General features: G+C 42.6%; 1 protein-coding gene and 1 pseudogene across 1 annotated transcript; both read right to left on the bottom strand.

The window, feature by feature from the left end:
* Positions 1-11,417: 11,417 nt before the first annotated feature.
* On the bottom strand, positions 11,418-103,744 carry LOC110623279 (exopolygalacturonase). The gene is made up of 5 exons (XM_021768200.2): positions 103,529-103,744; positions 48,652-48,714; positions 48,266-48,568; positions 47,713-48,146; positions 11,418-11,583 (listed from the first exon to the last, which is right to left on the bottom strand). Exons 1-5 carry the CDS (start codon positions 103,742-103,744, stop codon positions 11,418-11,420), a joined length of 1,182 nt encoding a protein of 393 aa, XP_021623892.2.
* A 13,849-nt stretch (positions 103,745-117,593) lies between these two features.
* LOC110623280 lies at positions 117,594-118,302 on the bottom strand (annotated as a pseudogene).
* Positions 118,303-132,254: the final 13,952 nt, after the last annotated feature.

Genomic DNA, 132,254 nt, shown 5'->3' on the forward strand with positions numbered 1-132,254 from the left:
GCGGCACCATCGGCGGCCGAAAGTCCTGGACAGATCCGAAAGTCAGGCACTTTCGGCGGCACCTTCGGCGGCCGAAAGTCCCAGACAGAGACGAAAGTCTCTTTTCGGGGGCAACTTCGGCAGCCGAATGCTGCCTCCACAAAGGGGGTTCGGCGGCCGAAACTCCCTTCGGCGGCCGAACCTGGTTTCTGCCAGAAGGGCAGAAACTTGGTTCACATGAACCCCTTGCCTCCCATTTCCTCAAATCATGCATAAATCTCAACTAAAACATGCATACAAGTTCCTAGGGGTCTCAAACTATCATATACCCCAACTACAACACTTCAAACACAAAAAAAATCAACATACATTGCTCAAATCATCAATATAACCCATAAACTCAACATATAACCTAACATGCATTTCTACCCATAGATCTTGCATAAAACTTACTTAAAACATATAAGGAGCTTAAGATCGGCTCTTACCTCTTGAAGATCGAGAGGGAGACGACCTAAACTTGGAGATCCACGAAAATGAGCTCCTGAGTTCCCAAAGCTCCAAAACTTGTTTCAAAAGCTTAAATCTTCCAAACCAAGTGAAAACAAGTGAAAATCTTGAAAGATTTAGAGGAAGAACATCAAAAATGGGTGAGGGACGGCGGAAAGCTCACCTTGGCCGAAAATGGGGAAAAGCTCGCCCGTTTTCGGCTAAGGGACCCTTTTATAGTGGCTGGCCAGACCACGTTCGGGGGCCGAATGTGCCTCCGCATCCATGCAATGTTCGGCGGCCGAACTTGACTTTCGGCGGCCGAACCTGGACTTCCCTCACTCATGCTTTCGGGGGCCTAACGTGCCTCCAAAACACATGCATGTTCGGCGGCCGAACTTGACTTTCGGCGGCCGAACCTGGGTTTTCCTCCAATGTTATTTTCATGCAAAAACTCATTTTATTTAATACTTAAAAATCATAAAACACATTAAAACATTTTTATAAAACACAGTTCTACCCTTCTAGAGGTCTCCGACATCCGAGATTCCACCGGACGGTAGGAATTCCGATACCGGAGTCTAGCCGGGTATTACAATCTGAGCCTGAACTCGAGCCACCGCCAAATCCCAGACCGGATTTCAACTTGTTCCAAAACTTATTCTTCTTCGGCTTCCTGGTGGTGTTATCCCACCTCTTCTTACCTGAGCTCTGAGAAGAGAAACCTGATCCTCCTCTGCCTGGGGTCTTAACCCCTGAAGACTGGGTCACTGATTGCTTCACTGACCCCTCAACTATAGCACTTGCTTCCATGCTTCGAGCCATATCCACCACAGTGTGGAAACTTTCTCTCTCAGCTGACTGAATCAGTGAGGAGTACCTGGAATGCAGCTTCATAACATACCTCTTGGCTTTCTTCGTATCTGTATCTAGAGCTTGCCCTGAAAAAGGCAATAGCTCCAAGAATTTATCAGTGAACTCCTCTACACCCATGTGCTCTGACTGCCTCAATTGCTCAAACTCAATCATCTTCAGTTCTCTGGAACTGTCTGGAAAAGCCCATCCAGCGAACTCATTCGCAAATTCTTCCCATGTCATACCATCTAGTCTCGGGTCCACATAACACTTGAACCATTCCCATGCCTTCTTGCACTTTAAAGTGAACCCTGCCATCTGAATGGCCCTGCTGTCACTTGCCCCTAGCTCATCAGTTATTGTCTTCACCACTCTCAGATACTCAAAGGGGTCATCCCCTGACTTGTACTTGGGAGCATCCAGCTTGAGGTAATCTGTCATCTTTACCTTGCTCCCATCAGCTGAGCTAGGTCTAGGAGGTTGAGTAACTGGGGCTGCTGGTTCTGTAGGTGGTGGAGGTGGAGGTGTAGCATTCCCCGAGGTGGGGTTTGCCGGGTTTGGATAGAAGGGTGAGGGTGGATAAGCTGGGTACTGTGCGTAAGGTGGATAGAAAGGTGGATAGGGCATGTAGGTAGGGTAGGGGTTAAAGCTGGAGTAATCCGACGTACCTCCCATCGGATACCCTGAACCCTGTGGGAAGGGTGGATAATGGGGTGGAAAACCGTACCCCGAGGCCTGAACGCCTCCCTGAGACTCCCCTGTCCCTTCTTCCTCCATGCTCACATCCAGGTTCCCATCCCTCCTCTGATCCTCTTCCATAACCTCCCTCACATCTGAAGAACTTCCTCCTCTATCTGTCCCCCTTCTGCTAGCATCAAAAGACCTTCTAGGGTCCCTTGACACTCTTTCTCTGTTGGCTCTACAAGACATTGCCCTAGGCAATGTAGGAGGACGGGCGCTCGTGCCCTCATCCTCAGGTGGCACTCCAGTCAATCGTGCAGATCGACGAGTTCCTCTCATCCTGTTTTTCTGAAAAAATAGTACACATCATACAAACATTAGCATCATATGGTTCATGTGGACACACATGAACCCTCATCACATATACATCATATTCATATCATAGCATCAATGCACATGTATATAATCATGGCATTTCACATCATCATACAAGACAGGACTCCACACCCTATCCTAGTGGACATGATCTTCCTATTGTGTTTGACCTTCTATAACATCTATGAGCTCGACACTCTAGGTCCGATCCTATGAACCTAGGGCTCTGATACCATTCTGTAACGACCCGAAAATCGGACCGCTACCGGCGCTAGGATCCAGATCGGCTTAAGGCTGCCGGGACCCGTAGCAAGCCTGACATATAACCTGTAAACCTGTATAATCCCATACATGATCAACATGCATAAAAAATTTAAACTTTTCTTTCATTCGTTTCTCATACACCAACTCAACCTGTGCATGCACTAAAACATACATACATATCATACATTACACCTAGGGGTCTCAAACTAGCATATACCCCAACTACAACACTTCAAACACACAAAAATCAACATACATTGTTCATCAATACATCAAAACCCATAAACTCATCAACAAGCCTAAACATGCATTTCTACCCATAAAACAACTTAATGCTTGTTTAAAACACATAACAAAGGTGGATCCGAGCTTACCTCTTGAAGAAACGAGAGGAAAGGCGATCCTAACTTGGAGATGGAGAGATTGAGCTCTTTGAACCTCCAAGTACCCAAAACTTGCTCTTTACTCACAGATCTTCAAAACAGAAGTTAAAACCCGTGAAAATCATGGAAGATCTAAGGAAAACACTCAAGATCGAGGTAGGGGTGGCGGAGACTCACCTTGGCCGTCAACGGGGGAGAAAATGCTCGCCCGTGCGGACCTAAGGGACCCTTTTATAGGTGGCTGGCCAGGCCACGTTCGGGGGCCGAAAGTGCCTCCGTATGCATGCCATGTTCGGCGGCCGAACTTGACTTTCGGCGGCCGAACCTGAACTTCCCTCACTCATGCTTTCGGGGGCCTAACGTGCCTCCAAAACGCATGCATGTTCGGCGGCCGAACTTGACCTTCGGCGGCCGAACCTGGGTTTTCCTCCAAAGACTTTTCATGCAAAAACTCATTTAATTTTCATACTTAAAACCATGAAATACCTTAAAACATTTTATGAAAACATGTTTCTACCCTACTAGAGGCTTCCGACATCCGAGATTCCACCGGACGGTAGGAATTCCGATACTGGAGTCTAGCCGGGTATTACATAGAGCTTCATAAGGAACCATCCCTATGCTAGCGTGATGACTGTTATTGTAGGCAAACTCCACCAAAGGTAGATGCTACCTCCAAGAACCGCCAAGTCTAACACACACATTCTCAACATATCTTCAATAGTTTGGATGGTCCTCTCTGACTGACCGTTTGTCTGTAGATGGAAAGCAGTGCTGAAATCCAATCTTGTGCCCATAGCAGTTTGCAGACTCCGCCAAAACCTGGAGGTGAACTGTGGTCCTCTATCTGATACTATCGACACTGGAACTCCATGCAACCTCAAAATCTCTTCCACATACACCTGCGCTAACTTATCCATAGAATAGTTACTCCTGACTGAAATGAAGTGAGCAGATTTAGTCAGTCTATCCACAATCACCCAGATGGAGTCTAGCCTGTTGGACGTCGCCGGTAACCCCACTACAAAATCCATAGCTATGTTCTCCCATTTCCATTCTGCAATCAGCAGTGGGTTAAGCATTCCAGCCGGCTTCTGGTGCTCTAGCTTCACCCTTTGACATATCTCGCAGGCTGACACAAACTGTGCCACTTCCCTCTTCATCGCTGGCCACCAATACACCCTTCTCAGATCTTGATACATTTTAGTGGCTCCAGGGTGAACGCTATATCTCGCACTATGAGCTTCCCTCATAATGTCTTCCTTTAAACTGCTGTCATCTGGTACACATAATCTCTTCCCATGATGAAGAATCCCCTCACTGTCAAATCTGAACTCTGCACTGTTTCCAGACTGAATAGTCCTGGCAATCTTCACTAACTCAGGGTCTTCGTACTGTTTCAGAGCCACTTGCTCTAGAAACACAGGTGTAACTCTCATCTGTGCAATTAAAGCACCTGTACCAGATAACTCTAACTGTAACCCCTCCTCCATGAGCCTGTAAAAGTCCTTCACCACCGGCCTTCTCTCTGCTGTAATGTGGGATAAACTGCCAAGTGACTTCCTGCTTAAGGCATCAGCTACTACATTAGCCTTACCCGGATGATACTGGATCTTGCAATCATAATCACTGAGCAATTCTACCCACCGTCTCTGCTTCAAGTTCAGCTCTCTCTGACTCAAGATGTGCTGCAGGCTCTTATGATCCGTGTAGATCTCACACTTTACCCCATAGAGGTAATGCCTCCACATCTTAAGTGCAAAAATAACAGCTGCCATCTCCAGATCGTGTGTCGGATAGTTCAGCTCGTGCTTCTTCAGCTGTCTAGAAGCATAAGCTATCACTCTGTCATTCTGCATCAACACACAACCTAATCCCACTCGGGGTGCATCACAGAACACTGTGAAATCTTCATCACTGATCGACAGAGCTAACACCGGTACTGAAGTCAACCGTCTCTTCAACTCTTCAAAACTCTAATCACAGTCCTCAGACCATACGAACTTCTGATTCTTTCTGGTCAGTCTGGTCATAGGAGCAGCTATCTTTGAGAAGTCCTGAACGAACCTCCGATAGTAGCCTGCCAAACCCAGAAAACTCTTGATATCAGTCACTGTATTGGGTGTAGGCCATTTGGCTACTGCCTCTACCTTTTTGGGGTCTACTGCTATTCCTTCATCTGATACTACATGTCCCAAAAAGGAAATGCTCCTCAGCCAGAACTCACACTTGGAGAACTTGGCATACAAGCCATGCTCTCTCAAGGTCTGTAGAACTATCCGCAGATGCTGGGCATGCTCCTCTGCAATCCTGGAGTACACCAACATATCATCTATAAAGACGATCACAAAACGATCCAGGTACTCCCTAAAAACTCTGTTCATGAGGTCCATGAATGCTGCAGGGGCGTTAGTCAACCCGAACGGCATTACTAGGAACTCATAATGCCCATATCTGGTCCTGAAAGCGGTCTTGGATACCTCCTCTTCCCTGATCTTCAACTGGTGGTATCCGGATCTCAGATCTATCTTAGAGAAACAACCTGCTCCTGCCAGCTAGTCGAATAGATCATCGATCCTGGGTAAAGGATACTTGTTTTTGGTAGTGACTTTGTTCAACTGCCTGTAGTCGATACAAAGTCTAAGAGATCCATCCTTCTTTTTGACAAAGAGTACTGGAGCACCCCAGGGTGAGGTACTCGGGCGGATGAAACCCTTGTCTACCAATTCCTGTAACTGCTCTTTCAACTCTCTCAGCTCTGCTGGTGCCATCCTGTAGGGAGGAATAGAGATCGGTCTGGTACCAGGCATCAATTCGATCTCGAACTCTATTTCCCTATCAGGTGGTAGTCCTGGAAGCTCTTCGGGAAACACATCTGGGAACTCCCTAACAACTGGTACTGAGTACTGAGGATGGTTCCCTAACCTGACTGTCTAGCTCCCTCACATGAGCTAGGAACCCCTGACAACCCCTCCTCAACAACCGACGAGCCTGAAGGGTTGATATCAAACCCCTAGGTGTCCCCCTCCTATCTCCTCTGAAGACACACTCTGATCCATCCTGGTCTCTGAAACTAACTACCTTGTCCCTGCAATTCAAGGTAGCATTATACGTAGATAACCAATCCATCCCTAGAATGACATCAAAATCTGTCAACTCTAGAACCACAAGGTCAGCTGGAAGGTATCTACTCTCTATGCACACTGGACTGAACCGACAGACTGACTCTGCCAAAGATGGGTCACACTTGGGTCCACTAACCCAAAGAGGACACTCTAACTCGGAGACCATCATACCCAACCTCTCTGCGGCTCTAGAAGCAATGAAAGAGTGAGAAGCACCGGGGTCCATCAAAGCATACACCTCTGAACACTCAATGATGAGATTACCTGACACCACTGTGTTCGAAGTGTCTGCCTCCTACTATGTCATGGTGAAAATCCGTGCTGGGGCTGACGGAACTGCACCTCGGGAACCCATCCCTGATGAAGAGGCTGCCCCTCTTCCTCTACCTCTGCCACTGCTTGGTGGTACGGCTGAAGCTGCTGGCTGTGCTACACTGCCTAAGGTCATCTGCTGGGATGGTGTAACCAAAGTCGCCTGAGGACATTCCCGTGCATAATGTCCCTCCTGCCCACATCTATAGCAGGCTGTAGATCCCAACAGACAAGCTCCCCTGTGCGGTCTTCCACACCTCTTGCAAACTGGATTATCTGTGCCAGAGCTGGAGCCGCTACCCATTCCCAGACTCGACTTAATCCTGTTCCAGAACTTGCCCCTTTTTCCTCTGAGTTTATCCCATCTCTTCTTGCTCACACTTGCCATACTCTGTGAGGAGGAAACTGGTTTAGTACCAGAAGACTGTGCCTTTGGTTGCTTGACTGATCCCTGTATTATGGCATTGGCCTCCATTTTCCTAGCAGCATCCACAATGGAGTGGAAACTCTCTTTTTCTACTGGAAGGATCAAGGAGAAATACCTGGGATGAAGTCTTGTGGCATATCTCCTTGCCTTCTTCTGATCAGTATCATACGCCTGACCCACGTATGGTAACAATTTCAGGAACTTATCTGTATATTCATCGACGCTCATCTCCTCAGTCTGTCTCAACTGCTCAAACTCTACAACCTTTAGCTCCCTGGAACTGTCAGGGAAAGCCCACCCAGCAAATTCGTTAGCGAACTCTTCCCATGTCATGCTGTCTATTCTGGGGTCCACATAGTTCTTGAACCATTCTCTAGCTTTCTTGCACTTTAATGTGAACCCTGCCATCTCAATGGCTCTGCTATCATCTGCTCCCAACTCACTTGTTATCATTCTGACTGCACTGAGATACTCAAAGGGATCATCTCTCGAGTTGAATTTAGGAGCATCCAACTTTAAGTACTCAGTCATCTTCACCTTGTTTCCCCCTGAAGAACTGGGTTGCTGTGCTTCCACAACAGGGGCTACTGGTTCAGGTGGTGGTGGTGGAGGTACTGTTTCTCTTGATTCAGGATGTGCTGGACTTGGATGAAGAGGTGGGGGTGGATACATGTGATATGGTGGATAGAAGGAAGGATAGGGCATATATGGCATGTAAGGTGGATATGGGGCGAAGCTGGAGTAATACGACGTGCCTCCCATCGGATACCCTGGGCCCTGTGGATAGGGTGGATAGCCAAACCCCGAGGCCTGTGCGCCTCCCTGGGACTCCCCTATACCTTCTTTAGACCTTCCCACACCCATACTTTCATCTCTACTCTGATCACCCTCCATAGCAACTCTCTTCTTCTGACCTTCCCCCTCTACCTACTCCTCTTCTGCTCTCATCAGAAGACCTTCTAGAGTCTCGTGACGTTCCTTCCCTGCTTGACCTGTGAGATCTTGCCCTTGGCAATGCAGGTGGACTAGCAGCTATACCCTCACTTTCAGGTGGGACTCCAGTCAATCTTGCGGATCGACGAGTTCCTCACATCTTAACTCTCTGGAAAACAACACATAACAGAGCACATAAGCGCACATCACAGATAAATAATGCACATGCATGAATCATGGCATTCCACATCAACATATAGACAAGACTAAACATCCTATCCTAGTGGACACGTTTTCCTATTGTGCTTGACCAACTATAACCTCTATGAGCCCAACGCTACCTATATAGGTCCGACCATGTGAACCTAGGGCTCTGATACCAATCTGTAACAGCCCGGAAACCGAACTGCTACCGGCGCTAGGATCCAGATCGGCTTAAGGCCGCCGGAACCCGTAGCAAGCCTGCTGTGAACTCTGTGTACCTGTGAAATCCCATACATGATCATACATTTTCTGTCAAACCATTAAAACGTTTCTTAACTCCAAGGCTTAACCTGTGCATGCACTATTTCTGTTCTATCTTATCCCCTACTAGAGCTCATCATTACTTTAGGCGGATATAACTCATAATGTTAAGCCTGGTTTTCTCATATACATAACAATAAAATCATTTTCATAAACAGATCATGTGTATACAACAAGGGATTACTATAACTGATCAAGCACAAGTCTATACATCTTATTACACAATTACAATCTCTTTACAAGTACATGTCCACACTAGCTATTACATAACTCTTCTTCTTCCATACCCTGCTGGACTCCCTCTGGACTCTGAACCTGCAAGACTGGGGTTAGGGGAGAGGGATGAGCTATACAAGCCCAATAAGCATAACTATAAAACATGATTTAAAACATGGTCTCATGGAATGCATCACATCACAAACATTTCATCTCAGGGATAGACATGACCACCAAAACTCCCAATGTAAGGATGCCTGGCCCAGCCAGGTCTTACAACCTCAGTATGCCTGGCCTAGCCAGGTCTTACAAACTCTGCCTGCCTGGCCTAGCCAGGTCTTACTATCTCTGCTGCCTGGCCCAGCCAGGTCTTACCACAGATGGCTGCCTGGGCCGGCCAGGTCTTATAACAGAACTAGGGCTATTGGGGTCGCCTTGGTCCATCTACCTCATCATATTCATCGTATTATGCAATGCGCCATATTCGTGAAACTAATGCAATCAACCTACTATAATCATTATGATGCATGAAACATGCTCAAAGCATTTTAGTTCTGAAAATAAAGTTCCACTCACCTCTGGCTGACTCTGCACTGACTCTGTAGGTTCTGATGCAGTACTCACTGCTGACTTCCCTGATTCCTCTGGTCTGTACCTACACAGGTGGACTCAAATGAGGGACCAAACTAACTCAAGAACATCTCTAAGAAACTCCCTAAAAACCCTCTAAAAGATCCTAAAACAATCACATAAAACATGCAAAAGAAGGCTGGACAGGGCACTTTCGGCGGCAGGTTCGGCGGCCGAAACCCCCCTCCAGAGACTAAACTCATGCATGTTCGGCGGCACCTTCGGCAGCCGAAAGTCTCGTCCAGAGACGAAACTCAACCTTCGGTAGCACTTTCGGCGGCCGAACCTTGCCTCCAGAGACGAAAGTCCAAATTTTCGGAGGCAAGCTTTGGCATCCAAAACTGCCTCCACAAGGGGTTCGGCGGCCAAACCTTCCTTCGGCGGCCGAACCTGACTTTCCCCGTTGGGCAGAAACCTGCTCTGTTTCATGCAAAACTCACCCAAAACTTACCCAACATGCATATCAACTACTCCCAACTAGCACATACCATATAGAATGCCATAAGAGGTCCAAAACTATCTTAAAACCTCAAACAAACATATCAAACAACACTTAACCAAACTTATACACAACAATCTCCAAAAAACCTCACCTAAACCTAATCATGCATACTATCCATACAACTCCCATAAAACCTTCAAAAATCAAGAAAGGAAGTTCAGGATCTTCACTTACCTCTTCCAACCAAGAGAATAAACGATCCTAACGTGGAGATATGGGAAAATCCTCTCTCAAAATCTCCAAGCTTCCAAACTTTGCTCTTTTGCTCAAAACCCTCAAAACCTTCAAAAACACATCAAAACTCTTCAAAACCTTAAAAGATTTGAGCAAACTCATGAAAGTCAACTAGGGAAGGTTTTGAACTCACCTCTGGCTGAAGATGGAAGTAAAATATCATCCTTCCACCGACTTGGCGCCCTTTTATAGGTGGCTGGCCAGACCACCTTCGGCGGCCAAACGTGAATCCGAAACCACGCAAGGTTCGGCGGCCGAAACTCACTTTCGGCGGCCGAACTTGCCATTTTCTCCCTTGGTTCTTTTCTTTCAAAAACTCACTTTCCTTTATACTTAAAACCTTAAAACAAGTAAAAATACGATAGAAAACATATGTATTACCATTCTAGGGAATTCCGACACCCGATATTCCATCGGACTACAGGAATTCCGATGCCGGACTCTAGCCGGGTATTACAAGGGTCATCAATATATTTTTCACCATGGCAAACACAAATATTCAATTTAAAAGGCAATTCCCAAAAATGAATACAACTCACTGCAATTGATTCAACTTAGGTTTAAAGACTCATCACATCAATGGGGTCATAGAAAGAAAGCTCATCCAACGTAGTCTATGAAATTGAGTAAAGCAAATCAAAACAAAAAGAAAAACTGTGGTTACATGTATGTGTTATTGAAAGAAAAAATAACAAAAATGAAAAATTTCATCTAAAGCAAGTAAACTAAAAAGTTAAAGCAAAAATAAACTTAAAGGTAAAATTCTGAAGTATGCACCCCCACACCTAAATCATGCATTGTCCTCAATGTATAGAAAATATTAAAATGCAAAAGAAACTGAGTACTCCCCTAGTGTGGTGTGCATGGTGTGATCCACTTAATTAAGGCTCAAGTAATTGGGGAAGGGAAAAGTATCCCAACTGCATTGAGTAAAAAGTGTAGCACTCCTTTTGATTTGGTCATAGCCCATCCTATTCTTTTCATGTACTCATGAGGCAACATAATTAGCCTCTCCTCTTTCAGGTGAGGTGTGCCTTTAGCCATTATGTTTGCATTTTTTAGATGATTGGGTAGCACTTTGAATTCCAATTCATGTTTCTCCATGTGTAGTTGCAATTTGGTACTGAATTCAGGCAAAACAAATTCTACCTTATCTGGAGGTTTGGGCAAGCATTGATCCGCATGGTCCTTTGGTTTAGGTGCTTGGAATACCATTTGTTCCTTGTGAGCATGGGCTGGTCGCATTGGATCTATGGCTGGATTGGTTTCTGGTTTCTCTTTCTGCGCATGACTTACCTGAAAGGGATGACTGTCCTATGCATACATATATATATATAGACAATAATGCATAGTATCTCATACTAACATATGAGAAAATAATAAAATATAGTCATTTAAATCTAATTTAAAGACTAAAAGAAAATAATTTTAAAATTTATTTTCTTATTTATTTTTTTAATTTAAAATTTTCAAGGGCAAAATTGTAATTACAGCAATTCCAACATTCGTTGAGCCAGCACTCTGTGACCATGTGATTCCCTGACAAGGAATGGCAAGCCAGCAAAGACCACCGGCTCATTCGCGCCCAGCCTTGGTAGGCTATCAAGCAAATTCGGGTCACCTTTAATGCCCCACTTTCTGGGTTCACGATGACTGTTCATCGTGAATCCAGTTATAGATTCCAAATCTCAAATTCCTTTTTTTTATCAAAAATTAAAATTATCTAAATGATCCAATCATTCATCCATAATTATCATGCCATTCTAATAAACATATATCGCATATATAGTATCAATCATGGCATAATTAATTTAAACGAAAAACACAGGTAGGCTCTGATACCACTGTTGGGAAATCCCGAGATTATTGCAACCCAGTTGCACAGCGGAAATATAAAATCTCTGTTGATTTCCTTTCCCAGAATCCGAGTGTTTCGTTTAATTCACGAGAAAGATTTGAGACTAACCTACTAATCTCGTTGAGAAGATACAATGTTGGACTGATAGTGCTGCCTTTTCAAATGAACTCCCTTTATGGTATCCACACCAACGTCTTCTATCCTTCTAGAGTGCTAGCTCTCTCAAAGATGGATAGATTATGTGCTCCACAATCTGCAATCTTTTAGACTGAGTTTTCTCAAAATCACGTACCTTCCACAATTCGTAGAAGGGGTATTTATATGTTTCAGTCTTTTGTTTTTCCACAAATTCTTTTCCTAAAAGGAGTTGTGTTTTTCCCACAACTCCTTTTCCTAAAAGGAGTTGTGTTCATAACCAACTATCACAATCTCGCAGATACTCAAATATTTTATGTGATAGAATCGTTTATCTGTAACAGTCACAGATAGATTGCAGATCTTTTAAATATTATTATCTCATAATAATAAATGATTAATAATAATAACTCTTTATTATTATTAATTATATTAATAATTAATATTAATAATAATAACACTTATTATTATTAAATATTAATAATAATAACACTTTATTATTATTAATTATATTAATGATTAATAATAATAACACTTTATTATTATTAATTATATTAATGGGCTTTGGGCTTTTAATCCATTAATATGACATAGCACATCAACAACGTTCTTTTGTGTGTGACCCAATAGGCTCACATTAATTGGCAATAGGCCTAGTCCCACAAGGCCCATAAGTCATAAGTGACCTCTAGCAAGACATTATGACTACCCAACTAATATGAGGATCAACAGTCCAATAAAGCCTAATAAATAAAACATGAATTAATCTCTTTGTCACACGATATCTAGGTTGAACATAAGTCATGGTCAATGTCAAACTTACAATGTTCAAACTTATGATTTCTCGATCTCTAAGTAGACTGATAAATTCAAATGATATTGATCACACTATCAATTCATTTGAGCACGGCCATGCATTTCTCAGTCTCACTTATCGAGGGGCCCAGAAGATATCTCTCTCAAAGAGAGGGACAAATCCTATCTTGATTGTTCACTTTCCTCTACATAATTTCTATTATGCTCAATCATAACCTTTATGATTGTCCGATTAAAGACAATGTTTGGTTATGTCAAAACATAACAGTCCTTATGTTGGAAACTATGACAATCTCAAGTCAAAGGATTAAGACATAACTACTTTGAGATTCACTTATGACAATGACCCATGTAGTGATCTCAATGCGGGTCCATCCAATACTTTGTTCTCTAACAAGTAATTATGATTATTGAATTATATCAACATATACATAATCATCTCATGATTATCAATCAATAATCATACCAGTTATATTTTATTATTATCAACATAATAATAAGTAATCAGGGATGATAATCATTATTATGTAACATGCAAATAAATAATAATGTATTGTCCATGGAATAAATGCAATAAAAAGGTGAGATCACTACATGGGTCATTATTATTTGTATTGTCCATGGACATAACTACTTTATCATTATTATTTGTTTGCATGTTACATAATAATGATTATCATCCCTTGTTACTTATTATTATGTTGATAATAATAAAATATAACTGGTATGATTATTGATTGATAATCATGAGATGATTATGTATATGTTGATATAATTCAATAATCATAAATACTTGTTAGAGAACAAAGTATTTGATGGACCCGCATTGAGATCACTACATGGGTCATTGTCATAAGTGAATCTCAAAGTAGTTATGTCTTAATCCTTTGACTTGAGATTATCATAGTTTCCAACATAAGGACTGTTATGTTTTGACATAACCAAACGTTGTCTTTAATCGGACAATCATAAAGGTTATGATTGAGCATGATAGAAATTTTGTAGAGGATAATGAACAATCAAGATAGGATTTGTCCCTCTCTTTGAGAGAGATATCTTCTGGACCCCTCGATAAGTGAGATTGAGAAATGCATGGCCGTGCTCAAATGAATTGATAGTGTGATCAATATCATTTGAATTTATCAGTCTACTTAGAGATCGAGAAATCATAAGTTCATTATAAGTTTGACATTGACCATGACTTATGTTCAAACTAGATATCATCTGACAAAGGGATTAATACATGTTCTATTTAATAGGCTTTATCGGACTATTGATCCTCTTATTAGTTGGGTAGTTATAATGCCTTGCTAGAGGCCACTTATGTCTTATAGGCCTTGTTGGACTGTGTAACGACCCGGGAACCGGACCGCTACCGGCGCTAGAATCCAGATCGACTTAAGGTCGCCGGGACCCGTAGCAAGCCAAACATAAATCCTGTGAACCTTTCAAATCCCATACATGATCATACATATCCATAAACATGAAACCTTTTTCTTTTCTTTTACCAAGCTCAACCTGTGCAGCATAGGTTGAGCTTGGTAAAAGAAAAGAAAAAGGTTTCATGTTTATGGATATGTATGATCATGTATGGGATTTGAAAGGTTCACAGGATTTATGTTTGGCTGGCTACGGGTCCCGGCGACCTTAAGTCGATCTGGATTCTAGCGCCGGTAGTGGTCCGGTTCCCGGGTCATTACACAGTGGTATCAGAGCCCTAGGTTCATATGGTTGGACCTATAGTGTGTCGGGCTCATAGATGTCATAGAAGGTCAAGCACAATAGGAAAGATCATGTCCACTAGGATAGGATGTGGAGTCCTGTCTTGTATGATGATGTGAAATGCCATGATGATATGCATGTGCATTAATGATATGTTTGTATGTGATGCGGGTTCATGTGTTCCCACATGAACCATATGATGCTAATGTTTGTTTGTTATGTGTTGTTTTTTAGAAAACAGGATGAGAGGAACTCGTCGATCTGCGCGATTGACTGGAGTACCACCTCAGGACGAGGGCACTGATGCCCGTCCTCCTGCATTGCCTAGGGCAATGTCAAGTAGGTACAGCAGAGAAAGAGCAGTAAGAGACCCTAGAAGGTCTTTGGATCTGGGTAGAAGCAGATCAGTGAGGGGAACAGTTCAGGGAGGAATGTCAGAGGATATGGGGGATGATATGGATGTGGAGCAGAGGAGGGATGGCAGTCTTGGAGTTAGCATGTCAGAAGAGGGTATGGGAGAGTCTCAGGGAGGCACTCAGGCCTCAGGGTTTGTCCAACCACCCCACTACCCACCTTTCTCACAAAATCCCAGGTATTCGATGGGAGGTACATCGAATTACCCTAGCTTTACCCCATATCCCACACACATGCCATACCCACCTTACTACCCACCATATACACAGTACCTAATGTATCCACCCCCACCTTACTATCCAAATCCAGCAAACCCTACCTCAGAGAATGTTGCACCTCCACCCCCATCAGCAGAACCCACAATTCTAGAAACCCAAATACCTAAGCCTAGCTCATCTGGTGGGAGCAAGGTCAAGATGACCAACTACATGAAGCTGGGTGCTCCCCAGTATGAAACCGGTGATGACCCGTTTGTGTACCTTGAGAGGGTCAGAACGATTACAGATGAGATAGGAGCTGATGACAGCAGAGCCATTCAGATGGCTGGGTTCACACTCAAATGCAAAAAGGCCCGTGAGTGGTTTAAAAATTATGTGAACCCGAGGGTGGACAGCATGACCTGGGAAGAGTTTGCAAATGAGTTTGCAGGATGGGCTTTCCCTGAAAGCTCTAGGGAGATGAAGATGGTGGAGTTCGAGCAGTTAAGACAGACAGAGGAGATGAGTGTAGATGAGTACACAGACAGATTCTTGGAGCTGTTGCCGTTTGCTGGGCAGAATTTTGATACAGATTAGAAAAAGTCAAGGAGATATATCATGAGGCTTCATTCCAGGTATTCCTCCTTGATCCAGTCAGCAGAGAGGGAGAGTTTCCATGCCATAGTGGATATGGCCCGGAGAATGGAGGCTAGTGCAATCATCGAGGGGAAGGTCAAACAGTCAGTGGCACAGTCTCCTGGTTCTAAGACCCCAGGCTCTTCTTCACTGAGTGCAGCAGCTTCAGGTAGTAAAAAGTGGGACAGAGGCCCTATAAAGTCTAAGAAGAACAAGTTCTGGAGCAAGATCAAGTCAGGTCTGGGATTAGGAGGTGGCTCAAGCTCTAGTGCGGATAATGCAGTATGTGCAAGGTGTGGTAATCCACACAAGGGAGTCTGCCGGGCTGGGACAGCAGCCTGCTTCAGATGCGGGCAAGAGGGACACATGGCTCAAGAGTGTCCTAGAACAGTACCTATGGCTCAGTCCCAGCAGACAGCTTCTGGCAGTGTAGCTCAGCCAGTAGCTCCAGCCGCGACTCAGGCCAGTGGCAGAGGTAGAGGGAGAGGGGCAGCCTCTTCTTCAGCGGGTTTCAGAGGTGAAGGTCCATCAGCTCCAGCACGGATCTTCACAATGACACAGCAGGAGGCAAATGCATCTAACACCGTGGTGGCAGGTAACTTAGTCATTAGTTGTTCATATGTGTATGCCTTGATGGACCCTGGTGCATCTCATTCTTTTATTGCTCCGAGAGCCGTTGAGAGGTTGGGGTTGATGATCTCTGGGTTAGAGTGTCCTCTCTAGGTCAGTGGACCCAAGTGTGATCCATCAGTGACAGAGTCAGTCTGCCAGTGTAGTCCAGTGTTTATTGAGGGAAGATGCTTGTTCGCCGACCTGGTGGTTCTAGATTTGACAGATTTTGACGTCATTCTAGGGATGGACTGGTTATCTACCCATGGTGCTACCTTGGACTGTAGGGACAAGGTAGTCAGGTTCAGAGGTCAAGATGGGTCAGAGGTTGTCTTCAGGGGAGACAGGAGGGGTACACCTAGAGGTCTAATATCAGCTCTTCAGGCTCGTAGGTTGCTTAGGAGGGGATGTCAGGGGTATTTGGCTCATGTGAGAGAGCTTAACAGTTAGGTTAGAGAGCCCACCTCAGTGCCAGTGGTCAGAGAGTTTTTAGATGTCTTCCCAGACGAGCTGCCAGGTTTATCACCTGCTAGGGAGATAGAGTTCGAGATAGAACTGGTGCCTGGAACCCGACCGATCTCTATCCCTCCCTACAGGATGGCACCAGCAGAATTGAAAGAGTTGAAGGAGCAGTTGCAAGAGCTGGTAGACAAGGGTTTCATCCGACCGAGTACCTCACCTTGGGGTGCTCCAGTTTTGTTTGTGAGAAAGAAGGATGGATCCCTTAGACTTTGTATCGACTACAGGCAGTTGAACAAAGTCACTACCAAGAATAGGTACCATTTGCCAAGGATCGATGATCTATTCGACCAGCTAGCAGGAGCGGGTTGTTTCTCCAAAATAGATCTGAGGTCCGGGTATCATCAGCTGAGGATCAGGGAAGAGGATGTGCCAAAGACGGCTTTCCGGACCAGATATGGGCATTTTGAGTTCTTTGTGATGCCGTTCGGGTTAACCAATGCCCCTGCAGCATTCATGGATCTCATGAACAGAGTGTTTAGCCAGTACCTGGATCACTTTGTTATTGTCTTCATAGATGACATCCTAGTGTATTCCAGGAATGCAGAGGAGCATGCCCATCATTTGAGGTTGGTTCTGCAGACCTTGAGGGAACATAGCTTGTATGCCAAGTTCTCCAAATGTGAGTTCTGGCTAAGGAGCATTTCATTCTTGGGGCATGTTGTGTCAGAAAATGGAATAGAGGTGGACCCCAAGAAGGTAGAAGCTGTGGCTAACTGGCCTAGACCCACTTCAGTAACAAAGATCAGGAGTTTCTTGGGTTTGGCAGGTTACTACAGGAGATTCGTCCAGGACTTCTCCAAGATTGCAGCTCCTCTGACCAGATTAACCAGGAAGAATCAGAAGTTGTGTGGACCGACTAGTGCGAAGAGAGTTTTGAAGAGCTTAAGAAGAGGTTAACGTCAGCACCAGAGTTGGCTTTGCCAGCTAGCAATGAGGATTTCACAGTGTTCTGTGATGCATCCCGAGTGGGATTGGGTTGTGTGTTAATGCAGAATGAAAGGGTGATTGCTTATGCTTCTAGGCAGCTGAAGAAGCATGAGTTGAATTACCCTACACATGACTTGGAGATGGCATCCGTTATCTTTGCACTCAAGATGTGGAGGCATTACCTTTACAGTGTTAAATGTGAGATCTTCACAGATCATAAAAGCCTGCAGTACATCCTGAGTCAAAGAGATTTGAACTTGAGACAGAGAAGATGGGTAGAGCTGCTGAGTGATTATGATTGCAAGATTTAGTACCATCCGGGTAAGGCGAATGTTGTGGCAGATGCCCTAAGCTGGAAATCACTAGGCAGTTTATCCCACACCACGGCTGAGAGGAGACCGGTGGTGAAAGAGTTTTACAAGCTCATTGATGAAGGTCTACAGTTGGAGTTGTCTAGTACAGGTGCTTTAGTTGCCCAGATGAGAGTGGCACCCGTGTTTCTAGAGCAAGTGGCTCAGAAACAGCATGAGGACCCAGAGTTAGTGAAGATTGCCAGGGCTGTTCAGTCGAGCAAAGATAGTGAGTTCAGATTTGACAACAAGGGGATCCTCCGCTATGGGAGCCGATTGTGTGTACCAGATGACATCAGTTTAAAGGGAGACATTATGAGAGAAGCTCATAATGCCAGATACAGTGTTCACCCTGGAGCCACCAAAATGTACCAGGATTTGAAAAGAGTCTATTGGTGGCCAGCTATGAAGAGGGAAGTGGCACAGTTTGTGTCAGCCTGCGAAGTGTGTCAGAGGGTGAAGCTGGAACATCAGAAGCCGGTTGGAATGCTTAACCCACTACCTATTCCAGAGTGAAAATGGGAGAATATAGCTATGGACTTCGTGGTGGGGTTACCGGCAGCATCCAACAGATTAGACTCCATATGGGTGATTGTGGACAGACTCACCAAATCTGCTCACTTCATCCCTGTCAGGAGCAACTACTATGTGGATAAGTTAGCGCAGGTGTATGTGGATGAAGTGGTAAGATTGCATGGGGTTCCTGTTTCGATAGTGTCTGATAGAGGGCCCCAGTTCACCTTCAGGTTTTGGCGGAGTCTACAGAATGCTATGGGTACCAGGTTGGATTTCAGTACTGCCTTCCATCCACAGACGGACAGACAATCAGAGAGGACCATCCAGACAATAGAGGATATGCTCTGTAATACCCGGCTAGAATCCGGCACCGGAATTCCTGTTGTCTGGTGGAATCCGGGGTGTTGGAATTCTATAGAAGGGTAGGATTTATGTTTTTCTAAAGTATTATGATGTGATTTAAGGTTTTAAGTTGCATTGCGTTAAGTTTCAAAGAGAAAATAGTCATGGAGACTTTTGCCAAGTTCGGCCGCCGAAGGTTAAGTTCGGCCACCGAAAGTGCCCAATGTTCGGCTTCCGAAGTTCAGATTCGGCCCCCGAATGTTGCATGGTTTTGCATGCGATTCGGCAGCCGAAGCTGAGTTGGCTAGCCAGCTTTTGTGCAATCCTTCGTCAGCATTTTGGACAGGTGTTATGTCCAAATTGTTTCCAGAAGCTTGGCCACGTCTCCCATGATTTATCTGCAGAGTTTGAGCAGCTCATGCAGGAGTTTGTTAGTTACCAAAGGTTTTGAAGGTTTTGAAGCAAAAAAAAAACTTAGTTTTGAGGGTTTGAGAGTTTGAAGAGAAGTTGATCCTTTTTCCTTTGTTCAGATTGTTTATCTTCTTATTTACACGAGGTAAATGAAGATCGTACTCTTGTTTTTATGTTTTCTGAAGGTTTTATGGGATTTATGGAAGGAGATGCATGCTTAGGTTTTAAATGATGGTTTTGATGATTTATGCATGTATACATGTTTATGTGTTATGTTTGTTTGGTTTGTTGGGGTTATTAGATAGTTTTGGACCCCTTTGAACATATACTTGGGTATATGTGTGTTGAGTAGTTGAAGTATGCATGTTTGGAGAGATTGAAGGGAAGGAGGAGCTTGTTTTGCCGTCGGGCTGAGTTCTGGAAGAACTCAGGTTCGGCAGCCGAAGGTTCATTCGGCCGCCGAACCTCTTGCATGGTGGCTTTGGCTGCCACAGCTTGCCCCTGAGATTTTGAATGTTCGTCTCTGTTTGGGGGATTCGGCCGCCGAAGGTTCCGCCGAAGGTTAGAGACTTTCGTCTCTGGAGTGTGTTTTGGCCCCCGAAACTTGCCCCCGAAAGGATTCGGCCGCCGAAGATAGAGTTTCGGCCGCCGAAGGTGCTTGAGTTTCGTCTCTGGAGAGGACATTCGGCCGCCGAACCTGCCGCCGAAAGTGTTCTGTCCAGCTTTTCTTTTACTTGTTTTGCATGAGTTTTAGAGTGAGATTAAGGGGATTCTTGGGGAGTTTAATAGAGTTATTCTTAAGGTAGTTTGGTCCCTCACTTGAGTCTTTATGTGCTTATACAGACCAGAGGAACCAGAGAGAGTAGCAGTGAGTACTGCTCCAGAGTTTACTAAACTTGCAGAGTCAGTCCAGAGCCAAAGGTGAGTGGAACTAAACTTAATTCTTTTAATTGAATGATTTAGCATATCTCATGCATCATGATTATGCAATAGGTTGATTGCATTAGTATTCATGAATATGTTGCATTGCATAGTTAATTGTTGATGTGGGTAAATGCTGAATGATCCAATAGTCTCTGAGTTAAGACCAGGAGCCTTTGACTACGCCCTGGCAGGTATAGTAAAGACCAGGAGCCTTTGACTACGCCCTGGCAATGGTAAGTACAGAGATGTTATACATATATATATATGACAGGAAGACCAGGTGCTCGATTCTACGCCCTGGCACGGAAGTTACTGAGGCTATGTGGTGACAGGTTTACTCTTGATGTGGCTTGTTTGTGATATGGCGCATTCCATAAGATCATGTTTTATGACTGATTTCATTATTCTACTCACTGGGCTATAGAGCTCATCCCACTCCCTTAATCCCAGTCTTGCAGGTTCAGTATACAGTGTACAGGGGACGATCAGAAGAGTATCAGAAAGAGAGAAAAACAAGAGATTTGTAATAATTTAGAGTGGACATGTAATTTTAAAGAGATATACTAGTTGTGTATTCAGTTAGATTTGTGCTTGCCTTAGTGGTTTGTAATGTAAATCTATTGTTATGTACATGATCTGTATATGTATATGTTTTTATGTGAAAAACCAGGCTTAACAGGTATGAAATTACCCATCTAGAGCCAGCTCTAGTCAGGGGTACAGAGTACAGGGTACAGAGATTGTGCATGCACAGGTTAAGCCTTGGTATAGTGAAAAGAGTTTTTTTATTTTCACAGAAAATGTATGATCATGTATGAGATTTACAGGTACACAGAGAGTATAACAGGCTTGCTACGGGTTCTGACGGCCTTAAGCCGACCTAAATCCTAGCACCGGTGACGGTCCATTTTGGGGTCGTTACAGATTGGTATCAGAGCCCTAGGTTCATATGATCGGACCTATAGAGAGAGTGTCGGGCTCATAGAGACTAGAGTTGGTTAAGCACAATAGGAAATCATGTCCACTAGGATAGGATGAGGAGTCCTGTCTATTTGATGTTATGTATGTAATGCTTATGCATATGTGTTATCTTTGAGATATATGTTTATGTGCTGATATGCTATAGTGGGTGTTGTTTTTTTCAGAGTTAAGATGCGAGGAACTCGTCGATCAGCTCGATTGAGTAGAGTCCCATCAGATAGTGAGGGATTAGCTGCTCGTCCTCCTGTATTGCCGAGGGCAAGGTCATAAAGATCTAGCCGGGAAGGCATGTCAATAGACCCTAGAAGGTCTGTAGACGAGAGCAGAAGAGGGATAGTGAGAGGAGGTGGATCAGAAGAAGTGAGGGAGGCCATGGAGACTGATCCGTCTATGGATGAAGGTATGGGAGAATCCGAGGGAGGCGTTCAGGCCTCAGGTTTTGGCTATCCATCCTTATTTCAGGATCCAGAGTATCCGATGGAGGGTATGTCGGAGTACTCTCGATTTGACCCATATCCTACATACATGCCATATATGCCATATCCTCACTATTACCCATCATATCCACCATATCCTATGTATCCACCCTCCCCTATTCATCCAAGTGCAGCACACCCAGAAATAAATGAACCAGTACCTCCACCACCACAAACAGAACCAGTAGCCCCTGTTGCCCAAACATTTCCACCTAGTTCATCTGGAAGTAAGGTGAAGATGACTGAGTACCTTAAATTGGATGCTCCTAAGTTTAATACAGGAGATGATCCATTTGAGTACCTGAGAACTGTGAAGATGATTACTGATGAGTTGGGTGCAGATGATAGTAGAGCCATAGAGATGGCAGGGTTTACACTGAAGTGTAAGATGGCTCGGGAATGGTTCAAGAACTATATAGAGCCCAGAATGAACAGTATGTCGTGGGGAGAGTTTGCTAATGAGTTTGCAGGATGGGCTTTTCCTGATAGCTCCAGGGAGATGAAGATAATAGAATTTGAACAGTTAAGACAAACAGATGAGATGAGTGTTGATGAGTTCACGGATAAGTTCCTGGATTTGCTACAGTACGTGGGTCAAGCCTATGATACTGATCAAAAGAAGGCAAGGAGATATACTATGAGGCTTCATCCCAGGTATTCTTCCTTGATCCTTCCAGCAGAAAAGGAGAGTTTTCACTCTATTATAGATGCAGCCAGGAAGATGGAAGCTAGTGCCAATATTCAGAAACAGTCAAAGGCGCAGGCTTCGGGTTCTAAGGCCCCCAGTTCAGGTTCTACAGGCAGTAAGAGATGGGATAGAGCGAAAGGAACAAAGAATAGGTTCTGGAGTAAAGTTAAGTCCGGTTTGGGAATGGGTAGTGGCTCAAGCTCTGGCACAACTATTTCAGCGTGTAGGAGATGTGGGAGACCACACAGAGGAACTTGTCAGTTGGGATCTACAGCTTGTTTTAGATGCGGACAGGAAGGGCATATTGCTCGAGAGTGTCCACAGGTGACTTTTGTGGCACCTTCCCAGCAGATGAGTTCAGGCAGTGTAGCATAGCCAGTAGGGCGGCCAGCGGCTTCAGCTATGCCTCAGAGTAGTGGCAGACGTAGAGGGAGAGGGGCAGCCTCTACTTCAGCAGCAGGTTCCCGAGGTGGAAATCCTGTAGCTCCAGTACGGATTTTCACTGTGACTCAGGAGGAGGCTAATACATCGAACACAGTGGTGTCAGGTAATCTTATCATTGGGTGTTCAGATGTGTATGCTTTGATGGACCCCGGTGCTTCTCATTCCTTTATTGCTTCGAGAACCATAGAGAGGTTGGGTTTGATCAGTTCTGAGTTAGAGTATCCTCTCTGGGTCAGTGGACCCAAATGCGACCCATCAGTGGCAGTGTCAGTCTGTCGTTTCAGTCCAGTGTTCATAGAGGGTAGATACCTTCCAGCTGACCTTGTGGTTCTAGACTTGACGGATTTTGATGTCATTCTAGGGATGGATTGGTTATCTACATATGGTGCTACCTTGGACTGCAGAGACAAGGTAGTTAGTCTCAGAGACTAGGATGGGTCAGAGTGTATCTTCAGAGGAGATAGGAGAGGTACACCCAGAGGTCTGATTTCAACCCTTGCTCGTCGTTTGCTTAGGAGGGGTTGTCAGGGGTTTCTAGCTCATATGAGAGAGCTAGACAGTCAGGTTAGGGAACCAGCTTTGATACCAGTAGTTTGTGAGTTTCCATATGTGTTCCCAGACGACTTATCAGGACTACCACCTGGTAGGGAGATAGAGTTTGAAATTGAATTGTTGCCTGATACCAGACCTATTTCTATTCCTCCCTACAGGATGGCACCAGCTGAATTAAAAGAATTAAAAGAACAGTTGCAGGACTTGGTCGATAAGGGTTTCATCCATCCTAGTACCTCACCTTGGGGTGCTCCAGTACTTTTTGTCAAAAAGAAGGATGGATCCCTCAGACTTTGCATTGACTACAGGCAGTTAAACAAGGTCACTACCAAGAATAGATATCCTCTGCCTAGGATTGATGATCTTTTCGACCAGCTAGCTGGAGCAGGTTGTTTTTCTAAAATAGATCTAAGATCCGAATATCACCAGTTGAGAGTCAGGGAGGCAGATGTGCCTAAGACAACCTTCAGGACCAGATATGGGCATTATGAGTTCTTAGTGATGCCGTTCGGGTTGACTAATGCCCCTGCAGCATTCATGGATCTCATGAATAGAGTTTTCAGCGAGTTTCTGGATCACTTTGTGATTGTTTTTATTGATGACATCTTAGTGTATTCCAGAAATGTAGAGGAGCATGCCCATCATCTGAGGATAGTTCTGCAGACACTGAGAGAGCATGGTTTATATGCCAAGTTCTCTAAGTGTGAGTTTTGGTTGAGGAGCATTTCCTTCTTGGGACACGTGGTATCAGCAGATGGAATTGAGGTAGATCCCAAGAAGATTGAGGCTGTAGCTAACTGGCCCAGACCCACAACAGTGACTGAGATTAAAAGCTTTCTGGGACTGGCAGGCTACTACAGGAGGTTCGTTCAGGACTTCTCGAAGATAGCTGCTCCTATGACCAAACTGACTCAGAAGAACCAGAAGTTTATCTGGTCATACCAGTGTGAAGAGAGCTTTGAGGAGCTCAAGAGGAGATTGACTACAGCACCAGTGCTAGCTCTGCCTGTTAGTGATGAGGATTTCACAGTATTCTGTGATGCGTCTCGAGTGGGATTGGGTTGTGTTTTGATGCAGAATGATAGGGTGATTGCTTATGCTTCTAGACAGTTGAAGAAGCACGAGTTGAATTACCCCACCCATGACCTAGAGATGGCAGCAGTTATCTTTGCACTTAAGATGTGGCGGCATTACCTCTATGGGGTGAAATGCGAGATCTTCACTGATCACAAGAGTTTACAGTACATCTTAAGCCAGAGAGAACTGAATTTGAGACAGAGACGGTGGGTGGAGTTGCTTAGTGATTATGATTGTAAGATCTAGTATCATCCGGGTAAGGCGAATGTTGTGGCAGACGCCCTAAGCCGGAAATCACTAGGCAGTTTATCTCATATAGCAGCAGAGCGAAGACCAGTAGTGATGGAGCTTTACAAGCTCATTGAGGAAGGGTTACAGTTAGAATTGTCTGGTACGGGTGCATTGATAGCGCAGATGAGAGTGACACCAGTGTTTCTGGAGTAGATAGCTCAGAAACAGCACGAGGACCCTGAGTTGATGAAAATTGCCAGGACTGTTCAGTCAGGCAACAGTGCAGAGTTCAGATTTGACAGCAAAGGGATCCTTCGTTTTGGGAGTCGACTTTGTGTACCAGATAATAGCAGTCTGAAGGAAGAAATTATGAGGGAAGCTCATAATGCAAGGTATAGTGTTCACCCAGGAGCCACCAAGATGTATCGCGACTTGAAGAGGGTGTATTAGTGGCCAGCCATGAAGAAGGACGTGGCACAGTTTGTAACAGCCTGTGAGACTTGTCAGAGAGTGAAGTTAGAACATCAGAAGCCGGCTGGAATGCTTAACCCACTGCCGATTCCAGAATGGAAATGGGAAAACATAGCTATGGATTTTGTAGTGGGCTTACCGGCAGCATCCAACAGGATAGACTCTATATGGGTAATTGTGGACAGACTCACGAAATCTGCTCATTTTATTCCAGTTAGGAGTAACTATTCTGTGGATAAGTTAGCACAGGTTTATCTGGACGAGATAGTGAGATTACATGGAGTCCCTGTGGCTATAGTTTCAGACAGAGGACCTCAATTCACCTCCAGATTTTGGCGAAGTCTGCAGAGTGCTATGGGCACGAGATTAGATTTTAGTACTGCTTTCCACCCACAGACTGATGGGCAGTCAGAGAGGACCATCCAGACCATATAGGATATGCTCAGAATGTGTGTGTTAGACTTTGGCGGTTCTTGGAGGCAGCATCTACCCTTAGTGGAGTTTGCCTACAATAACAGTCATCATGCTAGCATTGGGATGGCTCCTTATGAGGCATTATATGGGAGGAAGTGCAGATCACCTGTTTGCTGGGAAGAAGTTGGAGAGAAAGCTCTTGCAGGGCCGGAGTTAGTAGAAATTACCAGTAGAACAGTGCCAGTAATCAGGGAGAGAATCAGAACAGCTCAGAGTAGACAGAAAAGTTATGCAGATATTCGCAGGAAACTGTTAGAGTTTCAGGAGGGGGATTGGGTATTGCTGAAAGTGTCTCCGATGAAAGGAGTGGTTCGTTTTGGAAAGAAGGGTAAGTTAGCTCCACGATACATTGGACCCTTTGAGATTTTGCAGAGGATCGGAAATGTATCATATAAGCTAGATTTACCAGCTTCTATGGAGAGGATTCACTCGGTATTTCATGTTTCTATGCTATGGAAATTTGTGTCAGATCCGGGTCAGGTTGTTAATGAGCCTGATGTGGAGATTCTAGAGGATCTCACTTATACAGAGCAGCCAGTACGGATTCTAGACACGCAGATCAGACAGCTAAGGAACAAGGAGATTCCGATGGTGAAAGTTTTATGAAACCACCATAATTTAGAAGAGTGTACTTGGGAGACGCGAGAATCTATACTTCAGCAGTATCCATATCTGTTTTGAGGTTAGTTTCCTTTTTTTGTTGTGTTATTATTTGTTTTTAGGAACATCCGAGGACGAATGTTCTTAAGGAGGGAAGAATGTAATACCCGGCTAGAATCCGGCACCGAAATTCCTGTTATCTGGTGGAATCCAGGGTGTTGGAATTCTATAGAAGGGTAGGATTTATGTTTTTCTAAAGTATTATGATGTGATTTAAGGTTTTAAGTTGCATTGCGTTAAGTTTCAAAGAGAAAATAGTCAGGGAGACTTTTGCCAAGTTCGGCCGCCGAAGGTTAAGTTAGGCCGCCGAAAGTGCCCAATGTTCGGCTTCCGAAGTTCAGATTCGGCCCCCGAATGTTGCATGGTTTTGCATGCGATTCGGCAGCCGAAGCTGAGTTGGCTAGCCAGCTTTTGTGCAATCCTTAGTCAGCATTTTGGACAGGTGTTATGTCCAAATTGTTGCCAGAAGCTTGGCCACGTCTCCCATGATTTATCTGCAGAGTTTGAGCAGCTCATGCAGGAGTTTGTTAGTTACTAAAGGTTTTGAAGGTTTTGAAGCAAAAAAAAAAACTTAGTTTTGAGGGTTTGAGAGTTTGAAGAGAAGTTGATCCGTTTTCCTTTGTTCAGATTGTTTATCTTCTTATTTACACGAGGTAAATGAAGATCGTACTCTTGTTTTTAGGTTTTCTGAAGGTTTTATGGGATTTAAGGAAGGAGATGCATGCTTAAGTTTTAAATGATGGTTTTGATGATTTATGCATGTATACATGTTTATGTGTTATGTTTGTTTGGTTTGTTGGGGTTATTAGATAGTTTTGGACCCCTTTGAACATATACTTGGGTATATGTGTGTTGAGTAGTTGAAGTATGCATGTTTGGAGAGATTGAAGGGAAGGAGGAGCTTGTTTTGCCGTCGGGCTGAGTTATGGAAGAACTCAGGTTCGGTAGCCGAAGGTTCATTCGGCCGCCGAACCTCTTGCATGGTGGCTTTGGCTGCCACAGCTTGCCCCTGAGATTTTGAATGTTCGGCTCTGTTTGGGGGATTCGGCCGCCGAAGGTTCCGCCGAAGGTTAGAGACTTTCATCTCTGGAGTGTGTTTTGGCCCCCGAAACTTGCCCCCGAAAGGATTCGGCCGCCGAAGATAGAGTTTCGGCCGCCGAAGGTGCTTGAGTTTCGTCTCTGAAGAGGACATTCGGCCGCCGAACCTGCCGCCGAAAGTGTTCTGTCTAGCTTTTCTTGTACTAGCTTTGCATGAGTTTTAGAGTGAGATTAAGGGGATTCTTGGGGAGTTTAATAGAGTTATTCTTAAGGTAGTTTGGTCCCTCACTTGAGTCTTTATGTGCTTATACAGACCAGAGGAACCAGAGAGAGCAGCAGTGAGTACTGCTCCAGAGTTTACTGAACTTGCAGAGTCAGTCCAGAGCCAAAGGTGAGTGGAACTAAACTTAATTCTTTTAATTGAATGATTTAGCATATCTCATGCATCATGATTATGCAATAGGTTGATTGCATTAGTATTCACGAATATGTTGCATTGCATAGTTAATTGTTGATGTGGGTAAATGCTGAATGATCCAATAGTCTCTGAGTTAAGACCAGGAGCCTTTGACTACGCCCTGGCAGGTATAGTAAAGACCAGGAGCCTTTGACTACGCCCTGGCAATGGTAAGTACAGAGATGTTATACATATATATATATGACAGGAAGACCAGGTGCTCGATTCTACGCCCTGGCACGGAAGTTACTGAGGCTATGTGGTGACAGGTTTACTCTTGATGTGGCTTGTTTGTGATATGGCACATTCCATAAGATCATGTTTTATGACTGATTTCATTATTCTACTCACTGGGCTATAGAGCTCATCCCACTCCCTTAATCCCAGTCTTGCAGGTTCAGTATACAGTGTATAGGGGACGATCAAAAGAGTATCAGAAAGAGAGAAAAACAAGAGATTTGTAATAATTTAGAGTGGACATGTAATTTTAAAGAGATATACTAGTTGTGTATTCAGTTAGATTTGTGCTTGCCTTAGTGGTTTGTAATGTAAATCTGTTGTTATGTACATGATCTGTATATGTATATGTTTTTATAGACTATGTGAAAAACCAGGCTTAACAGGTATGAAATTACCCATCTAGAGCCAGCTCTAGTCAGGGGTACAGAGTACAGGGTACAGAGATTGTGCATGCACAGGTTAAGCCTTGGTATAGAGAAAAGAGTTTTTTTATTTTCACAGAAAATGTATGATCATGTATGAGATTTACAGGTACACAGAGAGTATAACAGGCTTGCTACGGGTTCTGGCGGCCTAAGCCGACCTAAATCTTAGCACCGGTGACGGTCCATTTTGGGGTCGTTACAGATTGGTATCAGAGCCCTAGGTTCATATGATCGGACCTATAGAGAGAGTGTCGGGCTCATAGAGACTAGAGTTGGTTAAGCACAATAGGAAATCATGTCCACTAGGATAGGATGAGGAGTCCTGTCTATTTGATGTTATGTATGTAATGCTTATGCATATGTGTTATCTTTGAGATATATGTTTATGTGCTGATATGCTATAGTGGGTGTTGTTTTTTTCAGAGTTAAGATGCAAGGAACTCGTCGATCAGCTCGATTGACTGGAGTCCCATCAGATAGTGAGGGATTAGCTGCTCGTCCTCCTGTATTGCCGAGGGCAAGGTCATAAAGATCTAGCCGGGAAGGCATGTCAATAGACCCTAGAAGGTCTGTAGACGAGAGCAGAAGAGGGATAGTGAGAGGAGGTGGATCAGAAGAAGTGAGGGAGGCCATGGAGACTGATCCGTCTATGGATGAAGGTATGGGAGAATCCGAGGGAGGCGTTCAGGCCTCAGGTTTTGGCTATCCATCCTTATTTCAGGATCCAGAGTATCCGATGGAGGGTATGTCGGAGTACTCTCGATTTGACCCATATCCTACATACATGCCATATATGCCATATCCTCACTATTACCCATCATATCCACCATATCCTATGTATCCACCCTCCCCTATTCATCCCAGTGGGTCGCGCGAGCCAAGGGGTCGCTCCTCCCAATAGGTCGCGCGACCTGTCGCGCCTCCCAATGAGTCACGCGACCAGTGGATCGCGTGCCCGTGGGTCGTGCTCCAGGTGGGTCGCGCTTCGCGTGCCGGTGTGTCGCGCGCTGGTGGGTCGCGGACGGTGGAGGCGGCGGCGGCGGCCAGAGCCTCTTCCTGTTGAAGAAGATGCCCTATTTACAATTCTGCCCTTGGAATTAAAAAAAAAATTTTTTTGAGAAAATAAATTATTTTATTTTAGTCTTTAAATCAGATTTAAATGACTATGTAAAATAATTTTATTTTAATTTTTATTATTTTGTTATACATTAGTATGAGATACTATGCATGATAGTCTATATATATATATATATGCGTATTGGATGCTATAATATATATATATATATATATATATATATATGCAAGACAAAATAATTAAAATTAAAAATTGAACCCTCACTTTAAAATTTTAAGTTTTAATGTCACCTATATATTAAATACCTATCAAGACTAAGATCACCAAAATGCAGGTTTTATCAAAGCAAAGTGCATTAGGTTATTCTAGTAAGATAGGATGAGTAATAGTTACTCATTTATTTAATTTTGGTTGAGCTTAATTAGGCTATCAAAACGGTTTTGGACCTAAGGCATTAGATGGGGTATAACATCCATTTGACATATGATGTCAACACCTCATAATTTAAGAGTTAAATTAGATGTAATTAGTAAGGGGTTACCTACCTAAATAACTTAATTCTAAGCGTCATGCCAAAGCTGACTTATAATTAGGTAAAATATAGATCTTAACCCACTAAAATATTATTATTTTTGAGGGTTGTATTAGTGGGAGACTATTATCACCTCAATATTAATTTATTATATTTCCATATTTTGTAGATAATTATGGCTGCTAATAACAATTCCACCTTATCACTGCGATCCATCCTTGAGAAGGATAAACTGAAAGAAAATGGAACTAATTTTGTTGACTGGTTTAGAAACTTGAGAATTGTTCTCAAGCAAGAGAAAAAATCCTATGTGCTTGATGAAGCTATCCCAGAACCACCTCCTGCTGATGCTACTAATGCTGTTAAGAACAAGCATAAGAAGCATATGGATGATTCTAATGATATTAGATGTCTTATGTTGGCAACTATGTGCCCAGAACTTTAGAAGGATCTGGAGCACCTTGAGGCCTATGAGATGAGTGTCCATCTCAAACAGGCTTTCCAACAAGAAGCTAGGCAGGATAGGTATGAAACCACCATTGCATTGCATGATTGCAAAATGGCTGAAGGTGAATCAATTAGTGCTCATGTTTTGAAAATGAAAGGCTACATTGATCACCTTGCCAGGCTTGGCTACCCTTTGAGTTTAGAACTCTCCACGGATCTGATCCTACATTTTTTACCTGGCAGTTTTTCTCAGTTTGTCATGAATTATAACATGAATAATATGGAGAAATCCATTCCTGAGCTACATGATATGCTAAAGATAGCTGAGGTAAATATCAAGAAAAGGCCTACCCAAATTTTGAATGTCAATAAGGGTAAGCCCATGAAAAATAAGGGGAAACCTAAGCCCAAAGGTGGTAATGGACCTAAGGGATGAGGCAAGCCTAAATGGTAATCCAAGGCAAAAGTTCCTAAGGAAATAGTTCCTAAGGAAGGAATCTACTTCCATTGCAAGGAACCAGGGCATTGAAAGAGAAATTGCAAACTCTATTTGGATGGGTGCAAGAAGAAGAAGAGTAGTGAGACTATGATTTCAGGTATTTATGTTATAGATATTAATTTATCTATTTCTACTTCATGGGTATTAGATACTGAATGTGGTTCTCACATTTGTACAAATGTGCAGGGTCTTAAAAGGAGTAGAAAACTGAAAAAGGGCGATGTGGACCTACGTGTAGGCAATGGAGCAATAGTTGCTGCCTTAGCTGTAGGGACATATGAACTTGTGTTGCCCAATGGGCTTTTATTAGTTTTGAACAATTGCTTCTATGTTCCTACTTTGAGTAGGAATATTATTTAAGTTTCTGTTTTGGACGATGAAAGTTTTTCATTTCTTATTAAGAATAAGAAATGCTCCATTAATAAAGATGATTTGCTTTATTGTATTGGAAATTCATATGATGACCTTTATGTCCTTAATCTAGATGATTCTAGAGACAATAATATCTATAACATAACTTCTAAGAAAACTAAGCCAAATGAGTTAAACCCAACATATTTATGGCACTGTCATCTTACCCATGTAAATGAGAATCGCATATCTAAGCTCCATAAGGATGGTTTATTAGATTCTTTTAATTTTGAATCATTTGAAAATTGTGAATCTTGTATGCTTGGTAAGATGACAAAGGACCCTTTTACTAGACAAGGTCAAAGGGCTTCAGACTTATTGGGCTTAATACACACAGATGTATGTGGCCCACTAAGCATTAGTGCCAGGGGAGATTATCAGTACTTCATTACATTCACTGATGATTTGAGTAGGTATGGCTATGTCTAACTAATGAAACATAAGCATGAATCTTTTGAAATATTTAGAACTTTTCAAAATGAAGTACAAAATTAAATTGGTGGAACTATTAAAATGCTTTGATATGATCGAGGTGGTGAATATTTGAGCCAAGAGTTTGATGAACATCTTAGAAACTGTGGAATTTTTTCACAATTGACTCCTCCAGGAACTCCACAATGGAATGGTGTTTCTGAAAGGAGAAATTGAACTTTATTATATATGGTTCGATCTATGATAAGTCAAACAAATCTCCCTTTATCATTTTGGGGTTATGCATTGGAAACAACTGCATTCTTTTTTAAACCGAGTACCATCAAAAGCGGTTGAAAAGACACCATATGAGTTATGGACTGGGAAAATGCCCAATTTGTCTTTTCTTAAGATTTGGGGTTGTGAGGCTTATGTGAAACACCCAGTTTCAAATAAGCTAGCTCCAAAATCTATCAAGTCCAATTTTGTGGGGTATCCTAAGGAAACCAAAGGATACTACTCCTATATTCCCTTAGAGAACAAAGTGTTTGTTGCTCGAAATGGTACCTTTTTAGAAAAGGAATTTATCTCTCAGAGATTCAGTAGGAGTACAGTGCGACTTGAGGAAACTCAAGCACCGCAAGAGAGCATTGAACCACCAGTGGAACCACTTCCAGAACCACAAACAGTTGTGGAGACTGAAAGGGTGACACAAGTCCCACGCAGATCTGATAGGACACGTCATCAGCCTGAGAGATATGGATTTCTCACGACTGATAGTCATGATCTTTTGCTCATTGATCAAGATGAGCCTACTACCTATCAAGAGGCTGTGTTAGGTCCAGATTATGGGATATGGCAAATGGATGTCAAAACAACTTTCCTTAATGGAAACTTACTCAAGGATGTGTATATGACACAACCTGAGGGTCTTGTAATCCATGAGAAATCTGGAAAGATTTACAAGACTCAGAGATCCATTTATGGATTGAAGCAAGCTTCTCGGAGCTGGAATCTTCATTTTGATGAGACAGTCAGGGACTTTCGATTCATCAAAAATGAAGATGAACCTTGTGTTTACAAGATGGTTAGTGGGAGTGTAGTTGCAAGATACAGCATTCACCCCGGAGCCACCAAGATGTATCAAGATCTGAAGAAAGTTTATTGGTGGCCAGCTATGAAGAGAGAAGTGGCACAGTTTGTGTCAGCCTGCGAAGTATGTCAGAGGGTGAAGCTGGAACATCAGAAGCCGGCTGGAATGCTTAACCCGCTACCTATTCCAGAGTGGAAATGGGAGAATATAGCTATGGACTTCGTAGTGGGGTTACCGGCGACGTCCAACAGATTGGACTCCATATGGGTGATCGTGGACAGACTCACCAAATCTGCTCACTTCATCCCTGTCAGGAGTGGTTATTCTGTGGACAAGTTGGCGCAGGTGTATGTAGATGAGATAGTCAGACTGCATGGGGTTCCTGTTTCTATAGTGTCAGATAGAGGACCCCAGTTCACCTCCAGATTTTGGCGGAGTCTGCAGAATGCTATGGGTACTAGGTTGGATTTCAGCACGGCCTTCCATCCACAGACAGACGGACAGTCAGAGAGGACCATCCAGACCATAGAAGATATGCTGAGAATGTGTGTGCTGGACTTTGGCGGTTCTTGGAGGCAGCATCTACCTTTGGTGGATTTTGCCTACAATAACAGCCATCATGCTAGCATCGGGATGGCTCCATATGAAGCTTTATATGGAAGGAAGTGCAGGTCACCTGTTTGCTGGGAGGAAGTTGGAGAAAAGGCCTTGGCAGGGCCTGAGCTAGTAGAGATCACCAGCAGGGTAGTACCCATAATCAGAGAAAGAATCAAGACAGCTGCAAGCAGACAGAAGAGTTATGCAGACATCCGCAGACGGCAAGTGGAGTTTCAGGAGGGGGATCTGGTATTGCTTAAGGTGTCTCCAATGAAGGGAGTGGTTCGCTTCGGGAAGAAAGGTAAACTAGCCCCACGATACATCGGACCCTTTGAAATCTTGCAAAAGATTGGAAATGTGTCGTACAAGCTGGATTTGCCTGCTTCAATGGAACGAATCCATCCGGTTTTCCATGTTTCTATGTTGAGGAAGTTTGTGTCGGATCCGAGCAAGGTTCTTAGTGAGCCTGATGTGGAGGTCCAAGAGGATCTCACCTATGTTGAACAGCCAGTACGGATCATAGACACCCAGATCAGAAAGTCAAGGAACAAGGAAATCCCAATGGTGAAAGTCCTGTGGAACCACCACAACTTGGAAGAATGCACTTGGGAGACACGGGAGTCTATGCTCCAGCAGTACCCTCATCTCTTTTAAGGTCAGATCCCTATGTGTTTATGTGCCTTGTATGTGTGTTATGTTCTTTGCCTTGCTACGTGTGCTAGTTGAGGTACATTCGGGGACGAATGTTCTTAAGGGGGGGAGAATGTAATACCCGGCTAGACTCCGGTATCGGAATTCCTACCGTCCGGTGGAATCTCAGATGTCGGAAGCCTCTAGTAGGGTAGAAACATGTTTTCATAAAATGTTTTAAAGTATTTCATGGTTTTAAATATGAAAATTTAATGAGTTTTTGCATGAAAAGTCTTTGGAGGAAAACCCAGGTTCGGCCGCCGAAAGTCAGGTTCGGCCGCCGAACATGCATGCATTTTGGAGGCACGTTAGGCCCCCGAAAGCATGAGTGAGGGCAGTCCAGGTTCGGCCGCCGAAGGTCAAGTTCGGCCGCCGAACATTGTATGGATGCGGAGGCAAGTTCGGCCCCCGAACGTGGCCTGGCCAGCCACCTATAAATGGGGCACTTAGCCGAAATGGGCGAGCTTTCTCCCATTTTCGGCCACAGCAAGCTTCCGACCTTCTCTTTGCAAATCCAGTGTTCTTCCTCCAAATCCCCACCATTTTTCTTGAGTTTTAAGCTTGCATTGAAGGTTTTGAACTTTTGAAACAAGTTTTGGAGCTTTGGGAACTCAGGAGCTCATTTTCGTGGATCTCCAAGTTTAGGTCGTCTCCCTCTCGATCTTCAAGAGGTAAGAGCCGATCTTAAGCTCAATGCATGTTTTAAGTAAGTTTTAAGTGATTTTATGGGGTAGAATGGCATGTATAGGGTTGTATGAGTTTTTAAGTAAATGTTGGGTTTTATGGGATTTTTGAGCAATGTGGCATGTTTGAGTATGCTTGAAGTGTTGTAGTTGGGGTATTTGATGTTTTGAGGCCCCTAGGATCTTGTATGCATGTTTTAAGTGAGGTATATGCATGATTGGTGAGTTTGGAGGCAAAAATGCACAAAGGAACCGAGTTTCTGCCCTTTTGGCAGAAACCAGGTTCGGCAGCCGAAGGAGCTTTCGGCCGCCGAACATGGCTGGGGAGGTAGGCCTTTCGGCTGCCGAAGTTGCCCCCGAAAAGAGACTTTTGTCTCTGTCTGGGACTTTCAGCCGCCGAAGGTGCCGCCGAACCTACCTGAGTTTCGTCTCTGTCCAGGACTTTCGGCCGCCGAAGGTGCCGCCGAAAGTGCCCTGTTCAGCCACTTCATGCATATCTCTATGTGGTATTTTCAGGATGCTTTAGGGGGTTTTTGGGGAGTAGTTTAGAGTTATGATCTAGCATGTTTGGTCCCTCATTGGAGTCCACCTGTGTAGGTTCGGACCCGAGGAACCAAGGACCCCAGCAGTGAGCCAGCTGCTACAGAGTTTGTCAGAGTCAGCCAGAGGTGAGTGGAACTAAACTTAACCTTTTAAATTGAGAAATGAAATGCTTTTATCATGCTTCATGCATCATGATCATAATACAGGTTGAGTTAGTTGATGACAGTATGTATGAAGAAAAGTTTTAATTTTTATGCTTGTTGTTGATCATGTATGGGATTATACAGGTTTACAGGTTTTATGTCAGGCTTGCTACGGGTCCCGGCGGCCTTAAGTCGACCCGGATCCTAGCGCCGGTAGCGGTCCGATTTTTAGGTCGTTACAGTTTTCATCTCAGCAAGAATCAATGTCCTATGACATCTGATGAGCGAGAACGGATGAATAAGATCCCTTATGCTTCTGCTATTGGATCTATCTTGTATGCCATGTTATGTACTAGACCAGACGTCTCATATGCCTTGAGCACAACAAGCAGATATCAAGCAGATCCCGGTGAAAGTCACTGGACAACTGTTAAGAATATCCTAAAGTACCTTAGAAGGACTAAGGATGCATTCCTAGTTTATGGAGGTTTGGAAGACGAGCTAGTTGTAAGTGGTTACATAGATGCCAGTTTCCAAATCGACATAGATGACTTCAGATCACAGTCAGGATCCATATTTGTTAGTGTATATGCCCTAGGCCATTATCTTGGGCCTTTTTCTATGTCGTTTTGGTTATTAATAAAAGAGGTTTTATCATTATTATCTGTTTGCATGTTACATAATAATGATTATCATCCCTTGTTACTTATTATTATGTTGATAATAATAAAATATAACTGGTATGATTATTGATTGATAATCATGAGATGATTATGTATATGTTGATATAATTCAATAATCATAAATACTTGTTAGAGAATAAAGTATTGGATGGACTCGCATTGAGATCACTACATGGGTCATTGTCATAAGTGAATCTCAAAGTAGTTATGTCTTAATCCTTTGACTTGAGATTGTCACAGTTTCCAACATAAGGACTATTATGTTTTGACATAACCAAACGTTGTCTTTAATCGGAAAATTATAAAGGTTATGATTGAGCATAATAGAAATTATGTAGAGGATAATTAACAATCAATATAGGATTTGTCCCTCTCTATGAGAGAGATATCTTCTGGGCCCCTCGATAAGTGAGACTGAGAAATGCATGGCCGTACTCAAATGAATTGATAGTGTGATCAATATCATTTGAATTTATCAGTATACTTAAAGATTGAGAAATTATAAGTTTGAACATTATAAGTTTGACATTGACCATGACTTATGTTAAAACTAGATATCGTGTGACAAAGGGATTAATTCATGTTCTATTTATTAGGATTTATTGGATTATTGATCCTCATATTAGTTGGATAGTCATAATGTCTTGCTAGAGGCCACTTATGACTTATGGGCCTTGTAGGACTGGGCCTATTGCCAATTAATGTGAGCCTATTGGGTTACACACAAAAGAACGTTGTTGATGTGCTATGTCATATTAATGGGTTGAAAGCCCAAAGCCCATTAATATAATTAATAATAATAAAGTGTTATTATTATTAATCATTTATTATTATGAGATAATAATATTTAAAAGATCTGCAGTCTATTTGTAACTGTTACAGATAAAGGATTCTATCACATAAGATATTTGAGTATCTGCGAGATTGTGATAGTGGGTTTTGAACACAACTCCTTTTAGGAAAAGAAGTTGTGGGATGAACACAACTCCTTTTAGGAAAAGGAGTTGTGGGAAAAATACAACTCGTTTTAGGAAAAGGAGTTGTAGGAAAAACAAAAGACTGAAACATATAAATACTCTTTCTACGAAGAGAGTGTTGACGACAGTTTTTAGAAAATTCAGTCTAACCGCTGCAGATTGTGGAGCACATAATCTATCCAACTTTGAGAGAGCTAGCACTCTAGAAGGATAGAAGACGTTTGTGTGGATACCATAGAGGGTGTTCGATTGAAAAGGCAGCACCATCAGTCCAACATTGTATCTTCTCAACGAGATTAACAGGTTAGTCTTATATCCATCTTTTGAATTAAACGAAGCACTCGGATTCTGCAAAAGGAAATCAACATAGATTTTATTTTTTCACTGCGCAACTGGGTTGCAATAATCTCAGGATTCCCAACAGTGGTATCAGAGCCAAACTGTGCTTTTCGTTTAAATTTATTATGCCATGATTGATATTATATATGCGATATATGTTTATTAGAATGACATGGATAAATGATTGGATCATTTAGATAATTTTTATTTTTGTTAGAAAAATTAAATTAATAAAAAAAGGGAGGAAACCAATTTTTGGAAAAATCGTGCTCATGAGGAATGTGGCCATGGTCAATCTGAGGACACCCAATGACGGGCGTCGCACGCCTGTCACCGGCGTTGCACGGACGGAGGGCCGCGCGATGCGGAGGGCCGAACGCCTAGTGGATCGCACGACCAATGGACCGCGCGCCTATGGATCGCTCGCCTAGTGGGTCGCGCGCCCGTAAGAATGCGCGTCTCGGAGGATTGCGCCCCCCGGCGGATCGCGCGCCCAGTGGGTCGCGCGACCAATGGATCACGCGCCCATGGATCGCGCGAGCAGTGGATTGCGCACTGGCGTGGCACGCCTCGTGTGCCGGCGTGTCGCGAACTGGTGGGTCGCACGCTTGTGGGCCGCGCGCCGGTGGGTCGCGCTTCGGTGGGTCGCGCAACAGTGGGGGCGGCCGCTAGGATTTCTCCGTAGGAAGAAGATGCCCTAATTACAATTCTGCCCCTGGAATAAAAAAATAATAATAATAAATTTGAGAAAATAAATAATTTTCTTTTAGTCTTTAAATCAGATTTAAATGACTATATTTTATTATTTTATTTTAGTCTTTAAATCAGATTTAAATGATTATATTTTATTATTTTGTCATATATTAGTATGAGATACTATGAATTATTGTTTATATATATATATATATATATATATATATATATATGCATATAGGATGCTATAATATTTATATACAAGACAAAATAATCAGAAGAAAATAAATTTTAAATTATTTTCTTTTAGTCTTTAAATCAGATTTAAATGATTATATTTTATTATTTTGTCATATGTTAGCATGAGATACTATGCATTATTGTCTATATATATATATGTATGCATATAGGATGCTATAATATATATATGCAAGATAAAATAATTAAAATTAAAAGTTGAACCCTCACTCTAAATTTTAAGTTTTAATGCCACCCATATATTAAATACCTATCAAGATTAAGATCACCAAAATGCAGGTTTTGCCAAAGCCAAGTGCATTAGGTTATCCTAGTAAGATAGGATGAGTAATAGTTACTCATTTATTTAATTTTGGTTGAGCTTAATTAGGCTATCAAAACGGTTTTGGGCCTAAGGCATTAGATGGGGTATAACATGCATTTGACATATGATGTCAACACCTCATAATCTAAGAGTTACTTTAGATATAAGTGGTAGGGAGTTACCTACCTAAATAACTTAATTCTAAGCATCATGCCAAAGCTGACTTAGAATTAGGTGAAATATGGGTCTTAGCCCGCTAAAATATTATTATTTTGAGGGTTGTATTTTAGTGGGAGATTATTATCACCTTAATATTAATTTACTAAATTAATTATGCTTGCATATTTTTGTAGATAATTATGGCTAATAATAACAATTCCACCTTATCACTGCAATCTATCCTTAAGAAGGATAAACTGAAAGAAAATGGGACTAATTTTGTTGACTGTTTTAGAAACTTGAGAATTGTTCTCAAGCAAGAGAAAAGGTTCTATGTGCTTGATGAAGCTATCCCAGAACCACCTCCTGCTGATGCTACTAATGCTGTTAAGAACAAGCATAAGAAGCATATGGATGATTCTAATGACATTGGAAGTCTTATGTTGGCAACTATGTGCCTAGAACTTCAGAAGGATCTGGAGCACCTTGAGGCCTATGAGATGAGTGTCTATCTCAAACAGGCTTTCCAACAACAAGCTAGGCAGGATAGGTAACCACCATTGCATTGCATGATTGCAAATGGCTAAAGGTGATTCAGTTAGTGCTCATGTTTTGAAGATGAAAGGCTACATTGATCACCTTGCTAGACTTGGCTACCCTCTGAGTTTAGAACTCCTTATGAATTTGATCCTACATCCTTTACCCAATAGTTTTTCTCAATTTGTCATGAACTATAACATGAACAATATGCAGAAATCCATTCCTGAGCTGCATGGGATGCTAAAAATAGTTGAGGTAAATGTCAACAAAAGGCCTACCCAAATTTTGAATGTCAATAAGGGTAAGTCCATGAAAAATAAGGGGAAGCCCAAGTCTAAAGATGGTAATGGTGCTAAGGGACGAGGCAAGTCTAAACGGCAATCCAAGGTAAAAGTTCCTAAGGAAATAGTTTCTAAGGAAGGAATTTGCTTCCATTGCAATGAACCAGAGCATTGGAAGAGAAATTGCAAACTCTATTTGGATGAGTGCAAGAAGAAGAAGAGTAGTGAGACTACGACTTCAGGTATTTATGTTATATATATTACTTTATCTATTTCTACTTCATGGGTATTAGATACCGGATGTGGCTCTCATATTTGTACAAATGTGAAGAGTTTCAAAAGGAGTAGAAAACTGAAAAAGGGCGATGTGGACCTACGTGTAGGCAATGGAGCAAGAGTTGCTGCCATAGCTGTAGGGACTTATGAACTTATTTTGCCCGATGGGTTTTTGTTAGTTTTGAACAATTGCTTCTATTTTCCTACTTTGAGTAGGAATATTATTTCAGTTTCTGTTTTGGACGATGAAGGTTTTTCATTTCTCATTAAGAATAAAAAATGCTCAATTAATAAAGATGATTTGCTTTATTGTATTACAAATTCATATGATGGCCTTTATGTCCTTAATCTAGATGATTCTAGACACAACAATATCTATAACATAACTTCTAAGAAAACTAAGCCGAATGAGTTAAACCCAATATATTTATGGCACTATCGTCTTATTCATAAAAATGAGAATCGCATATCTAAGCTCCATAAGGATGATTTATTAGATTCATTTGATTTTAAATCATTTGAAAATTTTGAATCTTGTTTGCTTGGTAAGATGACAAAGGACCCTTTTACTGGACAAGGTCAAAGGGCTTCAGACGTATTGGGCTTAGTACATACAGATGTATGTGGCCCACTAAGCATTAGTGCCAAGGGAGGTTATCAGTATTTCATTACATTCACTGATGATTTCAGTAGGTATGGCTATGTCTACCTAATGAAACATAAGCATGAATGATAGCGATTGTTGAAGCCGTAAAAAATAAACCTATTAAACAATCAACAATTAACTTGTAGATAGTGGCAATAGGGTCGAACCACAGGGATTTGACACTACGGATTTTCCTAATAATGACTTGGACAAGTAAATAATAAATAATTAAAAGAGGGGGATTTGATTTGATGAATTAATACTAAATAGCAAGAGAAAGCAATAATTTAAAAAGATAAGAATTTCAATGGGAAAAATATTTTAGTTGAAGCATGGATGAATTTTCGTTTGTTTAGAATTGGTCATTGACTTTTTAGAACTCTTATTTATTTCAATAAGTTATTTTAGGATGTGGAAGACGCTTCTCACAATCCAAGTTCCTCCTTAGTTTTAGTTTGATTAGGAAACGTTCGCTAATCAAACTCTAGTTAGCAAGTTGCCAAAGAACGTCCTTGGGGCTTTTAGCATCGAACAACTGTTAACTGCATTAGGACATAGAGAAACCTAACTCTAACCTTGCCAACCGTGTGGTCGAGCTTAGATTATGCAACTGATTAAACTTGTGTTTAAACAACTTAAGCAATTACGGACCTAAATCATTCAAACAATATATTACTCAAGCAATTAAAAGCAATAGGCCTTAATTGATTCTAAAAGCAAAGTAATAATTATCGAAATATCAAATTGCATAAATATTGAAAATAAATAGAAGTTTAACAATGGAGATTTAAATCTTCCAATTCATCACAAATCTGAATTTTCCAACTTCAACTAGAAAATGGATGTTTAGCCACTCATGGTGGGCTAAAATACACAAAAGAAAGAAGAAAAGAAAGAAGGAGGATTTATGCCAAGAATCTGCAGTGATCCCGAAGCTGGAGAGAGGATATGTTTGCTAGTTTGGGCTGCCTCCTTTTATAGGTGAGGAATCCCAATCCAATTAGGTTTTGGAATCCTAAATTGGATTGGTCTTTGTCTTTGATCTCTTCTTTAATTATGAATAAATCTTCTTCTTGAGGAGGTCTATCTTGAGAGTGACTCTTTGAGATGCCCTAGGATTGATCTTGAAGTGTTTGAGAGGGGTTATGACTTCTTTATTTTAAATCTTGAATTTCTGTACTTTCCCGCTTCTGCTGTATTTTCTGCTGTCAACGTGATTAGGGCGGGTGATTTGGGCAGATCACTTGCCCCAATCGCTTTTCCGTGAGTCAGTCCAGTTTTCAGCTTTCTGTCTCTACGAGTGATTTGGGCGGGTGATTTGCCCAAATCACTTCTGACTGTTGCCTCCAGGTTTCTGCTTCAGTTTGATCTGGGTAGTGATTTGGCCAAATCACTTTGACCCAATCACTTTTCCAGCTTTTTCTGCACTTTTTCTCCAACTTTTCATTTTCTTCCTTTTCTGTAAAACAAGACAAAAACCATAAATTAAGCTGAAAATGTGTAATTAAACAATAATAAAGCTAATAAAAATGTGGCTAAATTATGTTTGATCAATGAATCTTTTGAAATGTTTAGAACTTTTCAAAATGAAGTACAAAATCAACTTGGTAGAACTATTAAGATGCTTCGATCTGATCGAGGTGGTGAATATTTGAGCCAAGAGTTTGATGAACATCTTAGAAACTGTGGAATTGTTTCACAATTGACTCCTCGAGGAACTCCACAATGGAATGGTGTTTCTGAAAGGAGAAATCGAACTTTATTAGATATGGTTCGATCTATGATGAGTCAAACAAATCTCCCTTTATCATTTTGGGGTTATGCCTTGGAAACAGCTGCATTCATTCTAAACCGAGTACCATCGAAAGTGGTTGAAAAGACACCATATGAGTTATGGACTGGCAAAATGCCCAGTTTTTCTTTCTTTAAGATTTGGGGTTGTGAGGCTTATGTGAAACACTCAAATAAGCTAGCTCCAAAATCTATCAAGTGCAATTTTATAGGGTATCCTAAGGAAACCAAAGGATACTATTTCTATATTTCCTCAGAGAACAAAGTGTTTGTTGCTCGAAATGGTACCTTTTTAGAAAAGGAATTTATCTCTCAGAGATTCAGTGGGAGTACATTGCGACTTGAGGAAACTCAAGTACCACAAGAGAGCATTGAACCGCTGGTAGAACCACTTTCAGAACCACAAACAGTTGTGGAAACTGAAAGGGTGACACAAGTCCCACGCAGATCTGATAACACATCATTAGCCTGAGAGATATGGATTTCTCATGACTGACAGTCGTGAACTTTTGCTTGAGGATGTGTACATGACATAACCTAAGGGTTTTGTAATCCCTGAGAATTCTGGAAAGATTTGCAAGCTTCAGAGATCCATTTATGCATTGAAGAAAACTTCTCGGAGCTGGAATCTTCGTTTTGATGAGACAATCAAGGCCTTTGGATTCATAAAAAATGAAGATGAACCTTGTGTTTACAAGATGGTTAGTGGGAGTGCAGTTGTGTTTCTAGTCCTATATGTGGATGACATATTACTCATTGGAAATGATATTCCTACCTTGCAAAAGGTTAAGAATTGGTTAGGGAATTCTTTTTCAATGAAGGACTTAGGTGAGGCTGCATATATCCTTGGTATTAAGATCTATAGGGATAGATCCAAAAGGATAATCAGTCTGAGTCAAAGTACTTATATTGACAAGGTGCTGAAAAGGTTCAACATGCAAGATTCCAAAAGAGGATTCTTACCCATGTCTCATGGTATTCATCTCAGCAAGAATCAATGTCCTATGACATCTGATGAGCGAGAAAGAATGAATAAGATTCCTTATGCTTCTGCTATTGGATCTATCATGCATGCCATGTTATGTACTAGACCAGACGTCTCATATGCATTAAGCACAACAAGCAGATATCAAACAGATCCCAGTGAAAGTCACTGGACAGATGTTAAGAATATCCTTAAGTACCTTAGAAGGACTAAGGATGCATTCCTAGTTTATGGAGGTTTGGAAGACGAGCTAGTTGTAAGTGGTTACACAGATGCTAGCTTCCAAACCGACATAGATGACTTCAGATTGCAGTCAGGATTCGTATTCAATTTAAATGGTGGAGTTGTTAGTTGGAAGAGTTCCAAGCAGAGCACTATAGTAGATTCTACAATAGAAGCTGAGTATATAGCAGCATCAGATGCAGCTAAAAGGGCAGTCTGGTTGAAGGAATTCATCTCAGAGTTATGAATGGTTCCCAGCATTGCAAATCCTATGGACCTTTATTATGGTAATAACAGTGCCATAGCACAGGCAAAGGAGCCCAGATCTCATCAGAGATTTAAACATATACTCAGGCGATATCACCTTATTTGAGAGATCATTGATAGAGGAGATATCAAAATATGCAAAATAGACACAAATGACAACATTGCAAATCCATTAACCAAGCCTCTTTCACAGGTCAAGCATGATCAGCACACTAGGTCTATGGGTATTAGATACTTATATGATTAGGCCTAGTGCAAGTGGGAGATTGTTAGTGTATATGCCCTAGGCCATTATCTTGGGCCTTTTTGTATGTCATTTTGGTTATTAATAAACGAGGTTTTTATCATTATTATTTGTTTGCATGTTACATAATAATGATTACCATCCCTGGTTACTTATTATTATGTTGATAATAATAAAATATAACTGGTATGATTATTGATTGATAATCATGAGATGATTATGTATATGTTGATATAATTCAATAATTATAAATACTTGTTAGAGAACAAAATATTGGATGGATCCGCATTGAGATCACTACATGGGTCATTGTCATAAGTGAATCTCAAAGTAGTTATGTCTTAATCCTTTGACTTGAGATTGTCATAGTTTCCAACAAAAGGACTATTATGTTTTGACATAACCAAACGTTGTCTTTAATCGGACAATCATAAAGGTTATGATTGAGCATAATAGAAATTATGTAGAGGATAATGAACAATCAAGATAGAATTTGTCTCTCTCTATGAGAGAGATATCTTCTAGGCCCTTCGATAAGTGAGACTGAGAAATGCATGGCCATGCTCAAATGAATTGATAGTGTGATCAATATCATTTGAATTTATCAGTCTACTTAGAGATCGAGAAATCATAAGTTTGAACATTATAAGTTTGATATTGACCATGACTTATGTTAAAACTAGATATCGTGTGACAAATGGATTAATTCATGTTATATTTATTAGGCTTTATTGGACTATTGATCCTCATATTAGTTGGGTAGTCATAATGTCTTGCTAGAGGCCACTTATGACTTATGGGCCTTGTGGGACTGGGCCTATTGTCAATTAATGTGAGCCTATTGGGTTACGCATAAAAGAATGTTGTTGATGTGCTATGTCATATTAATGGGTTAAAAGCCCAAAGCCCATTAATATAATTAATAATAATAAAGTGTTATTATTATTAATCATTAATATAATTAATAATAATAAAATGTTATTATTATTAATATTTAATAATAATAAAGTGTTATTATTATTAATATTAATTATTAATATAATTAATAATAATAATGTGTTATTATTATTAATCATTTATTATTATGAGATAATAATATTTAAAAGATTTGTCGTCTATCTGTAACTGTTACAGATAAAGGACTCTATCACATAAGATATTTGAGTATCTGCGAGATTGTAATAGTGGGTTATGAACACAACTCCTTTTAGGAAAAGGAGTTGTGGGAAAAATACAACTCGTTTTAGGAAAATGAGTTGTAGGAAAAACAAAAGACTGAAACATATAAATACTCTTTTTACGAAGAGAGTGTTGGCGAAAGTTTTTAGAAAATTCAGTCTAACCACTGCAAATTGTGGAGCACATAATCTATCCATCTTTGAGAGAGCTAGCACTCTAGCAGTATAGAAGACGTTCGTGCGGATACCATAGAGGGTGTTCGTTTGAAAAGGCAGCATCATCAGTCCAACATTGTATCTTCTCAACGAGATTAACAGGTTAGTCTCATATCCATCTTTTGAATTAAACAAAGCACTCGGATTATGGAAAAGAAAATCAACAGAGATTTTATTTTTCCGCTGCGCAACTGGGTTGCAATAATCTCAGGATTTCCCAACAGTATTCACTTTAAATGGTGGAGCTGTTAGCTGGAAAAGTTCCAAGCAGAGCACTGTAGCAAATTCTATAATAGAAGCTGAATATATAGCAGCATCAGATGCAGCTCAAAAGGCAGTCTGGTTGAAGGAATTCATCTCACAGTTGCGAATGGTTCCCAACATTGCAAATCCTATGGACCTTTATTATGATAACAACGGTGCCATAGCATAGGCAAAGTAGTCCAGATCTCATCAGAGATCTAAACATATACTCAGACGATATCACCTTATTCGAGAGATCATTGATAGAGGAGATATACTTGTATGATTAGGCCTAGTGCGAGTGGGAGATTGTTAGTGTATATGCCCTAAGCCATTATCTTGGACCTTTTTGTATGTCGTATTGGTTATTAATAAAAGAGGTTTTCATCATTATTATTTGTTTGCATGTTACATAATAATGATTATCATCCCTGGTTACTTATTGTTATGTTGGTAATAATAAAATATAACTGGTATGATTATTGATTGATAATCATGAGATGATTATGTATATGTTGATATAATTCAATAATCATAGATACTTGTTAGAGAACAAAGTATTGGATGGACCCGCATTGAGATCACTACATGGGTCATTGTCATAAGTGAATCTCAAAGTAGTTATGTCTTAATCCTTTGACTTAAGATTGTCATAGTTTCTAATATAAGGACTGTTATATTTTGACATAACCAAACGTTGTCTTTAATCGGACAATCATAAAGGTTATAATTGAGCATGATAGAAATTATGTAAAGGATAACGAACAATCAAGATAGGATTTGTTCCTCTCTTTGAGAGAGATATCTTCTGGGCCCTTCGATAAGTGAGACTGAGAAATGCATGGCCGTGCTCAAATGAATTGATAGTGTGATCAATATCATTTGAATTTATCGATCTACTTAGAGATCGAGAAATCATAAGTTTGAACGTTATAAGTTTGAACGTTATAAGTTTGACATTGACCATGACTTATGTTCAAACTAGACATCGTGTGACAAAATGGATTAATACATGTTCTATTTAATAGGCTTTATCGGACTATTGATCCTCATATTAGTTGGGTAGTTATAATATCTTGCTAGAGGCCACTTATGACTTATAGGCCTTGTTGGACTGGGCCTATTGCCAATTAATGTGAGCCTATTGGGTCACACACAAGAACGTTGTTGATGTGCTATATTAATGGGCTAAAAGCCCATTAGTATAATTAATAATAATAAAGTGTTATTATTATTAATTATTTATTATTATAAGATAATAATATTTAAAAGATCTGCAGTCTATTTGTAACTGTTACAGATAAAGGACTCTATCACATAAAGATATTTGAGTATCTGTGAGATTGTGATAGTGGGTTCTGAACACAACTCTTTTGGGAAAGAGTAGTACAACTCTTTTGGGAAAGAGTAGTACAACTCTTTTAGGAAAAGAGTTGTGGGAAAACAAAAAGACTGAAACATATAAATACTCTTTTTACAAAGAGAGTGTGGACAACAGTTTTTAGAAAATTCAGTCTAACCGCTGCAGATTGTGGAGCACATAATCTATCCATCCTTGAGAGAGCTAGCACTCTAGAAGGATAGAAGACGTTCGTGTGGATACCATTGAGGGTGTTCGTTTGAAAAGGCAGCACCATCAGTCCGGCATTGTATATTCTTGACGAGATTAATAGGTTAGTCTCATATCCATCTTTTGAATTAAATGAAGTATTCGGATTCTGGGAAAGGAAATCAACAGAGATTTTATTTTTTCGCTGCGCAACTGGGTTGCAAAAATCTCAGGATTTCCCAACAATGCAGGCCAAGTTTTAATTCTAACACCATTTGTTATACCGGTGAGGGTGCAATCAGAAACAGTAATTCCGAAAACAGGATCTTCATTCTCATACTTCCCCAAGCTCCCTATGCTGATGCCATGACCAGGTCCACATGCCACTTTTGTGATTTTTAGATTTTCGGTTCCATCACCAATAGAGATACAATCATCACCCGTGCCTATTTTGGCATTAGATATAGTCACTCCCTTTGATCGCCCAATATGAATTCCATCTATATTAAGGCTATTTTCAGGTGTACTGACTATGAAGCCTTCAAATGTGAAGTGGTCATATCCCAATACATTGACGTGAAAGTACTTGCTATTAAGAAACGTTATGTCACGAACTAAGCCTTTGGTAATGAAGTTAAACCTTATATTCTGATGAAAAATGTAAAGCAATAAAAGCATTTTAGAAAAGTTTTGGTACGTAATTGCAATTTATGGTAAATTTAAATTAGTAACATTTTGTAATATCATGTAAACTAAAAAAAAAGTACCATAGGATGTTTCTTGCAATTTTTTAGATCTTTATCACAAGATACTCCCTTCCATGCAACTTCTCCTTGACCATCTAAAGTTCCTTTTCCAGATAGTGTGAATTGATCAATATGGTTAAAATTAAACCAACCATCCCCTACAAGGTCTGATGGGGCTTGCATGGTTCCCTGAACTTCTACCTCTATTGCCCCTTTGCAAGGATCTGTAATATTCACTATACCTGCCAAGAATGTCCCTGCTGGAATCAATATTTTGCTAGATCCTGCTGCTGCACAAGCCTCTTTCCTAGCATCCGCTATAGCCTAAAAGATAAAGGAAAGAGAAAGGTAAGAATTTTAAGTTTAGCTAATATCCTAATATTCATGGGTGAATTATATATTTATACCTGACTTGCATCTGCTTTTCCATCAGGTGCTGCAACAAATTTTGTTATATCAAAAACAGCTGGCTGTGCTTGAACAAGAGAGAAATTTATGAACAATAGAGATACAATTGAGAAGATTATTTTAGTATCCATTATTCTTTTTGCTTCCTTCCTTCTTTTATTTTTAATAAATATTTTACAATGATGAATTGATTTATCTTTCTATATGCTGCTTTATAAGGCTAAAATTTACCAAATTTAACTAAATACTAATAATATTTTATATGTAACACCCGGCTAAGCTCCAGCATTGGAATTTGGACCTTCCGGCATCGAAATTTGGACCTTCCGGCGGAATCTCCGTTGGAATCCAGAATCTCAATGTTGGAATCCCTTAGAAGGGTGAAAATAAGAGTTTTCATAAAATGTTTTTATGAGTTTTTAAGGTTTTAAGAAAGAAAAGAAATTGAGTTTTTGAAGAAAAATACCTTGGAAGGAAAGCCCAGGTTCGGTCGCCGAACCTCATGTTTGGCCGCCGAACATGGTGCAGTTGTGGGAGCTCTTTTGGCCTCCGAAGGTGGTCTGGCCAGTCACCTATAAAAGGCCCATTGTCCGAAAATGGGTGAGTTTTCTCTCTCCATTTTCGGGCAAAGGTGAGTTCTTGCCCTTCCATTGTTGATTTTGTGTTTTTCCTTCAAATCCTTTAATATATTCATGAGTTTTCTCTTGTTTTGAAGATTTTAAGCAAAAATCAAAGTTTTAGGGCTTGGAGATCGTTTTCTCTCTCCTTCAAGTTTGGGTAGCTAATACCCTTAGATCTCCAAGAGGTAAACCTATATTCTAGTTTCTCTTGTGTTTTTAAATAAGTTTTAAGGAGTATTAAGGGTTTTAATGCATGTTATGGGTAGATCTAGAATGTTAGGGTTTATGTTAGCTTTATGTAAAATGTGTGGTTTGTGTTGATGTTGTTGGGGTTTTAGGCTAGTTTTTTGCCACTATGTTTGATGTATGAGTTTATGCATGTTTAGAAATAGTTGGTTGGGCATTTTGAGAGGCTTTAGGATGCTTTGTGCATGAGGCGAATCGGGTTCTACCATTCTGAAGAACCCAAGTTCGGTCGTCGAACCTGCCTGCGGAGGCAGCCTTTGGCCGCCTAACTCGCCTCGAAAGTTTGGACTTTCGGATCTATGGGGGAGTTTAGGTCACCAAACCTGCCCTGAAGGTTAGTGACTTTCGGCTCTGTGAAGCACTTTCGACCGCCGAACCTGCCCCCAAAAGTGCCTGACTTTCGAATCTGTAGGGGCCTTCGGCTGCCGAACCTGTCGCCGAAAGTCCCCTGTCTAGCCTTCCTTTGCTTGTTTTCTATGTATGTTTTATGATGTTTTAGGGGGTTTTTGGATAGATGTTTTAGAGGGTTTTTGGAGAGATATTTAGAGTATGTTTGGTCCCTCATGTGCATCCACCTGTGTAGAATCGGACCAGGGAGACCATAAAGGCCAACAGTGAGTCAGCTGCTTCAGTGTTAGTCAAGCGTCAGCCAGAGGTGAGTAGAACTGAACTTTATGTTTTAAAGTATTAAGCTTTTGAGCATGTTCATGCATCACAAATGCCATGTTATGTATTAGGATGTTTGCATTAGAAATTCATGAATATGATGCATTGCATATATTACTGTTGATGTGGATGGATATTGGATGACCCACTAGCCCTTAATATGATATGATATGATATGATACGGAAGTTCAGGTCAAGGCCTATTCTACGCCCCTGGCACGATGTAAGAGAAAGTCCAGGTCGAGGCCCATTCTACACCCCTGGCACAGTTGGATATGTTATGTTATGTTAAAGAGGAAGTCCTGAGGAGCTCCGTCGAGGGCCGGGCATTTATTGGATATGTAGAGGGTTACTGGTGACAAGTCCATCTTGATGTGATTTGTTTGTACTGTGATGCATTCCATATGAGCATATGTTTTATTAAATTGATTTTACTGTTCTGCTCACTAGGCTCTTGTAGCTTACCCCTTTCCCCTAACCCTCAGGTTTGCAGGGTCAGAGATAGCACGGGGAGTCAGCTTAGTGGCTGGTATAGTTGATGTAATAGATTAGTAGTGGACATGTAATGTATTGATGGAATAGAATTGTGCTATTGCCCTATTGATAGTTTGTAATCCCTTTTAACATGATCAATATGCAAAAATTTTTATTTATGATGTATATGAGTTATGTTTGAACCAAGTGAGGCATGTATGTTAACCATACTGGAGCATTTGACGAGGGCTCTAGTGTGGGTTTTATGTTTTCAGTTTATATTACATGCACAGGTTGATGCTTGGTTTCATGGATGTTCAAAGTTTTTATGAAAATGTATGATCATGTATGAGATTTTATCAGGTACACAGGATGTATAGTAGGCTTGCTACGGGTCCCGGCGACCTTAAGTCGATCTGGATCCTAGTGCCAGTAGCGGTCCGATTTTCGGATCGTTACAGAGTGGTATCAGAGCCCTAGGTTCATATGGTCGGACCTAGAGATTGTGGGGCTCATAGATGTCATAGAAGGGCAAGCACAATAGGAAAAATCATGTCCACTAGGATAGGATGTAGAGTCTTGTCTTGATGATGATGTGAAATGCCATGACTTTATGCATATGCATTAATGATATGCTATGTTTGATGTGAGGTTTATGTGTACGCACATGAACCATATGATGCTAATGTTTTGTGATGTATGTTGTTTTTCAGAAACAGGATGAGAGGTTCACATCGATCTGCACGATTGACAGGAGCTCCACCTGAGAATGAGCGCATGGATGCCCTTCCCCCTGCTCTGCCAATGGCAAGGTCTAGTAGATCAAGCAGAGAAGGAACATCAAAGCACCCTAGAAGGTCTTTTAATGTGAATAGGAGGAGAATAGATCCAGGAAGGATGTCTGCGGATGTGAGGGGATCAGTGGAGGAAGAATAGAGAAGAGATGGAAGTTTGGGCGTGAGTATGTTAGAAGAGGGTATGGGAGACTCTGACGCCCAATCATCCAGACCTAACCCGTCAGATGGGAGCAAAGTAAAGATGACAGATTATCTGAAGTTGGATGCTCCCAAGTTCAAAACAGGAGATGATCCATTTGAGTATCTCAAGACGGTAAAGATGATTACTGACGAGTTGGGAGCCAGTGACAGTAGAGCCATTCAGATGGCGGGGTTCACTCTGAAATGCAAGAAAGCAAAGGAGTGGTTTAAAAACTATATGGACCCAAGGTCGGATGGCCTATCCTGGGAGGAGTTTGCCAATGAGTTTGCAGGATGGGTTTTTCCTGACAGTTCAAGGGAACTGAAGGTTATAGAATTTGAACAGCTGAGGCAGACGGAGGATATAACTGTCGATGAGTACACGGACAAATTCCTGGAGTTGCTGCAGTTTGTAGGTCAGGCGTATGATACATATCAGAAGAAAGTTAGGAGGTATACCATGAGACTCCACTCTAGGTATTTGATAGAGCAAATTTAGTCCAATTTATCTTGATATTATTGATAATAATTTACATGATTTCTGCTTAATTTAGTGCTTTTGATATTATTTTGCAGAAAATGGTGTAAAAGGACATTTTGGAGAAAATCCCCCTAAAACTGCCTTATTTGGAGCAAAAGAGAGCAAGCCTGCCAAGTTGGAGTCAAGTGGTTCTATATAAGGAAAGTTCTAAATAAGGAAAGTGACAAATATGGAAAGAACATTCAGCCAAAGCAATTTGAAATTCAAATTTCAAATCTCCAAGTAGCCTTTTCCTTATTCAAGAAGCCAAGTCTCAAGCTGCCATAAATGAAGAGCCAAATAAGGAAAGTATTTTGAAATTCAAATCTCCAAGATTCATATTCAAATTTTGAATTTCAAGATTCAGCTTATTAAGGAAGCCAAATCCAAAGATTACATGTTTCATACCTCATGCCTTGCACATTCAAAATTCAAATTGCAAAGGAGGCTCCACCTTCCTTAATTGGCATGAGCGGCAAGGATGGTATGAAGATAAGTCTTGGCCACCTTGGGCAGCATCTTGAAGACACTTGGGCAGCAAGCAAAGACCAAAGGCCCCACTCCTTGCACTCGAACACATGCCCCACATTTTTCCCTTCTCACATGTGCATGGATGGCACATCTTGGATGAAGGGCATTTTGGGCAGCCTCTTGAAGTCTTTTTGTAACGATCCGAAAATCGAACCGCCACCGGCGCTAGGATCCAGATCGACTTAAGGTCGCCGGGATCCGTAGCAAGCCTAACATACATCCTGTATACCTGATAAAATCCCATACATGATCATACATTTTCATAAAAACTTTAAACTTTTCACATATACCAAGCTTGACCTGTACATGCACCATAACTGTAACATAAAAACCCCTTACTGGAGCCCTCATCAAATGCTCCAGTTGAGTCAACATATCATGCATCAAGCTTGGTTAAACATGTCTCATTATTAAAACATTACATATAGATTGTTAGTGTATATGCCCTAGGCCATTATCTTGGACCTTTTTGTATGTCGTTTTGGTTATTAATAAAAGAGGTTTTTATCATTATTATTTGTTTGCATGTTACATAATAATGATTATCATTCCTGGTTACTTATTATTATGTTGATAATAATAAAATATAACTAGTATGATTATTGATTGATAATCATGAGATGATTATGTATATGTTGATATAATTCAATAATCATAAATACTTGTTAGAGAACAAAGTATTGGATGGACCTGCATTGAGATCACTACATGGGTCATTGTCAGAAGTGAATCTCAAAGTAGTTATGTCTTAATCCTTTGACTTGAGATTGTCATAGTTTCCAATATAAGGACTATTATGTTTTGACATAACCAAACATTGTCTTTAATCGGACAATCATAAAGGTTATGATTGAGCATAATAGAAATTATATAGAGGATAATGAACAATCAAGATAGGATTTGTCCCTCTCTATAAGAGAGATATCTTCTGGGCCCCTCGATAAGTGAGACTGACAAATGCATGGCCGTGCTCAAATGAATTGATAGTGTGATCAATATCATTTGAATTTATCAGTCTACTTAGAGATCGAGAAATCATAAGTTTGAACATTATAAGTTTGACATTGATCATGACTTATGTTCAAACTAGATATCGTGTGACAAAGGTGTAATACCCGGCTAGAATCCGGCACCGGAATTCCTGTCGTCCGGTGGAATCCGGGGTGTCGGAATTCTATAGTAGGGTAGGATTTATGTTTTACTAAAGTGTTATGATGTGTTTTAAGGTTTTTAGTTGAATTGGTTTGAGTTTTGAAGAGAAAAGTCTATGGAGACTTTTGCCAAGTTCGGCCGCTGAAGGTAAGTTCGGTCGCCGAACGTGCCCAATGTTCGGCTTCCGAAGGTCAAGTTCGGCCCCCGAATGTTGCATGGTTCTGCATGCGATTGGGCAACCGAAGCTGAGTTGGCCAGCCAGCTGAGTCAGGGTTTTGGACAGATGTTGGCCTCTGATCATTTCCATGGATAGGCCACGTCCCCCATGACTCATCTGCAAGTGTTTTCAACAGCTTATACAGAAATGTTGTTGGTTTTCAAAGGTTGAAGGTTTTGAAGCTAAAAGCTAAGTTTTTGAGAGTTAGTGAGGTTGAAGAAGAGTTGATCCACTTGCCTTTGTTCAGATCGTTCAGCTTGAGGTAAGTGAAGATCTTGAACTTATTTTTATGTTTTCTGAAGGTTTTATGGGGTTTATTGTAACGACCCGGGAATGGACCGTCACCGGCGCTAGGATTCAGGTCGGCATAAGGCCGCCAGAACCCGTAGCAAGCCTGCTATACTCTCTGTGTACCTGTAAAAACTCATACATGATCATATATTTTCTGTGAAAATAAAAACTTTTCTTTCTCTGAACTATGGCTTAACCTGTGCATGCACAATCTCTATACTTTGTACTCTGTACCCCTGACTAGAGCTTGCTCTAGATGGGTTAAATCATACCTGTTAAGCCTGGTTTTTCACCTGTTTGTAAAACAGTTGGTTGGAGTTTTAATGTGGTTTAAGACTCCTATATGCATGATTAAGTGTTAGAGCATGTTTGGAGAGGTGGGATGCATGTTTGGAGGGTTAGTGTAACGACCCGAAAATCGGACCGCTACCGGCGCTAGGATCCGGGTCGACTTAAGGCCGTCGGGACCCGTAGCAAGCCAAACATATATCCTGGAAACCTGTTTAATCCCATACATGATCAAGAAAATACATAAAAATTTAAAACCTTTCTTTCAAATATCCAACTCAACCTGAACATATACTATACATAGTCATAATCATAATTATGATCCCTCTGTGGGACCTCAACAATGCCTCAAAGGGCAAAATACATCATGAGATGAGTTGGCTTCCATAACATTATAAAACATTTTGATCATGTAATAAAAGGGATACCTCAATACATAATGTCAAGCACAATATCTAATCCTCAATATCATTACACATAATATAACTATAATATACTGAAATCTCTTACATTACATCATAATACAACTGTCATGTCCACAAACTAACTATTACATATACACTTCATATCTCTGGCTAACCTCCTGGTCTACCCTGTACCTGCACATCTGGGGATAGGGGAGAGGGGTGAGCTACAAAGCCCAGTGAGCAGAATAGAGAAAACATATATTAAAATTTCATGCCATTATGTAATGCAACACATCACAACAAATCACATCTCGGATGGTATTGTCACCAATAGTCCTCTACATAGTCCAACTGTGCCGGGACGTAGAATGGGTACAACCGGTCTTTCCCTTAACATATCATATCATACAGTCCAACTGTGCCAGGGACGTAGAATGGGTACAACCTGGACTTCCTCTTACATCGTGCCAGGGACGTAGAATGGGTACAACCTGGACTTCCATACCATATCTCATGCCGTAGCATCATCATATCATATGAGGACTAAGGATCATCCAATGACCAATCCACATCAACATCATAAATGCAATGCAACATATTCGTGAATACTAATGCAAACAACCTACTATATCTCATGGCATTCATGATGCATGGATCATGCTCAAAATTCATATTTCGTCTATTTTAAAACTTAAGGTTTATTCCACTCACCTCTGGCTAGCTCTGACAAACTCTGTAGCAGCTGGCTCACTGCTGGGGTCCTCGGTTCCTCGGGTCCGAACCTACACAGGTGGACTCCAATGAGGGACCAAACATACATAAACATAACTCTAATATACTCCCCAAAAACCCCCTATAACATCATGAAATCATCACATAAAAACATGCAAGAAATGGCTGAACAGGGCACTTTCGGCGGCAGGTTCGGCGGCCGAAAGTCCCTCCAGAGCCGAAAGTCAGGCAGGTTCGGCGGCACCTTCGGCGGCCGAAACTCCCAGACAGAGACGAAACTCATGCATGTTCGGCGGCACCTTCGGCGGCCGAAAGTCCCAGACAGAGACGAAAGTCTCCTTTCGGGGGCAACTTCGGCAGCCGAAAGGCCTGCCTCACCAGCCATGTTCGGCGGCCGAAAGCTCCTTCGGCTGCCGAACCTGGTTTCTGCCAAAGGGCAGAAACTTTGGCTCCTCAATGCACATTTGTCTCCCAACTCTCAAATCATGCATAAACTTAACCAAAACATGCAAAAATACATACAATGGTTCCTAGGGGCCTCAAACTAACTTGAACCCCAACTACAACACACAAGGACAACACAAATCAACATACATTGTTCATCACTCATCAAAACCCATAAACTCATCAACAAGTCTAAACATGCATCTCTACTCATAAAACAACCTAATGCTTGTTTAAAACACATAACAAGGGTGGATCTGAGCTTACCTCTTGAAGAAACGAGAGGAAAGGCGATCCTAGCTTGGAGATGGAGAGATTGAGCTCTTTGAACCTCCAAGTACCCAAAACTTGCTCTTTACTCACAGATCTTCAAAACAGAAGTTAAAACCCGTGAAAACCATGGAAGATCTAAGGAAAACACTCAAGATCGAGGGAGAGGTGGCGGAGACTCACCTTGGCCGACAACGGGGAAGAAAAAGCTCGCCCGTGCGGACCTAAGGGACCCTTTTATAGGTGGCTGGCCAGGCCACGTTCGGGGGCCGAATGTGCCTCCGCATCCATGCAAATGTTCGGCGGCCGAACATGAGGTTCGGCGGCCGAACCTTGACTCCCCTCACTCATGCTTTCGGGGGCCTAACGTGCCTCCAAAACGCATGCATGTTCGGCGGCCGAACTTGACTTTCGGCGGCCGAACCTGGGTTTTCCTCCAAAGACTTTTCATGCAAAAGCTCTTTTAAAAACATACTTAAAACCATTAAGAACATGAAAAAACATCATAAAAACATACTTTTACCCTTCTAGAGGTTTCCGACATCCGGGATTCCACCGGACGGTAGGAATTCCGATACCGGAGTCTAGCCGGGTATTACATTCTCCCCCCCTTAAGAACATTCGTCCCCGAATGTTCCTCACTAACACACATAGCATGGCAAAGAACATAACGTACATACAAGGCACATAAACACACAGGGATCTAACCTTAAAAGAGATGAGGGTACTGCTGGAGCATAGACTCCCGTGTCTCCCAAGTGCATTCTTCCAAGTTGTGGTGGTTCCACAGGACTTTCACCATTGGGATTTCCTTGTTTCTTAACTTTCTGATCTGGGTGTCTATGATCCGTACTGGCTGTTCAACATAGGTGAGATCCTCTTGGACCTCCACATCAGGCTCACTAAGAACCTTGCTCGGATCTGACACAAACTTCCTCAACATAGAAACATGGAAAACCGGATGGATTCTTTCCATTGAAGCAGGTAACTCCAGCTTGTACGATACATTCCCAATCCTTTGCAGGACTTCAAAGGGTCCGATGTACCGTGGAGCCAGCTTACCTTTCCTTCCAAAGCGAACCACTCCCTTCATCGGAGACACCTTAAGCAACACCAGATCCCCCTCCTGAAACTCTAACTGTCTTCTGCGGACGTCTGCATAGCTTTTATGTCTGCTCTGAGCAGTCTTGATTCTCTCTCTGATTATGGGTACCACCCTGCTGGTGATCTCTACTAACTCAGGCCCTGCTAAGGCCTTTTCTCCAACTTCCTCCCAGCAAACAGGTGATCTGCACTTCCTTCCGTACAAAGCTTCATATGGAGCCATCCCGATGCTAGCATGATGGCTGTTGTTGTAGGCAAACTCCACCAAAGGTAGATGTTGCCTCCAAGAACCGCCAAAGTCCAGCACACACATTCTGAGCATATCTTCAATAGTCTGGATGGTCCTTTCTGACTGTCCATCAGTCTGGGGGTGGAAGGCAGTACTGAAATCCAATCTAGTACCCATGGCATTCTGCAGACTCCGCCAAAACCTGGAGGTGAACTGGGGCCCTCTATCTGACACTATAGAAACAGGAACCCCATGCAGTCTAACGATCTCGTCCACATACACCTGCGCCAACTTGTCCACAGAGTAGCCACTCCTGACAGGGATGAAGTGAGCAGATTTGGTGAGTCTGTCCACAATCACCCATATGGAGTCTAATCTGTTGGACGTCGCCGGTAACCCCACTACGAAGTCCATAGCTATATTTTCCCATTTCCATTCTGGAATAGGTAGCGGGTTAAGCATTCCAGCCGGCTTCTGATGTTCCAGCTTCACCCTCTGACATACTTCGCAGGCTGACACAAACTGTGCCACTTCTTTCTTCATAGCTGGCCACCAATAAACCTTCTTTAGATCTTGATACATCTTGGTGGCTCCGGGGTGAATGCTGTATCTTGCATTATGAGCCTCTCTCATAATGTCTCCTTTTAGCCCAATGTCATCTGGTACACATAATCGACTCCCATAGCGGAGGATCCCCTTATTGTCGAATCTGAACTCGCTGTCTTTGCCCGACTGGACAGTCCTGGCAATCTTTACTAACTCTGGGTCCTCATGCTGTTTCTGAGCCACCTGCTCCAGAAACACGGGTGTCACTTTCATCTGAGCTACCAAAGCACCTGTACCAGATAACTCCAACTGCAGACCTTCCTCAACAAGCTTGTAGAACTCCTTCACCACTGGCCTCCTCTCTGCCGATATGTGGGATAAACTGCCTAGTGACTTCCGGCTTAGGGCGTCTGCCACAACATTCGCCTTACCCGGATGGTACTGAATTTTACAATCGTAGTCACTCAGCAGCTCCACCCATCTCCTTTGTCTCAGATTCAGATCTCTTTGACTCAAGATGTACTGCAGGCTCTTATAATCTGTAAAGATCTCACATTTTACCCCATAGAGGTAGTGCCTCCACATCTTGAGTGCAAAGATTACTGCTGCCATCTCAAGGTCATGTGTGGGGTAATTCAACTCATGCTTCTTCAGCTGCCTAGAAGCATAAGCGATCACCCTCTCATTCTGCATCAATACACAACCCAGTCCCACACGGGACGCATCACAAAAGACTGTAAAGTCCTCTCCACTAGATGGCAGAGCTAAAACTGGTGCTGAAGTCAACCTCTTCTTGAGCTCTTCGAAACTCTCCTCACACTGGTCGGTCCACAGAAATTTCTGATTCTTCCTGGTTAGTCTGGTTAGAGGAGCTGCTATCTTTGAGAAGTCCTGAACGAACCTCCTGTAGTAACCTGCCAAACCCAAGAAACTCCTGATCTCTGTTACTGAAGTGGGTCTAGGCCAGTTAGCCACAGTTTCTGTCTTCTTGGGATCTACCTCAATACCATTCTCTGACACTACATGCCCCAAGAACGAAATGCTCCTCAGCCAGAACTCACATTTAGAGAACTTGGCATACAAGCCATGTTCCCTCAAAGTCTGCAAGACCAACCGCAGATGATGGGCATGCTCCTCTGCATTCCTGGAATACACTAAGATATCATCTATAAAGACAATAACAAAGTGATCCAAGTACTGGCTAAACACTCTGTTCATGAGATCCATGAATGCTGCAGGGGCGTTAGTTAACCCGAACGGCATTACAAGGAACTCAAAATGCCCATATCTGGTCCTGAAAGCTGTCTTCGGTATGTCTTCTTCTCTTATCCTCAGCTGGTGATACCCTGATCTCAGATCTATCTTGGAGAAACAACCTGCTCCGGCTAGCTGGTCGAATAGATCATCGATCCTTGGCAGAGGGTACCTATTCTTGGTAGTGACTTTGTTCAACTGCCTGTAGTCGATACAAAGCCTAAGGGATCCATCCTTCTTCCTCACAAACAAGACCGGAGCACCCCAAGGTGAGGTACTCTGTCGGATGAAACCCTTTTCTACCAGCTCTTGCAATTGCTCTTTCAACTCCTTTAACTCGGCTGGAGCCATCCTGTAGGGAGGGATAGAGATCGGTCTAGTTCCAGGCACCAACTCTATCTCGAACTCTATCTCCCTAGCAGGTGGTAATCCTGGAAGCTCATCAGGAAAGACATCCTGAAACTCTCTGACAACTGGCACCGAGGTCGGCTCCCTGACCTGACTGTCTAGTTCTCTCACATGAGCTAAGTACCCCTGACATCCCTTCCTAAGCAACCTACGAGCTTGAAGAGCTGATATCAGACCTCTAGGTGTGCCCCTCTTGTCTCCTCTGAAGACGACCTCTGACCCGTTCTGATCTCTGAACCTGACTACCTTGTCCCTGCAGTCCAAGGTAGCACCATGGGTAGATAGCCAATCCATCCCTAGAATGACGTCAAAGTCTGTCAAATCTAGAACCACAAGGTCGGCGGAGAGGCATCTTCCCTCAACAAAAACTGGACTGTACTGGCAGACTGACACTGCCACCGACGGGTCACACTTGGGTCCACTGACCCATAGGGGACACTCCAACCCAGAGACTATCAGACCCAACCTCTCAACGGCTCTCGGAGCAATAAATGAATGAGATGCACCTGGGTCCATTAATGCATACACATCAGAACACCCAATGACGAGATTACCTGACACCACGGTGTTGGATGTGTTAGCCTCCTGCTGAGTCATGGTGAAGATTCTGGCTGGAGCTGATGGACCTTCACCTCGGGAACCAGAAGAAGAGGCTGCCCCTCTCCCTCTACCTCTGCCACTGCCCTGAGTCGTGGCTGGAACTGCTGGCTGTGCCACACTACCAGAAGCTGTCTGCTGGGGCTGGCCCATGAAAGGCGCTCTAGGACAATCTCGGGCCATGTGTCCCTCCTGTCCACATCTGAAACATGTGTTAGTCCCAGCTCGACACACTCCCCTGTGTGGTCTTCCACATCTCTGACATTCTGTACCATCTGAGCCTGAGCTCGAGCCACCGCCAAATCCCAGACCGGATTTCAACTTGTTCCAAAACTTATTCTTCTTCGGCTTCCTGGTGGTGTTATCCCACCTCTTCTTTCCTGAGCTCTGAGAAGAGAAACCTGGTCCTCCTCTGCCTGGGGTCTTAACCCCTGAAGACTGGGTCACTGACTGCCTCACTGACCCCTCAACTATAGCACTTGCCTCCATTCTGCGAGCCATATCCACCACAGTGTGGAAACTTTCTCTCTCAGCTGACTGAACTAACGAGGAGTACCTGGAATGCAGCTTCATAACATATTTCTTGGCTTTCTTCGTATCTGAATCTAGAGCTTGCCCTGAAAAAGGCAATAGCTCCAAGAATTTATCCGTGAACTCCTCTACACTCATGTGCTCTGACTGCCTCAGTTGCTCAAACTCAATCATCTTCAGTTCTCTAGAACTGTCTGGAAAAGCCCATCCAGCGAACTCATTCGCAAATTCTTCCCATGTCATACCGTCTAGTCTCGGGTCCACATAACATTTAAACCATTCCCGTGCCTTCTTGCACTTTAAAGTGAACCCTGCCATCTGAATGGCCCTGCTGTCACTTGCCCCTAGCTCATCAGTTATTGTCTTTACTACTCTCAGATACTCAAAGGGGTCATCCCCTGACTTATATTTGGGAGCATCTAGCTTGAGGTAATCTGTCATCTTTACCTTGCTCCCATCGACTGAGCTAGGTCTAGGAGGTTGAGTAACTGGGGCTGCTGGTTCTGTAGGTGGTGGAGGTGGAGGTGCAGTATTCCCCGAGGTGGGGTTTGCCGGGTTTGGATAGAAAGGTGAGGGCGGATAAGCTGGATATTGTGTGTAAGGTGGATAGAAAGGTGGATAAGGCATGTAGGTAGGGTAGGGGTGAAAACTGGAGAAATCCGATGTACCTCCCATCGGATACCCTGAACCCTGTGGGAAGGGTGGATAATGGGGTGGAAAACCATACCCCGAGGCCTGAACGCCTCCCTGAGACTCCCCTGTCCCTTCTTCCTGCATACTCACATCCAGGTTCCCATCCCTCCTCTGATCCTCTTCCGTAACCTCCCTCACATCTGAAGAACTTCCTCCTCTATCAGTCCCCCTTCTGCTAGCATCAAAAGACCTTCTAGGGTCCCTTGACACTCTTTCTCTGTTGGCTCTACAAGACATTGCCCTAGGCAATGTAGGAGGACGGGTGCTCGTGCCCTCATCCTCAGGTGGCACTCCAGTCAATCGTGCCGATCGACGAGTTCCTCTCATCCTGTTTTCTGAAAAACAGTACACATCAAGCAAGCATTAGCATCATATGGTTCATGTGGGCACACATGAACCCTCATCACATAAACATCACATAGCATAGCATATCATTAATGCACATGCACAAAATCATGGCATTTCACATCATCATGTAAGACAGGACTCCACATCCTAGCCTAGTGGACATGACCTTTCCTATTGTGCTTGACCTTCTATAACCTCTATGAGCCCGACACTCTAGGTCCGATCCTATGAACCTAGGGCTCTGATACCATTCTGTAACGACCCGAAAATCGGACCGCTACCGGCGCTAGGATCCGGGTCGACTTAAGGCCGCCGGGACCCGTAGCAAGCCAAACATATATCCTGGAAACCTGTTTAATCCCATACATGATCAAGAAAATACATAAAAATTTAAAACCTTTCTTTCAAATATCCAACTCAACCTGAACATATACTATACATAGTCATAATCATAATTATGATCCCTCTGTGGGACCTCAACAATGCCTCAAAGGGCAAAATACATCATGAGATGAGTTGGCTTCCATAACATTATAAAACATTTTGATCATGTAATAAAAGGGATACCTCAATACATAATGTCAAGCACAATATCTAATCCTCAATATCATTACACATAATATAACTATAATATACTGAAATCTCTTACATTACATCATAATACAACTGTCATATCCACAAACTATCTATTACATATACACTTCATATCTCTGGCTAACCTCCTGGTCTACCCTGTACCTGCACATCTGGGGATAGGGGAGAGGGGTGAGCTACAAAGCCCAGTGAGCAGAATAGAGAAAACATATATTAAAATTTCATGCCATTATGTAATGCAACACATCACAACAAATCACATCTCGGATGGTATTGTCACCAATAGTCCTCTACATAGTCCAACTGTGCCGGGACGTAGAATGGGTACAACCGGTCTTTCCCTTAACATATCATATCATACAGTCCAACTGTGCCAGGGACGTAGAATGGGTACAACCTGGACTTCCTCTTACATCGTGCCAGGGACGTAGAATGGGTACAACCTGGACTTCCATACCATATCTCATGCCGTAGCATCATCATATCATATGAGGACTAAGGATCATCCAATGACCAATCCACATCAACATCATAAATGCAATGCAACATATTCGTGAATACTAATGCAAACAACCTACTATATCTCATGGCATTCATGATGCATGGATCATGCTCAAAATTCATATTTCGTCTATTTTAAAACTTAAGGTTTATTCCACTCACCTCTGGCTAGCTCTGACAAACTCTGTAGCAGCTGGCTCACTGCTGGGGTCCTCGGTTCCTCGGGTCCGAACCTACACAGGTGGACTCCAATGAGGGACCAAACATACATAAACATAACTCTAATATACTCCCCAAAAACCCCCTATAACATCATGAAATCATCACATAAAAACATGCAAGAAATGGCTGAACAGGGCACTTTCGGCGGCAGGTTCGGCGGCCGAAAGTCCCTCCAGAGCCGAAAGTCAGGCAGGTTCGGCGGCACCTTCGGCGGCCGAAACTCCCAGACAGAGACGAAACTCATGCATGTTCGGCGGCACCTTCGGTGGCCGAAAGTCCCAGACAGAGACGAAAGTCTCCTTTCGGGGGCAACTTCGGCAGCCGAAAGGCCTGCCTCACCAGCCATGTTCGGCGGCCGAAAGCTCCTTCGGCTGCCGAACCTGGTTTCTGCCAAAGGGCAGAAACTTTGGCTCCTCAATGCACATTTGTCTCCCAACTCTCAAATCATGCATAAACTTAACCAAAACATGCAAAAATACATACAATGGTTCCTAGGGGCCTCAAACTAACTTGAACCCCAACTACAACACACAAGGACAACACAAATCAACATACATTGTTCATCACTCATCAAAACCCATAAACTCATCAACAAGTCTAAACATGCATCTCTACTCATAAAACAACCTAATGCTTGTTTAAAACACATAACAAGGGTGGATCTGAGCTTACCTCTTGAAGAAACGAGAGGAAAGGCGATCCTAGCTTGGAGATGGAGAGATTGAGCTCTTTGAACCTCCAAGTACCCAAAACTTGCTCTTTACTCACAGATCTTCAAAACAGAAGTTAAAACCCGTGAAAACCATGGAAGATCTAAGGAAAACACTCAAGATCGAGGGAGAGGTGGCGGAGACTCACCTTGGCCGACAACGGGGAAGAAAAAGCTCGCCCGTGCGGACCTAAGGGACCCTTTTATAGGTGGCTGGCCAGGCCACGTTCGGGGGCCGAATGTGCCTCCGCATCCATGCAAATGTTCGGCGGCCGAACATGAGGTTCGGCGGCCGAACCTTGACTCCCCTCACTCATGCTTTCGGGGGCCTAACGTGCCTCCAAAACGCATGCATGTTCGGCGGCCGAACTTGACTTTCGGCGGCCGAACCTGGGTTTTCCTCCAAAGACTTTTCATGCAAAAGCTCTTTTAAAAACATACTTAAAACCATTAAGAACATGAAAACACATCATAAAAACATACTTTTACCCTTCTAGAGGTTTCCGACATCCGGGATTCCACCGGACGGTAGGAATTCCGATACCGGAGTCTAGCCGGGTATTACAGTTAGTGTTTGGATGGCATGGTTGTGCACGAAGCTGACTTCTGGATGAACTCAGGTTCGGCCGCCGAATGTGGGAGTTCGGCCGCCGAACCTCTTCTGAAGGCAGTTTTGGCTGCCTAAGGTTGCCCCCGAACATTTGGACTTTCGGATCTGTCATGCACATTCGGCCGCCGAAGGTGCCCCCGAAAGTGCCCTGTCGAAAATAGCTGCTCCTATGACCAAATTGACTCAGAAGAACCAGAAGTTTGTCTGGTCAGACCAGTGTGAAGAGAGCTTTGAGAAGCTCAATAGGAGATTGACCACAGCACCAGTGTTAGTTCTGCCTGTTAGTAATACAGATTTCACAGTGTTCTGTGATGCGTCTCGAGTGGGATTGGGTTGTGTTTTGATGCAGAGAGACAGGGTGATTGCTTATGCTTCTAGACAGTTGAAGAAGCACGAGTTGAATTACCCCACCCATGAACTAGAGATGGCAGCAGTTATCTTTGCACTTAAGATGTGGCGGCATTACCTCTACGGGGTTAAATGCGAGATCTTCACCGATCACAAGAGTTTACAATACATCTTAAGTCAAAGAGAGCTGAATTTGCGGCAAAGAAGATGGGTCGAATTGCTCAGTGATTATGATTGTAAAATCCAGTATCATCCGGGTAAGGCAAATGTTGTCGCAGACGCCCTAAGCCGGAAGTCACTAGGCAGTTTATCCCATATAGCAGCAGAGCGGAGACCGGTTGTGATGGAGCTTTATAAGCTCTTTGACGAGGGATTACAGTTAGAGTTGTCTGGTACAGGTGCGTTGATAGCACAGATGAGAGTGACACCTGTGTTTCTGGCAGGGTTCACACTTAAATGCAAGAAAGCTCAGGAATGGTTTAAAAACTATGTGGAACCCAGGATGGACAGTATGTCATGGGGAGAGTTCGCCAATGAATTTGCAGGGTGGGCTTTTCCTGACTCATAATGTCGAGGTACAGTGTTCACCCAGGAGCCACCAAGATGTATCAGGATCTGAAAAGGGTCTATTGGTGGCCAGCCATGAAGAAAGAAGTGGCGCAATTCGTGACAGCCTGTGAGGTTTGTCAGAGGGTGAAATTAGAGCATCAGAAACCAGCCGGAATGCTTAACCCCTTACCGATTCCAGAGTGGAAATGGGAGAACATAGCCATGGATTTTGTAGTGGGTTTACCAGTAGCGTCCAACAGGATAGACTCGATATGGGTGATTGTGGACAGACTCACGAAATCTGCTCATTTTCTTCCAGTACGGAGTAACTATTCTGTGGATAAGTTGGCACAGGTCTATCTGGATGAGATAGTGAGATTACATGGAGTTCCAGTGTCTATAGTTTCAGACAGAGGACCACAGTTTACCTCCCGCTTTTGGCGGAGTCTGCAAAGTGCAATGGGCACGAGATTGGATTTTAGTACTGCTTTCCACCCACAGACTGATGGACAGTCAGAAAGGACCATCCAGACCATAGAGGATATTCCTCTGGTCTGTGCCTACACAGATAGACTTAAATGAGGGACCAAACATACTCTAACATATCTCTAAACATCTCCCCAAAAACCCCTTAAAACACCTTAGAACAACCATGGAAAACATGCAAAGGAAAGCTGGACAGGGCACTTTCGGGGGCACCTTCGGCGGCCGAATGTGCATGACAGATCCGAAAGTCCAAATGTTCGGGGGCAACCTTAGGCAGCCAAAACTGCCTTCAGAAGAGGTTCGGCGGCCGAACTCCCACATTCGGCGGCCGAACCTGAGTTCATCCAGAACTCAGCTTCGTGCACAACCATGCCATCCAAACACTAACCCTCCAAACATGCATCCCACCTCTCCAAACATGCTCTAACACTTAATCATGCATATAGGAGTCTTAAACCACATTAAAACTCCAACCAACAACACACATCAAGCATACATATAGCATAAACGATTTATGCACCCTACTATGCACAACTTATGCATACACATGCATAACTCCCCTTCTCCTTCATCAAGCTTATGTAAAACATGATAAAAACTAAGGATTCACACTTACCTCGTGAGGAATAAAGGCTGGTGTGACTCCAAACTTGAAAAGATGGAGATTCAAGCTTCACAAGTTCTTAAACTCCACAACTTCTCAAAACTATCTTAAACTCACTTTAAACTTGTTTTTCTTTGAAAGATTTGATGAGAAACTAGGTAAGTCACTAAGGGGAAGCATGAACATGTCTCTGACCCAAAGGAAAGCTTAAGCACCTCCTTTCTCGGCCAAAAGCACCTTTAACAAAGAACCACCGCTTCACATTTGGTGGCTAAAGCTACATGCAACACCTCACCACCTTCGGAGGCCGAACATTAGAGTTTAGGGGGCCGAACATGGGGTACTTTCGGCGGCCGAACTTCAACTTTCGGGGGCCGAAAGTGGCAAAGACTTCCTTAGCCTTTTCTCTTCAAAACTCATTTCTTTTCTAAAACAAAAGCTTAAAACATGTAAAAACATTTTAGAAAACCTTCACTCTACCCTTCAGGGATGCTTTGACATCCTAGATTCCATCGGACGGTAGGAATTTCGATGTCTGAACATGCCGGGTATTACATTTATGGAAAGAGATGCATGCTTAGGTTAGAAATGATGATTTTGATGATTTGTGCATATATGCATGATTATGTGTTTGTTTGATTTGTTAGTTGGGGTTTATAGGTAGTTTTGGACCCCTTGGAACATATACTTGAGTATATGTGAGTTGAGGTTTGGAGTTATATATGTTTGGAGAGAAGGAAGGGATGGAGGAGCTGGGTTGCGGGAAGCTGAGTTCTGATGAACTCAGGTTCGGCAGCCGAAGGTTCATTCGGCTGCCGAACCTCCTGCATGGTGGCCTTGGCTGCCACAGCTTGCCCCCGAGAGTTTTGAATGCTCGGCTCTGTTTGGGGGATTCGGCCGCCGAAGGTGCCGCCGAAGGTTAGAGACTTTCGTCTCTGGAGTGTGTTTTGGCCCCCGAAACTTGCCCCCGAAAGGGTTCGGCCTCCGAAGGTTGAGTTTCGACCGCCGAAGGTGCTTGAGTTTCGTCTCTGGAGAGGACATTCGACCGCCGAACCTGCCGCCGAAAGTGTCATGTTCAGCTTTTCTTTTGCATGCTTTGCATGGGTTTAGAGTGAGATTAAGGGGATTCTTGGGAATTTTAATCGAATAATTCTTAAGTTAGTTTGGTCCCTCAATTGAGTCTTTCTGTGCTTACACAGATCAGAGGAACTAGAGAGAGCAGTAGTGAGTACTGCTCCAGAGTTTACAGAACCTGCAAAGTCAGTCCAGAGCCAGAGGTGAGTGGAATTAAACTGATTACTCGTTTTAATTAAGACATTAACTGCTTTTAGCATCTTTCATGCATCATGTTTATGCAATAGGATGATTGCATTAGAATTCACAAAGATGTTGCATTGCATAATTATATTGTTGATGTGAGTAAATGTTGAATGATCCAGTAGCTCCAGACAGGAAGTCCAGGAGCCTTTGACTACGCCCTGGCAGGTATAGTAAAGTCCAGGAGCCTTTGACTACGCCCTGGCAATGGTAAGTACAGGTGTTATATACACATATAGATATATGAGATAGGAAATCCAGGTGCCTTTGACTACGCCCTGGTATAGAGATACTGGGACTATTTGGTGACAGGTTTACTCTTGATGTGGATTGTCTGTGTTATGATGCATTCCATCATATCATATTTTAATGATTTACTTTACTATTCTACTCACTGGGCTATAGAGCTCATCCCACTCCCTTAACCCCACTCTTGCAGGTTCAGTGTATAGTGTACAGGGGAAGATCAGAAGAGTATCAGGAAAAGAGAAGAGTTAAGGAATAGTGAAGAGTTAAGGAATAGTTTAGAGTGGACATGTAATATTAAAGAGATGTACTAGTTGTGTATTCAGTTAGAATTGTGCTTGACATAGTTGTATTGTAAATCTTTGGTTTTTGTACATGATCTGTATATGTATATGTTTTTATTAAGTATGTGAAAAACCAGGCTTAACAGGTATGAGATAACCCATCTAGAGCAAGCTCTAGTCAGGGGTACAGGGTACGGAGTACAGAGTACTGGGTACAGTGCTAGTGCATACACAGGTTGAGCCTTGGTTCAGAATAGAGTTTTATTTTCACAGAAAATATATGATCATGTATGAGATTTATAGGTACACAGAGAGTATAGCAGGCTTGCTACGGGTTCTGGCGGCCTTAAGCCGACCTGAGTCCTAGCGCCGGTGACGGTCCGTTTTGGGGTCGTTACAGATTGGTATCAGAGCCCTAGGTTCATATGATCGGACCTATAGAGAGAGTGTCGGGCTCATAGAGATTACAGTTGGTAAAGCACAATAGGAAATCATGTCCATTAGGATAGGATGTTGAGTCCTGACTTTTTGATGCATATGCATGTGAAGTATGATTAAGATATATGTTTGTGTGCTGATATGCTATAGTATGTGTTGTTTTTTGAGAGTTAAAATGCGAGAAACTCGTCGATCAGCTCGATTGACTGGAGTCCCATCAGATAGTGAGGGATTAGCTGCTCGTCCTCCTGCATTGCCGAGGGCAAGGTCTCAGAGATCTAGCAGGGAAGGTATGTCAATAGACCCTAGAAGGTCTGTAGACGAGAGCAGAAGAGGGATAGTTAGAGGAGGTAGATCAGAGGAAGAGAGGGAAGCTATGGAGACTGATCCGTCTATGGATGAAGGTATGGGAGAATCTCAGGGAGGCATTCAGACCTCAGGTTTTGACTATCCAGCTGTTTCCCAGTATCTAGAGTATCCGATGGAGGGTATGTCGGAGTACTCTCGAGTTGACCCATATTCTTCATACATGCCATATATGCCTTATCCTTACTATTACCCACCATATCCTATGTATCCACCCTCCCCTATCCATCCAAATGTGGCACACCCAGAAATAAATGAACCAGTACCCCCACCACCACAAACAGAACCAATAGCCCCTGTTGCCCAAACACTTCCACCTAGTTCATCTGGAAGCAAGGTAAAGATGACTGAGTACCTGAAACTGGATGCTCCTAAGTTCAATACAGGAGATGATCCATTTGAGTACTTGAGAACTGTGAAGATGATTACTGAAGAGTTGGGTGCAGATGACAGTAGAGCCATTGAGATGGCAGGGTTTACACTTAAGTGTAGGAAGGCTCGAGAATGGTTTAAGAACTATATAGAGCCTAGGATGAACAGTATGTCGTGGGGAGAATTTGCTAATGAGTTTGCAGGATGGGCTTTTCCTGATAGCTCCAGGGAGATGAAGATAATAGAGTTTGAACAGTTGAGACAAACAGATGAGATGAGTGTTGATGAATTCACAGATAAGTTCCTGGATTTGCTTCAGTACGTGGGTCAGGCCTATGATACTGATCAGAAGAAAGCAAGAAGATATACCATGAGACTTCATCCCAGGTATTCTTCTTTGATCCTTCCAGCTGAAAAGGAGAGTTTTCACTCTATTGTGGATGCAGCCAGGAAGATGGAAGCTAGTGCTAACATTCAGAAACAGTCAAAGGCACAGGCTTCGGGTTCTAAGGCCCCCAGTTCAGGCACTACAGGCAATAAGAGATGGGATAGAGCGAAAGGAACAAAGAATAGGTTTTGGAGTAAAGTCAAGTCTAGTCTGGGAATGGGTAGTGGCTCAAGCTCTGGCACAGCTATTCCAGCATGTAGGAGATGTGGAAGACCACACAGAGGAGCTTGTCAGTTGGGATCTTCAGCCTGTTTTAAATGTGGACAGGAAGGGCATTTTGCTAGAGAGTGTCCTCAGATGACTTTTGCACCATCCCAGCAGATGAGTTCAGGCAGTGTAGCACAGCCAGGAGTGCAGCCAAGAGCTCCAGCCATGCCTCAGAGCAGTGGAAGAGGTAGAGGGAGAGGGGCAGCCTCTACTTCAGCAGCAGGTTCCCGAGGTGGAAATCCTGTAGCCCCAGCACGGATTTTCACTGTGACTCAGGAGGAGGCTAATACATCGAACACAGTGGTGTCAGGTAATCTCATCATTAGGTGTTCAGATGTGTATGCTTTGATGGACCCCGGTGCTTCTCATTCCTTTATTGCTTCGAGAGCCATTGAGAGTTTGGGTTTGATCAGTTCTGAGTTAGAGTATCCTCTCTGGGTCAGTGGACCCAAATGCGACCCATCAGTGGCAGTGTCAGTCTGTCGTTTCAGTCCAGTGTTTATAGAGGGTAGATACCTTCCAGCTGACCTTGTGGTTCTAGATTTGACAGATTTTGACGTCATTCTAGGGATGGATTGGTTATCTACATATGGTGCTACCTTGGACTGCAGAGACAAGGTAGTTAGTCTCAGAGACCAGGATGGGTCGGAGTGTGTCTTCAGAGGAGATAGGAGAGGTACACCCAGAGGTTTGATTTCAGCCCTTCAGGCTCGTCGTTTGCTTAGGAGGGGTTGTCAGGGGTTTCTAGCTCATGTGAGAGAGCTAGACAGTCAGGTTAGGGAACCAGCTTCGATACCTGTAGTTCGAGAGTTTCCCGATGTGTTCCCAGATGACTTATCAGGATTACCACCTGGTAGGGAGATAGAGTTTGAAATTGAATTATTACCTGGTACCAGACCTATCTCTATTCCTCCCTACAGAATGGCACCAGCAGAGTTAAAAGAGTTGAAAGAACAGTTGCAGGACTTGGTAGATAAGGGTTTCATCCGTCCTAGTACCTCACCTTGGGGTGCTCCAGTACTCTTTGTCAGAAAGAAGGATGGATCCCTCAGGCTTTGTATTGACTACAGACAGTTAAACAAGGTCACTACCAAGAATAGATATCCTTTGCCTAGGATTGATGATCTGTTTGACCAGCTAGCTGGAGCAAGTTGTTTTTCTAAAATAGATCTGAGATCCGGGTATCATCAGTTGAGAGTCAGAGAGGCAGATGTGCCTAAGACAGCGTTCAGGACCAGATATGGGCACTATGAGTTCTTAGTGATGCCGTTTGGGTTGACTAATGCCCCTGCAGCATTCATGGATCTCATGAACAGAGTTTTCAGTGAGTTTCTGGATCACTTTGTAATTGTCTTTATTGATGACATCTTAGTATATTCCAGAGATGCAAAGGAGCATGCCCAGCATCTGAGGATAATTCTGCAGACACTAAGAGAGCATGGTTTGTATGCCAAGTTCTCGAAGTGTGAGTTTTGGTTAAGGAGTATTTCCTTCTTGGGACATGTAGTATCAGCTGATGGGGTTGAGGTAGACCCCAAGAAGATAGAGGCTGTAGCTAACTGGCCCAGGCCCACTACAGTGACAGAGATTAAAAGATTTCTGGGACTGGCAGGTTACTACAGGAGGTTCGTACAGAACTTCTCGAAGATAGCAGCTCCTATGACCAAACTAACTCAGAAGAACCAGAAGTTTGTCTGGTCAGACCAGTGTGAAGAGAGCTTTGAGGAGCTCAAAAGGAGATTGACCACAGCACCAGTGTTAGCTCTGCCTGTTAGTGATGAGGATTTCACAGTGTTCTGTGATGCATCTCGAGTGGGATTGGGTTGTGTTTTGATGCAACAGGATAGGGTGATTGCTTATGCTTCTAGACAGTTGAAGAAGCACGAGTTGAATTACCCCACCCATGACCTTGAGATGGCAGCAGTTATCTTTGCACTTAAGATGTGGCGGCATTACCTCTATGGGGTGAAATGCGAGATCTTTACTGATCACAAAAGTTTACAGTACATCTTAAGCCAGAGAGAACTGAATTTGAGACAGAGAAGATGGGTAGAATTGCTTAGTGATTATGATTGTAAGATCCAGTATCATCCGGGTAAGGCGAATGTTGTGGCAGACGCCCTAAGCCGAAAATCACTAGGCAGTTTGTCTCATATAGCAGCAGAGCGAAGACCAATAGTGATGGAGCTTTATAAGCTCATTGAGGAGGGGTTACAGTTAGAGTTATCTGGTACAGGTGCGTTGATAGCACAAATGAGAGTGACACCAGTGTTTCTAGAACAGATAGCTCAGAGACAGCACGAGGACCCTGAGTTGATGAAAATTGCCAGGACTGTTCAGTCAGGCCACAGTGCAGAGTTTAGATTTGACAGCCAGGGGATCCTTCGCTATGGGAGTCGACTTTGTGTACCAGATAGTAGCGGTCTGAAAGAAGACATTATGAGGGAAGCTCATAATGCAAGGTATAGTTTTCACCCAAGAACCACCAAGATGTATCGGGATTTGAAAAGGGTGTATTGGTGGCCAGCCATAAAGAAGGAAGTGGCGCAGTTTGTGACAGCCTGTGAGACTTGTCAGCGGGTGAAATTAGAACATCAGAAGCCAGCCGGAATGCTTAACCCACTGCCGATTCCAGAATGGAAATGGGAAAACATAGCTATGGATTTTGTAGTGGGCTTACCAGCAGCGTCCAACAGGATAGACTCTATATGGGTGATTGTGGACAGACTCACGAAATCTGCTCATTTCATTCCAGTTAGGAGTAACTATTCTGTGGATAAGTTGGCACAGGTTTATCTGGATGAGATAGTGAGATTACATGGAGTCCCAGTGTCTATAGTTTCAGATAGAGGACCTCAGTTCACCTCCAGATTTTGGCGAAGTCTGCAGAGTACGATGGGCACAAGATTAGAGTTTAGTACTGCTTTCCACCCACAGACTGATGGACAGTCAGAGAGGACCATCCAGACCATTGAGGATATGCTCAGAATGTGTGTGTTAGACTTTGACGGTTCTTGGAGACAGCATCTACCTTTGGTGGAGTTTGCCTATAATAACAGTCATCATGCTAGCATTGGGATGGCTCCTTATGAGGCACTATATGGGAGGAAGTGCAGATCACCTGTTTGCTGGGAAGAGGTAGGAGAGAAAGCTCTTGCAGGGCCAGAGTTGATAGAGATTACCAGTAAAACAGTGCCTGTGATCAGAGAAAGGATCAGAACAGCACAGAGTAGACAGAAGAGTTATGCAGACATTCGCAGGAAACTGTTAGAGTTTCAGGAGGGAGATTGGGTATTGCTGAAAGTGTCTCCAATGAAAGGAGTGGTTCATTTTGGGAGGAAGGATAAATTAGCTCCACGATACATTGGGCCTTTTGAGATTTTGCAGAGAATCGAAAATGTATCATATAAGCTGGATTTACCTACTTCTATGGAGAGGATTCACCCGGTGTTTCATGTTTCTATGCTACGGAAATTTGTGTCAGATCCGAATCAGGTTATCAGTGAGCCTGATGTGGAGATTCTAGGGGATCTCACTTATGTAGAGCAGCCAGTACGGATTTTAGACACACAGATCAGGCAGCTAAGGAACAAGGAGATTCCGATGGTGAAAGTTTTGTGGAACCACCATAATCTGGAAGAGTGCACTTGGGAGACGCGAGAGTCTATGCTCCAGCAGTATCCACATCTGTTTTGAGGTCAGTTTCCTCCTTTTGTTGTTTGTTTAGGAACATCCGAGGACGAATGTTCTTAAGGGGGGGAGAATGTAATACCCGGCTAGAATCCGGCACCGGAATTCCTGTCGTCCGGTGGAATCCGGGGTGTCGGAATTCTATAGTAGGGTAGGATTTATGTTTTACTAAAGTGTTATGATGTGTTTTAAGGTTTTTAGTTGAATTGGTTTGAGTTTTGAAGAGAAAAGTCTATGGAGACTTTTGCCAAGTTCGGCCGCCGAAGGTAAGTTCGGTCGCCGAACGTGCCCAATGTTCGGCTTCCAAAGGTCAAGTTCGGCCCCCGAATGTTGCATGGTTCTGCATGCGATTGGGCAGCCGAAGCTGAGTTGGCCAGCCAGCTGAGTCAGGGTTTTGGACAGATGTTGGCCTCTGATCATTTCCATGGATAGGCCACGTCCCCCATGACTCATCTGCAAGTGTTTTCAACAGCTTATACAGAAATGTTGTTGGTTTTCAAAGGTTGAAGGTTTTGAAGCTAAAAGCTAAGTTTTTGAGAGTTAGTGAGGTTGAAGAAGAGTTGATCCACTTGCCTTTGTTCAGATCGTTCAGCTTGAGGTAAGTGAAGATCTTGAACTTATTTTTATGTTTTCTGAAGGTTTTATGGGGTTTATGGAAAGAGATGCATGCTTAGGTTAGAAATGATGATTTTGATGATTTGTGCATATATGCATGATTATGTGTTTGTTTGATTTGTTAGTTGGGGTTTATAGGTAGTTTTGGACCCCTTGGAACATATACTTGAGTATATGTGAGTTAAGGTTTGGAGTTATATATGTTTGGAGAGAAGGAAGGGATGGAGGAGCTGGGTTGCGGGAAGCTGAGTTCTGATGAACTCAGGTTCGGCAGCCGAAGGTTCATTCGGCCGCCGAACCTCCTGCATGGTGGCCTTGGCTGCCACAGCTTGCCCCCGAGAGTTTTGAATGTTCGGCTCTGTTTGGGGGATTCGGCCGCCGAAGGTGCCGCCGAAGGTTAGAGACTTTCATCTCTAGAGTGTGTTTTGGCCCCCGAAACTTGCCCCCGAAAGGGTTCGGCCGCCGAAGGTTGAGTTTCGGCCGCTGAAGGTGCTTGAGTTTCGTCTCTGGAGAGGACATTCGGCCGCCGAACCTGCCGCCGAAAGTGTCCTGTTCAGCTTTTCTTTTGCATGCTTTGCATGGGTTTAGAGTGAGATTAAGGGGATTCTTGGGAATTTTAATCGAATAATTCTTAAGTTAGTTTGGTCCCTCAATTGAGTCTTTCTGTGCTTACACAGATCAGAGGAACCAGAGAGAGCAGCAGTGAGTACTGCTCCAGAGTTTACAGAACCTGCAAAGTCAGTCCAGAGCCAGAGGTGAGTGGAACTAAACTGATTACTCGTTTTAATTAAGACATTAACTGCTTTTAGCATCTTTCATGCATCATGTTTATGCAATAGGATGATTGCATTAGAATTCACAAAGATGTTGCATTGCATAATTATATTGTTGATGTGAGTAAATGCTGAATGATCCAGTAGCTCCAGACAGGAAGTCCAGGAGCCTTTGACTACGCCCTGGCAATGGTAAGTACAGGTGTTATATACACATATAGATATATGAGATAGGAAATCCAGGTGCCTTTGACTACGCCCTGGTATAGAGATACTGGGACTATTTGGTGACAGGTTTACTCTTGATGTGGATTGTCTGTGTTATGATGCATTCCATCAGATCATATTTTAATGATTTACTTTACTGTTCTACTCACTGGGCTATAGAGCTCATCCCACTCCCTTAACCCCAGTCTTGCAGGTTCAGTGTATAGTGTACAGGGGAAGATCAGAAGAGTATCAGGAAAAGAGAAGAGTTAAGGAATAGTTTAGAGTGGACATGTAATATTAAAGAGATGTACTAGTTGTGTATTCAGTTAGAATTGTGCTTGACATAGTTGTATTGTAAATCTTTGGTTTTTGTACATGATCTGTATATGTATATGTTTTTATTAAGTATGTGAAAAACCAGGCTTAACAGGTATGAGATAACCCATCTAGAGCAAGCTCTAGTCAGGGGTACAAGGTACGGAGTACAGAGTACTGGGTACAGTGCTAGTGCATGCACAGGTTGAGCCTTGGTTCAGAATAGAGTTTTATTTTCACAGAAAATGTATGATCATGTATGAGATTTACAGGTACACAGAGAGTATAGCAGGCTTGCTACGGGTTCTGGCGGCCTTAAGCTGACCTGAGTCCTAGCGCCGGTGACGGTCCGTTTTGGGGTCGTTACAAAAGGGATTAATTCATATTCTATTTATTAGGCTTTATCAGACTATTGATCCTCATATTAGTTGGGTAGTCATAACGTCTTGCTAGAGGCCACTTATGACTTATGGGCCTTGTGCGACTGGACCTATTGCCAATTAATATGAGCCTATTGGGTCACACACAAATGAACATTGTTGATGTGCTATGTCATATTAATGGGCTAAAAGCCTTAAACCCATTAATATAATTAATAATAGTAATGTAATACCCGGCTAGAGTCTGGCGTCGGAATTCTTGTAGTCCGGTGGAATTCGGGATGTCGGAATTCTCTAGAAGGGTAAAGGTTAAGTTTTGAGATGTTTTTACGAGTTTTAATGTTTTAAATGTTAAAGGAAAGGAGTTTTTGAAAGAAAAACACCAAGGTAGAAAAGCCAAGGTTCGGCCGCCGAAGGTGACTTTCAGCCGCCGAACTTGCATGGCTTTCGGGTTTCACGTTTGGCCGCCGAAGGTGGTCTGGCCAGCCACCTATAAAAGGCCCTAGGTCGGTCAAATGGATAAGATTTTCTTTCCATTTGCACGAGCTGAGGTGATACTTGATTTTCCTTGAGTGATTTATGTATTTTCTCAAATCTTTCATGGTTTTGATGGATTTTCATGTGGTTTTGAAGTTTTTGAGTAAAAGAGCAAAGTTTGGAAGCTTGGAGAATTTGAGGAAGGATTTCTCCATATCTCCACGTTGGGATCTTTTATTCTCTTGTTTGGAAGAGGTAAGTAAAGATCCTGAACTTCCTTTCTTGATTTTTGAAGGTTTTATGGAAGTTTTATGGGTAGTATGTATGATAGGGTTTAGTTGAGGTTTTTGATGATTTTTTAGTATAAGCATGTTTATGTGTTATGTGTTATGTTTGTTGGGGTTAAAAGTTAGTGTTAGACCCTTTTATGCATGATATATGGTATGTGTTAGTTGGGAGTAGTGGTTTGCATGTTGAGGTAAGTTTGGGGGACAGTTTGCATGAAACAGAGCAGGGTTCTGCCCAATGGGCAAAACCAGGTTCGGCCGCCGAAGGAAGGTTCGGCCGCTGAAGGAAGGTTCGGCCGCCAAAAGTGCCGCCAAAGGTTGAGTTTCGTCTCTGGACGAGACTTTCAGCTGCCGAAGGTGCCGCCGAACATGCATGAGTTTCGTCTCTGGAGGGGGGTTTCGGCCGCCAAACCTACCGCCGAAAGTGTCTTGTCCAGCTTTCTTTTGCATGTTTTATGTGATTGTTTTAGGATCTTTTAGGGGGGTTTTTGGAAAGTTTTATAGAGGTGTTCTTGAGTTAGTTTGGTCCCTCATTTGAGTCCACCTGTGTAGGAACGGACCAGAGGAACCAGAGAGATTAGCAGTGAGCACTGCTTCAGAATCTTCAGAGTTAGTTCAGAGTCTGCTAGAGGTGAGTGGAACTAAACCTAACAATTTTAATATGAGAAATCAAATGCTTTTAGCATGTTTCATGCACCATGATCATGTTATAGGTTGATTGCATTAGAGATCACGAATCTGATGCGTTGCATACTTTGTTGTTGATGTGGTAAGTTCTGGATGATCCAATAGTCCCTGAGAGCCGGGTGCCTACCTCTACGCCCTGGCATAGATGAGACAGATAGTCAGGTGCCTACCTCTACGCCCTGACACAGGTGTTATATACACACATATATATATGAGATAGACCAGGAGCCTGCCTCTACGCCCTGGCATAATGGTAAGTAATGTATGTTATGTGATGGGACATATAGTCGGGTGCCTACCTCTACACCCTGACACAGATAGACGCTAGGACTAGTTGGTGACAGGTTTACCCTTGACGTGGCTTGTCTGTGATGTGATGCATTCCATGAGATCATGTTTTAATCACATGTTTTATAGTTCTGCTCACTGGGCTAGTATAGCTCATCCCACTCCCTTAACCCCAGTTTTGCAGGTTCAGTTATCAGAGTTCAGAAGAGTCCAGCAGGGTATAGAAAGAGAAGAGTATGTAATAGCTAGTGTGGACATGTAATTATAAAGAGATAGTTATGTTGTATAGTGTATAGAAGTGTGCTTGACCATTATAAGAGTTGTAATTCCTTTGTGTACATGATCTTTTGATGTAAATGTGTTACTTGATGTATTTGAAAACCAGGCTTAACATAGAATGAGTTTAGCCCACCTAGAGCAAAGATGAGAGCTCTAGTAGGGGTTTACAGTACAGAGTTAGTGCATGCATAGGTTGAGCCTTGGTACAGGGATAAGTTTTAATTTTTTTCAAAAATTTATGATCATGTATGAGAATTCACAGGTACACAGAGTTCACAGCAGGCTTGCTACGGGTCCCGGCGGCCTTAAGCCGATCTGGATCCTAGCGCCGGTAACAGTTCGGTTTCCGGGCTGTTACAAGTAAAGTGCTATTATTATTAATATAATTAATAATAATAAAGTGTTATTATTATTAATATTTAATAATAATAAAGTGTTATTATTATTAATATTAATTATTAATATAAATTAATAATAATAAGTGTTATTATTATTAATATTAATTATTAATATAATTAATAATAATAAAGTGTTATTATTATTAATTATTTATTATTATAAGATAATAATATTTAAAAGATCTGCAGTCTATCTGTAACTGTTACAGATAAAGGACTCTATCACATAAAGATATTTGAGTATCTGCGAGATTGTGATAGTGGGTCCTGAACACAACTATTTTGGGAAAATAGTAGTACAACTCTTTTAGGAAAAGAGTTGTGGGAAAAATACAACTCCTTTTAGAAAAAGGAGTTGTAGAAAAAACAAAAGACTGAAACATATAAATACTCCTTATATGAATTATAAGAGGGATGATGATGATGTTACGTTTTTTAGAAAACTCAGTCTAAAAGATTGCAGATTGTGGAGCACATAATCTATCCATCTTTGAGAGAGCTAGCACTCTAGAATGATAGAAGACGTTCGTGTGGATATTATAGAGGGTGTTTGTTTGAAAAAGCAGCACTATCAGTCCAACATTGTATCTTCTCAACGAGATTAATAGGTTAGTCTCATATCCATCTTTTGAATTAAACGACGCACTCGGATTTTGGGAAAGGAAATCCAAAATTTTATTTTTCCACTGCGCCTTTGGGTTGCAATTAATCTCTAGATTTCCCAACATAGATCATGTACAAAAAGGGATTAACCATACATTAGGGCTAAGCACAATACTAAACCACAATTCATTACATTACAACTCATTCCATCATTTTACATTTCATGTCCACTACTATTCTATTACATATTACATGACCATACTCATACCCTTACTGACTTCCTGTGCTATCTCTGGTCCTGCATACCTGGGGGTTAGGGGAAGGGCTATCTCTGGTCCTACAAACCTTTGGGTTAGGGGAAGGGGTGAGCTACTAAAGCGCAGTGAGCAGAACAATAAAAACAGTTTATTTAAACATATGCTTTCATGGAATGCATCACATCACAAACAATACACATCAAGGATGGACTTGTCACCAATAGCCCTTTACATATCCAATAGAATGCCCGGCCCTCAATGGGGCTCCTCAGGACTTCCTCTTAAGCATATCGTAACATAACATGTCCAACTATGCCAGGGGCGATACGGTCACACCTGGTCTTTCCTCACATATAACATATTTTCAGGGGTGTTACGGCCACACTTGGTCTTCCTATCTCATATCATATCATGTCATATCATATTGAGGGCTAGGGGATCATCCAATATCCATCCATATCATCATCATCATGTTATGCAATGCATCATATTCATGAATTCTAATGCAAACAACCTAACATATATCATGGCTTTCGTGATGCATGGGCATGCTAAAAATTCAATTACTTTCAATTGAAAAAGGAGTTCTGTTCTACTTACCTCTGGCTGACGCTTTACTAACTCTGGAGCAGCTAACTCACTGCTGATCACCCCTGTAACGACCCGAAAATCGGACCGCTATCGGCGCTAGAATCCAGATCGGCTTAAAGCCGCCGGGACCCGTAGCAAGCCTAACATGTAACCTGTAAACCTGTTTAATCCCATACATGATCAACAAACATACATAAAAATTAAAACTTTACTTACATACATTCTATCATACGCCAAACTCAACCTGTGCATGCACAAAACATAAACATACTATAACATTGATCCCTCTGTGGGATTCCATCAAGGCCCCAACGGGCTATTACATATGTTGAGTTGGTTTACATAAACATCATAAAACATCTAAAATCATGTATTAAAAGGGATAACAACATCCATAGGGTCAAGCACAACTTCTAATCCTCAATACCATTATACATAACATAACTACTCAACTTTACATCATCTTACAATTTATCATGTCCACTTTCTAATCTATTACAAACATAAGACTTTACTCTTCTTGACGACTCTGTCTATCCCGTACCTGCAATCCTGGGGGATTAGGGAAAGGGGTGAGCTACAAGAGCCCAGTGAGCAGAATAATAGAAAACAACATTTAAAATCTCATGCCATCATGTAATGCAACACATCACAAGTAATCACATCTCGGATGGTATTGTCACCAATAGTCCTCTACATAATCCAAAGTGCCGGGACGTAGAATGGGTACAACCGGTCTTTCTCTTACATAACATAACATAACATTTCCAATATGCCAGGGACATAGAATGGGTACAACCTGGACTTTCTCTTACATAGTACCAGGGACGTAGAATGGGTACAACCTGGACTTCCATACCATATCATGCCGTAACATCAACATCATAACATATGAGGACTAAGGGATCATCCAATAACCAATCCACATCAACATCATAAATGCAATGCAACATATTCGTGAATTCTAATGCAAACAACCTAATTTATCTCATGGCATTTATGATGCATGAACATGCTCAAAACTGGTAATTTATTTACTTTAAAACGTAAAGATTTATTCTACTCACCTCTGGCTGAAGCTCTACTGACTCTGAAGTGACTGACTCACTGCTGGGGTCCTCGGTTCCTCGGGTCCGAACCTACACAGGTGGACTCAAATGAGGGACCAAACAACTAGAACATAACTCTAAAAACATCCCCCAAAAATCCCCTAAAACACCTCAAAACAATCATACAAAAACATGCAAAGGAAGGCTGGACAGGGCAGGTTCGGCGGCACCTTTGGCGGCCGAAAGCCCCTCTAGAGCCGAAAGTCGGGCACTTTCGGCGGCACCTTCGGCGGCCGAAAGTCCCAGATAGATTCGAAAGTCTTCTTTCGGGGGCTTCGGCAGCCGAATGCTGCCTCCGCAAGGGGGTTCGGCGGCCGAAAGTTCCTTCGGCGGCCGAACCTGGTTTCTCCCGAATGGGCAGAAACTTGGTTCACATGAACCTCTTGCCTCCCAAAAGCTCAAATCATGCATAAACTTGTTCTAAAACATGCATACATATCATACATCACACCTAGGGGTCTCAAACTATCATATACCCCAACTACAACACTTCAAACACACACAATCAACATACATTGTCCATAAATCACATAAAACCTAACATAGCTCAACTAACTTAAACATGCATTTCTACCCCATAAAACAACTTAAAACTTATTTAAAACATACAATGAGCTTAAGATCGGCTCTTACCTCTTGAAGATCGAGAGAGAGACGACCTAAACTTGGAGATCCAAGAAAATGAGCTCCTGAGTTCCCAAAGCTCCAAAACTCGTTTTAAAAGTTCAAAACTTGCAATGTGAGGTTAAAACTCAAGAAAAATGGTGGGGATTTGGAGGTCGGAAGCTAGCTGTTGCCAGAAATGGGAGAAAGCTCGCCCATTTCGGCCAAGTACCCCTTTTATAGGTGGCTGGCCAGGCCACGTTCGGGGGCCGAACATGCCTCCGCAACTCATGCAAGTTCGGCGGCCGAACATGAGGTTCGGCGGCCGAACCTGGATTTCCCAAACTTATGCCTTCGGGGGCCTAAAGCACTCCCGAAGTGCCACGCAAGTTCGGCGGCCGAACTTGGCTTTCGGCGGCCGAACCTGGGTTTTCCTCCAAAGACTTTTCATGCAAAAACTCATTTAAAATCATACTTAAAACCATTAAAAACATGAAAACATTTCATAAAAACATGCTTTTACCCTTCTAGAGGTTTCCGACATCCGAGATTCCACCGGACGGTAGGAATTCCGATACCGGAGTCTAGCCGGGTATTACATTCTCCCCCCTTTAAGAACATTCGTCCCCGAATGTTCCTCAACTAGTACATGCATAACATCAAACATATCATACATACATAACATATAAACACACGAGGGACAAACCTTAGAAAAGATAAGGGTACTGCTGGAGCATGGACTCCCGTGTCTCCCAAGTACACTCTTCCATATTGTGGTGGTTCCAAAGGACTTTCACCATCGGGATTTCCTTGTTTCTCAGCTTCCTGATCTGGGTGTCTATGATCCGTACTGGCTGTTCAACATAAGTGAGATCTTCTTGGATCTCCACATCAGGCTCACTAAGAACCTTGCTCGGATCTGACACAAACTTTCTTAACATGGAAACATGGAAAACCGGATGGATTCTTTCCATTGAAGCAGGTAAATCCAGCTTGTACGACACATTCCCAATCTTTTGCAAGACTTCAAAGGGTCCGATGTACCGTGGAGCCAGCTTACCTTTCTTCCCGAACCGAACCACTCCTTTCATTGGAGACACCTTGAGTAATAACAGATCCCCCTCCTGAAACTCTACTTGCCGTCTGCGGATGTCTACATAACTCTTCTGTCTGCTTGCAGCAGTCTTGATCCTCTCTCTGATAATGGGTACCACCCTGCTGGTGATCTCTACTAGCTCAGGCCCTGCCAAGGCCTTCTCTCCAACTTCCTCCCAGCAAACAGGTGACCTGCACTTCCTTCCATATAAAGCTTCATATGGAGCCATCCCGATGCTAGCATGATGACTGTTATTGTAGGCAAACTCCACCAAAGGTAGATGCTGCCTCCAAGAACCGCCAAAGTCCAGCACACACATTCTGAGCATATCTTCTATTGTCTGGATGGTCCTCTCTGACTGTCCGTCTGTCTGTGGATGGAAGGCAGTACTGAAATCCAACCTAGTACCCATGGCATTCTGCAGACTCCGCCAAAACCTGGAGGTGAACTGGGGTCCTCTATCGAACACTATTGAAACAGGAACCCCATGCAGTCTGACGATCTCATCTACATATATCTGCGCCAACTTGTCCACAGAATAGCCACTCCTGACAGGGATGAAGTGAGCAGATTTGGTGAGTCTGTCCACAATCACCCATATGGAGTCCAATCTGTTGGACGTCGCCGGTAACCCCACTACGAAGTCCATAGCTATGTTTTCCCATTTCCATTCTGGGATAGGTAGGGGGTTAAGCATCCCAGCCGGCTTCTGATGTTCCAGCTTCACCCTCTGACACACTTCGCAGGCTGACACGAACTGTGCCACTTCCTTCTTCATAGCTGGCCACCAATACACTTTTTTCAAATCCTGATACATCTTGGTGGCTCCGGGGTGAATGCTGTATCTTGCATTATGAGCCTCTCTCATAATGTCTCCTTTTAGCCCTATGTCATCTGGTACACACAATCGACTCCCATAACGGAGGATCCCCTTACTATCAAATCTGAATTCGCTGTCCTTGCCTGACTGAACAGTCTTGGCAATCTTCACTAACTCTGGATCCTCGTGCTGTTTCTGAGCCACTTGTTCCAGAAACACAGGTGTCACTTTCATCTGGGCCACTAAAGCACCTGTACCAGATAACTCCAACTGTAGACCTTCCTCAATGAGCTTGTAAAACTCCTTCACCACTGGTCTCCTCTCTGCCGTGATGTGGGATAGACTGCCCAGTGACTTCCGGCTTAGGGCGTTTGCCACGACATTCGCCTTACCCGGGTGATACTGAATCTTGCAATCATAGTCACTCAGCAGCTCTACCCATCTCCTCTGTCTCAAGTTCAAATCTCTTTGACTCAGGATGTACTGCAGGCTTTTATGATCTGTGAAGATCTCACATTTTACCCCATAGAGGTAGTGCCTCCACATCTTGAGTGCAAAGATTACTGCTGCCATCTCAAGGTCATGTGTGGGGTAATTCGACTCATGCTTCTTCAACTGTCTAGAAGCATAAGCAATCACCCTTTCATTCTGCATTAACACACAACCCAATCCCACTCGGGATGCATCACAGAAAACTGTGAAATCCTCATTGCTAGCTGGCAGAGCTAACACTGGTGCCAACGTCAACCTCTTCTTAAGCTCTTCAAAACTCACTTCGCACTGGTCGGTCCACACAAACTTCTGATTCTTCCTGATCAATCTGGTCAGAGGAGCTGCAATTTTTGAGAAGTCCTGAACGAACCTCCTGTAGTAACCTGCCAAACCCAAGAAACTCCTGATCTCTGTCACTGAAGTGGGTCTAGGCCAGTTAGCCACAGCTTCTACCTTCTTGGGGTCCACCTCGATTCCATTTTCTGACACTACATGCCCCAAGAACGAAATGCTCCTCAACCATAACTCACACTTAGAGAACTTGGCATACAAGCCATGTTCCCTCAAGGTCTGCAGAACCAACCTCAGATGATGGGCATGCTCCTCTGCATTCCTGGAATACACTAAGATATCATCTATGAAGACAATAACAAAGTGATCCAGGTACTGGCTAAATACTCTGTTCATGAGGTCCATGAATGTTGCAGGTGCGTTGGTTAACCCGAACGGCATTACAAGGAACTCAAAATGCCCATATCTGGTCCTGAAAGCTGTCTTTGGCACATCTTCCTCTCTGATCCTCAGCTGATGGTACCCCGATCTCAGATCTATTTTGGAGAAACAACCCGCTCCCGCTAGCTGGTCGAATAGATCATCGATCCTAGGCAATGGGTACTTGTTCTTGGTAGTGACTTTGTTCAACTGCCTGTAGTCGATACAAAGTCTAAGGGATCCATCCTTCTTTCTCACAAACAAGACTGGAGCACCCCAAGGTGAGGTACTCGGTCGGATGAAGCCCTTGTCTACCAGCTCTTGCAACTGTTCTTTCAATTCCTTCACCTCAGCTGGAGCCATCCTGTAGGGAGGGATAGAGATCGGTCGGGTTCCAGGCATCAATTCTATCTCGAACTCTATCTCCCTAGCAGGTGGTAAACCTGGCAGCTCGTCTGGGAAGACATCTAGAAACTCTCTAACCACTGGCACCGAGGCGGGGTCTCTAACCTGACTGCTAAGCTCTCTCACATGAGCCAAATACCCCTGACATCCCTTCCTAAGCAACCTACGAGCCTGAAGAGCTGATATCAGACCTCTACGTGTACCCCTCCTGTCTCCCCTGAAGACAACCTCTGACCCATCCTGACCTCTGAACCTGACTACCTTGTCCCTGCAGTCCAAGGTAGCACCATGGGTAGATAACCAGTCCATCCCTAGAATGACGTCAAAATCTGTCAAATATAGAACCACAAGGTCGGCGGAAAGGCATCTTCCCTCAACAAAAACGGGACTGCACTGGCAGACTGACTCTGCCACTGATGGATCACACTTGGGTCCACTGACCCAGAGAGGACACTCTAACTCAGAGATCATCAACCCCAACCTCTGAACGGCTCTCGGAGCTATAAAAGAATGAGATGCACCAGGGTCCATCAATGCATACACATCAGAACACCCAATGACTAAGTTACCTGCCACCACGGTGTTAGATGCGTCTGCCTCTTGCTGTGTCATTGTGAAGATCCGTGCTGGAGCTGATGGACCTTCACCTCTGAATCCCGCTGAAGAAGAGGCTGCTCCTCTCCCTCTACCTCTGCCACTGGCCTGAGTCATGGCTGGAGCTGCTGGCTGAGCCACACTACCAGAAGCTGTCTGCTGAGACTGTGCTCCAAAAGCTGCCCTAGGACACTCCCGAGCAATGTGTCCCTCTTGCCCGCATCTGAAGCAGGCTGCTGTCCCAGCCCGACAAACTCCCCTGTGTAGCCTACCACACTTCGCACAAACTGCATTATCCGCGCCAGAGCTTGAGCCACTCCCTAGTCCCAGACTAGACTTGACTTTGTTCCAAAACTTGTTCTTCTTGGGCTTTCTCGTAGTATTACTCCACTTTTTGCTACCTGAAGCTGCTGCACTCAGAGAAGAAGAGCCTGGGGTCTTAGAACCAGAAGGCTGTGCCACTGACTGTTTGACTGTTCCCTGAACGATGGCATTGGCCTCCATTTTCTGGGCCATATCCACTATGGCGTGGAAGCTCTCCCTATCTGCTGACTGGATCAAGGAGGAATATCTGGAGTGAAGCTTCATGATATACCTCCTTGACTTTTTCTGATCTGTGTCAAGGTTTTGCCCTGCAAATGGCAACAGCTCCAAGAACTTGTCTGTGAACTCCTCTACACCCATCTCATCCGTCTGCCTCAACTGCTCAAACTCTATCATCTTTAGCTCCCTCGAGCTATCGGGAAAAGCCCATCCTGCAAACTCGTTTGCAAACTCCTCCCAAGTCATGCTATCTACTCTCGGGTTCATATATTTCTTAAACCACTCACGGGCCTTCTTGCATTTAAGTGTGAACCCAGCCATCTGAATGGCTCTACTATCATCTGCCCCAATCTCATCAGTGATCACTTTCACCCTCTCAAGGTACACAAATGGGTCATCCCCTTTTTCATACTGAGGAGCTCCCAACTTCATGTAGTCGGTCATTTTGACCTTGCTTCCACTGGCTGAGTTGGATCTAGGAGGTTGAGTAACTGGGGCTGCTGGTTCTGTAGATGGTGGAGGTGGGGCAACATTTTCTGTGGTAGGGTTTTCTGGATTTGGATAGTAGGGTGGAGGTGGATACATTGGGTACTGTGAGTATGGTGGATAGTATGGTGGGTATGGCATCTGTGTGGGATAAGGGCTGAAGCTATGGTAATCCGATGTGCCTCCCATCGAATACCCGGGGTATTGTGAGAAATGTGGGTAGTGGGGTGGCTGAACAAATCCCGAGGCCCGAGTGCCTCCTTGGGACTCTCCCATACCTTCTTCTGACATGCTGACTCCCAGACTGCCATCCCTCCATTCCTCCACATCCATATCATCTGACACTCTGCCCTGTACTGTTCCCCTCACTAATCTGCTTCTTCACAGATCCAAAGACCTTCTAGGGTCTCTTACTGCTCTTTCTCTGTTAGACCTACTAGACATTGCCCTAGGCAACACCGGAGGACGGGCGTTTGTGCCCTCATCCTCAGGTGGCACTCTAGTCAATCTTGCAGATCGACGAGTTCCTCTCATCCTGTTTCTGAAAAACAGTACATAACAAGCAAACATTAGCATCATATGGTTCATGTGGGCACACATGAACCCTCATCACATACATCACATATCATAGCATATCACTAATGCACATGCATATAGTCATGGCATTCCACATCATCATGCAAGACAGGACTCCACATCCTATCCTAGTGGACATGATCTTCCTATTGTGCTTGACCTTCTATAACATCTATGAGCCCGACACTCTAGGTCCGACCATATGAACCTAGGGCTCTGATACCATTCTGTAACGACCCGAAAATCGGACCGCTACCGGCGCTAGAATCCAGGTCGGCTTAAGGCCGCCGGGACCCGTAGCAAGCCTAACATGTAACCTGTAAACCTGTTTAATCCCATACATGATCAACAAACATACATAAAAATTAAAACTTTACTTACATACATTCTATCATATGCCAAACTCAACCTGTGCATGCACAAAACATAAACATACTATAACATTGATCCCTCTGTGGGATTCCATCAAGGCCCCAACGGGCTATTACATATGTTGAGTTGGTTTACATAAACATCATAAAACATCTAAAATCATGTATTAAAAGGGATAACAACATCCATAGGGTCAAGCACAACTTCTAATCCTCAATACCATTATACATAACATAACTACTCAACTTTACATCATCTTACAATTTATCATGTCCACTTTCTAATCTATTACAAACATAAGACTTTACTCTTCTTGACGACTCTGTCTATCCCGTACCTGCAATCTTGGGGGATTAGGGAAAGGGGTGAGCTACAAGAGCCCAGTGAGCAGAATAATAGAAAACAACATTTAAAATCTCATGCCATCATGTAATGCAACACATCACAAGTAATCACATCTCGGATGGTATTGTCACCAATAGTCCTCTACATAATCCAAAGTGCCGGGACGTAGAATGGGTACAACCGGTCTTTCTCTTACATAACATAACATAACATTTCCAATATGCCAGGGACGTAGAATGGGTGCAACCTGGACTTTCTCTTACATAGTGCCAGGGACGTAGAATGGGTACAACCTGGACTTCCATACCATATCATGCCGTAACATCAACATCATAACATATGAGGACTAAGGGATCATCCAATAACCAATCCACATCAACATCATAAATGCAATGCAACATATTCGTGAATTCTAATGCAAACAACCTAATTTATCTCATGGCATTTATGATGCATGAACATGCTCAAAACTGGTAATTTATTTACTTTAAAACGTAAAGATTTATTCTACTCACCTCTGGCTGAAGCTCTACTGACTCTGAAGTGACTGACTCACTGCTGGGGTCCTCGGTTCCTCGGGTCTGAACCTACACAGGTGGACTCAAATGAGGGACCAAACAACTAGAACATAACTCTAAAAACATCCCCCAAAAATCCCCTAAAACACCTCAAAACAATCATACATAAACATGCAAAGGAAGGTTGGACAGGGCAGGTTCGGCGGCACCTTCGGCGGCCGAAAGCCCCTCCAGAGCCGAAAGTCGGGCACTTTCGGTGGCACCTTCGGCGGCCGAAAGTCCCAGACAGATCCGAAAGTCTTCTTTCGGGGGCAAGCTTCGGCAGCCGAATGCTGCCTCCACGAGGGGGTTCGGCGGCCGAAAGTTCCTTCGGCGGCCGAACCTGGTTTCTCCCGAATGGGCAGAAACTTGGTTCACATGAACCTCTTGCCTCCCAAAAGCTCAAATCATGCATAAACTTGTTCTAAAACATGCATACATATCATACATCACATCTAGGGGTCTCAAACTATCATATACCCCAACTACAACACTTCAAACACACACAATCAACATACATTGTCCATAAATCACATAAAACCTAACATAGCTCAACTAACTTAAACATGCATTTCTACCCCATAAAACAACTTAAAACTTATTTAAAACATACAATGAGCTTAAGATTGGCTCTTACCTCTTGAAGATCGAGAGAGAGACGACCTAAACTTGGAGATCCAAGAAAATGAGCTCCTGAGTTCCCAAAGGTCCAAAACTCGTTTTAAAAGTTCAAAACTTACAATGTGAGGTTAAAACTCAAGAAAAATGGTGGGGATTTGGAGGAAGAACACAAGATTTGGGAGAGGGAGGTCGGAAGCTAGCTGTGGCCGAAAATGGGAGAAAGCTCGCCCATTTCGGCCAAGTACCCCTTTTATAGGTGGCTGGCCAGGCCACGTTCGGGGGCCGAACGTGCCTCCGCAACTCATGCAAGTTCGGCGGCCGAACATGAGGTTCGGCGGCCGAACCTGGATTTCCCTCACTTATGCCTTCAGGGGCCTAAAGCACTCCCGAAGTGCCACGCAAGTTCGGCGGCCGAACTTGGCTTTCGGCGGCCGAACCTGGGTTTTCCTCCAAAGACTTTTCATGCAAAAACTCATTTAAAATCATACTTAAAACCATTAAAAACATGAAAACATTTCATAAAAACATGCTTTTACCCTTCTAGAGGTTTCCGACATCCGAGATTCCACCGGACGGTAGGAATTCCGATACCGGAGTCTAGCCGGGTATTACAACCCCGGTTCCTCAGGTCCGATCATACACAGGTGGACTTAAACGAGGGACCAAACATACTCCAACAGGACTCTAAACATCTCCCCAAAAACCCCCTAAAACATCATAAACATGCATGGAAAAACATGGAAAGGAATGATGGGCAGGGGACTTTCGGCAACACCTTCGGCAGCCGAACCCCCTTCCAGATCCAAAAGCCATGCACCTTCGACGGCCGGAAGTCCCTTCCAGATCTGAAACTCATGCACTTTCAGCAACAGGTTCAGCGGCCGAATCTCCCCTCCAGAGCTGAAAGTCCAAACTTTCGAGGGCGAGCTTAGGCGGCCTAAAACTGCCTCCAAGCAGGTTCGGCGATCGAAACTGGCTTCGACGGCCGAACCTGGGCTCTCCCACAGGGCAGAACCCGAACCTCACATGCACATCCAGCCACCCCAAAGCCTCTCAACTCACACCAACTCACACAAAAGCATGCATAAACCTATTTTCAAGCATTTAGGGGCTTAAAACTAGCCTATACCCCAACAAACATCACATTTTGCATACATTTATCATAAAGGGTACTTAAACCCTAACATCTTAGATCTACTCTAAACATGCATTAAAACCCTTAACCCCTTCTTAAAACTTACTTAAAACATGAAAGAAGAGGAGGATCTACACTTACCTCTTGAAGATCGAGAGGAGAAGCCATCCCACACTTGGAAATGTGGAGGAAATGAACTCTGGAGGTCTCCAAGCTTCTAAAACCTTGATCTTAGCTTAAAATCTTCAAAACATGGTAAAAACTCATTAAAAACTTGAAGGGATTGAAGGAAAACCTCAAAACCAACCGTGGAAGGACATGGACTCACTTTACCCGGAAATGGAGAAGAAAACTCGCCCATTTTCAGACACGGGGCCTTTTATAGGTTGCTGGCTAGACCACTTTCGGAGGCCAAAGGTGCTTCCACAACTCCACCATGTTCGGCGGCCAAACTTGAGATTCGGCGGCAACAAAAGGGAGCCACCTTCGGCGGCCGAACATGAGGTTCAGCGGCCGAACCTGGCATTTTCCGTCAAGACTTTCTTTTCTTTCAAAACTCAATTTTCTTTCTTGATCAAACCATAAAAACATGTAAAAACATTTTAGAAAACCTTTACTTTACCCTTCTAGAAGGCTCCGACGTCCGAGAAATTTCGAATTCCAACGGAGATTCCACCGGAAAGTAGGAATTTTGATGCTGGGGTCTAGCCGGGTATTACACTTTTGGACAGTAAAGAAACCCTAGACAGCCACCTTAAAACATATATAAACTCATCTAAGGGCTGCCGCACAAGAGGGACCAATCCATCTCCACCATTCGGCCAAGGCTAGGCGCAAGCTTCTCTTCCTCTCACCTTCGGGTTCCACTTTCTCTTCCTTTTGTATTTTCAGTTTTTGTTTCAGCCATGAGTGGCTGAAATCTTTTAATCTAGTTGAAGTTTGGTTGAAGCTTTAGTTGTTTATGGATTGTGAGACTTGATCAAAACATTGTTAATCTTTTGGTTGTTCAATATTTATACAATTTCATGCTTGATTTTCATATTGCTTTGTTGTTTAGATCTACGTTGATTTTTGATTGCAAAGTAATTATTTGTTAGTTTCGATGATTTAAGTCCGTAATTGCTTAGATTATTCTTACATGAGAACATTTGGTGTAAAAACCAAGGAAGTTGCATAATCTAGTGTTGTCACCATACGTTTGGGTAACTAGGATTAGATCTCTCCATTTCTTAATGCAATTGACAGTTGTTTGTTGTCTGAGGCCCAAGGACATTCCTTGGCAACTTGTTGATTAGTGATTGATTAGAGGACATTCCCTAATTAATTTATTCCTAAGAAGAGATAATGGTGGTGAGAAGCTTCTTCCATCTCTATGACTAATATATTGAATCAATCAAAAGAACATAAGTGTCTTTGATTAATCCCAACAACTGAAGTGGATCCAATACTTTAACTAGAACTTTCTCATTAATATTATTATTTCATTTTATTATCACTCTACCTTTATTTGCTTTCTATATTAATTTAACTCAATTGATCCCAACCTCAAAAACCCCCCCAATTTTACTTCCAGTTTATTGCTTTCAGTTTATCTCATTTTCAGTTTATTTTTATTTCAGTTTATTTCTCTGGGTCTCAATAAGAAAGATAAGTAAGTTCTCAATTCCTTGTGGATTCGATCCTTTCACCACTGTCTGCAAGTATAAATTTGTTGATAACCAGAAAGGTTATTTTTTACCGGCTTCGACAACCGCGATCAGTATTCCTCCCTGATCCTAGCAGCAGAGAGGGAGAGCTTCCACACTATAGTGGATGTAGCCAGAAAGATAGAGGCTAGTGCCATCATTCAGGGAGCAGTGAAGCAGAAGGTGGCACAGCCCTCAGATTCTAAGACTCTAAGTTCAGGAAAATTTGATCCCTCTTCTCTAAGCGCAGCGGCCTGATAGAGCATATTTTAGTCCACATTCTCATTATGTTCTTAATATTTATTTACATATTTTTTGCCTAATTTTGTGGTTTTAATCATGTTTTGCAGATATTAGGTGCAAAGGAACATTCTGGAGAAAATGCTCTTAAAACTGCCAAAAAGTGCCAAGTATGGAAAGTGCCAAAGAAGGAAAGCATTTTGAAATTCAAATCTCCAAGATTCATATTCAAATTTTGAATTTCAAGATCCATCTTATTAAGGAAGCCAAATCCAAATATCACATGTTTCCCCTTTCATGCCATGCACATTCAAAATTCAAATTTGCAAAGGAGGCTCCACCTTCCTTATTAGTGCATGGGCGGCAAGGAGAATGTGAATGCAAGTCTTGGGCACCTTGGGCAGCAACTTGAAGACACTATGGCAGCAAGCAAAGACCAAAGAGCCCACTCCTTGCAATTGAAGACAAGCCCCATGTTTTTCCCTTCACACATGTGCATAGATGGCACACCTTGGACCAAGGGTATTTTGGGCAGCCTTTAAAAGATATATGGGCAGCCAAGAAACCCTAGGCAGCCTCTCAAGACATATTTAAAGGCTTCAAGAAGTCCAAAGGAGGCAGATTGCAACTCCCCCATTCGGCCAAGCAAGGACCGGCGCTCCACCTCTCCTCTCCACCATTCGGTTCATCCTCTCCATCTTCTCTTATTGGTTTTGATTTTTGTTTCAGCTATGAGTAGCTGAAACCTTTTATTCTAGTTGAAGATTGGTTGAAACTAAGGTTGTTTTAAGGGTTGTGAGATCTGAACATAAACTATTTGTCTTTGATTTGTTCAATATTCATATAATTGTGTGTTTGAATCTAAGATTGCTTTGTTATTTTGATCAAATTGGCCACTTGATTCTTTATTGCAAGGTAATTGATTATTAGTTTGGATAATTTTTAGTCCGTAATTGCTAGAATTATTCAATCATAAGAACACTTGGTGTAACAACCAAGAAATTGTATGATCTAACAACATCTCATGCGTTTGAGTAGTTAGGATTGGATCTCTCTCTTTCTTCATGCAATTGACAATCGTTTTTATGCCTAAGGCCCAAGGACATTCCTTGGAAATTTGTTGATTAGTAATTGATTAGAGGACGTTCCCTAATTGATTTAATCATAAGGAGAGACATGGTGGTGAGAAGCGTCTTCCATCTCCATAACCAATCTATTGAATCAATCAAGAGAACATAAGTTTCAATGATCAATCCAAACAACCAAAGTGGATCCATCTCTTCAACTAGACCTTTCTCATATTGAATTTCCCTTTATTTTAATTACTTGCTGATTTAATTGCTTTCAATAGTTGTTTAGACAAATCAATTTTAAACCCCCCTTTTACTTTTATCGCACTTTATCTTTGTTCCGCTTTCAGTTACTTGCTCTCAATTGTGCTTTCAGTTAATTCTCTTGGTCTTATTGAGAAAAATAGATAAGTTTACAATTCTCTGTGGATTCGATCCTTTACCACTATATGCAGTATTAATATTGTTGATAACCGGAAAGGTTATTTTTGACCATATTCGACAACTGCGAGTCAAAAGTTGGCGCCGTTGCCGGAGAATTGTTATAACTTGTTTATTTTTCTTTCATGACCAGATCTGAACGTAGGGATACTCTGCCTTACGATCCAGAGATTGAATGCACTCTTAGAAGATTAGGAAAGCAAGCAGTTGAAGAGCCATCTTGCGCAGAACCTTCTGTCGCACATTCGGCCACCGAAACTATCAACATTCGGCTGCCGAACCTTTCCTTGTCCAGCCACCGAACTTCACACCAATGGATGAACCTCACGCACAACATGCTGGACATGCTGTCCATGATCAAATAATTCAAGAAAATCCAGCCATGAGAGCTCCAATGCTAAGAGAAAGAACCATGAGAGAATTGGCAATGCCTGCAGGTGATCAAGCACCTCTTTGCATCACCTATCCACCTCTGACAGTTCCCTTTGAACTGAAAACAGGTTTGATTCATCTTCTCCCTAAATTTTGAGGTTTGCAAAATGAAAATCCACACAAGCACTTGAAATAGTTCAGTATTGTCTGTTCAACCATGAGACCTCAAGGTATATCTGAATATCATGTTAAGTGAAGAGCTTTTCCTTTTTCATTAGATGACTATGCTAAGGATTGGTTATTTTATTTGCCTCCTGGATCTATCACTTCTTGGGAAGATATGGTTAAAACTTTTTTAGACAAATACTTCCCAACGTCTAAGTCAATTGGCATAATAAGAGAAATCACTAGCATAAGACAGAAACCAACTTAGGATTTATATGATTATTGGGAAAGGTTTGAAAGACTATGTACAGGTTTTCCACAACATGATATGTCAGACAAGTCCCTCATACAGTTCTTCTATGGAGGATTGCTACCTTCAGAAAGGAAGTTCATCAATGTAGCTTGTGGAGGATCCATTTTGGACAAGACACATAGGGAGATGAGAGAGTTGATCTCTACACTTGTAGCCTCATCTAGGCAATATGAAGAAGAAAAGCAACTGCATAGAGGAGTCAATGAGGTAAGTTCACCTTCTATTTCTGAACTGACATCTGTTATGAAAAATTTTGCCATAGGATTGGTTCAACAGATTCAAGCAGCCCAGCCACCTAGGCCATGTGGTAATTATGCATATGTGGGACACCCAACTGATCAATGTCCTACTCTTCAAGAAGACAACCAGCAAGTTAATGCCATTGGAGGATACAATAACCAGCCCAAACATGATCCATATTCCAATACATACAATCCAGGCTGGAGAGACCATCCAAATTTCAGCTACGGAAGGGCCAACAATAATTAGAACTATCCAAACTATAATAGGAATCAGGCCCAACCAGCACCTTTAAGTTCCAATCAGCACCTTGAATGAATGATAGAGACACTTACAAACTCTGTGCAAACTCTCCAACAATAAGTGGGACAGCTAATGAGCAAATCTGAATCCCAAGGTAAGCTTCCTTCCCAAACTGAAACTAATCCAAGACAGAATGTTAGTGCCATCACCTTGAGAAGTGGGAAAGAGCTTCAAAATGCTAGCTATGAGCAAGAGAAGCAAGTTGCACAGGGGCCTGTGCAAACTGAGACCACCCCTGTGCAAACTGAGACAACTCCTACGCAACACTCACCTGAGCCAGCCAGCCGAACCCCACCTGAAGCCATTTATGCGCAGAAGACTAATCAAAAGGTAAACTTTCATATTCCACCTCCTTTTCCAAAAAGATGTGAAAGAACACAAAAAGAAAAGAAAGAAAAGGAGATCCTTGAGACTTTCAGAAAGGTGAAAATCAACATACCTCTGCTAGATGCTGTCAAGCAGATTCCCAGGCACGCAAAATTTCTGAAAGAGTTTGTACCAATAGAAGAAAGCTTGCTGAGAGAGAGAAAGTAAGTGTAGGTGAAGTTGTTACAGCTGTTATTAAAAGAGAACTCCCTACTAAGTGCAAAGACAAAGGTATGTTTGCTATTTCTTGCAAGATTGGGAATGTTGGAATTAAGAAAGCTATGTGTGATCTTGGTGCATCTATAAATGTTATGCTTCTCTCCATCTATAAATCTCTGAATGCATGTGCACTAAAAGACATAAGAGTTGTGATTCAGTTAGCTGATAGATCTGTGGTATATCCCATAGGTGTTTTAGAAGATGTGTTAGTTCAAGTAGATGAACTAGTCTTTCCTGCAGATTTTTATGTTATTGATACTAAGGAAGATAGTTGCAATACTAGTTCTGATATCCTTCTTGGACGTCCTTTCTTGAGTACTGCTAGGACTAAGATTGATGTACATGATGGTACTCTCACCATGGAGTTTGAAGGGGAAGTCATTAAATTTAATGTCTATGATGCTATGAAATATCCACATGATATGTGCCCTGTTTATGGTCTTGATATTGTTGACTGCTTGAGCCAGGAAATTTTTGATCAAAATCAAGATGATATTCTTAACAGTGATTTATGCAGAGATACTGATCATGTACAGATAGAGAGCCAGAAAGAACCAAAACTGAAAAAGGCAGTCTGTAGCATCCAACAGGTAGTTTGCAGCCAAGCACAGAAAGGAGAAACCTCCGCAGCACCTCCACAGAAGGATGCACAGAAGGAGGCATATGAATCCAAGCCGCCGAACCTCACCACCTGATAGAGCATATTTTAGTCCATATTTTCATGATCTAATTGATGTTTATTTGCACCTATTCTACCTAATTTTGTGGTTTTAATCATGTTTTGCAAATATTAGGTGTGAAGAAACAAATTGGAGAAAATGCTCTTAAAAATGCCTAAAAGTGCCCAAATTCAGCAACCTTCGGAAGCCCTTTCGGAAGCCAAAATCCAGTCACCTTCGGCGGCACTTTCGGCGGCTGAAAGAGGACTCCAGAGACAAAAGTCGACCACCTTCGGCCGCCGAACCTTGCATCCAGAGCTGAAAGTCCAGCCTCCGAAACTCATTTTAGGCGGCCGAATCTCCCTCCCAATGCACACTTTCCTTATTCAAGAAGCCATATCCCAAGTTGCCATATTTGAGGAGCCAAACAAGGGAAGTATTTTGAGATCCAAATCTTCAAGATTCATATTCAAATATTGGATTTCAAGATCAAGCTATTTAAGGAAGCCAAATCCAAAGATCACATGTTTCCCACTTAATTTCATGCACATTCAAAATTCAAAAGGAGGTTCCACCTTCCTTATTAGTGCATGGGCAGCCTCTTAACTCTTTAGGAAACATCTTGAAGACCTTGGTCAGCAATTAAAAAAACCAAAGAGCCCCCACTTGCCTCCCATCACATGCATCTCGTTTTTTCCTTCACCCATGCACAAAGAAGGCACATATGGGACCAAGGGCACTTTGGACAGCCTCTAAAAGACTGATGGACTGCTACCAAACCCTAAGGAGCCTCTCAAGATCTATTTAAAGGCTTCAAGAAGACAAGAAGACAGATTTGGTTCCACCACTTCTCCAAGAATCGGCAGCCTCTCCAAGGCTTTCTGTAATACCCGGCTAGACTCCGGTATCGGAATTCCTACCGTCCGGTGGAATCTCGGATGTCGGAGACCTCTAGAAGGGGTAAAACCATGTTTTCATAAAATATTTTAATGTGTTTTATGGTTTTAAGCAAGTTGAAATTTGAGTTTTTTCATGAAAATGATCTTGAAGGAAAACCCAGGTTCGGCCGCCGAACCTCAAGTTCGGCCGCAGAACATGCATGCATTTCGGGTGTGCCTTAGGCCCCCGAAGGCATAAGTGACGGAAGTCCAGGTTCGGCCGCCGAACCTCAAGTTCGGCCGCCGAACCTCAAGTTCGGCCGCCGAACATGGCATGCATACGGAGGCACATTCGGCCCCCGAACATGGCCTGGCCAGCCACTATAAAAGGGTCCCTTAGCCGAAAACGGGTGAGTTTTCTCCCCATCGTCGGCCAAGGTGAGTTCCTCGCCCTCCCTCACCGATCTTGAGTCCTTTCCTTCAAACCTTTCAAGATTTTCATTTGTTTTAACTTTGTTTTGAAGATTTTGAGCATTTGAGCAAGTTTTGGAGCTTTGAGGTTCAAGAACTCAAATCTCTCCCAACTCCAAGTTTGATCGCCTCTACTCTCGATCTTCAAGAGGTAAGAGTCGATCTCTAGCTTACATTATGTTTTAAACAAGTTTTATGCAAGTTTATAGGGGTAGAATGCATGTTTAGGTTATAGTTGTGTTTATGGGTTTTTGATGTGATTTTGATCAATGTGGCTTGTAAATGTGTGTTTGATGTGTTGTAGATGGGGTTTTAGATAGTTGATGCCCCTAGGAGATTGTATGCTTGTGTATGAGTGTTGTAGAATAGGTTTGTGTATGTTGGGATGAGATGGGAGGCATAAATGCATAAGGGAGCTGAGTTTCTGCCATTCTGAGAGAAACCAGGTTCGACAGCCGAAGGAACTTTCGGCCGCCGAACGTGCTTGTGGAGGCAGCCTTCGGCTGCCGAAGCTTGTCCTCGAAAGGAGACTTTCGTCTCTGTCTGGCACTTTCGGCCGCCGAAGGTGCCGTCGAACATGCATGAGTTTCGTCTCTGGAGGGACTTTCAGCCACCGAACCTGCCGCCGAAAGTGCCCTGTCCAGCCTTCCTTTGCATGTTCTTGCATGGATGTTTTGAGGTGTTTTAGAGGGTTTTTAGGGGATGTTTTCAGAGTCATATTATAGTATGTTGATCCCTCATTTGAGTCCACCTGTGTAGGTTCAGACCCGAGGAACCGAGGACCTCAGCAGTGAGTCAGCTGCTTCAGTTAGTGTCAGAGCTAGCCAGAGGTGAGTGGGATAAACTCTTATCTTTTAATAAATAAAAGTTTTAGCATAAATCATGCATCACGAATGCCATGCGATAATTTAGGGTGTTTGCATTAGAAATCACGAATATGTTGCATTGCATAATATGTTGTTGATGTGGATGAATGTTGAATGATCCATTAGCCCTCATATGTTATGATGTGATGATATGATATGGAAGTCCAGATGTGGCCTGCACTACGCCCCTGGCACTACGTAAGAGAAAGTCCGGACGTGGCCTGCACTACGCCCCCGGCACCATGGACTATGTATGTTATGCTATGTTTAAGAGAAAGACCAGATGTGGCCTGCACTACGCCCCTGGCATGATTGGAATATGTAGAGGGCTAAATTGTAATACCCGGCTAGTTCAGGCATCGGAATTCCTACCGTTCGGTGGAGTTTCGGATGTCGGAGTGTTCTAGAAGGGTATAACATGGGTAAAACAATGTGTTAACAAAGGTTTTAAAGTGTATTTTACGTGTTTTCATGGTTTTGAAAGGAAAAGGACTTGAGTTTTGAAGAGAAAAGGCCAAGGAGAGTTTTGCCAGGTTCGGCCGCCGAAGTGAAGTTCGGCCGCCGAAAGTGCTTGAGGTTTGGCTTCCGAAAGAAAAGTTCGGCCGCCGAACATTGCATGGTTTCGCATGCAGGTTAGGCTGCCGAAGGTGAGGCGGTTGGCCACCTATAAAATGCTCATTGACCGGAAATTTGGGGAGTTCTCTCTCTCTTTTCTGGCCTAGGTGAGTTCATGCTCTCCTTTGGTGATTTTGTTGATGTTTCTTCAAATCTTTCAAGGTTTTCATGAGTTTTGGCTTTGTTTTGAAGAGTTTTGGATTTTAAGCAAGGTTTTGGAGCTTAGAGCTTTTAAAGCTTGGATCTCCATATTTTGAAGCTAGGATCACATCAACTCTAGTTCTTCAAGAGGTAAGTGTTGATCCTCATGTTTTATGATGTTTTAAGTAAGTTTTGTAAAGGTTTTATGGGTAGAAAAGCATGATTTGGTTAAGGGTGGTTTTTGGTGTTTATATGTGCAAGTGTGCTATTTGATGTTGTGTGTTGTAGTTTAAGGTTGTTTTAGGCTCTTTTATGCATGTTTATGGATTTATGCCTGGTTTTAAGAGGGTGTATGCATGTTAAGAGGGTTAGGAAGGCTTAGGGAGGCTTGTAGGTGCTTGAATCTGGGTTCTGGAAGAACTCAGGTTCGGCCGCCGAAAGGAGTTTCGGCCGCCGAACCCCTTGAGGAGGTGGTTTCGGCTGCCGAAGGCTGCTTTCGGAAGCTGGACTTTCGGATCTGTCATGTACATTCGACCGCCGAAGGTGCCGCCGAACCTACCCGAGTTTCGTCTCTGGAGGAGACTTTCGGCCGCCGAAAGTGCCGCCGAAGGTGCCCTGTTTTGCCTTCCTTTGCATGTTTTTTCATGCATGTCTATGATGTTTTAGGGGGTTTTTGGGGAGATGTTTTAGGACTATGCTAGAGTTGTTTGGCACCTCATGTGAGTCCACCTGTGTAGGATCGGACCAGTGGTGAGGAGTTTAACTCCAGTGTTAGCGTGGACCCAGAGTTAGCCGAGCAGAGGCTTCAGGTGAGTGGAACTGACTATGCATGTTTTTAAAGTAATGTTTTAAAGATAATGGATGTATGAGCATGAGACATGCATCATGAAAGCCATGTGATATTAGGTTGTATTGCATTAGAGATCACGAATATGTTGCATTGCATTGCATATTTATTGTTGATGGGATGGACCAAGGCGCTCCCAGTAGCCCGCGAATCTGCTATGCCTAGATAAGACCTGTGAGAGCTCCATAGAAGGGAGTCGGGCACTAGAGCATGTAAGTGACCTTGTGAGCTCCTCAGGGGGCCGGACACCGGCAGAGGGAATCCTGGGATCATGTCCAATCTGAATTGTGTATTGTTGTGCTGTGACGCATTCCATGAAAGCATGCTATGTATGAATGAATTGTTTTTATGGTTCCTACTCACTGGGCTTTATAGCTCACCCCCCTCCCACATCACTTAGTTTTGCAGGACCAGAGCTCAGTTAGAGTGAGCCATGGGATAAACAGAGTCTAAGCATGGATTGCTATGTTTGATGTAATAGTATAGTGTGGGTTATGTTTGGATGACATGTATATGTATGAGAGAATCTTGAGGTGTATGTTATGTAAGTTGATGTAAGATTAAAAAGATGTTATGTTTGTTTTGTATGCTTGTATAGTATAGTTGTGGACATGATATATATATATATGGACATGATGTAAAAATGATGTTTAATGAAATGATAAAAAGGATTTGATGACATATGGAAATAATGTAATGAGTTTGAGGATATATGATGTTATAGATTTTCTGATAAGGTTATGAATGATATGAGTATATGGAAAGAGATAGAATAAAGTTGAGAATGTATGTGCGAAGGTTTAGAGTTGTGCTTTGCCAAAGGTTGGCTAGTCCCTTTGTCTTACATGATCAAAAGCTTTTATGATAAATGTTTTCATCTTTGTATGAAATGTTTTTATATGTTTTATGTTAACCAAGCTTATATGTTTATGTACCCCAAAAGGGCGGGTAGTGGGAAGAGAGGGTTTCATTCCCTTGACTCACAGAAGGAGACCGTGAGGGGTTGACGCTGGGCGTAACTCTAAGAACGGTTAGATAAGCTTGGTAATTCGGAGGGAAAACATGTTTTTCAGTTACAGTTTCTATGAATAGTCGATCATGTATGGGATTAGACCAGGTGAGAGAGGGTATGTTTAGGCTTGCTACGGGTCTAGGCGGCCTTAAGCCGATCTGGATCCTAGCGCCGAACAGTTTGGAGCCGTTAAGGAGGGTACCAATTTCTGGGCTGTTACATAAATGGTGACAAGTTCATCCTTGATGTGATTAGTTATGATGTGACGCATTTCATGATAGCATGTGTTTTAAATGTTTTAATATTCTGCTCACTGGGCTCTTGTAGCTCACCCCTCTCCCAAATTCCCCAGGTTTGCAGGTGCAGGGTAGACCAGGAGGTCAACAAGAGTATTGAAGTCGTTTGTATGTAATAGATAGAATGTGGACATGATAAAATGAAAAGTTATGTATAGTTATGTAATGTAATGGTATTGAGGATTAGAGGTTGTGCTTAACCCATGTGTAGAGTATCCGTTTTTAATGCATGATCCTAGATCTTTTATAATGTTTATGTAAACCAACTCAACATATGTTGTAATTGCCATTGAGGTATTGTTGAGATCCCACAGAGGGATCAATGTTATGTTAATGTTTATGCACAGGTTGAGTTTGGTTGATGTATATGGAAAGAAAAGTTTTAATTTTTATGTATGTTGTCGATCATGTATGGGATTATACAGGTTTACAGGTTATAAGTCAGGCTTGGTACGGGTCCCGACGGCCTTAAGCCGATCTGGATCCTAGCGCCGGTAGCGGTCCGATTTCCGGGTCGTTACACTTTCTCTCCACCTTAGGTCTTCATCTTCTTCCTTCTTTTCTTTTATTTTCTGTTTTGGTTCAGCCATGAGTGGCTGAAACCCTTCTTTCTAGTTGAATTTTGGTTGAAACTAAGGTTGTTTAAAGGGATGTGAGATCTGAACAGAAAGTGTTTGCTTTTGATTTATTCAATATTCATGCAATTGTGCTTAATTCCAAGATTGCTTTGTTGTTTTGATCAAATTGGCCACTTGATTCTTAATTGCAAAGTTAATTGATTGTTGGATTGGATATTTGTTAGTCCGTAATTGCTGGAAATATTCTGTCCATAGAACACTTGGTGTAAAAACTAAGGAATTGCATGATCTAGCAACATCTTATGCGTTTGAGTAGCTAGGGTTTGGATCTTTCTTGTTCTTCATGCAATTGGCAATTGTTTTGATGCCTATGGCCCAAGGACGTTTCTTGGCAATTTGTTGATTAGTAATTGATTAGAGGACGTTCCCTAATGAGTTTGTTCATAAGGAAAGACATGGTGGTGAGAAGCGTCTTCCACCCCCATAACCAACCTATTGAATCGATCAAGATAACCATGTTTCAATGATCAACCCAAACAACCAAAGTGGATCCATATCTTCAACTAGACATTTCTCTTATTGATTTCTCTCTTATTTTAGGTTACTTGCTGTTTTAATTGCTTTCATTAGTTGTTAATCAAATCAATCTCAAAACCCCCTTTTTACTTTCCTTGCACTTGTTTCTATTTCTCTTTGATTACTTGCTTTCAATTGTGTTCTCAATTAGATCTTTTGGTCTTGATTGAGAAGAATAAATAGGTAATCAATTCTCTGTGGATTCGATCCTTCACCACTATCTGCAGTTGTAAATTGTAGGTAACCAAGAAGGTTATTTTTGACCGGCTTCGACAACCGCTCCTGTCACCACCTTTCGGCCGCCGAACTCCACTGACTTTCGACCCCGAACCCCCTTAGCTTTCGACCGCCGAACTCTTCACCTCAGCTCCCATCGCAGACTGAGACACTATCAAGCGCAAGTCTTCATCCTCCAGACCAAGCAAGTTCTTCCAGTCCGCCTCTGCAGTCAGACCTTGCGCAGAAGGAGACTCCGAAAACCATTCTTGCGCAGACATCTTTGCAACACCTTTCAGAATCTGAAAAATGTGAGAATGGCCTCTTGGAATAGATCTTCCATGCTCAATCTGATGAGCCATGGTATGCAGATATGGTAAACTACTTGGCCACAGGTAACTTGCCCTCTGATATGCCTAAACACACAAGAGACAAAATAAAGAAAGATGCCAAGTACTATGTTTAGGATGAGTCATACTTGTGGAAGCATTGCACTGATCAAAGATAAGGAGATGTATTCCAGACCAAGAAATAGCTTATGTGCTTACCTTTTGTCATTCATATAGTTGTGGTGGACACTTTGGTCCAAGAAAGATTGCTCACAAGATACTTGAAAGTGGCCTATTTTGGCCCACTATTTTTCGAGATGCTTTTCTGTTTTGCAGATCATGTGCTAGGTGTCAACAGACTGGAAATCTGAGCAACAGAAATCAAACGCCACAGAACCCCATCATGGTCTGTGAGGTATTTGATGTGTGGGGCATAGACTTCATGGGCTCATTCCCACCATCCTTTGGATACACCTACATCATCCTTGCAGTGGATTATGTATCCAAGTGGGTGAAAGCTAGAGCAACCAAGACTAATGATGCAAAGGCAGTGGTTGACTTTATGAAGACCAACATCTTTGCTAGACATGCAGTACCAAAAGCAATCATCAGTGATAAAGGGACCCATTTTTGCAACAAGGTAGTGGAAAGCCTTCTTAGAAAGCACAATATGATCCATAGAACATCCACAGCCTACCACCCTTAAACAAATGGGCAAGCTGAAGTGTCCAACCGAGAGATCAAGGCCATCCTAGAAAAGACAGTCTCCTCCAACCGCAAGGATTGGAGTGCAAGATTAGAAGATGCTTTATGGGCCTACAGAACAACCTACAAGACTCCCATAGGTATGTCTCCTTACAGATTGGTCTATGGAAAAGCTTGTCACCTTCCGGTTGAGCTTGAACACAAGGCATATTGGGCTGTAAAGAGTTGCAACATGGACCTTAAGGAAGCTGGCCACCATTGCTAATTGCAATTACAAGAGCTAGAAGAGATAAGAAGAGATGCATATGAGACTTCTTGGAACTACAAAACAAAAACCAAGGCCTCCCATGACAGTCAGCTCTCAAGAAAACAATTTGAGGTTGGTGATAAAGTCCCACTCTTTGACTCTCATTTGAAACTGTTTCCAGGAAAGCTACGGTTTAGATGGATTGGACCATTCATTGCAGAGCATGTTTACCCCCATGGAGCTGTAAACATCAAAAGCATAAAGACTGGAAAGATCTTCAAGGTGAATGGACATCGACTGAAACCATATTATGAAGGATTCGCAGTGCAAGTAGTGGAAGAAATTCCACTACAACATTCATTTCAGTCAGCCTAAGTGGATCGCACCATGCACCTTACACCCCAGGGGGGTACTCAGTTTCCTCACCATGTACCTTACACCCCAGGGGGGTACTCAGTTTCCTTTGTTCTTTTATGTTTCTTATACATTGAGGACAATGCATGATTTAGATGTGGGGATGCATATCTCTCTTCTTCTTCTCCTCTTCTTCCTCCCCTTTTCCTTTCAGTTTTGTGCAAATTCCTCTTCTTCCTTTCAGTTTGCGTTAGGCTTGCAATTTTTTTTCTTTCAGTTTGCGTTAGACTTGTTTAGAATAGCCACAGTTAAAATTTTTTTAGTTTTTGCTTTCAATAACACACACAACCACAACAATCTTCTTATTGTTGATTTGCTCTACTCAAACTGATGAAGTATGTTGGATGAGTTTTTTTCTTTCCTTGACCCCATTGATGTGATGACTCTTTAAACTTATGTTGAATCAATTGCAGTGAGTTATATTCATGTTTAGAAATTGCCTTTTGAATTGAATCTTTGAGCTTGCTATGGTGAAAAATATACTGATGACCCTCATTAGAGAGAATAAATTGAAATGTGTGAATGAACTTAACATGACTCGTTTTAGCAATAGGTGTTGATTTACCCAAATCATTGAAAGAAAGAAAATTCAGCAAAGGCAAAGACCTCAAAAGCACAAATAAAAAACTGTTCCAATGGTCAAAAGACTATAAACAAAGCTAGTAGCCACTTGGACAGGTGACCAACTGAGTAACTAGGGGGGTATCACAATACATCACCTTCACGTCAAAAGGTTGGTGACTTCTCCAAGCAAGGAAAAAGTGCAAAAATCAAAAAGAACAATAAATAAATAAATAAATAAATAAAGCCTGAATAAAGTACTTCAAGGTAAGGGCAAGTCACTCTGAAAGCTAGAAAAAGTCTAAACAAAAATGTGCATGTATGGTTTCTCTTGAGGAAAATAAATCCTAGCCGTGGTAAGTAAAGGGAAACAAGGAAAGAAGGTAAGTTACCTCGATGCATATGTTCTTCATTGCAATGATTCAAAATATGTGTTTAGAGTAAGAGCTTAAGTGGAAATAAGGATCTAGAGTAAGAAAGCTTGTTTGACTATGTTTGTTTGCTTGAGGACAAGCAAAAGGCAAGGTGTGTGGGTATTTAATTTAGTCCACTTTCTCATTATGTTCTTAATGTTTACTTACATCTTTTCTGCCTAATTTTGTGATTTTAATCATGTTTTGCAGATATTAGGTGCAAAGGAACATTCTGGAGAAAATCCTCTTAAAACTGCCAAAAAGTGCCAAATATGGAAAGTGCCAAAGAAGGAAAGCATTTTGAAATTCAAATCTCCAAGATTCATATTCAAATTTTGAATTTCAAGATCCAGCTTATTAAGGAAGCCAAATCCAAAGATCACATGTTTCCCCTTTCATGCCATGCACATTCAAAATTCAAATTTGCAAAGGAGGCTCCACCTTCCTTATTAGTGCATGGGCGGCAAGGAGAATGTGAATGCAAGTCTTGGGCACCTTGGGCAGCAACTTGAAGACACTAGGGCAGCAAGCAAAGACCAAAGAGCCCACTCCTTGCAATTGAAGACAAGCCCCACGTTTTTCCCTTCACACATGTGCATAGATGGCACACTTTGGACCAAGGGTATTTTGGGTAGCCTCTGAAAGATACATGGACAGCCAAGAAACCCTAGACAGCCTCTCAAGACATATCTAAAGGCTTCAAGAAGGCCAAAGGAGGCAGATTGCAACTCCCCCATTCGGCCAAGCAAGAACCGACGCTCCACCTCTCCTTTCCACCATTCAGTTCATCCTCTCCATCTTCTCTTCTTGTTTTTGATTTTTGTTTCAGCCATGAGTGGCTGAAACCTTTTATTCTAGTTGAAGATTGGTTGAAACTAAGGTTATTTTATGGGTTGTGAGATCTGAATATAAACTATTTGTCTTTGATTTGTTCAATATTCATACAATTGTGTGCTTGAATATAAGATTGCTTTATTGTTTTGATCAAATTGGCCACTTGATTCTTTATTGCAAGGTAATTGATTGTTAGTTTGGATAATTTTTAGTCCGTAATTGCTGGAATTATTCAATCATAAGAACACTTGGTGTAACAACTAAGAAATTGTATGATCTAACAACATCTCATGCGTTTGAGTAGTTAGGATTGGATCTCTCTCTTTCGTCATGCAATTGACAATTGTTTTGATACCTAAGGCCCAAGGACGTTCCTTGACAATTTTTTGATTAATAATTGATTAGAGGATGTTCCCTAATTGATTTAATCATAAGGAGAGACATGGTGGTGAGAAGCGTCTTCCATCTCCATAACCAATCTATTGAATCAATCAAGAGAACATAAGTTTCAATGATCAATCCAAACAACCAAAGTGGATCCATCTCTTCAACTAGACCTTTCTCATATTGAATTTCCCTTTATTTTAATTACTTGCTGATTTAATTGCTTTCAATAGTTGTTTAGACAAATCAATCTCAAACCCCCCCTTTTACTTTTATCGCACTTTATCTTTGTTCCGCTTTCAGTTACTTGCTCTCAATTGTGCTTTCAGTTAATTCTCTTTGTCTTATTGAGGAAAATAGACAAGTTTAGAATTCTCTATGGATTCAATCCTTTACAACTATCTGCAGTATTAATATTGTTGATAACCGGAAATGTTATTTTTGACCGGCTTCGACAACCGCGATCATAGCCTCTGGTAGTAAAAAGTGGAGCAAAGCCAAGCCCAAGAAGAATAAGTTTTGGAGCCGTTTGAAGTCTGGTCTGGGTTTAGGTGGTGGCTCGAGCTCTGGTTTAGACAGTTCGGGATGCATGAGGTGTGGAAAGCCACACAAGGGGGTTTGTCAGTTTGGGACCACAGCCTGCTTCAGATATGGGCAGGAGGGGCACATGTCTCGTGAATGTCCCAATGCAGCTTTGATGGAACTGTCCCAGCAAACAACTTCTGGCAGTGTGGCCCAGCCAGTAGCTCCAGCCATGTCTCGGGGCAGAGGGCGAGGTAGAGGGAGAGGGACAGCCTTTTCTTCAGCAGGTTCCCATGGGGAAGGTCCATCAGCTCCAGCTCGGATCTTCACTATGACTCAGCAAGAGGCTAACACATCGAACACGGTGGTGTCAGGTAATCTCACTATTGGATGTTCTGATGTGTATGCTCTTATGGACCCTAGTGCTTCTCATTCTTTTGTTGCTGCGAGAGCCGTAGATAGGATGGGTTTGATAGCTTTTGGGTTAGAGTGTCCCCTTTGGGTCAATGGGCCCAAGTGTGATCCATCTGCCGGTTCAGTCTAGTTTTTATAGAGGGTAGATGGCTTCCAACTGACTTTGTGGTTCTAGACTTGACTGATTTTGACGTCATTCTAGGGATGGATTGGCTATCTACTCATGGTGCTACCTTGGACTACAGAGACAAGGTAGTCAGGTTCAGAGATCAGGATGGGCCAGAGGTTGTCTTCAGGGAAGACAAGAGAGGTATGCCTAGAGGTTTGATATCAGCCCTGCAGGCTCGTAGGTTGCTCAGGAGGAGTTGTCAAGGGTTTATTGCTCATGTTAGAGAGCTTAACAGTCAGGTTAGGGAACCAGCCTCGGTGCCTGTAGTCAGAGAGTTCCTAGATGTTTTCCCAGATGAGCTACTAGGTTTACCACCTGGTAGGGAGATAGAGTTTGAAATTGAAGTAATGCCTGGAACCAGACCAATCTCTATTCCTCCTTGTAGGATGGCACCTGCAGAGTTGAAAGAGTTGAAAGAGCAACTGTAAGAGTTGGTAGATAAGGGTTTCATCCGACCTAGTACCTCACCTTGGGGTGCTCCAGTGTTGTTTGTGAAAAAGAAGGATGGATCCCTAAGACTTTGTATCGACTACAGGCAATTGAACAAAGTCACTACCAAGAACAAGTATCCGTTACCTAGGATCGACGATCTTTTTGACCAGCTAGCAGGAGCCGGTTGTTTTTCCTAGATGGATATGAGATTCAGGTACCATCAGTTGAGGGTCAGAGAAGAGGATGTGTCGAAGATAGCTTTCAGGATCAGATATGGGCACTATGAGTTCCTAGTAATGCCGTTCGGGTTGACTAATGTCTCTGCAACATTCATGGACCTCATAAACAGAGTTTTTAGTCAGTTTTTGAATCACTTTGTTATTGTCTTCATTGATGATATCTTAGTGTATTCCAGAAACGCAGAGGAGCATGCCCATCATCTAAGGATCGTGTTGTAGACCCTGAGGGAACACGGCTTGTATGCCAAGTTCTCTAAATGTGAGTTCTGGTTGAGGAGCATCTCTTTCTTGGAGCATGTGATGTCAGAAAAAGGAATTGAAGTAGACCCCAAGAAAGTAGAAGTTGTAGCTAACTGGTCCAGACCCACTACAGTGACCGAGATTAAAAGCTTTTTGGGTTTGGCTGGTTACTACAGGAGATTTGTCCAGGATTTATCAAAAATTGCTACTCCTATGACCAGGTTGACCAAGAAGAATCAGAAGTTTGTCTGGATGGATCAATGTGAAGAGAGTTTTGAGGAGCTGAAGAGAAGGTTGACATCAGCACCGGTGTTAGCTCTGCCTACAAGTGATGAGGACTTCACAATGTTTTGTGATGCATCCCAAGTGGGACTAGGTTGTGTCTTAATGCAGAATGAAAGGGTAATTGCTTATGCTTCTAGGCAGTTGAAGAAGCATGAGTTGAATTATCCTACACATGATCTAGAGATGGCAGCAATTATTTTTGCACTCAAGATGTGGAGACATTACCTGTGTGGGGTAAAATGTGAGATCTTTACAGATCATAAAAGTTTGCAGTACATCTTGAGTTAGAAGGAGTTGAATTTGAGGCAGAGGAGATGGGTAGAACTGCTTAGTGACTATGATTGCAAAATTCAGTACCATCCGGGTAAGGCAAATGTTGTGGCAGATGCTCTTAGTCAGAAATCACTTGGCAGTCTATCCCATATCTCAGCAGAGAGAAGATCGGTGGTGAGGGAATTCTACAAGCTTATTAATGAAGGGTTACAGCTAAAGTTGTCTGGTACGGATATGCTAGTGGTTCAGATGAGAGTGACACCTATATTCCTAGAGCAGGTGGCACAGAAACAGCACGAGGACCCCGAGTTGGTAAAGATAGTAAGGACTGTTCAGTCAGGCAAGAATAGGGAGTTTAGATTCGACAACAAGGGGATCATCCGTTATGAGAATACGTTATGTGTACCAGATGATGTAAGTCTGAAGGGAGACATTGTGAGGGAAGCTCATAATGTCAGGTACAGTGTTCACCCTGAAGCCACCAAAATGTATCAGGATCTGAAAAGAGTTTATTAGTGGCCCGCTATGAAGAGGGAAGTGGCGCAGTTTGTGTCAGCTTGTGAGGTATGTCAGAGGGTGAAGCTGGAACATCAGAAGCCGGCTGGAATGCTTAACCCACTACCGATTCCAGAGTGGAAATGGGAAAATGTGGCAATGGATTTTGTGGTGGGGCTACCAATAATGTCCAACAGACTAGACTCCATATGGGTAGTAGTGGACAGATTGACCAAATCTGCTCACTTTATTCCGGTTAGGAGTGGCTACTCTATGGACAAATTGGCACAGGTGTATGTTGACGAAGTTGTCAGGCTGTATAGGGCTCCCGTTTCAATAGTGTCAAATAGGGGACCCCAGTTCACCTCCAGGTTTTGCCAGAGTCTGCAGAATGCTATAGGCACAAGGTTGGATTTTAGCACTGCTTTCCATCCTCAGACTGACGGACAGTCAGAAAGGACCATCCAGACTATTGAAGACATGCTCAGAATGTGTGTGCTAGATTTTGGCGGTTCTTGGAGGCAACATCTACCCTTAGTAGAGTTTGCCTACAATAACAGCTATCATGCAAGCATAGAGATGGCTCCTTATGAAGCTTTATATGGGAAGAAGTGCATGTCACCTGTTTGCTAGGAAGAAGTAGGAGAGCGGGCCTTAGCAGGGCCTTAGTTGGTTGAGATCACCAGCAGGGTGGTGCCCATTATCAGAGAGAGGATCAGAACTGCTGTGAGTCAGAAAAAGAGCTATGCAGATGTTCGCAGGAAGCATGTTGAGTTTCAGGAGGGAGATATGGTGTTGCTTAAGGTGTCTCCTATGAAAGGGGTGATTCATTTCGGGAAGAAAGGTAAGCTAGCTCCACGATACATCAGACCCTTCGAGATCTTGCAGAAGGTTTGGAATGTATCGTACAAGTTAGATTTACCTACTTCCGAGGAGAGGATCCATCTGGTTTTGCACGTTTCTATGTTAAGAAAGTTCATGTCAGATTCGAGGAAGGTTCTTAATGAGCCAGATGTAGAGATCCTAGCATATCTCACCTATGTTGAGCAGCCAGTGCAGATCCTAGACACACAGATCATAAAGCTAAGGAACAAGGAAATTACGATGGTGAAAGTTCTTTGGAATCACCACAACATGGAGGAGTGCACATGGGAGACCCGAGAATCAATGCTCCAGCAATACCCCTATCTCTTTTAAGGTAAGTTTTTTTTTCTGTTTTATGTGCTTCCTTGATGTTATGTTTATGCTTTTTTTTGTTTGTGGAACATTCGGAGACGAATGTTCTTAAGGGGGGAAGAATGTAACACCTGGCTAAGCTCCAGCATTGAAATTCGAACCTTCCAGCGAAATCTCCGTTGGAATCTGGAATCTCGACGTTGGATACCCTTAGAAGGGTGAAAATAAGAGTTTTCATAAAATGTTTTTATGAGTTTTTAAGTTTTTAAGAAAGAAAAGAAATTGAATTTTTGAAGAAAAATACCTTGGAAGGAAAGCCCAAGTTCGGTCGCTGAACATGGTGCAGTTGCGGGAGCTATTTTGGCCCCCGAAGGTGGTCTGGCCAGCCACCTATAAAAGGCCCCTTGTCCGAAAATGGGTGAGTTTTCTCTCTCCATTTTCAGGCAAAGGTGAGTTCTTGCCCTTCCATTGTTGATTTTGTGTTTTTCCTTCAAATCCTTTAATATATTCATGAGTTTTCTCTTGTTTTGAAGATTTTAAGGAAAAATCGAAGTTTTAGGGCTTGGAGATCGTTTTCTCTCTCCTTCAAGTTTGGGTAGCTAATACCCTTAGATCTCCAAGAGGTAAGCCTACATTCTAGTTTCTCTTGTGTTTTTAAAAAAGTTTTAAAGAGTATTAAGGGTTTTAATGCATGTTATGGGTAGATCTAGAATATTAGGGTTTATGTTAGCTTTATGTAAAATGTGTGGTTTGTGTTGATGTTATTGGGGTTTTAGGCTAGTTTTTTGCGCCTATGTTTGATGTATGAGTTTATGCATGTTTAGAAATAGTTGGTTGGGCGTTTTGAGAGGCTTTAGATGGCTTTGTGCATGAGGCGAATCGGGTTCTACCATTCTAGAGAATCCAGGTTCGGCCGCTGAACCTGCCTGCGGAGGCAGCCTTTGGCCGCCTAACTCACCCCGAAAGTTTGGACTTTCGGATCTGTGGGGGAGTTTAGGCTGCCGAATGTGCCCCCGAAGGTTAGTGACTTTCGACTCTGTGAAGCACTTTCGGCCGCTGAACCTGCCCCCGAAAGTGCCTGACTTTTGGATCTGTAGGGGCCTTCGACCGCCGAACCTGCCTCTGAAAGTCCCCTGTCCAGCCTTCCTTTGCTTGTTTTCTATGTATGTTTTATGATGTTTTAGGGGGTTTTTGGGGAGATGTTTAGATTATGTTTGGTCCCTCATGTGCGTCCATCTGTGTAGGATCGGACTAGGGAGACCGTAGAGGCCAGCAGTGAGTCAGCTGCTTCATTGTTAGTCAAGCGTCAGCCAGAGGTGAGTAGAACTGAACTTTATGTTTTAAAGTATTAAGCTTTTGAGCATGTTCATGCATCACGAATGCCATGTTATGTATTAGGATGTTTGCATTAGAAATTCATGAATATGATGCATTGCATATATTACTGTTGATGTGGATGGATATTGGATGACCCACTAGCCCTCGATATGATATGATATGATATGATAGGAAGTTCAGGTCAAGGCCCATTCTACGCCCCTGGCACGATGTAAGAGAAAGTCCAGGTCGAGGCCCATTCTACGCCCCTGGCACAGTTGGATATGTTATGTTATGTTAAAGAGGAAGTCCTGAGGAGCTCCGTCGAGGGCCGGGCATTTATTGGATATGTAGAGGGTTACTGGTGACAAGTCCATCTTGATGTGATTTGTTTGTATTGTGATGCATTCCATATGAGCATATGTTTTATTAAATTGATTTTACTGTTCTGCTCACTAGGCTCTTGTAGCTTACTCCTTTCCCCTAACCCTCAGGTTTGCAGGGTCAGAGATAGCACGGGGAGTCAGCTTAGTGGCTGGTATAGTTGATGTAATAGATTAGTAGTGGACATGTAATGTATTGATGGAATAGAATTCTGCTATTGCCCTATTCATAGTTTGTAATCCCTTTTAACATGATCAATATGCAAAAAGTTTTATTTATGATGTATATGAGTTATGTTTGAACCAAGTGAGGCATGTATGTTAACCATACTGGAATATTTGATGAGGGCTCTAGTGTGGGTTTTTATGTTTTCAGTTTATATTACATGCACAGGTTGATGCTTGATTTCATGGATGTTCAAAGTTTTTATGAAAATGTATGATCATGTATGGGATTTTATCAGGTACACAGGATGTATAGTAGGCTTACTACGGGTCCTAGTGGCCTTAAGTCGATATGGATCCTAGCGCCGGTAGCGGTCCAGTTTTCAGATCGTTACATTATATATTTGGCATTAAGCAATTTTTTTAGAACCTCTGTATTTGGAAACGTAAAATGTTCTAAGCTAAAAATAGATTCCCAAAATGTACCATGTGTTATATCATCCATATCTCATGTTGTGGTTATGATGACGTGGAGATAATTTCTCATGTAATTCTTAAAGCTAAAGATTATTTGTTGGAGAAAGACTTAAATAGGTTGATTTTTTTCACTTTTGATGTTTTAGTAAGATAATAAAGGATTGAAGAATAAAAAGAGAAAAATTATGTCTAGACTCTGAATTCTGAAATTAAAGGAGTCATAGGCATAATGAAAGATACAAAGAAATAAGGAACAAAGTCTTGCTTAAACTCTAAGTCTCAGATGCACTATGTTTTGGGCATAACATATCTAACGAAAGAAATCAGAGTCTAATTCCATATTTGACACACAATTTGATAATCCTTATCCACAAAAACATATCAAACTCAATTGTTTTAGGAAAAATAAAGCACAAAATGTAAGTGAAATCATGGATATACCTAAATACACTTTTCCATCAAATTTTGGTTACTTGTATTTAGGCTAAACTAGGATTGTTAGTACTATATAAAGATGCTATTTTGGTATACAACATCATCTTTTACTCTTGATTAATTTTGGGACGCTGAAAACATTTTTCTTATTGCATTTGAACCATGAACATATGTAGCTAAATTCTCTTTTTAGTTGAAGGATAATTGAAGTTTTAGTTCATTTAGTTGTGAGATCTAATTGGTTTTATTATTTTCTTAATGTTTCTTAGTATTTATATTGTTTTTGTACCTATTATTTATTATTGTTCTATTAATTGTAGCATTAAGGTGTCATTGCTCAATTAATAGGATAATATATTATTATTCAAGGTGATTAAATTCATAATTATTTTAGTTTAATATGAAATTAGTGGTGAATTAGTTTAAGTAAAGCCTTCCTAAGGAACAAAATAATCAGACTAAAATGAATCGAGCTTTTGTGTTATTAGTTAGAATCAGGTTCTTCTAATTCCTAATGTAGTAATTGGATTAAATTATAGTAACATCTCCTACTACTTTTTAAAAGCTAAAGCTAGTTAACGAACATCTCTTAGCTAGTTTAAAAATTAAGATTGAGTGACTAAAGCTTCTTCGACATCTATAACTATTTTATCTATAAATAATTAGAAATTATTTTTGCATATATGATCAACCAATAAGACTAAAACTGAGATTAAACTTTCATTGAATTAATCTCATATTGATTTTCTCACTTAAATCTAATTACTTTACTTCTTTTAATTGGTTTAGGTTAATTCTCATTTAAGTAATTACTTTACTTCTTTTAATTAGTTTAGGATAAACCCTACTTGCCACTATCGCAATTTAGTTTCATTTAGAAAAGTAGAAATTTATTTTTGGTGGTCTCGACACCTACTAAATCTTAGCGCCATTGCTAAGATATAGTTTTAATTATTTTAGTAATTCTTTTGAATGGCACATTCTAATCCTTTGGGTAGACTCAACTTCAAACAAGGAATTGAGAAAATTGTGAGGAGGTTGAGAAAAGAGATCAAAACTAGATACAAATATGTTTCATCCTCCAAGACTAATAAAGAGGCATTGGTTGCTGTCGATGGACAAATCATGGGCACATAAGAAACAATATCTGACCCAAACAATTCTTCTAATGATATTGATTTGAGAAAAATATGGCTAATAAGCAAGTAATCAATGATGTCAACAATGTTGTTGATTCCCAACCACTTTGTATCAACTATCAAAAACTAAATGCAACACTTAAGCTAAAGTCATGATTGATTTATCTACTCCTTATCTTTTTAAGGATGTGAAATGGAAGATCCTTATAGGTGCGTGAGTTCTATATTGTATGTTCCAATATGAGACATAATGAGTTTTCGAAGAACATATTAAGTTGAGGGCCTTTCATTTCTCATTAGTTGATCTCATCTTAGAACATATTAAGTTGAGGGCCTTTCATTTCTCATTAGTTGATCTCATATTGATTTCCTCACTTAAATCTAATTACTTTACTTCTTTTAATTGGTTTAGGTTAATTCTCATTGAAGTAATTACTTTACTTCTTTTAATTGGTTTAGGATAAACCCTGCTCACCACTATCGCAATTTACTTTGATTTAGAAAAGTAGAAATTTATTTTTGGTGGCCTCGACACTGTAATACCCGGCTAGATTCCGGCATCGAAATCCCTACCTTCCGGTGGAAATCTCCGTTGGAATCTGGAATTTTGATGATGTCAGAGTCTTCTAGAGGGGTAAAATGTGTTTCTAAAATGTTTTCATATGATTTCATGGTTTTAAATGAAAAAGGAATTGAGTTTTGAAAAGAAAAGACCAAGGAGGCTTTTGCCAGGTTCGGCCGCCGAAAGTCAAGTTCGGCCGCCGAACATGGGAAGACTTAGGGAGCGCTTTTGGCCTCCGAAAGTCTTGTTTGAATGAACCAAGGTTTGGCCGTCGAACCTCAAGTTCGGCCGCCGAACATGCATGTGTTTAGGGGGCACGTTAGGCTGCCGAAAGTGGTTCAGCAGGCCACCTATAAAGAGCCCTCAGATCAGAAATGGGCGAGTTTTCTCCCCATTCTCGAGCTCAGGTGAGTCTTGGCCCTCCTTTGGTCGTTTTCATGTTTTTCTCTACCCATCCCTCAAGTTTTTCATGAGATCTACTTTTGTTTAGAAGTTTTGAAGCTTAAAAGGGAGTTTTAGAAGTTTGGAGGCTTTTGGAGCTTGGATCCTCCACACCTCCGAGTTAGAGATCGCACCACCTCTCGATCTTCAAGAGGTAAGTGTAGATCCTTGCTCCCCTACTGTTTTAATGAAGTTTAAGTGAGTTTTAAGAGGTTTTGATGGTTGAGTATAGGTAGATATGCATATTAGGATTTATGTGGGTTTTATGCCCAATGTATGTTTATTTGATGTTATGTTGCAGGTTTAAGCTAGTTTATGCATGTGGGAGAGTGTATGCATGATTGGGAAAGAGTAAGTGAGGTTATGGGTTGTTTTGATGGTTTTGGCCTATGTGGGTCATAAGCTATCTAGGTATGCTTTTGATGTTGTTTTTGGAGTTTAATCAAGTTGTTAAGCTCTTTTGTGCATGGTTAAGGGCTTATGCATGCTTTAGAGAGGTTGGGTGCTTGTTTTGGGGTGTTAGGAAGGTTTGGGAGGCTTGAATGCATGAGAAGCTAAGTTCTGCCCTCCTGGGAAGAACTCAGGTTCGGCCGCCGAAGGTAGTTTCGGCCGCCGAACCTGCCTATGTATGCATGGATTGGCCGCCTAACCTTGCCCCTGAAAGTTGAGTTTGGCTTGAAAGCAGACTTTCGGCCGCTGAAGGTAATGTTCGGCCGCCGAAAGTGCCTGACTTTTGTCTCTGGAGAGGGACTTTCGGCCGCCGAAGGTGCCGCCGAAAGTGCCCGAGTTTCGTCTCTAGAGAGAGGGTTCGGCCGCCGAAGGTGCCGCCGAAAGTGCCCTGTCCAGCCTTTTCATGGTTGTTTTCTATGCATGTTTAAGGGATATTTTAGGGGGTTTTTGGGGAGTTGTTTATGAGTTATTTAGAGTATGTTTGGCACCTCATTGGAGTCCACCTGTGTAGGATCGGACCCGAGGAACCGAGGTGTTTAGCAGTGTCAGCCGTTGCAGAGTCGGTCCAGAGCTAGTCAAAGGGGAGTGGATGTGAGAATTTAGGTGTTCCATGGTATATGTTAATTTGTGTTATTTATTGGACTCTCTAGGATGTGAGAAACTCAATCATTTTTAGAGATTAGCCAAAAGATTTTTGTCCAGTGTTCTATTTAGCAACAAGTAGAGCTATAATTCCCTCGAGAGAGACATGCATGGTTATTGAGAGCTTTGTAGCATACAGTAGTAACTTGTTCGATGACCCTAAAACGGTTGTTAAGGTCATGAGGTCCACTAACCAGGACCTCAAACTCCATAATAAGGACCAACCGATTCTCCTATTAGATTATGGTATATCTAGCCAACCCATTTGTATTCTCATTGATGGCATGTTGAGATAGCTCATTGGGGCCAATCTTACCCCAATCTTGAGCACAACACTCCATTTGGTAAAGTGAGCACCAGCTTGATAATACTTTTTGAATTGTTATGCATGGTATCATCAAAACCAGGAGTTTTAGTCTCACTAGGAGTTATAGCAAGCTCAACGGTACCTTTACCAACTTTAATATCGAGGAGGACACTACATTCCTTGAAAATTTCAACAAAGGGCTTGCTTGATTTAGACTTTTTGTACATGGTTTCTTCAAATAGAATTACACCACTGAGTTTTTCGAAGGCACCAGGGTGTTAAATGGTAACTTGTTAAGAACCCTTTTTTTTTTCATCAACATTCTCGACGTTGATGCTTGTTAGACATTTGCCAATAGTTTCATTAGAGTCATGAGACTCATTAGTAACAAGGATAGACTTTCTAGAGGTGCTGATATAGGGATCACTGACAATTCGTTCCTCGATGTATTTGCCCTTAAAACAAGACATGGTTGAACCGTAAATACTATGAGAGAATTCTAGAAAAAGGATTTTTCAAAGATGGAGAAAGTGAGGAGTGGTAGGTTTTTTCCACTTATTGAGTTGAATTCTTATAATAAAGACATTGCAGTTAAGTTACACTCAAATATTTTCCACACATTAATTTTGTATTTAAATGTAAGTTTTTTTTTTTTTTTTACTATAGGTTCTAATTGGCTATGCTTTTACTATAAGGATGTATTAGGTGGCAATAAGCAGATAGCACAAATATGTGATGATATATTAGCCTAATTAGATTATAAATAAAATTTATAGTTATATTTATCAAAAAGGAATAATAACAATTGTATGAATAATCCAAAATTTTCACATAGTTGAACATCAAGTCATGAAAAATAAAGGCCATATATCATTCATATATCCTTGGTTAACTCAAAGTCCAGTAAATTCTTCAATAGAGTTAATTTTGAGCTCGAGACTTATAAGAAATTATTAAAATTGAGATAAAATGATATGTAAATGGAACTTTTTACGAGAACATGAAAAGTGTATATGATTTATATGCCATATATTATTTTAGAATTGATTTTGTTTTCAATTGACTAGATGATATTAGACAAAGTGATTTCAATAAATTGTTGTATGTCAATAGCATATTTTTTTTTGAAGTTTTGATTGTGGAGATTCATCAAATTGGTTGCTTGAAGGAAAATATTTGTTGGTCCCACATTATCATGATCCGACCTGAGCCGGCATAAGGCCCCCAAAACCCGTACTAAGCCTCAAATCACATCACCCAAACTTTTGCTTACGTGCCTTAACATCTCTACAGTCCGATAAAATAGTAAAATCCCTTTGAAAATTCTACCAATATTCTCTAGAGTTCTCAATAATGAGACCTTATTATAACAATTGATTTTACTCAATTATATCCTACCTAAAATATTTAATAATGTATCAACCTAAATATTGACATTATGGTAAGATGACAATTTTGAGTTCGAGATTACCAAAGCCAATTCTGACACCTAATATTGACCTATTTTGGAGGTCAGTCCTGGAGTCCATATGTTCGGACTAAAATTGCAGTCTTGGGTGCCAGTAGAATTTCTTCAAAATGAAGGTACCTACATGAAACCTGTAACGACCTGGAAACCGGACCGCTACCGGCACTAGGATTCAGATCGACCTAAGGTCGCCGGAACCCGTGGCAAGCATATTATACATCCTATACACCTGATAAAATCCAATACATGATCACAAAAATATAAACATAACATAAACCAAGGTTCAACTTGTGCATGTATCATAAACTGATAACATAAAACCCATACTAGAGCCCTCATCAAATGCTCCAGTATGGTCAACATACATGTCTCACTTGGTTCAAACATAACTTATACATAAAACTTTTACGTAAGGATCATATTAACAGGGATTACAAAGGTAAAAACACTAGGGCAAAGCACAATTCTAATCCACAAAAATAATACATGTCCACACTAAACTATTACATAAACTGTACCAACAACCTTGACGACTTCCCGATCTATCTTTGATCCTGCAAACCTGGGGTTAGGGGAAAGGGATAAACTACAAGAGCCTAGTGAGCAGAATAGTAAAAACAGTTTAATAAACTTATGCTCACATAAAATGTGTCACAGCACAAACAATTCACATCAATATGGACTTATCACCAGTAACCCTCTACATAATCCAATGTGTCCGGCCCTCGACAGAACTCCTCAGGACTTTCACTTAACATAACATAACATATCCAAAAGTGTCAGGGGCGTAGAATGGGCAAATCCTGGTCTTTCCCTTACATCGTGCCAGGGGCGTAGAATGGGCAAGCCCTGATATTTCCGTATCATATCATATCATATCATCTCGAGGGGTAGTGGGTCATCCAATATCCATCCACATCAACAGGAAATTATGCAATGCATCATATTCATGAGTTCTAATGCAAATACCCTAATACATAAACATGGCATTCGTGATGCATGAGCATGCTTAAAAGTTTAGTTACTTTAAAAATATAGTTTAGTTCTACTCACCTCTGGCTGACGCTTTACTAACACTGGAGCAGTTGTCTCACTGCTGACTTCTACGGTCTCCCAAGTCCGATCCTACACAGATGGACTCAAATGAGGGACCAAACATAACTCTAAACATCTCCCTAAAACATACCAAATCATGTGTAAGAAATAAGCAAACGAAGGCTGGGCAGGGGATATTCGATGGCAGGTTCGGCGGCCAAAGGTCCCTACAGATCCGAAAGTCACTAACTTTCGGGAGCAGGTTCGGCGGCCGAAAGCCCTTCATAGATTCGAAAGTCACTAACCTTCAGGGGCAGGTTCGGCGGCCTAAACTCCCTCCTAGATCCGGAAGTGCATTCTTTTGGGGGTAGGTTAGGCGGCCAAAGGCTGCCTCCACAAGCAGGTTCGGCGGCCGAACCTTGCTTCAGCGGCCGAACCTTGCTTCAGCGGCCGAACCTGGGTTCTCCGGAATGGCAGAACCCGATTCTGCCTCAAGCCCACAGCCACCAAAGCTTTCAATCTTCACACCCAACTTCTCAAAAACATGCATATACACTCATTCAAGCATAAGAGGCATAAAACTAGCCTAAACCCCAACAAACATCCACAAAAACAACACAAGAGCAAACTTTTAGTATAAACTCTAGCCCATATCCTAAAACTTTAGATCTACCCATTCATGCATTATAAACCCTAAAACCTCTTTAAAACTTACTTAAAATATAGGAAAAGGCAAGGATCTACACTTACCTCTTGGAGATCTAAGGTAGATGAGATCCAAACTTGGAGATAGGGAAAAACAGTATCCGGAGGTCTTCAAGCTTTAAAAACTTTGGTTTAAACTTAGATCTTCAAAAGTAAGAGAAAACTCATGAATTTTCTGAGAGATTTGAAGGAAAAACAACAAGAACATCCAAGGGTGGCGAGGACTCACCTTTGCCCGAAAATGGAGAGAAAAACTCTCACATTTTTGGGTTTAAGGCCTCTTATAGGTGGCTGGATAAGCCACCTTCGGGGGCCGAAAGGAAAGGTCCTGCGATAGCACCACCTTCGGCGGCCGAACCTGGGTTTTCCCTCAAAACTCTTTTATTTCATTTTTCAAAACAAAACTTCAAATTTATTTTAAGAAAAACCTTATTTTTACCCTTTTAAGGGATTTCAACCTCGAGATTCTAGATTCCAATGGACATTTCATCGAAAAGTTAGAATTTCGATGCCGGAGTTTAGTCGGGTGTTACAAAACCCATAATACCACGAATAAGAAAAGAATGAGATGTACCAGGGTCCATTAAAGCATACACATCTGAACAACCAATGATGAGATTATCTGACACCACAGTGTTGGATGTGTTCACCTCCTGCTGTGTCATCGTGAAGATCCGAGCTGGAGCTGATGGATTGTAACGACCCGAAAATCGGACCGCTACCGGTGCTAGGATCCAGATCGGCTTAAGGCCGCTGGGACCCGTAGCAAGCCTGACATATATCCTGTAAACCTGTATAATCCCATACATGATCAACAACATACATAAAAATTTAAAAAAAACTTTTCTTTTCATTCATACACCATACTCAACCTATGCATGCACTATACATAACATAAACGTACATTGATCCCTCTGTGGGATCTTATCAATACCCCAAGGGGTGGCATAAACTGCGTTGAGTTGGTTTACATAAATACCATAAAACATCTAAGATCATGTATTAAAAGGGATAACAACATTCTATGGTCAAGCACACCTATGACATCCATAAACATCATCTCATTACATATCTATACTGTACTTTTATATTACATCATAAACATTTATCATGTCCACACTAGCTATTACATAACCAAGACTTTGTTACTCTATCCGGACTCCTGCTCTATTCTGTATCTGCAAGCCTAGGGGTAAAGGGAGAGGGGTGAGCCAAAAGCCCAGTGAGTAGAACTATAAAAAAAAACATATTAACACTATGCTCCAATAAAATGCATCATAACATAAACATTTCAAATAAGGGTTGGGTGAACTTGTCACCAACTAGTCCCAGCTATCTTTGTGCCAGGCCGTAGCATGGGGTCCTGGTCTTCCTGTCATATCATACATTACTTACCATTGCCCCAGGGCCTCCTCTGGGCTCCTGGTCTTCGAGTCCCATATCCGTGCCAAGCCGTAGAATGGGGTCCTGGTCTTTCCTATCTCTGTGCCAGGCCATAGAATGGGGTCCTGGTCTTCCTGTCAGGGACTAATTGGGTCATCTAATATTCACCCACATCAACAACAAAGGATGCAATGCGGCATATTCGTGAAATCTAATGCAATCATCCTATTGCATAATCATGATGCATGAAACATGATAAAAACATTTAATTTCTCAATTTAAAAGATCTAGTTTAGTTCCACTCACCTCTGGCTGACTCTGACAAAACCGAAGCAGCTGAACTCACTGCTGGGGCCCTCGGTTCCTCGGGTCCAAACCTACACAGGTGGACTCAAATGAGGGACCAAACATACTAGAACATAACTATAAACTACTCCCCAAAAATCCTCTAAAACATCATGAAACAATCATGCAAAAACATGTAAAGGAGGGCTGAACAGGGCACTTTTGGCGGCAGGTTCGGCGGCCGAAAGTCCCTCCAGAGCCGAAAGTCAGGCAGGTTCGGCGGCACCTTCGGCGGCCGAAACTCCCAGACAGAAGCGAAACTCATGCATGTTCGGCGGCACTTTCGGCGGCCGAAACTCCCAGACAGAGACGAAAGTCTCCTTTCGGGGGCAGGCTTCGGCAGCCGAAAGGCTTGCCTCCCCAGCCATGTTCGGCGGCCGAAAGTCCTTCGGCTGCCGAACCTGGTTTCTGCCAAAGGGCAGAAACTTGGCTCCTCTTGCCTCCAATGCCTCCCAAACCTTCCAACATGCATCAAACCTATTCTACAACACACATACACAAGCATACATGTTCCTAGGGGCCTCAAACCATCATAAACCCCATATACAACACATCAAGCATCCACATTGTTCATGAACACACATTAAACCCATAAACTCCAAAAATATATCCATAGCCTATCATGCATGTCTAACCCATAGATCTACTTAAAACATGCAATGAGCTTAAGATCGGCTCTTACCTCTTGAAGATAGAGAGAGAGACGACCTAAACTCGGAGGTGGGAGAGATTGGGTTCTTGAACCTCCAAGCTCCAAAACTTTGCTCAAAAGCTCAAAATCTTCAAAATAAAGTTGAAACTAATGAAAATCTTGAAAGATCTAGAGGAAGAACATCAAAGATAGGTGAGGGACAGCAGAGAGCTCACCTTGGCCGAAAATGGGGAGAAAAGCTCGCCCATTTCGGCTAAGGGACCCCTTTATAGTGGCTGGCCAGGCCACGTTCGGGAGCCGAAAGTGCCTCCGCATGCATGCCATGTTCGGCGGCCGAATTTGAGGTTCGGCAGCCGAACCTGGACTTCTCTCTCTTATGCCTTCGAGGGCCTAAAGCACTCCCGAAGTGCATGCATGTTCAGCGGCCGAACTTAGGGTTCGGCGGCCGAACCTGAGTTTTCCTCCAATGCTATCTTCATGCAAAAACTCATTTTCTTTCATGCTTAAAACACAAAAACATATTAAAACATTTTATAAAAACATGGTTCTACCCTTCTAGAGGTCTCCGACACCCGAGATTCCACCGGATGGTAGGAATTCCGATACCGGAGTCTAGCCGGGTATTACATTCTCCCCCCCTTAAGAACATTCGTCCCGAATGTTCCTCAACTAGCACATGCAAGACATACAACATATCATACACATAAAACACATGAAACATAAAAGAAACTAACCTTAGAAAAGATAAGGGTATTGCTGGAGCATGGACTCCCGTGTCTCCCAGGTGCATTCTTCCAGATTGTGGTGGTTCCAAAGGACTTTCACCATCGGGATTTCCTTGTTCCTTAGCTTTCTGATCTGGGTGTCTAGGATCCGTATCGGCTGCTCAACATAGGTGAGATCCTCTTGGATCTCCACATCAGGCTCACTAAGAACCTTGCCCGGATCTGACACGAACTTCCTCAACATAGAAACATGGAAAACCGGATGGATTCTTTCCATTGAAGCAGGTAAATCCAGCTTGTACGACACATTTCCAATCTTTTGCAAGATTTCAAAGGGTCCGATGTATCGTGGGGCTAGTTTACCTTTCTTCCCAAAGTGAACCACCCCTTTCATTGGAGACACCTTAAGCAATACCAGATCCCCCTCCTGAAACTCTACTTGCCTTCTGCGGATGTCTGCATAACTCTTCTGTCTGCTTGCAGCAGTCTTGATTCTTTCTCTGATTAAGGGTACCACCCTGCTGGTGATTTCTACTAGCTCAGGCCCTGCCAAGGCCTTTTCTCCAACTTCTTCCCAGCAAACAGGTGATCTGCACTTCCTCCCATACAAAGCTTCATATGGAGCCATCCCGATGCTAGCATGATGGCTGTTATTGTAGGCAAACTCCACCAAAGGTAGATGCTGCCTCCAAGAACCGCCAAAGTCCAGCACACACATTCTTAGCATATCTTCTATGGTCTGGATGGTCCTCTCTGACTGTCCGTTTGTCTGTGGATGGAAAGCAGTGCTAAAATCCAACCTGGTACCCATGGCATCCTGCAGACTCCGCCAAAACCTGGAGGTGAACTGGGGTCCTCTATCGGACACTATTGAAACAGGAACCCCATGCAGCCTGACAATCTCATCAACATACACCTGCGCCAACTTGTCCACAGAATAGCCACTCCTGACAGGGATGAAGTGAGCAGATTTGGTGAGTCTGTCCACAATCACCCATATGGAGTCCAATCTGTTGGACGTTGCCGGTAACCCCACTACAAAGTCCATAGCTATATTCTCCCATTTCCACTATGGAATAGGTAGTGGGTTAAGCATTCCAGCCGGCTTCTGATGTTCCAGCTTCACCCTCTGACACACTTCGCAGGCTGACACAAACTGTGCCACTTCTCTCTTCATAGCTGGCCACCAATAAACCTTCTTCAAATCTTGATACATCTTGGTGGCTCCGGGGTGAATGTTGTATCTTGCATTATGAGCCTCCCTCATTGTAACGACCCGAAAACCGGTACCTCTCTGTAACGGCCCGAACCGCTCGGCACTAGGATCCAGATCGGCTTAAGGCCGCCGGGACCCATAGTAAGCCTAAACTGAACTCCAAATATCCCATACATGATCCGACTCGACTACAAGCTGTTTAAAACTTTTCTGAAAAACTACCAGACTTAACTTTCAAACCACTCAGATATATCAATCTGAAATAGCCCCCAGGGCTACTACACCAGTAATCCCGTCCGTAGAGTCACAGGAATCAAACCCGGTCTTCTCTCACGGTCTGATCTTGGGTCACAGGAATCAAACCTGGTCTTCCCTCACAGCCTGGTCTTGGGTCACGGGAATCAAACCCGGTCTTCCCTCACAGTTATATATATATATACTGGAGTTTTCGAAACACAACATTTATTAAGTCTGGTTTGACTCATTTCTCGTCAAGAAACTGAAAACAGGATACATGCATACCCAAGGGATAAAACATACTGTAGGCAAAGCACACACTAAACCATAGGCACATTAACTGACTGTCTTATACATTTGTAACAAATATCTCTTTAATTTACATCATGTCCACACTAACTATTACACAAGCATACTGAAGCCAACACTCTGCTGCTTCTAACTTCCCAGCTAACCCTGTACCTGCAAAACTGGGACTAAGGGAAAAGGGATGAGCTTCTAAAGCCCAGTGAGTAGAAACACTGAAAACAGTTCATTAAATACACCCTTTCATGAAATGCGTCACAGCATAAACATTCCACATCTTGGATTAGACATGACCTCAAAACTCCCTCGACTGGCTATTGATGTCGCCTTGGTCCAATCCTCATAAACAATGATAATGCAATGCACCATATTCGTGATTCTAATGCAATCACCCTAATACATATCATGGCATCCATGATGCATGAACTATACTGAAAAGCATTCTGTTTCTTTAATAAAAAGATTAAGATTAGTTCTACTCACCTCTGCTCCTCAAGCAGAAACCTGACTGACTCAGCAACTGCTAATCCTGACGACCTCCCTGAACTGTCGGGTCCAATCCTACACAAATGGACTCGAATGAGGTGTCAAACATACTCTTATCAACTCTTAAACAACTTCCCAAAATCCCTCTAAAAGCTCCTGAAACAAGCACACAAAGCATGCAAAAGAAAAGCTAGACAGAACATATTCGGCGGCAGGTTCGGCGGCCGAATGCTCTGTCCAGAGCCGAAACTCACATACCTTCGGCGGCCGAATCTCCACTTTCGGCGGCCGAACCCTTTCGGGGGCAAGGTTCGGGGGCCACAACGCACTCTAGAGACGAAAGTCTCTAACCTTCGGCGGCACCTTCGGTGGCCGAATCCCCCAAACAGAGCCGAACCTCAAAAACACTCGGGGGCAAGCTATGGCAGCCTAAGCCACCATGCAAGGGGTTCGGCGGCCGAATGCTCCTTCAGCTGCCGAATCTGAGTTCTTCAAGAACTCAGCTTCACCCGCAACCTAACTTCTCCATCCTTTCCTCCTCCCTAAACATGCATAACTCCAACCCTCAACTCACATATACTCAAGTATATGCTCTAAGGGGTCCAAAACTACCTATCAACCCCAACAAACAACACACATAACACATAATCATGCATAAACCATTAAAACATCAAAACTAAACCTATATACATAACTCTACCCTTAACCTCTTTAAAAGCTGTTATAAATCATTAAAACAAGTTAAAGACTTCCCTTACCTCTTGAAAACAGAAGCTGGACAACCTGAACACCAAGCTATGCACCAACACCTCTTTTCCTTCACCAAAACACCAAAACTCTCTTCTTTTTTTTTTAAAACGTTCTAAACACTTAACCACCCTCAAACCTGTGCATGGGTGATTAAAATCGTGCAGATGAGTCATAGGAGATGTGGCCTAACCTCTGTGTATGAGTTGGAGCAACACCTGTCCAAAACAGTGACTGAGAAGTGCCCATTCATTGGCTGGCCAACTCAGCTTCGGCTGCCGAATCGCATGCAAAGCCATGCAACATTCGGGGGCCGAACTTATCCTTCGGGGGCCGAACATTGAGCACTTTCGGCGGCCGAACTTACCTTCGGCGGCCGAACCTGGCCTTTGTCCCCAAAGCCTATTCTCTTCAAAATCTCAATCCTATTCTAGTTAAATCCTTAAAAATACTTAAACAATCATTCTTAAAAATCTTTTAGAAAACCTTCACTCTACCCTTCTAGAAATCTCTGACATCCCTGAACTCCATCGGACGATAGGAATTCCGATGCCGGATTTAGCCGGGTATTACACTCATAATGTCTCCTTTTAGCCCTATGTCATCTGGTACACACAACCGACTCCCATAGCGGAGGATCCCCTTGTTGTCAAATCTGAACTCACTGTCCTTGCCTGACTGAACAGTCCTGGCAATCTTCACTAACTCTGGGTCCTCATGCTGTTTCTGAGCCACCTGCTCCAGAAACACGGGTGTCACTCTCATCTTGGCCACTAAAGCACCTGTACCAGACAACTCCAACTGTAGACCTTCATCAATGAGCTTGTAAAACTCCTTCACCACTGGTCTTCTCTCCGCCGTGATATGGGATAAACTGCCCAGTGACTTTCGGCTTAGGGCGTTTGCCACAACATTCACCTTACCCGGATGATACTGAATCTTGCAATCATAATCACTCAGCAGTTCTACCCATCTTCTCTGTCTCAAGTTCAAATCTCTTTGACTCAGGATGTACTGCAGGCTTTTATGATCTGTGAAGATCTCACATTTAACACCGTAAAGGTAATGCCTCCACATCTTGAGTGTAAAGATAACGGCTGCCATTTCCAGGTCATGTGTGGGGTAATTCAACTCATGCTTCTTTAGCTGCCTAGAAGCATAAGCAATCACCCTTTCATTCTGCATTAGCACACAACCCAGACCCACTCGGGATGCATCACAGAACACTATGAAGTCCTCACTGCTAGCTGGCAGAGCTAACACTGGTGCTGACGTTAACCTCTTCTTAAGCTCTTCAAAACTCTCTTCACACTGGTCGGTCCACACAAACTTCTGATTCTTCCTGGTCAATCTAGTCAGAGGAGCTGCTATTTTCGAGAAGTCCTGAACGAACCTCCTGTAGTAACCTGCCAAACCCAAAACACTTCTGATCTCTGACACTGAAGTGGGTCTAGGCCAGTTAGCCACAGCTTCTACCTTCTTGGGGTCTACCTCTATTCCATTTTCTGACACCACATGCCCCAAGAATGAAATGCTCCTCAGCCAGAACTCACACTTGGAGAACTTGGCATACAAGCCAAGCTCCCTCAAGGTTTGTAGAACCAACCTCAGATGATGGGCATGCTCCTCTGCATTCCTGGAATACACCAAGATATCATCTATGAAGACAATAACGAAGTGATCCAGGTACTGGCTAAACACTCTGTTCATGAGATCCATGAATGCTGCAGGGGCGTTGGTTAACCCGAACGGCATCACAAGGAACTCAAAATGCCCATATCTGGTCCTGAAAGCTGTCTATGGCACATCTTCCTCCCTTATCCTCAGCTGATGATACCCGGACCTCAGATCTATTTTAGAGAAACAACCCGCTCCTGCTAGCTGGTCGAATAGATCATCGATCCTTGGCAAAGGGTACCTGTTCTTGGTAGTGACTTTGTTCAACTGCCTGTAGTCGATACAAAGTCTGAGGGATCCATCCTTCTTTCTCACAAACAAAACTGGAGCACCCCAGGGTGAGGTACTCGGTCGGATGAAGCCCTTGTCTACCAGCTCCTGTAACTGCTCCTTCAACTCTTTCAATTCTACTGGCGCCATCCTGTAAGGAGGGATAGAGATCGGTCGAGTTCCAGGCATCAGTTCTATCTCGAACTCTATCTCCCTAGCAGGTGGTAAACCTGGCAGCTCGTCTGGAAACACATCTGAGAACTCTCTAACCACTGGCACCGAGGCGGGCTCCCTAATCTGACTGTTAAGCTCTCTCACATGAGCCAAATACCCCTGACATCCCCTCCTAAGCAATCTGCGAGCCTGAAGGGCTGATATCAGACCTCTAGGTGTACCCCTCCTGTCTCCCCTGAAGACGACCTCTGACCCATCCTGACTTATGAACCTGACTACCTTGTCCCTGCAGTCCAAGGTGGCACCATGGGTAGATAACCAGTCCATCCCTAGAATGACGTCAAAATCTATCAAATCTAGAACCACCAGGTCGGCGGACAAGCATCTCCCCTCAACAAACACAGGACTACACTGGCAGACTGACTCTGCCACTGATGGATCACACTTGGGTCCACTGACCCAGAGAGGACACTCTAACCCAGAGATCATTAGACCCAACCTCTCCACGGCTCTCGGAGCAATAAAAGAATGAGATGCACTAGGGTCCATAAAGGCATACACATCTGAACAACCAATGACTAAGTTACCTGCCACCACGGTGTTCGATGCATCTGCCTCCTGCTGTGTCATTGTGAAGATCCGTGCTGGGGCTGACGGACCTTCACCTCTGAACCCCGCTGAAGAAGAGGCTGCCCCTCTCCCTCTGCCTCTGCCACTGGCCTGAGTCATGGCTGGAGCTGCTGGCTGCGCTACACTGCCTGAAGCTGTCTGCTGGGACTGAGCCATCGGGACTGCTCTTGGACATTCTCGAGACATATGCCTCTCCTGACCACATCTGTAATAGGCTGTCGTCCCAAACCGACATACTCCCCGGTGCGGCTTACCACACCTTGCACAAACTGCATTATCAGCACCAGAGCTTGAGCCACTCCCAAATCCCAGACTGGACTTGACTTTGCTCCAGAACTTGTTCTTCTTACCCTTGGCTTTATTCCATCTCTTACTGCCTGAAGCTGCTGCACTTAGGGTAGAGGGATCTAACCTTCCCCCACCCGGAGTTTTAGGACCAAAAGACTGTGCCACTGTCTGCTTAACTGTCCCCTGAATGATGGCACTGGCCTCCATTTTCCTGGCCATATCTACTATGGCATGGAAGCTCTCCCTGTCCACTGACTGAACCAAGGAGGAATACCTGGAATGAAGTTTCATGACATACCTCCTTGACTTCTTCGAATCTGTATCCAGACTCTGTCCAGCAAAAGGCAACAGCTCCAAGAATCTGTCGGTGTACTCCTTTACACTCATTTCATCCGTCTGCCTCAACTGTTCAAACTCTATCATCTTCAGCTCCCTTGAACTATCGGGAAAAGCCCATCCTGCAAACTCGTTTGCAAACTCTTCCCAAGACATGCTATCCACCCTCGGATTCATATAATTCTTAAACCACTCACGGGCCTTCTTGCATTTTAATGTGAACCCAGCCATCTGGATGGCTCTACTGTCATCCGCCCCTAACTCCTCTATAATTGTCTTGACCCTCTCAAGATACACAAATGGGTCATCACCTGACTCAAACTGGGGAGCACCCAGCTTCGTATATTCAGTCATCTTGACCTTGCTCCTACCAGATGAGCTAGGCTTAGGTACTGGGTTTTCTGGAACTGTGGTTTCTGCTGATGATGGAGGAGGTGCAACATTTTCTGTGGTAGGGTTTGCTGGATTTGGATAGTAGGGTGGAGGTGGATACATCGGGTACTGTGAGTATGGTGGGTAGTAAGGTGGGTAGGGCATGTGTGTGGGATAAGAGGTAAAGCTAGGGTAATCCGATGTACCTTCCATCGAATACCTGGGATGTTGTGGGAAGTGTGGGTAGTGGGGTGGCTGAACAAATCCCGAGGCCTGAGTGCCTCCTTGGGACTCTCCCATACCTTCTTCTGATATGCTCACTCCCAAACTGCCATCCCTTCTCTACTCTACATCCATATCATCCCCCATGTCCTCTGACACTCCTCCCTGAACTGTTCCCCTCACTGATCTGCTTCCACCCAGATCTAGAGACCTTCTAAGGTCTCTTACTGCTCTTTCTCTGTTAGACCTACTAGACATTGCCGTAGGCAATGCAGGAGGACGGGCGCTCATGCCCTTATCCTCAGGTGACACTCCAGTCAATCGTGCAGATCGACGGGTTCCTCTCATCTTGTTTTCTGAAAAACAGCACATATAGCACAAACATTAGCATCATATGGTTCATGTGAGAACACATGAACCCGCATCACATACATCACATATCATAGCATATCATTAATGCACATGCATATTATCATGGCATTTCACATCATCATACAAGACAGGACTCCACATTCTATCCTAGTGGACATGATCTTTCCTATTGTGCTTGACTTTCTATAACATCTATGAGCCCGACACTCTAGGTCCGACCATATGAACCTAGGGCTCTGATACCACTCTGTAACGACCCAAAAATCGGACCGCTACCGGTGCTAGGATCTAGATCGGCTTAAGGCCGCCGGGACCCGTAGCAAGCCTGACATATATCCTGTAAACCTATATAGTCCCATACATGATCAACAACATACATAAAAATTTAAAAAAACCTTTTCTTTTCATTCATACACCATACTCAACCTGTGCATGCACTATACATAACATAAACGTACATTGATCCCTCTGTGGGATCTCATCAATACCCCAAGGGGTGGCATAAACTGCGTTGAGTTGGTTTACATAAATACCATAAAACATCTAAGATCATGTATTAAAAGGGATAACAACATTCTATGGTCAAGCACACCTATAACATCCATAAACATCATCTCATTACATATCTATACTGTACTTTTATATTACATCATAAACATTTATCATGTCCACACTAGCTATTACATAACCAAGACTTCATTACTCTATCCGGACTCCTGCTCTATTCTGTACCTGCAAGCCTGGGGGTAAAGGGAGAGGGGTGAGCTAAAAGCCCA

This window comes from Manihot esculenta, chromosome 9 (assembly GCF_001659605.2).
Source record: "Manihot esculenta cultivar AM560-2 chromosome 9, M.esculenta_v8, whole genome shotgun sequence".
Lineage (NCBI taxonomy): Eukaryota > Viridiplantae > Streptophyta > Magnoliopsida > Malpighiales > Euphorbiaceae > Manihot > Manihot esculenta.

What these genes read in the sequence shown, in the direction of transcription:
- LOC110623279 (XM_021768200.2), bottom strand. Translation starts at nt 103,744, where the DNA reads ATGGCTCATCAGATTGAGCATGGAAGATCTATTCCAAGAGGCCATTCT. An exon ending in ATTGCAAGAAACATCCTATG is followed by an intron (nt 48,147 to 48,265) that starts GTACTTTTTTTT and finishes ATTTTTCATCAG; the next exon opens with AATATAAGGTTTAACTTCAT. An exon ending in CCTGAGATTTTTGCAACCCA is followed by an intron (nt 11,584 to 47,712) that starts GTTGCGCAGCGA and finishes CACGATGAACAG; the next exon opens with TCATCGTGAACCCAGAAAGT.